This window comes from Tiliqua scincoides, chromosome 2 (genome assembly GCF_035046505.1).
Source record: "Tiliqua scincoides isolate rTilSci1 chromosome 2, rTilSci1.hap2, whole genome shotgun sequence".
Taxonomy (NCBI): domain Eukaryota; kingdom Metazoa; phylum Chordata; class Lepidosauria; order Squamata; family Scincidae; genus Tiliqua; species Tiliqua scincoides.
The window spans coordinates 164,699,747-164,814,023 of NC_089822.1; the positions used below are offsets into that span (position 1 = coordinate 164,699,747).

Here is a 114,277-nt window from a genome sequence, read left to right on the forward strand (position 1 = left end):
AGGCTAGCTTCTCCCCTCCGGGGAAAGTCTGATGCCCCGCGGAAGGGAGTCCCTCTGAGCGATCTCTGCGGCCTCAGAAATGTTCCCAGGGGGAATCTTCGGCGAAAGTGAGGCTTGCAAGGAGTCTCGCCTGCCTACCTCCATCCACCCCGCACACCCACTCCCCACAATCCCAGCCCCACACACAAGGCGCTTCGAAACTCTGGGGCGGCGGCTGCAGCCAGCCAGAATTTAGTGGTCCAGACCAAACGCGCCCGTCCAGCAGGGCTTGGAGCCCAATCCTATGCCTGTCTACTCAGAAGTAAATCCCATCATAGTCAATGGTGCTTACTCCCAGGAAAGTGTGGCTAGGGTTGCAGCCTTAGAGCCCGCCTACGCCTGCCTACTCAGAAGTAAGTTCCATTATAGTCAATGGAGCTTACTCCTAGGAAAGTGTGGATAGAGTGCAGCCTTACCCAATCCTATGCATGTCTACTCAGGAGTACATCCCATTACAGTAAATGGTGCTTACTCCCAGGAAAGCGTGGATAGGATTGCAGCCTTAGAGCCCAATCCTATGCCTGTCTACTCTGAAGTAAGTCCCGTTATAGTCAATGGAGCTTACTCCCAGGAAAGTATAGCTAGGGTTTCGGTTTCCGAGCGCTCGTCACCCGTCCTCCCTTCCTGCCAAGCGCAGGAGACGTGAAAGGAGGGAGAGACGCGGTAGCCCTGCTCAGCGCGCACCGTGCGAATCGTCCCGCATCTCCAGAGAGATTGGGCAGTTGACAGCCCAATGCTAAGCGGGTCTACTCAAAAGTAAGTCCCATTATGTTCAATGGGGCTTGCTCCAGGAAAGTGAGCATGGGATTGCAGCCAGAGCAGATCATCCGAGCAACCTGCGCCTGGCCGCAGAGCCCCTTCTCTCTTCCCCAGCCCCGCTTGTCCGCCTCTCTGGCTGGCGCTGGCCGTCGGAACCAGGCAGGATCTTGGGGCGCCAGGAACTTCTAGCCAGCCTGGTCGCATCAGGGATCCAGTGGCCTTCTAGGATCTAATTGCGCGCCCATTCAGATGCTTGGCCATTCCAGCCCGGCTTGGGTTGTGGCGAGAGCCTGCGGCCGCTTCCCCCTGCTGCCCTTCCCAGCCCCACAGACTCGCCTCCCCACCACCGCGCAGACAGTCCACCCGGAGAGGGGGAAGTTCGGATCGCGTGTTTCTCTCCGTGCACACCTGACCGGGAACCCGAGGGCTCCGCAGCGCTTATTCAGCCCCCCGCCCTTCGGCTGCGAAGGCTTTGCTCTGTGGAGTGCATCGCCCTGGCAATTCTAGCCACACTTTCCTGCGAGTAATTCTCATTGACTATAACGGGACTTAGTTTTGAGTGGACTTGCATAAGATTGGGCTCGCAGCCGCACTCCCTCCCCGCCACCCAGCAGTTGGCCTGGGATCCGTTTCTAGGGCCACAAGCGGCTCGCCAAGGAAAGGCTGAGCAGGGATCTCGCACGCAGACCGACGGGAGCCCCGGGACAGCTCCACTCGCTCTCCGGATCTCTCCCTCCGTCTCTCAGAGGCAAATTGTGGTGAAAGGAAGGTGATGAGTGCCCTTCGCAGCCCCCCGCCCTTAGCTGTGAAAGAGTTCTTTGGGGCTTCTTTGGGGTCTCCTCCCTGAGAAAAAGTGTCGGGGAAACCAGTGTCTGCTGATTCCTGCAGGGGAGGGGCGGTCACAGAGGCCTCCTCGAGGTAAGGGAACGTTTGTTCCTTTATATCAGGGCAGCACTGTGGTTGCATCAGCACTGAAAAGTTGGAGAGGACTGGGCATCGAAGGAAGCCCTTGGTGGGGAGGGCCAAGCTCTACTGTGGAGAGGCACTCTGCCCATGCTCAGAGCACTTGTATATTGCTTTGTCATTTTTCTCTCTATTCAGAGGAGGTGCCTATAGAGGCATGGGGGAATAAGGCTGCAATCCTATCCACGCTTACCTGGGAGTAAGCTCCACTGACTATAATGGGACTTATTTCTGACTCGACACGGACAGGATTGGGCTCGAAGAATGTGGTCCAAGGACGAGCATTCGAAAAAAGTCAAAGAGAGTTTTCCTACCCACCTAGCCGTAACACAAGTTGGTACATCGCTCTAATGAGACCAATTTGGTTTTGGTGTGGGGTTCTGTTGTTAATGAGAAATGGTTGGGCGTTATATTGAGTTAGCAGAAATGTATGAGCAGATACGTGCTTGTTTGTTTGGTTTCATCCCGCTTTTCTCCCACACCAAAGGGGACTCGAGGCGGCTAACAATAAAATCAGTACATAAAAACCAAGACAATATTAAAAGCAATCAAACATTCAAACAACTAAAGCATTAAAACGCCCAGGATCAAGGTGTCTACCTCGGACTTTTGCACCCATAAATTCCTCCGAGTTTCATTTCCTGGGAGTATTGAGACGGCCCAACAGCAGAACCCCAAACCAAAACCAAATTGGTCTCGCCGGGGCGATGTACAAACGTGTCTTTTAAAACGCACCGTTAGTACTATTGAAGTTAGCTGTCACCCAGCCCAATCCTATGCATGTCTACTCAGAAGTAAGTCCCATTAGAGTCAATGGGCCTTACTCCCAGGAAAGTGCGGGTAAGATTGGGCTGTGAGCCTCTCCCCCTCTTCCTTATCGCTTCAAAACCAAGGCTTCGGCCAGGTGTAAACCTGACGTTGGCGGTGCGAAGGGAGGGGAGAGAAGAGGCCCAAGCAGCCACTTTAGTGAAGGTCGACCTCTTGGAAACCTTGGGCTAGACACCGTAGTCGCCACCTAGAAATTCGCCCCAGCCGGTTTCAATCCAGCCACCACTCTTGCTGAAAATTCGTTCAGGAGGGTCAGCAGGCGCAAGAAAGCTCACAGTTTGGGGAAAATCTTGTCAAACAGGAAATGGACCTGATCCCTCTAAGAGAGACAGATAGGCTCAGGCAACCGATCAGAACTCGATGCTCTGCAAACTGTTTCCGAGGGAAGATTCTGTACTTAGAGCCCAAGCCTATGCCTGTCTACTCAGTAGTAAGTCTCATTATAGTCAATGGAGCTTACTCCCAAGTAAGTGTGGATAGGCTTGCAGCCTTAGACTCCAGTCCGATGCCTGTCTACTCAGAAGTAAGTCCCATTCGAATCAATGGAGCTTACTGCCGGGTAAGCGTGCATAGGATTGCAGCCTTTGGCTCTAGCGGCACCAGTCTTGAATGGAGGTTTCAGCTCTCCTGGTTTCGATCCATTGATTAACGGGGAACAAAACAAAATAAGGTTCTCGCAATTCCAGAGGGGTCTCGATGTCCATCTGTTAAAACACACACGCTGGAGGGTAGGGGATTTGGGGCACCGTGGAGACGAACCGGGTTATGGGGGCATCAGCTTTCGAGGAGTGTTCTCCCCTTCATCAGAGGCGAGGTGAGCCTCACTTCTCGGGCTTGTCAATATCCACAGTTCCAGTGGGGGAGGGGGCGACCCATGAGGCCCAAAGGCAAACAGTACTATTCTAACCATTCGACAGAATGTTGAAATGGATACAGACTGAGCGCAGTGACCTTTCTTGCGCAAAACTGCTCTGCCAGCCTTCCCTGCCCAGGTTCACCTTCCATAGCCGGAGAGAAGCCCGCAATCTGGATCGGGATAAAACTTGCCCAGGGAGAATGTCTTGCTCTCTCTCACGCATTCACTCCGCCTCGGCTGGAAACATTTAACCCGGAATCATTTGCACCTTCATGATGAATTAATTCGTTAACCGCAGATACCAAACCCGACCCATGATGCAGTCAAAAGTGAATCCTTCTAAGAGCCCCATCCTCTGCCTGTCTACTCAGAAGTAAGTCCCATTTGAGCCGATGGGGCTTACTCCCAGGAAAGGGGGGATAGGATGGTGGCCTGGATCCTATCTATTTGAATGGGAGACCTGACAGCAGCAGCCCCATCCTAAGCATCGGACCCAAAACGCGGGGGGCTGCAACCCTCTGGGCACTTACAGTCCAATCCTAGGCAGGTCTACTCAGAAGTAAATCCCACTGTGTTCAGTGGGGCCTACTCCCAGGAAAGTGTGCATAGGACTGCAGCCTTAGGTGCGGAGCGGGGCCCAGTTGGGAGCAACTGGTCCAGTTGGAATGGGCACTGGAGGCTCCCTGGAACTCAGTGTGGCGCGCAAGAGGGCCCCGCTCCAGGCTAGCCAGGCGGCAGCCTTCAGCGCGTACTTAAGCAGGAGAGGTCTTGGGAGGCTGGACTGCGCACCGCCCGTGCCTCGTTTAAAACGGCGCTTCCCCGTATTGCTGTGAGCGATCGACCTTCGTCGCCTGAGTCTAAAGAGGCCAATAAAGAAAATGGTGATATTTAGCCGAGAGCCACCGCTCTCCGTATTGCTCAATACGCCACCCCAGTTCAAAAGCCAGGCTATAATCCTATTCACACTTTCCTGGGAGTAAGCCCCACTGAACTCAATGCAGCTTACTTCTGAGTAGACATGCATAGGATTGGGCTGCCAGGCGCCGATTTGAAACACAGTGGCTCGGATAAAGTTTTATCAGCATCACAGGAATCCTCCCAGCCAGGTGCCACACGCATTCGTGGACCGTCAGCAGTGTCTCCTCGTGTCCCTGAGGTTCTTGAAAAAACTCTCGTCAAAATCCTTTCCTATCCTGGGCGAGCTCTTGGGTTTTAAGCGAAAGTAATGGGTTGGGGGGAGGGAGGTGCTCGAAATGGGCGCAAAGAATTGGATCGTGTGTCTGAAAAGACATTCGGGAGATCTTTTTTTCAGGTCATTTCTGCCCAACGTTGCATAAACGCAACAGGGATCAAATGCGTGGGCCAGGCAAAAATGGGTTAATAAGAAAGGTTGCACTTTTAACAGGGCAATTATTTCAGATTCTTTTTATTTAGGATGGAAGCATAAATCTATTGGCTATCCAGAATATCCTCATAATTATACTTTTTTTAAAGAAGAAAAAAGACTTCTGATGGAGGCTATCTTATAAAGTACTGTACACAAACTTCTTGAAGCAAGAACAATTATTTCCCTTTCTCCACCAGCGCTCTCTCTCTCTCTCTCTCTCTCTCACACACACACACAAACACACACACACACACACAGGTAGAAAGATTGCCACCTAAGTTCAGAGTTTTAGACTGAAGTTCCAAAAGGAGCACTTGGTGGGGAAGGTTGCGATGCCTGGATGCTCTCCTCAACTTACTTGAGTAGCATCAATGTTGCATTTATACTGTGATGTGCTCGGTGCTGTACATTTGTTCATGACCGACAGCACAAGCCTAAGCATGTCTACTCAGAAGCAGGTTCCACTGTGTTCAGTGAGGCTTACTCCCAGGCAAGTGTGTATAGGATTGCAGCATCAGTAACAAAAGAAAGCAATCCCTATAGGTGGCATGATTTTTTTTTTTAACTTTTGCCCCCTCTTTGAACCTGGTCTTGATGGGACCCTCTCCCCTTCTCCTCCTTTTCAGGGTATCTTGCTGGCTTTCGTTAGTGAAGACTTCAAATGAGTGCCTTTCCTTCAGCTTACCCTCTCCGATTTCAGACAGGCATGGGTGTGTGCCTTTAGGTGGAACTGAAGAAGGGAGGGAGCTGGAAAAATTTCAGGATGGGAGAGATGAATGTATTCATCTTCAGAAATGTGTCTGATTTGTTAATGAGTATAAGACTTCAGTCCTATCCACCTATTTGGAAGTCAGTCCCATTCAGGTCGGTGTGATTTCTTTCTGAATAAAAAAAAGTGCATAAGATCATGCTACACAACACTGCAGCCTCAGAAACACAGAAAGGACATCTGGACCATTGCGCACTGGAAGGCAAGACCATGTGCAGTGTGTTTTGGGGGGCCTAATTTGTACTCATTCAAGTTTTGGGTCCAATTTGCACTCATTGTCCTGCCCCTTACAAATACATAATCAACCTCCTCTCTCAACCCCACTTCCTTGCCTTCCTTTTTGGAGGAAAAAAACTACACCCTTTAATATCAGCCTAACTGTGCCTCATTTATCCTCCTTGCTCAAAGAGAGATGAACGCTTCATCTCAGGACATGATTTAATTTTCCTAGATTATCTAATTTTCTGAATAGTGGGGCACTGCGTGGAATTTCATTGTTGTTGCAGACAACACCACAACATTCCATTTTATCCATTTGGAGTGCATTTCATTCTTCTCTGATAAGCAGGCTTTGATTCCCCAAAGGGCTGAAATCACAGCATAGTTTGTAGGAGGCCCTGTGGGTCCACTAGAACAGAGATGCCCAAACCCCGGCCCTGGGGCCACATGTGGCCCTCAAGGCCTCTCAGTGCGGCCCTCAGGAAGCCCAGAGTCTCCAATGAGCCTCTGGCTCTCCAGAGATTTGTTGGAGCCCACTCTGGCCCAACGCAGCTGCTCTCAGTGAGGACAACTGTTTAACCTCTCTTGTGAGCTGTGGCATGAGGGTGTTGGAGGAAACTTAAAACTGGTTTCCTCTTTAGGGGGGAAGCAGAGTAGCTTCAGCAGCAGACCCCCCCCCCCCTTGCTGGGAATCAACCCCAGGGAGCCTCCCACACCCGGCTGACTGCTAATCAATAAAGACAAACGGCAATGTCTGGTTGAAGTTTGCAAAAGAAGTCATTTACTCAAGGTTCCTTAGAAGTATGTTTACAGCATCTGATTATGATCAGAGGTTACACTAACTTAAAGACAACAAGGCCATAAAGCTGCCTCGTCCTGCATGCCATGTGGTCAAGATGGCGTCACCAGCATAGCCCTGCTGGATGCCACCTTGTCTGGTCAGTGGTCGGTGAGGAAGAGAGGGCATGCTCAAAGCGAAGGGAAAGGTTATAGGGTCTGGGCCACACCCCCACATAGGTCATCCAAAGGGGACAGGTAAAGTGTAGGGTCACTGGGCTATGGCTTAACCCTTTCAGGACAGTATCCTGCCACCTCTGGACAGCAGACAGAGTTGCACCAACTCCAACAGAGGGCTTCCTCCACTGCTTGCTGTTCCATGTCTGTGATGCAGTAGCGGCAGCAAAGGAAAGGACAGCCTTGCTTTGTGCAAGGCCTTTTATAGGCTTTGAGCTATTGCAAGACCTTCATTCATTCATATAAGTTCATCTTTAATATATTCATTTATGTAAACTTATGTAAATTTATTCAAATTTTAAATGTACATTAATTTTTTTTTCCCCTGGCCCCTGACACAGTGTCAGAAAGATGACGTGGCCCTCCTGCCAAAAACTTTGGGCACCCCTGCACTAGAAGAAAAATGTGCAGTCCAAAGCAAGGTGATGGCTTGATTACAACCAACCATAAAGTCACAAGGTATCAAACAATACATTCTGAAAACCTATGTAATTCTTCAATCAAGCTGAGTGGTATGCAAAAGAAGGTGGGATGGACAGAGAATACATGGAGGTTCCTCCGCAGTCTGCAGTTTGTCCAATTTCTGGCTTTTACAGAACTGAAATGCTTGCTGTCTGGTGTGAACTAAGGCAAATGCCATTGGTCCAAGGGAAGCAAGCAGGGCGCTGATTTAATGCACAGTAAATGGCACTGTTCTTGCAATTACAGCTGAATGAAGAAAAGCAATGTCCCAGCAATGCTGGGGAGCTCTCAGCCCAGACTTAGTCATGTCTACTCAGAAGTAAGTCCTATTGACAAACTGTGGGCCTTCCTTCCAGGTGAATGTGCAAACTAGGATTTCAGCCTTAATGTTGACACCACCTTGGGGTTTTCTTTGGAACACCATAGCATCATTCCCTTTCCAAATAACACAGGCTATTAAAGCTACTTCCATCCATACCGGGTGAAATATGACCATTTTGGGCCTTCACATACTGAATAGTGGCTGGAAAGTAAATTTAGGAATGAGATTACATCGTGAGGACTATCTCACAGTGCTGCAGTGCCAACTCAGAGTGTTGCAAACATGCTGTAAGGCATATTTGCAGCTACTTGTGACCTGGCAGTTCTGGCCCAATGGCCTGTGCTGGCCTGCCAGTGCCACATCCTGTTCCAGCACTGGTTGGGACAGGCAGTGTGGGGGCTGGGTGGCAGGAGGGCATTTTGGAGGTGGGGAGGGGGCACTTCTGGGTAGGTGGGTGGGTGGAGGGTGGAATGAGGGGAAGATTGGGCCTGGGAAAGGGGTGAAATCAGTTGTAGCGATGCGTGCTGCACCTCCTTTCTGGCTGGGCAGCTCTACATGAGGCTTCCCAGACTTGTGCCAGTCATATAGCTGGTGTGGATCCAAGAAGCCCCATAGAGACAACTGGGAAATATAGATTTTTTTTGGGGGGGGGGATATAGATTTTTATTTTAAAACTTTTATACTACAATAAATACAAAGGAAAGAAATCACATTTTACATTTTCAACTACAGTCACTTTACATCAACTATTTAACTAGAACACAGATACATCACTTTATAGGTGGATTCACCCCATCTAACCACTCCCACCATTTTTTTCACCTGTCTCTACCGGTTCTTGTAAGCCACGAAGCCATATACTCTGGAGACCACAAAGTGGACCCATTCCTGCGTGTTGGTGGACTTTTTCTCCTTTATTTCTTTGCCCCTTTGGATGCCCAGCACAAAAAGGACATACAGATTTATAAATCTTACCCACCTTCCACCTATAGAGACAACTGGGGCATAACTCAAGATAAGGGGAAATGTATCCCTTTACTCCAAGTAGACCTCCAGCCACCTCCTGAACTGTACTAGATGCAGCATGGGCCCCGTATATTATATTCATTCATGAACATACTAAGGCTGCAAACCTGGGAGTCACCCCCCCCCAACACAGTGAGACTTATTCTAAATAAACACATAAAGGATTACACTGAATAAACCCCTAAGATTGTATAGTTGCTTTATGCACATGACCTTAATTCCTTAGCTAAGGGGTTGTAAAACTTATTCCAATTTTACAATATGAGTGTCATAAAAAAAAGTCATTATAAGGATGACAAAGGCTACCTTTGCTCTTAAACAAAAATAGTTTATACCATCACAGAAGTGCTTTAGTTCCATGCTGTCCAAATTGCCCAATTGACTGAGGAGTCAACTAAGCTGGCAGCACAGACAGTACAGAAATGAAGGAGTTCACTGCTGAAGTTACTGCTCTGTGAAAGTGCCGCAGTTTAAATGTACAGGTGCAAATGCACCCACTGTCTGGGAAGCATACAGAGCACTGTATTGTTGATTATATTACCACACTAATGGAAAAGTGAATACAGTTGTAGGTAGGCTAGGCTGGATTTGGGGGATTTGGTGTTTGAAGGATAACAGATTTATATCTGGGGATCCCCACTGGGGCACCAGAGCTGCATTGCAGCTGCACTTTCCAACCACTATCCAAAAGAGCCAGACACAGGTTGCACCCTATGAAATGCAGTCACCCTTTCTTTGTCTACTGATTCCCTAATTCAAATGCAAATGGGGCACCTTTCCTGAACCTCTAGCATTGCATTGAAAGAAAAAAAAAAGAGAATTCATTTTTTAATCTATGTTCTGGGATAGGCTGTTAGCCCCTCAGTGCAGGTCTGACACAATGGGTAGAGGTGTGTCAGGAATGGAGGGCCTCTTCATGCTTTAGTCCCAGCTTGCCTGACTACTTGCATGGTGGATCCTTTTTTGTTTGCTTCCCCCCCTTCCATCCATTGAAAGAGCTTGATTTTCACATGATCTGGATACTCCTTGCTTCTTGGCTGCAGTGGTTGGATGAACCAAGCTGACCTCCAAAGAGGATTGTTTACAGATAGAACAATGTTTGTCTTGTCCAAACACCATGAATTTGCCTATGTTTCTCCAACAGCCCTGCAGTCAGTGTAACAAATGGCTTGCCATATTTTACCCTTCTGGCTCTGGCAAGGTGCAGAGAGAGAGAGAGAGAGAGAGAGAGATATCACTCCTGCATGTGTGCATGCACATACACACATCACAGTGTCATAATGAGGTCCATCAGTCAAGGACTGAGCTCTGAACATGTGGGCGTGTAGGCCATCCACTCCATATATTTGGGAGATCTTTTTTAAACATAGATGTGATGTAAACATAGATGTGAGTGAATGAATACCCCTACTGATTTCAATGGAATCTATTTCCATGTGACATTTTTAGGTCACAGAACTAGGGCCCAGTCCTATCCAACTTTCCAGCAATGATGCAGCCATGCCAACAGAGCATCTGCTGCATCCTGCAGTGGTGGGGCAGTCAAAGAGGACTCCTCAAGGTAATAAAACATTTGTCTCCTTACCTCAGGGCTGCATTGCAGCTGCATCAGCCCTGTAAAATTGGATAGGACTGGGCCCTAGTTCTGTGACCTAAAGATGGAAATAGATTCTATTGAAATCAGTAGAGGTCTTCATTCAAATAGCTTAGAAAAGTCACTTGCATCAGTGTAACAAAAAGTAGACCAGACTAAAATTCAAACATTATCTGGCCTGTGGGTGGGCACATATTGGTTACTGCTCTGGAATTCTTCACAGTTCCCATCAGGATAGAGATGAGGACAGGTCATTTGGGCAGACATGTGTTTTCTCTGACTTTCTTAATTGGGCCAGAGATATTGTGAACTTGCATGCCCTTCTCTTGGTCAAAGCGGAGGAGGGTGTGTGTCTCACATCTGAGAGAGTCAGCATGACACAGAAATGGACAGAACATTGGGAGGGGGGTAGTGTATGGCCAGTTAGGTTCAAATCCCTACTCAAATGTAACACTTGGCCTCTGGCAAGTCATCTCTCAGCCTAACCTGACTGACAGTGTTACTGGACAGGGTTACTGTGAGACACAATTGCTGCTCTGGGCCCCCCCCCCCCAAAGTATACCCATGTAATTAATCATCATTTCCTGTACCCACCATATCAGTTCCTTCATCAAGAAAGAAAGTGAAATTAGTCTGGCATGGTTTGTACAAGTAATCTTTGCATGTTCAGTTTTCATAAGATGCTTACAAGGGGCAATTGATAAGAAATGGCTTATTATTTATTCCAATAATACCCAAGGAAAAAATGAAACAATAACACCAGGATTTTTTTTTTTTTTTAAGATAAACATGATGCTCTCCTGTTCACCACACTGAAGAAACACTTCCTAGCTCAGGTTTCTTAAATACCACCCCAAATACTGTTGGAGGAATCTTAAAAATTGTTTTCCTCTTTGGGGGGAAGCAGAGTAGCTTCAGCAGCAGACACCCCTCTTGCTGGGAATCAACCCCAGGGAAGCTCCCACACCCGGCTGACTGCCAATCAAAAAAGGACAAACGACAATGGCTGGTTGAAGTTGCAAAAGAAAGTCATTTACTCACGGTTCCATAGAAGCATGTTTACAGCATCTGATTATGATCAGAGGTTACACTAAACTTAAGATAACAAGGCCCTGGAGCTGCCTGTGCCATGTGGTCAAGATGGCATCGCCAGCAGAGCCCTGCTGGGTGCGACCTTGTCAGTTCAGTGTGGAAGAGAGCAAGAGAGGGCATGCTTGGAGCAGAAGGGAAGGTTATAGGGTCTGGGCCACACCTCCACATAGGTCACCAAAAGGGGACAGGTAAAGTGTAGGGTCACTGGGCCATGGCTTAACCCTTTCAGGACAGTATCCTGCCACCTCTGGACAGCAGACGGAGTTGCTCCAAACTCCAACAAATACATCACTAAAATGTAGCATCTTTGTCTCAAAATGGAAGCCTTGTTGCGTAATCTGAACAGATTGGACTCAGTTTTACAATTTTAACTTGAAGATACATTAAGCTTTTAAACTAGCATCTTGGACATCTTCCTAACTAGACATGACTATGTATCCTCACTGAAGAAGATGCAGGGTTTTCTAGTCTCGTTTTGAGACAAGAAAGTTCAAAGATCAACCAGGATGATTGACTGCATTCATTTCACCAACAGAATTCAGTTCTGTTGAAATTATCCTAAAGGATTTGGAAGCTTAACTCGAGAGTTTATACCAGGGGTCTCCAAACTTTTTGCCCAGAGGGCCATCAAATATCTGGTGTGGTGTGGAGAGCCCGGGGGGGGGGATTTATATATAAAATTTAAAATGGAACTTAGATGAGTGAACAAATGAATGAATGGGCTCATTCATTCAACCTCTCTGGCCCTCAGAATACCCTCCAGACACAATCAGAGCACAGTTCTGGTCATGTTCAGTTGAGTTGGCCAGAGGCAGGTAGTTGGCATGGTGGAAAGAGGCTTGCTGTGGGCCACATCTGGCCCCCTGGGCAGGGGTTTGGAGATCCCTGGTTTATACAGTAATTATTCAGCTGTATTCAGATTCACAAATATTTGAGGGGTAAATAATGCTTGAGACGATAAAGACATTTTTCAATTTACACTCCATTTATGAATTTATACTTTGCTATCGGCTATGCATTAATTCAGAACTAACGGCCCAATCCTATGCCTGTATACTCAGATGTAAGTCCCATTATATTCAATGGGGCTTACTCCCAGGAAAGCGTATATAGGATTGCAGCCTGCACTTTCATATTTATGTAAAACTGTAGCTCCTAAACTCACAACCCTGTGTGTGTGTGTGTGTGTGTGTGTGAATTTACTGTTACACAACTGTTGCTCATGAAGTGACTATTTGCTTGTTTATCAGATGAGCCACATCTCTCTCCATCAGTAGCTGAGGTTCCAAAGAAAGATGAAATGAAAGTTTTTCAGATGCTCAATGAAATGTACATTGTCAAAAACAACTTATGTTTACCCTGGTAAACTTATGAAGTTGGAATTAAGCTGTATATGGTCAACAGGTAGCTGCTCCTCTAAGAAGTGTCCCTTTATGTATGGCATACATCTGTCTCCTTAACATTTTCCTTCCCCCCCCCCCAATGTACACTGAAAACATTTTCAGTGTGCACATCAAAATGTAATGTGTGATATCTTGATGACGAGTGGTTGATGCTACTGTGAAACATGGGAACCATGCAGCCCTGCTTCCAGAGACAGAAGTGAAACCAAAGTCCACTTGTAGAACCTTCACCACTTGGCCAGTGGACCACTTGGGATCTGCTGTACTTGCAGGGAAAGAATTCTGGACTGGATAAAGTTAGATCTGAGCATAGGAACATTCTTAAGCAAGAGTGCATATCTACAGTAATCAGGATTACTGAACACAAATTATGCCTAAACTATGAAGAAAGTTGAGTCTTGGTTTATAAATTTAGCACACATCACTGGACCACAGGGATTCTACTAAAGCCTGGTCTGACCACCCTTAAAGTAAATTGGACATCAGTGTTGTTACTGTGCCCAGGTAACAGTTTGCAACTTCTGCTTCTATTCTGTTCTTAAGCATGGACTACCACTGTTGAGTGTTGTTGCTAGATCACAGTAGCAATCTAGCACACTAAATATTATGATTGTTTATGTGTTTACTCTTCCTTGGGAAAGATGCAAAGCAATGTATCTGACACTCCCAGTATTCAGACACTGGCAATGCAATCCTATGCATGTCCACTCAGAAGTAAGTTCCATTCAGTTTAATAGAATTTACTCCAGGTAATTGTATATAGGATTGCAGCCTGGGGGCCCAATCCTATCCAATTTTCCAGGGCCGGTGCAGTGGTGAAAGCGGGATGTGAGCTGCATCCTTTGGTGGGGAGGCAGTCACAGGGGCCTCCTCAAGATAAGGGAATGTTTGTTCCCTTATCTCCGGGCTGCATTGCTGCTGCACCAGCGCAGGAGAGTTGGATAGGATTGGGCCCTGAATCAGGATCACCCCTGCTTGGCACAGTGTTATGGGATAGGGCAGGGTGTTTCCAGACTGTTAACTGGATCTCATCATAAATTCATAGAAATATAAACCTTAGAGTTGTTGGAGTTGGTGCAACTCCGTCTGCTGTCAAGAGGTGGCAGGATACTATCCTGAAAGGGTTAAGCCATAGCCCAGTGACCCTACACTTTACCTGCCCCCTTTGGATGACCTATGTGGGGGTGTGGCCCAGACACTATATCCTTCCCTTCCCTCCGAGCATGCCCCTCTCTTCCTCACTGAACACTGACCTGACAAGATGGGTCACAGCAGGGCTCTGCTGGCGATGCCATCTTGACCACATGGCACAGACAGGACAAGGCAGCTCCAGGGCCTTGTTATCTTAAGTTTAGTGTAACCTCTGATCATAATCAGATGCTGTAAACATGCTTCTATGGAACCGTGAGTAAATGACTTTCTTTTGCAACTTCAACCAGTCATTGTCGTTTGTCCTTTTTTGATTGGCAGTCAGCCGGGTGTGGGAGCTTCCCTGGGGTTGATTCCCAGCAAGAGGGGGGTCTGCTGCTGAAGCTACTCTGCTTCCCCCCAAAAGAGGAAACCAATTTTTTAAGATTCCTCCAACAAGAGTAACCACAATCTACTTACCCTAAACTGGGCACCTCAAAGTCAGACCATCCCAATTGTCTCTAGCAACCAAAGACGAGAGCCCTTGATGAAAATCAAGCATAGTGTACTGTAGCACAGACCAGCAGGCAGGAACCACAGTACACCAACGAATGTATTGGATAGCAGGAGTGTTGTGGGTGCACCTGGAAGGGTCTCTGGGACCTTCCATTTCTAATCCTCATTCAAAACAACAGGGCATTTTTCACCACCTGTGGGCTAAGATGTAAGAACAGAGGTATCAGAGCAGGGAGGTATCCTATTTCTAGGGCTTTGTTGCTGCCACAAAACCTTTCTAAAGGGTGGGGAGGAAGGGAAAGCCTCAGTAAGCCACAATGTCAAACCACACGGGAAAAGTGGGGATAGCTTAGCTGTTTACACTGCTCCCTTACGTCCTGGAGAATTTGCAATATCAAGGCAGGAAGCACTTCTGTGTTTCCATGTAGTTCTGTTATCCATGTCCTTTCAGGACTCAGTTGAAACATTTTTTTTAAAAACTGAGAACAGCATTGATTGCCGTACTGTGCTGTGGAAGGAAGGAACCCGTCTGAAATGATTTCTCAAATCTCCTCTAGGCTACTCTAGTTACTCTATGGCTCCACTTTTGCGGAATTTTGCTCTTAGAGACATTTTACTGGATCGGAAATGAAAATTGCACTGCAGCGACCGAAACCATGAAAATAAAACTGTTTCCTCAACCTATGTGACCTTTAAGCCCGCCCCCCATTCCCCACACACACCTCTTGACTTACGGACACAGGTAGCAATCCATAGGAAACCCCTTTGGAACCCTGGAGGAAGGGCAAGCAAATCTTCAATTCAGGAAGAGAGCTATTCAGACCGTTCCCCCCAAACCCCCCAGAAACCATGTTAAAGTATCTCCAAGACCGCCAGATAGCCAGGACGCACCAGTCCCATGAAAACCATTCCATGAAAGTATTTGACTGCGTTCACACGTGCATGCTTGACATGGAACGTCTGCAACATCAAGCGTCAACCTGTATGCGTGAAAGAGCCACAGCTCTGCGGTGTCCTGAAGCGCAAGACCCCGGCGCGGTAGTAAGAAAGCTGTCAAGGGACGAGTTCTGGAATGATGAGGCATGATGGTGGCAGGGGCGAAGGAAAAGAATGTGGATACCTAGGAGTGGTAGTACTTTGAAGAGAGCGAGAGGAGTGGGATCTTCCACACACTGAAGGCCTTGCCTAGATATGTGTGTCTGTTCAGGGCAGGGTGACCAGATCCAGTGGAGGGCAGGGTGCCTCTACTCTTGCCCGTTGTATAGAAGAGGGAATTTGAGCGGGTGCAGCTCAACCTGGAAGAATGTCAAAAGCTACACCTGCCAACATTCCCTCTTCTATACAGTGGTCAAAGATAGAGGAATCCTGACCTCCACTGGATCTGGTCATCCTGGTTTCAGGGTTCTTACTTGCTGTCACTTTGAAGGTCTGGTGTCCTAGTCTTTGGGACCCCTTTGGGGACAGCAGGGGCCTGACTTGACTTACTTCTCCGGCCCCACTCCGGGGAAAGCAGTCAAAAAGAGGGGTATTTGGCTAGGGCAGAGAGATCGGCAGCAGGCTGAGCCCAAGGGGGGCGGATTCGCCCATAAGCGTGTCCCCCACGCATACACAAGTCACAAAAAAGAACCTGCATAATTGTGGGGGTTCAAGTGACGTGAACTGCTTGATGCGTGGATATGAAAACATAACCGTATAATGTGTCTTTTATTCACGATGGTCACTGCGAATATTGATAGAGTTGATCGCACAGCCTGCGGGCTGATTCATTCCTGGCTTCCTAGAGCTCTCTCCCGACTGCCAGAAGTTCCGCCCCACGTCTCCCCCTCATCCAGCGCGATCTGCCCATGCTCACCAAGAGGGTCTCATCATCCACCCATCGGTCCTCAGGTCCACACCTCTGTGGCGAGTGATCTCCCCACCCCACCCCTTTACCACTTTCTCCTGCTCTCCAACGCCGAGCCTGCCATTGCCCGCCAAAGGTGGCCGGCCAGCAGCTTCCTCTCCCCAAACATTTCAGGACAACAACCTTCGACGGAGGAATCCGGAGAGTTCCCGCCCCTGGAGAGGGTCTCCCCCCTAGCATCGGCTAGTGACTAGCCCGCATTGCCCAGCCAAGGGCCCCTTTGCGATGGAGGTTTGTTTTCAAACCCAGAGGGCTCAGAGCAAAGAATCAGGTCTCCTTCCCACCCACCCCCCCCCCCGGCGGAATACAGGCTGCAGTCCTACCACACTTACCGGAGAGTAAGCCCCATTGACTATAATGGGGCTTACTTCTGAGTAGGCATGCCTAGGATGGGGCTCTCAGACCGTAGTTGCGAGGGAAGGAGTGAGGACGAGCCGGCCAGCCTTGCCCGGGGCTCCAGCCATCATCTCCGACGGGAGGTTCGATGGGAACCTCCAGATTCCGCCGGGACTGGGCCACTGCGCCCTACCCTGCGGGGTACCAGTCCGCTCATCTACTCCCCGAGTCAGCAGCACTTCCTCGCCCAAAAGGGAACAGACACAACGACATCCCACGGGGGGGGGGGCGGGCGCAGAAGGGACACACTGAGGACTTCCACTGGTTTGAGTGGGAGAGCCTGGAGGACCTACTTCACGTTCCCTTTGCACTTTAGGGGGTCAGCAGACTCCCCCCCCCCACCTCTTGACTTGCAGGACACGTCGAAATGGGGCTCGCCACCTTTCCTAGAAATGACCACGTTGGAACTTCAGCGATTTTCCAGGAGGAGGGATCAGATCGGCCGATATTGAACACCCCCCACCACACACACACACACACACACACACCCCAGACATGCACCCAAGCGCCCTGCAACCCAAGGGATGCTTCCTCTATCTGGGCACTGCAGAAGGGCAGCTTCCTTGAACCAGCTGTCGGCAAAGCGCAGCGAGGGGGCTCTGGTGGCAGCCCAGGTCTGGCAGGGGAACGGACGCCTCTCCCTCCCGCGTTCCGGCCAGGCTCTTCCTCTCTTTCGGAAGCCACGCAACCAGTTTCCAACCCGTCGGGCCGCGGGGGTTGCTCCTTGGGTCCAGGGGCGGCGCACAGGCAGGACATCTCCCCCTCCCTTCGCGTACACAATACACACACTCACTCTCTCACACACACCGCCTGCCCCTACCAAGGCATTATCTTAGGAAATATTACTGGGAAGTTTTCTGTGTGTGTGTGTGTGTGCGTGCCGTGCGGTGCCATTGCTGCGCAGCGGCGAGGCGGGCCGAGCGCGGGTTCGCAGTAATGAGGGGCGATTTATTCCTCCGGAGTGACAGCTCTTTTGAGCGGGGCGCGAAAGGCGCTCTGTGTCCCCCTGAAAGCTTTTCTTCCAGCTTGTGTCCAGATTAGGCCGGGGGGATGAATGGCGGCTTTATCCCGCCCGGGGGCTTGGCTGAAATGCCAAATTAATTACCAAGGCCTGAATCAAGGCGACGGGGCCCGAGCACGGGGGAGGGGCGGAGGGGGCGAGAAATGTAACACTTTGGGGTCGAAAACGATCTCTGGAGATAGATTCCCTCCGGATCGTCGCCCAGAGCGGGGGGGGGGGAATCGCGCCCCTCTCTCGCTCTTCGGCGATCCCCTTGGACTAAGAACGAAATTGCTTTGCACTGCTTTCCATTTTCTCCAGCCTGCAAAATTTCAGGCGCAGAAGGAAATCATCATCATCATCACCCTACAACAACAACTACTACTACTTTACTTCGATGGAAGTGTGGGTGGGGCGGGAGACCAAAGACACCCATTGACAAGGGATGGGGGGCCGAGGGGGCGTGGGAGTCTTTCTCGGCCAGGATCCACTCCAGCTTGCCTGCTGGAACGCAGAGATCGGGATCCCATCACGTTGGGTTTGGACCGATGTCCCGTGGCCATCCCCGCTTCCCCCCAACCTCCTGCCTGCAGGCCACCCCCGGGTGAAGGGGAGCGGGCTCAGCGCCCACGCCCCAGTCCGCTCCCTTCTAGCCCCACTCCTCGCGCCTGCCCATGATCCGCCGCAGTTACCACTCACCGTCCGAGGAGGAACGTGGGGATCCGGGAGCTGGGCAAGGCGGAGCGCGTCCCTTTGGAGGAGCTTTTCCCCCACCACGACGCAGCCCAGTCTGGGGTCCTTCTGCGGGTCGCCCCAGGCCAAGGGTCTTCCACCTGAGCGGACCCAGCGTCCCCCAGAGCGGCGTCTGGGGCGATCAAGGCTCTTCCTCCCGGGTCTCTCTGGGGTCTGGCGGTGGCTGGAAGAGGGAAAGGGGGGCCCTTGGGGGGTTCATCGATGATCCGGACGCTCCTCGGCAAAGGAGGGGGGCCCTTCCCTCCCAGGCTGCTCTCTGCCTTCCCGGTGGGGTGGAAGAGATCCCTCCAAGGGTGACCCCCCAGGATGGAAGGAGGGGGGAGACGCTGAGTGTCCCTGGGCCGCAAGAGGCATCCAGGTCGGGGAACTGGAGCCGCCCGTAGACCTCCCTCACAGGGCACTCCGTGGGGAGGTGAGAGAAGCGGGTTCCAGAGTCAAACCGCAGGGCCCGGGGATCCTGGGTTCAAATCCTGGTTCAGCTCTCTTGGCGGTCCGCCAAGCCATCGCGGCTACCGACATTGCTGACGTTCACTGTCCTCATCGGGAAAGACGACCTTTCTCCCAAGAGAGCGAACTGACAAGCGCTCGGCGGGACCGAGAAGGCTCCGGGGGTCTCCGCCCTGCTCGAGCGCGGAAAACAAACAGGGCGAGGACCGGCGCGAACTCCAGAAGAGCCACCTGGCTGGGTCCGCGCTCGCCGAGGATTCGCCCGTCAAGCGCCCAGCGGGGACACTTGTGCTTCTGCTCAGGGCCCGGCTGGCTGGGGAGAGACAGAGCTAGGCTTCAACCCTCGCCACACTGCCCATTGACTAGGATGGGACTTACTTCTGAGTAGACATGCGGCGGATTGGGCTCTAAGCAGGGGTTTCTTGGTGTTACAAAATCTGCTTCTGAAACTCAAAGGGTTTATAGTGGCACAAGGAATGATCCTTTCAAATAATAAAGAATACAAATCAGGTGCAGAGTCACAAGTCAACTAAGCTTGAAGTCTATCACCTCCAGAGAAGCACCACTATGGAAGGCTAGAGCAGGCAGGGATACTCTCCACCATGGTCTGATTTTGCTGGAGCTGGTCTCCAAGGGGAGGAAGCCAGGCAGCAGCCCCAAGGCTGGAAGAATGATACTTGGATTGAATGATACAAAAGTCATTTCATGGCTTTGGTTGTATTACTGCCTCAGTTTCCCATTGCAATAAAAGGTCATGGCTGTCCCAAAAGGGTTGTGAAGAGGAAGGAAACAAGGAAACACTCATTTGGAGTCTTGGGGACAGCATGATGCATGCACGCACATGATCACAATGTGTGCACGCACATGAGGCATGCACACACACACACTCACACAATTAGAGGTGTGCTGCCAAAGATTTTGAAGATGATGCTTCAAAGGCCTTCGAATTCTGATGACATCTTCTCAGTAGAGCAGTAGTAAAGGAACCAGCGAACACAGTGCCTAGGCATGTCTTAACTGGCTAATGCCACTGGCTCCAATAACCCACTCCTGAATGTATTTCCTTGGAAGTAAATCCCACTCATTTCCATTAGATACACTTGTAAATAAGTATGCTTAAGGTGACAGGCTCAGTGGATTGCCTGATCTTGACAGTTTGGCTTTCAATCCCAAGCATTTTGAGACAGCAGTTGTGATCTGATTCAATAGGCAGCCAGTCTCCGGAGTTTTTAGTAACTACAGAAGAAGCCATTGTGGAGAGTGCAGGTTTTACAGTCACAATGGTAAGAGAAAATGCATCTCCTGAAATTCTCCATTCTGTGTCACCATGAAAGGCACAGATGAGCTTGGTCTGCACTTAGTAAATCAATCAACTCAAGATACAGCAATCCTAGAGTTTGAAATCACCTCTGCTGGATGGAAGAGCTGGACAGTTATTTGATTTTTCTCTGTAAACCGCTTTGTGAACTTTTAGTTGAAAAGCGGTATATAAATACCACCACTACTACTACTAATAATAATAATAGAAGATTTAGGGCCAAATCCTATCCAACTTTCCAGCGCTGGTGCAGCAGTGCCAATGGGGCATGCACTGCATCCTGTGGTAGGGGGGCAATCACAGAATTCTCCTACAAGTAAGAGAATGTTTGTTCCCTTTCTTTGGGGCTGCACTGCTGCAGCACCAGTACTGAAAAGTTGGATAGGATTGGGCCCTTAGTTGTTAGAGATGAAACTGCAGCTGGAGCTCAAAGGAGGACTCACTCACTGGCAAAACAATCAAAAAATAGCAGACAACACAATTTACTGCTTTCCAGTTTTTCTCTTAAAAATGTTTTCACTTAAAAAAAAGTTTTCACTTTCCAGTTTTCACAAAAAATGTATTTTGTGCTAGTTTCATTTATGTTTTTTATTGCCTTCTTTTCAATTTTCTTTTTAGTTGTGTTTTCTCTTATGGCTCTTAATAATGGTGCTCAACTATCGCTATGACCTTAAACCCAGAACTGAATTAAAAGACATAGATCATATTGGGGGTGGGGGGTGGGATGGAGGCAATCACCTGCCTGACACACCATTCTTCTTTCTGTGCTTGCTGAGGCAGTCAACCTTCCCAGTCTTCCACTATCTCCATATCTCCAAACTCACTGTGCTCCTCAAGCTGTTAGTAGTGTTTTAAATAGCCTCATCACTAATCAAATGACCATTGATCCCCCAAGGGAATGACCATCATGCTTTCAGTACAGTAATGAGGAATCTTAAAGGAACCCAAGGTGTTGAGGAGAAAAGTAAACTTGTGATCCACAGGAAAGTGCTTCTGAATAATTACTTTATGTCAGGCAATCAGTACATTATGTCAAATAATTACATTGTTTGTCTGGAACACAACAACATACTTAGCATAATGGTGAATCCAGCCTGGTTCACACTTCAGAAAAGGCAACCATGGAATTGCTGAAAGGCTACCATAGCATCAACAATGCTCCAGACTCCACCAAAAGTCATTGACACTCGGTGCAATCCAGGACACAACAATCAAGCATGCATGACTTCAGTTTGAGGAGGCATCCTGGCTTTTCCTGTTCTGAAGAACTGAACTGGTGGAAGCAGTTCAGCTTGTGAATACTGCCAAGAACCTTTCTCCCCACCCCTGGCCAGTAAACCTCCCAAACATTTCCCTTGAACAAGGTTTTATTTAGCAGCTGCCTTTTAGCTTCCTCTCCTTATCAGTTTTCTCCATTCTCATTGTTGTGCAAGCTGCGCTAATCATTCCTCTGGAGAGGGTTGGGCAACAGCGAATGGACTGATCCATGGTGGACAAGCAGAGTGAACAAAAGCTTCCATTTGTCCGGGCAACATGCTGCTCTTGCTCCAATCATGGTGACCCCCATACCTGGCTCCACTTGATAACCTTTGTTCACCTCCTTCTTGCCCAAACATGGCAGCTTGTCTGTCCCTGTTATGTCTTGGTGGACACCACCCTACCCGATCCATCTTCCACAGGACAGCACAGTCATCTGAAGGAGACCACGTTTGTTAATTTAACTTTTTGCTCTCCCTCTTGGGCTTAATGCTTCCATCCTGCATGGAGAAATTACTTGGTATACCTCCACGTGTGATGAAGCAGATTCAATCCAAGCAATCGGAAAGGCTGGGGGAAATCAGGATGGGCTGGGCTGGGCTGAGGCAGTTTCTTTTGGCTTCATGATCAGTATCTCCTGTTTCTATCTCTGTAAATAATGGAAAACACACACCCATCTTTCAATGGGAAAAACATATATGAATTAGGAAACTATCTCTGGGAGCCAAGTATTGTTACCAAATGACTATGGGATGTATACAAAGAACATGAGTGGAAGAAAAATAGTTGTTGGTGCTGTTTCTCCAGTGTTTGCACAGGAGTTTCTGCAGTACATTAACAGGTTCTCCAGTGGTTTTCACGTTATAATTGTGTAAGAGGTTGTGCTTGCTCTTACGCAAGCAGAAGAGTGTCTTTGGATTTCGTTTCACAAGGTGTGAAGCAGTCCTTCTGATAATGAGAGACAACTTCTGCTGTATTTTGGTTCTCTGGTTTTTGGGTCATAACTTTTGATAGTATTATGATAGGTCATTCTGGTTTATTACATTCTACTGTAACGTACACATTGAATGGTATATAATAGGGGTGTCAAACATAAGGCCTGGGGGCTGGATGTGACCCGCGGAAGCTTTTTATTCAGCCCTCAGGCTCTTAGCTGCTGAGCAGTGCTGAGGAGTTTGCTGAAAGGGCAGCACATATGAAAATTGGGCTCTCCCATATCTTGAAATATGATCAAGATTCATGTATTTTTCTCTTCTGTCGTTGGCAGCTAATGTGTTCCTAAGTGAGAAAAAAGTTCTTATTTTTGGTTATGACCTATTTAATGACATCACTTCCTGCTTAATGACATCACTTTTGGCCCTCAGCAGGCATCATGAATGCTATTCAGCCCTCTGTATGAAACATGTTTGACATTCCTGGTATATAACATGATGGCATTATTCCTAAAAACTGTGATTTTTGCTATTTTGGTCACTAGTGATGTCACACACACCCCTGAGGGTGGCACTAGGGGTGACTCTCCTCCCACCCCATGCTAGCTACACCACTGAGATGCAGAAGATTGATGTAAGGACTGTTCTCTTCAATCACAGTCCTGGCTTGGTCAGGGACTGAGATGGTTATGGTAGCCCTGGTTCCACATGAATGATTGACATGTGGAGCTTGGCTGGGGGAGATACCCTCCTGTTGATTGTGTTATTGACTATGATTGTGATTAATGATTCTCAATGATGTTTTGTGTGGTGGACCACACCTCTTGAGATTCTCTTGTTTGGGATGTTCAGGATAGCACTATACAGATTTCATTTCATTGCTGCTTCTTGTTTTCTGTTTAGCAATGGAATGTCTTGGTTTGCCTGGTTCATAAAAAGCCACCCATGACCTTGTTCAATAGTAGGTGCATTATCAGTCATGGGCAGCAACTGTTACCCTGCACATGCCTGATCTCGTCTGATCTCGGAAGCTAAGCAGGGTCAGGCCTGGTTAGTACTTGGATGGGAGACCGCCTGGGAATACCGGGTGCTGTAGGCTTATACCAGAGTCTTTCTAGACTGAAGGTTGCTAACCATTAGTCATGGAACAGAGACTCAGCCTTGTTCAGGTCTGTCCTGCAGATAAACAGACATTGCAGTTAACAGAAACAGCCACCTGTAGTCAAGCAATTGGTTGAATTCAGTTTTGTGTTGACAAGTTTCCCTTAACAACTTGAGTTATCTTGTTTATTATTTATGAACGAGTTACTTTTCAACTAAAATATGTTCTCAAAGTAACTTAAAGTGGGGAAAAACATCATAAACACATTGGGTACCCTTTGAGGAGAAAGGTGGAATACTAATCTAATAAATAAATAAAATAAATAAACACAAATACAAAGACCTAAAATAAATAAAAATGCAGAAGCAGCTAAAGTTGAAGGCAACAGCATAGATTCTTATTTTTGCCTGGAAAATTGCTTGCTTATTTTTTTTACTGGGCAGCAAAAAGCAAGCAAAGAAGAGAATGGAAAGTTCTCCTTTTGTGTTCCTCTAGTCTCCCCAATCTATATTGACCCCACCAATCCCCAGACCACAAAAACAGGTTCTCCCAATGGTTGTTTCCTGGACATCTCTGACCCAAGCCTGCCTGAACGGCAAGCAAGTCCTTCTCTGGTTTAGGCACTAATACAGTACCTCCATAAAGAGCCCAGAGTTTACCCCAGTTCCTCATTTGTAAGACTACATAATGCTTCATGTAAAGTTACTAATGACATGTGCCCAATTCTCATGCTTCCAGGCACAGCGTAGTTGCCGCTCATCTGTGATCATACCTGCAATCCAGAGACCACATGGAAGAAGCTGGCCATGTAGTCAGGACTGGCACATCCATGGGGCTCACTAAGGCAGCAGATTGGTCGGGAGTGCCCTCCTCCATTCATCCCATCACCTCCACCCACGGCCTCTGAGAGGAATTCTGTCAGGGGGTACAAAGTTCCTTTTGGGCCCCTTTGCAGAAGGGGAGGGTGAGACAGAGTGGGGGAGGTGGTGACGGGCAAGCAGAATGGGGGCAGGGAAGGGCAAAACAGGCTGGGGAGAGGATGGAGACAACTGGAAAAGTGTTTGGAGCCCAGGTCTACCCATCCATTTGGCATCTTCAGGTAGATACAGCAATAACGGAAAACCAAAAACACTCGTACGTCTCTCTAAAATCTTTTAAATATAGAAAATCATGCATATTTAGGCTCATACTGGAACGGAAAGTGTTGTATATGTACCAGAACGTGCTTCCGCAGCAGCTGTAGTCTTGCAGCTGTGTCCCTGAGCTCCTATATAGTCCTTTGTAGTAAGCATATCCACAAGCCAAAGAGCTACTGTAGCAGGCCAGTTTCCTCCCAGATTTGACATTGTGTTAAGGAGGGTCATATATGCATTCCTTGGCCCAGCATATAAGGCTGGCCAGTAGCTGCAGCTACACTCTTGTGGTAGTGTCCCCAGCATCCTATGTGGGCAACAAGTCTGAGTAGATAGGAAAATGTCAGAACCCAGGAAATTTCTGGGCCCCTTCTTTCTCTCCTGGGCCCCCTTTTTGACCCTGGGCCCGGTACAAATTACCCCCTTTACCCCCCTCTCCTAGGCCCTGCCTCCACCACTCCTTTTCTTCCTGCTTTTTGGAAAGTGTGGAGGAGAGGAGAGCATCTCTGATAGGCTTAGCTTACCACTCCTAGTTTCTCTGCTCCATCCCTCTCTTAATTTTCCAAATCAGTGAACAGAGGCTGGTGTATCACCAAGTATAGGAGGAGGAGCATCTGCTCACCCCCCGCAGGCACCAGGAGATCTTGGGCTAGCCCTGACCAGCTCCTGTGTTAGTATTGCTCCCCTGTGTGGATGGATGATACTAGCAGAGGAAGTGGCCATGTTTTCCACTCCCTTCAATGTGCTCTCCAGGATCAGGGCTGGCAATGTGCTCCCCAATGGGCCCTATCCTGTGTAGATGGGCACTGCTCTTGGGGAAGATACCTTGCTAGTGTCAGTGACAGCAGATTTTTTTCTTTTTTGAAAAACTGTTTCCTTCCCTTTCTTTTTTTTTTAAACTTTTTATCTGGTGCTCTTCTTGGTGACCACTAGCAGATGGCAGCATCCATCATGTCCCCAACATAGCATTATTCCAGGCTCCAGAACACCGTGGGAAAAGATGGTGGGTTTCACCGAAGGCTGCCATTTTCTCCCACAATGTCTCAGAAGATTCCGCTATGGTGGAAGCATTGTGGGAAAAGATGGTGGCCACCAGCTGAGTTGCAGATTTCTACAGTTGGAAATCTGCTTCTGTAAGGCAGACTGCCCAATCCTATCAATAGATTGACTCTGTCCTGCTGCCATAAATTGGCTGCCAATGAAGTATGGACCATGCTGCTGGTGTCCATTTTTGAGCCACTGCCACAGAGCAGCAGCAGTACAGGAGGTCTTCCAGGTTGCTGAGCTGTTGCTTTCCCCTCGCTTTTTAAACGTGCGCGGTGGTTTTTGGCCTGCTCTGGGTCTCATTGTATCATGTTCTTGCTGCCAAAAACAGGCATGTCCGCGAGGACACAGTGAGACAAAGACCTATGTGCAGAGGGTCTGGTGATGAGCTTTCTGCGTTTTTTAAAAATTGTGAATGCTTGGCAATCATCATGTCACTGCCCAAAACTTCCAGGTTGTCAAGCTCCACACTGAAGGTGGGTCATGGGGTGAGAAAGTTTGAGAACCACTGGGATGGGGCACACCAACATTCTAATTCCATTAAAAGAAGTTCAAGTTTAAAAAACAAAAAACGCTGGAGATATTGACACAAGTCTCAGCAACTTCTCTTTCAGTCAGTTCAGCAGACATTCCCTTTCTATGCCAATTTAACTCCCCATCCTATCAAGTCAGCAGTATTTCAGTGACATGCTGCTTTATGCAAGATGCCAGATTCTTTATGCAAGAATGCCAGATGCAAGGAATGGCAAGAGGATGGAGGTCTCTTGTTGCTTTGTGTGCTCCCTGAGGCATCTGGTGGGCCACTGTGAGATACAGGAAGCTGGACTAGATGGGCCTATGGCCTGATCCAGTGGGGCTCTTCCTATGTTCTTATGTATTCCATGGTTGCTAGATCATCAGGAACTTCTGCATTAAGTTCTACTTGACCCATAGTTCCTTTATCCTAAGGTTACACTGACATCTAGTGGGGACTTTTCAAACAGCAACGCAGCTGGTGCTCTGGTATAGGGGCTTGAACATACATGTACAGTGCCAAATGTGATATATTTGAAGCTGTTAGGATACATATACGTGTTATTCTTCCCCCTTTCAAAGCCACTTCAGCATAATACCCATCTCCCCCATATCTGTGCAGGTGTAATACAAACCTTCTCTTGTATGTTGCTATGCTCAGTTTTTGCTGATGTCCTACTATCTTCCCATCAGTGGTGTGTTCTGGTCTTCTCACAAACAGACTTGCTCCTTGATTTCTGTCTCCTTTTTTTCTGGAGAAACAGACACATAAACAAGGAGATGCTGCTAACAAACAAGCGTGAAATACTGGCAGAAAAGTGAATCAGCTTTCATATATGAGCCTATGAAGCCGCCTCTATTAGACAAGTGGCAAATTTTGCTCAGCATTGTTTATTCTGACTGGAATCTTGCCCAGTCTTGCTAATTAAAGGCCCCATCTTATCCAACATTCCAGCACTGATGTAGTCCTGCAGTGGGGTCGGCACTCATGGAGGCCTCCTTAAAGTAAGGGCACATTGATTCCCTTACCTCAGAGCTTCATTGCAGCTGCATCAGTACTGGAAAGTTGGATAGGACTGGCCCATAAAGCTCTTTAACTGGAGACACTACAGACTCAACTGAGGACTTTACATATGTGAAACATATGCTTTGCCAAGAAGTTACACAGCAAGCAAGCCATGTTTCCAGTTAGGATCATGTGACTGGTTGTTAAACCAGTCTATACATGTGACTGTTCTTTTGAAGCTAAGCTGAAATGGCAATTAAACATGTGCACCTATAGTGAAAGCCAGTGGAATGTCAGAGAAAACCCACAAGTTGCTTCTCACTATTTTGAACAAAGGATAAATTGTTCCTCCTCTAGTTTCCCCTTTTCTTCCTCCTCCAGCCAGATCATGTGTCACCATAGTCCATCATTTATATAGCACTTCCAGATTGCCAAATGCTTTACAGTTTTTACTGTGTTCACCCTTGCAGAAGTCCTCTGAGGCTGGCCGATTAATACTGTTCCCATCTTTCATGGAGGGAAAGGAGACTGGATGAGCGTGACCTGAATGAAGCACAGAAAAGTAGCAACCTGGAAAATGAACAGCAGCAAAGAAGAATGTAGGAATGAGTAGAACAAGATGAACATTAGCAGTAGAGAGGAGGGAGTGGAGTCAAAGGAGAATTGAAGGCAAGGGTGGCAATTGGGCAATGGGCCATGCACCTGGTGCTGTCTTTAAGATTTGCCCAGAAAGAACCACTTTTTTGTTCTTTCTTTGCTTCAGTACTAGAACGAGTGAGAAAAAAAACTGTGCCTGATGATGCAACTTGTCCCTCAAAATGGCCACGGTGCCAGAAGATTGGAGGACAGCAAATGTCACGCCGATTTTTAAAAAGGGAAGGAGGGGGGACAGTCAGCCTAACATCTATACCAGGTAAGTTGGTGGAATGCCTCATCAAAGATAGAATCTCAAAACACATAGACAAACAAGCCTTGCTGAGAAAGAATCAGCATGGTTTCTGTAAGGGTAAGTCTTGCCGCACGAACCTTATAGAATTCTTTGAAAAGGTCAACAGGCATGTGGATGCGGGAGAACCCATGAACATTATATATCTGGACTTTCAGAAGGCATTGAACACGGTCCCTCACCAAAGGCTACTGAAAAAACTCCACAGTCAGGGAATTAGAGGGCAGGTCCTCTCCTGGATTGAGACCTGACTGAAGACCAGGAAACAGAGAGTGGGTGTCAATGGGCAATTTTCACAATGGAGAGAGGTGAAAAGCGGTGTGCCCCAAGGATCTGTCCTGGGACTGGTGCTCTTCAACCCCTTCATAAATGACCTGGAGGCAGGGTTGAGCAGTGAGGTGTCTCAGTTTGCAGACGACATCAAACTTTTCCGAGTGGTGAAGACCAGAAATGATTGTGAGGAGCTCCAGAAGGATCTCTCCAGACTGGCAGAATGGGCAGCAAAATGGCAGATGCGTTTCAATGTAAGTAAGTGTAAAGTCATGCACATTGGGGCAAAAAATCAAAACTTCACATATAGGCTGATGGGTTCTGAGCTGTCTGTGACAGATCAGGAGAGAGATCTTGGGGTGGTGGTGGACAGGTCGATGAAAGTGTCGACTCAATGTGCAGCGGCAGTAAAGGTCAATTCTATGCTTGGGATCATTAGAAAAGGTATTGAGAACAAAACGGCTAATATTATAATGCCGTTGTACAAATCGATGGTAAGGCCACACCTGGAGTATTGTGTCCAGTTCTGGTCCAGAGTATTGTGTCCAGTTCTGGTTGCCACATCTCAAAAAATACATAGTGGAAATGGAAAAGGTGCAAAATAGAGCAACTAAGATGATTGCTGGGCTGGGGTACCTTCCTTATGAGGAAAGGTTAAGGCGTTTGGGCCTCTTCAGCCTAGAAAAGAGACGCCTGAGGGGGGACATGATTGAGACATACAAAATTATGCAGGGGGTGGATAGAGAGATGCTCTTTACACTCTCACATAACACCAGAACCAGGGGACATCACCAAAATTGAGTGTTGGGAGGGTTAGGAAAGACAAAAGAAAATATTTCTTTACTCAGCGTGTGGTTGGTCTGTGGAACTCCTTGCCGCAGGATGTGGTGACGACATCTGGCCTAGATGCCTTTAAAAGGGGATTGGACAAGTTTCTGGAGGAAAAATCCATTACGGGGTACAAGCCATGATGTGTATGCGCAACCTCCTGATTTTAGAAATGGGTTATGTCAGAATGCCAGATGCAAGGGAGGGCACCAGGATGAGGTCTCTTATCTGGTGTGCTCCCTGGGGCAGTTGGTGGGCCGCTGTGATATACAGGAAGCTGGACTAGAGGAGCCTATGGCCTGATCCAGTGGGGCTGTTCTGATGTTCTTTTATTTTTCCTTCATTGCAACTTTTGCAAAAACCAGAGGCTTTGGGGCCTGGACCTGGCAACCACATGCTCCAAGAGAGCCAGGCTGTCAAATCTATGTGTGAAATTCAACATAGACACAAGCCCAATCATACATTGATGGGAATGAAACCACTGAATCTTTGACTGCAGGACTCTCACAAAAGGTAATTCAGCTCAGTTATGGATATGCTAGGGAAGAGCACTAGGGCCAAATCACATGACTGTCAGATTTCTGGGTGTGGTTTGATGTTGCAATGGCAAAGGGTCTCTGGCCAGAGTGCAGGCTTGTGTGCAAAAAGCTTAGTTGATTTTAGACAACAGTTGCATGCAAATAGCCACTGATGAAGAGCCAGCAAACAGCAATTTACAAGCAGCCACTACAGGCCCAGAAGTTGTGTGAATGCATCTTTATTTGTGAGAACTGGATGTTGGGGCAGCAGTGAGACTATGATTTCCTAGTTTAAGATCCTAGTTTAAGATACCTGGCTTGGGTGATCCCATTTCCTTTTCCACTGGGGTCATCTGACAGCCTTGGCTTCTTGCTCTCTGGAGGGGATGAGTACTGAATCTCTAGCACTCTGGACAGCACCACTGAGCCTGCCTTGCTCCCTGATTGGTAAAAATTCCAGGGACAGTTCACAAGATGAGATGCTCCTTTTAATTTGAACAACTTCTGCACTACCTGTAATGAGAGCAGTCTGTTGAGGATAAGATGTACATCCTTGCCTGGATCCTTGCATCCTTGTGAGGAACTTCACAATAATTTTTCTTAGCCAGAAGACAACCCTTTGTAGCTTCATACCCCTTCTCGAACCAGGACTTTGACAATTGTTTCTGGATGGCTGCTTCAGACTCAAGGAGTCCATATCTTTTTCTATTTTTTTCCTGTTTTTGTATCATATCTCTACATTGTCAACCATCTGTTTATTTTTAATGCCTCACCTTCATGTCAATAAGAATGTTAGTAATCTGGGACTATCCACAAAATATATTGATGTTTCTGGGTTCAGTACTCACTGAATTCCATGTTTTCAGAGATTTGAAACTTTAAAAAAAGGCACTCAAAGGAGACAAAAAAAGCCATCAATGCTATGCATCTGGGAAAAAGAAAAAATCTGCATTCCTAGTCATGTTGACTTGGAGCATCCTCCTGGAAGAACGGAAAGACCTTCAGTTTCAGCTTCAATGTTATCACAGTAAGAGCTAAAACTGCATTTCATGACCAACAGGGTGAGAGACCTTAGAGAGGGTGGAGGAGATTGGAGATAGAGATTTACCAAGATGGGGAGAAATGGGAAGAAGACTGGAAGCAGAGAGCAAGAGTGACAAAAAGGTAAGGCTGCCTGCTCAGTACTGGATATTGCAAGTCTGTGCAGCCTAATGCCAGAATCCTGGGCAGATTTACTCTGAAGAAATACTGAACCTAATGGAACTTATTCATAAGTAGATGTGCAAACTCTTTCGGAGGGCCTGGAAAGAATAGCACTATATTGCCAAGTTGGTGTGTTGTTGGTGGCATTGTGGTAACACCACATATTGGTATGGTAAGCCAACAGGTCATCCAGTAGAAGTATGATTCTCATACATGCATGTTCTTTAGGAACAGCTTTCAATGAATTGGATGGGACTCTGAAGAGCATGTTGTATATCTCTTGTGCCAGCAGGTGGCAGGCTTTATAATGCAGTCTCCACTTTTCCAGCATCCCTTCATTCACTTTTTATTTTGCAGCTAATAGAATCCTAAGACTGGAAGGAATCCTGATATAAGTGGACTGTATTTCACAAGGAAGCTACATGAGTTCTGAAGAAGCCAAGTACTGTAGTCCAAAAGGGTCGCAGCAATGCATGCGGAATATTTCTCTGTTTCTTAAAGAGGTGCCCAAGAGGGATATGACCTCTTTATCTTGATGGCCATCTAGTCTAGAACTTGCCCACTGTCTAGCCAACTTGGGTCCCCTTACAGGGAGAAAGGCAGGATAGAAATGCAGTGGGCAAATAAACAATAAATAGCAATGAATCTGTGTTGGTAGAGTCCTGTGACACATCATGTATCACCATGAAAGTACTTCTTAGCCTCTCTTCACTCAATTTGTGTCATATGTGAGAGTCATGAATGGAGAATAGAATGTGAAAGAGAAAGCCAATGTGCAGCCCTTTGGCAGGCTGATTTTTAAAGCAAAAGCCCATGTCAGTCTCATGTGTAACAGCCCCTGACTGATTTATAGCAGCATGAACTTTCAAAAGTAAGAACTCGCTTTCCCAAAGCCATGAAGGAGATAGTAATGATATGGATAGAGAGGCACACCTGGGTCCAGTGGGGAAAAATATGTTAAATATGTTGAATGTAAAGGATCAAAGAACACATTCAGGGTCAAACATACAACTTGTTCAGTGTCTTTGTCATCTTCTTCAGTAGTTGGGTTTCCCCATCAGGATGTTTGTTTGGCATGGGGGTGGGTGTTTAACCCTTTTCGCATATTGTTTTCTGAAGGAAATTCTCACACACACACACACACACACACACAGCTACTATAAGTGTAATAACAGTTTCTGTCCTGGGGGCAAAAGGATTTGATGTTGTTCAGGAAACAATGCAGTAGAGGAAAGGTTAACTTAAGTTTTTTCTGCCCATATATGCCCATATATGCAACAGAGACTAAAGGTGTACACCTGGGGGCTGGGCAGAAATGGGTTAAGTATTCTCTTTTTACAAAGATGGAAAAGGAACAAGGCAGTTAACACATATAGTTTGACCCTCTATATAACACACCCAATCACTTTAAGTAAAGCCCCAAGCATTCCCAATCTGCTCAGACTGACAATCTTTCTAGTACCACATGTAGGATAATTACTGTTTATAGCAAGATAATCATCCCTAGCCTCTGCAAAAGAAAGAGTGTCCTACATGCTAATCACGAATTCAAATTCAGCAGCATCACATTCTATCCACTTGCAAACATGTTCCGATGACACTGAGATTCATCTCCTTGGGAGGCAGTGGATGTCCTGAACCACTGTTTGTGAGTTGTGAAGGGCAACTGGATGGGTGTGAACAGCTGAAGCTTTGGATGAAAAAGAGGTGCTGTTGGTTTGGGATTCAATCAACTCCAGAATATGTTTGTAACATGTTCTGGATGAGATTATTCTACCCTTTTACAGCTGTGACAGGCTCTTACGGTGAGGGGGAGGGGCTGCTTTATATCAATGGCCAGGCAACTGAAGAAACTTAGCATTCCCCCTGCCCCCCCCCCCCACACACACCAGTGTTTGTTCTAGTTCTTAAAATTCTAAGAAGTTTGGAACCTGGGAACTTAAGGGACTGTCCTATGTTCAGGTCATTGTCTGTAACCCTTCTCCTGGTTCCAGGCCTAGCTGAGACTTGGCAGACGGTCATGAGAAGCTGGGTCTTTCAGAAGAGGTGCCAGTATTTTAGAAGCCCCCCTGCCATGGAAAACAGGCAAACCCCTATACTGTGTTTTCAGGTGTACTATACAAATGGAACTCTTCCAGCCAGTTTTTGGTGTTGGGTGAGCTTGTTATTTTTTCTGTTGGCTATTACGTATTACTGGTTTTACTGTTTAAAACTGATTGCTGTCAGTTATTTTGCTGATTTTATTACTGTATTTTTATTGTTGTTTGGTGCATCTTTTAAAATTACCTAAGGCCCATGGGCGGAAGGTAGTATATAGGCTTTGTAAAATAAGAAAATTGTCCTGAAATATTTTCTGTACTAAGAATTTCCATTTGTAGGACCAAACTTGTGTGCTATGCTGAAAGCCATGACCAGATCACCTGACTTGGGTAAGGCTTTACAGGAGTCATTTCACAAGGGGTGAGAATTGGATAGGGACTGTGACTCTGGGAGAGGAGGGGTTAACCCTTTCCATTGTGGCACTGTCTGTACCTAGATAAACGCTATTTTTTTTTTTTAGTCTTTTCAAATATGAACTCTCGTCACAGATTTCCCATTTAATTTATTGTTTGGCTCTTAAACTACCCTTCCTGAAAATTTCCAAGAAAGGTGGTGTCACAGCTACCCTGGATTACTGTTTCATTTAGCAAAGTTTCTTTTGCCCCTTTTCACTTGCTGCCATCTACACCTGGCTCTTTGTAACTGCTTTCTCTCTTTCCCATTAGAGAGAAACTAAATGTGACTCTGGCAGATCTGTGTGTCAGAATCTGGTTGCTGCTGGCTCCATACAAAGCAGGGATGGGGGAGGTTCAAAGTGTAGGGAAGGTCGGCAAGGCTGCTGAACCCTTCCCCATGTGCCTTTCCCCTCCTCAGCTGTTTCTGCCCTGATGGAGCTCCCAGACCTGAGGTAGGCCCCACTTAGCAGAGCTTAGTAAGGCCTCTTGGTAGCTGAGGTGATGTGCCAAATGAAGTGATGCCACTTTATGTGGTGCTACATCAGCCTCTGCTCTTCCCACTCCTGGATTGAGAAGGAGAGGAAAGAGCAGAACATGAAGGAGAAGAGAATGGTGGGCTAGAGTAGGGATATATCTCCCAACTTTATAAGTTACTGGCCCTGTGCGAGTGACACATATAATGTACTAAGAGGGCAATTTCACAAGAGATGCTGACATAGCTGTATGAGCCAGCCTGCATTTCCACACTGAAGTCATACTGACTGACATGGACTTTTCCAAGTGACATTTCTTTGCACCTTCAATTCACTGCAAGTGGTTTTACTGTAAAAGAGTCCATACCCATGTGAACAAAGGCCAGGTGGCTGTCTGTATATACTGCACTGCCATAAGAATGTACAGGTATGTGCCTTGAAGAACAGGAAAGTACAGATCTGTTGGGTCACTTGACTTCAACAGGTAGTGGGGGTAGAGATTCATATTTCATATCACAGAATCATAGAACAGCAAAGTTGGAAGGGACATAGAGGTCATATAGTCCCGTCCCCTACTCCATGAAGGCAATGACTACAGCTTCTCTAACAGGTAGCCATCCAGGTTTTGCTTGGAAACTTCCAATGGGGAGGGTTGGGGAAGCCCACTACTACATGAAGCAGACAGCTCGTGTAGGTAGGAAATTCTTCCCAGCTTCACAAGTTGTGTGCATGCATATATGTGTGTTTTTAAACAGTATTAGAACAAAAAAAGAAATGCTATATTTATATCACTTGGAAACATGCTCCATGGCTACACAGAGGGATCAGTGCATGAGATCTTCCTCATCATAGTCCAAGCACTTGCAGATCCAGCCATACTTTCAGTGAACAAGTCAGGAACCCCTCAATTACCCACTAGACCTGACTCATGCAGACTCTGGTTTTGTCCATGGTTGTTGTTGTCACATGCATGCAGCACACAGAACAGACCAGTACGGAAATCTTATGCAAATACACAGAATGCCTTGTGAAATCAGCTTCCTCCTTTTAGTTTATTTACAGTGTTGATGACAAAGGCCCCAGGAGGGGAACAGGCTGCTTACCAGATCTGGTCATCTCCTTCTACCATAAGAATGGAAGATGAACTCCTGGCTCTCATAATGTCCACCCTTAGAGTAATGCTAGTCTGAAGGGTCTACATCAGATGGGTTGGAGCCCAACAACCAAATATATGGAAGGCCTGCACAGATATGCTCAGAAAGACTAACTTTTCTGCTTTTTAAGGCAGTTACATGAACCCAGAAGATACTGAGTCAGATGCCTGGGTCGTTCTAGATCAGTATTGACAGTACCAACTGGCACAGGCTGTCTGGGATTTTGGATAGGATCTTCCTAGCTCTACCTGTACATGCCAAGGATTGAACCTGAAACTTTCTGCATGCCAAGATCATGTTCTACCACAATGCTACAGTGCTATCCTTATGTTATAAATCACCCACGCTAAAAGAATATCCTGCTCATCCTGGGTCACAAAATAATTGTCTATATTCAGTGATCTTGCTGAGAGAAACTGGGGCTTGGGTGTTCTGCCAAATCCCAATCCACTGGGCCTCATGCCCGCTTAAGGCTGATCAGTCCCCCTTGTGCAACTCACCAGTGCAGCAAGCAAAAGTCAGAGTCCAGTTCCAGACCACAGATGCCAAGTAAATCAGTCCCATCAATCAGAGTTGCCAAATCAGAGTCCAGAGCCAATAAACCAAGTTACAGTCCAAGGTCAGGTTCCAGGTAGATCAGTCAAATCCATCAGGGTATCCCAGTCACAGTCTGATTCCAAATTCCATAAGCCAAGTCAGTCTTTCTCCTACCTCCAACCTGCACTCCTTCAAAACCCACAAACCCTTTCTGCCTCAGGTGCTCCTTATATCCCTGAGGGCCCTATTGCCTTCCAGTGGCTGCAGCTGTGCAGCACACTCTGCTGGATGCCCAGTCCTTACCCTTAAAGGGGCCACTGCTGACACCACATCTACCTCCTCGCCAGTTCTTCCAGATTCCAATACATTGGGTTCTTCTAGAAAGAAATGTAATTTCAAAATAGAGAGGCAGCAGCCCATTAGAAGCTGCTTTCCCTGTTTGAAGTTGCTACACGGGAGACTGAGCAGTAGCCGCCTGTAGATATCAACAAGAAAGGAGCAATCTCTTAAGTACCGTACATATAGCTCAAGCAGTGTTACTTGCTAGGAAGGGGCTCAAAAATTGTCATTTACCTACTGAAACCAACTCCCAAGTTTGTGGCAAAGGTCAGGTGATATTTAAGCAAAAGTGTTTAGCTTACCTTTCTTTTTGATGCACTAGTTTTCCAAGCCAGCAGGATTTTGATATGGGGGAAATGTTCAAACAAAACCCCCCTTCCTCAACATGGGCATCCATATGGGCAAGGTTCTTTGGTGTCATCCAGTTGTCCCAACATCTTGCCAGTTTCTGAAAAGCAACTCATGACCCAATCCTATCCATTCCCCCCCCCCCCCTGCGCTGATGCAGTGGCACCAAAATGGCTACCGCTACATCATATGGTGAGGGGAAAGTTGTGGAGGTCTCCTCTTGGTGATGGAACAATTGTTCCCTTACCTGGAATAAGCCTCCGCAGTGCATGCATGTGAGGAGGGGGTCTACTTGAACTGCACTAGCTAAATAGCTGGCACAGGCCTGCATGGACCCATGCCTTGGATCTGGGAAGGGAGTTAGGATTTGGCAGCCACCACTGCCACTAGACCGAATAGACCACCTCCTTCCTAGACCAAATCTGCTCACCCCACCCCCTCTGTACCCAGTTTTCCTCTCCCCACCCTGTTCTGCCCTCCCCCACCTCTCCCACTGACTGACTGCTCCAGCAAGTGGTGGGAGATGCGACAATGTGGGTGAGAAGAGCAGAACCGACATTGGGAGGTGAATATAGGATTGGGCTCTTAGAACCAAATCCTATCCAACTTCCCTGGTGTAGTGATGCCAATGGGGTTTACGCTGCATCCTGTGGTGGGAGGGTAGTTATGGAGACCTCCACAGGGTAAGGGACATGTTCCCTTGCCTAGGGGGCTGCATTGCAGTTGCACTGGGGCTGGAAAGTTGGATAGGATTGGGCCCTAACTCTCCAAATTAAACAACTACAGGAAAATATTTACAGCTCCCTCGTTCTGCCTCTCACTTGGATGTTGATTTCCATATTTCCACAGATAGATTTGCTTAGAAAAGGATGCTGTTTTATGCAAATATATTTCTGCAGAAAAATGCTCTTCAGGGTTTTAGAAATATTATTGTACAAAGCAAACCATTGGAAGTAGTAAATAGAGAGTCATGCTACATGACTCCTAACAAATGATGGAGTACTTATTTCCTTATTGTGTTTCTGGTCTCTGATAGGGAAATGAACACTATTTCACAACAGCTGCATTTTAGGATACTTCATTTTATTTTTTTAAATATGCCCCACCTTTCTCCAACAGACCAATGGCAGCTTAAAGTACATAATTAAAAATAATGTCAGCATATCAATCCACCCAAAAAAAAAAAAAATAGCAGCAAAACAAAGTCATTAAATCTTCAGCAATATCTCTAATTTTTTTCAAGTTATAGAGAACAGAAAATGAATTAAAGTCTAAGCTTTCATTTAAAGTGAAATAATTGATAGTGTAGAGGGCTTGCAGGCCATCTAGTCCAATCACCTGACTGATACAGGGATTTGAGAATCAGAGCATCCCCAACAAGAAACTGTCCAGCAAGGTTTTGGCCAGTTACATGACAGAGAAAAACAAAACAAAACAAACCTGAAATCCAAATTTCATGCCTTAGTTCAATGGTTCCCAAACTTTTAAGAACTGGGACCCTCTTTTTAAAATGACACTCTATTGGGACCTACCTAGGTTTATCAGGCTTTTAAAAAATAAGATCTAGAAAGAAATAATATTTTATTTCGTAAGTAATAATAACCAACAAAAAGATCCTCAAACATTTATCTCTCTATATTTATTCATGCTTGCAATCTGCAGGAGCTGAGATCTTTGCAGGGTAATTAGCAGCTACAGTATCTGATTCTTGAACAGCCACAGGGATGGAAGCAATTTGTGATGGAAAGATCAGATAACTAATTGCTTCCATCCCTGTGGCTGTTCAAGGGAACCACTACCTTACAGCCCAATCCTGAGCTGCCCTTTACGCCAGGATTGCTGTGCCACCGAAATGGCTGCTGTGGCACCATCTACACAACAGGGCAGCTGCTGCCAGTTCCTTGTGGAAAGACTTTTGTCCCCTTTCCCTGGGTAAGGCAAGTAGCCCCACAATGGGGCTACTCAATTCTGCAGCAGCCCTTGGGCTGCTGTAGAATCAAGAGCTTCGGTGTTGGGCCTGTGGCCCAACACAGGGGCTCTGAGTGTGGAGGAGCAGAGCTCTTCCAGTCCTGCCTCCCTCCTGCCCCACTCCCTCCCCCGTATGTCTCCTCCCTGCCCCATGCCCACCCTACCCCCCCCAGAATGCTTCTTCCCCGCCTCCCCTATCTTTCTGCCACCCATCGATTTGGGCAACCATGGAGTGGCAGAGTAGCAGTGGTCCAGAGGTGCTAGCCCAGTGCCAGCTGGCACTGAGGTAGCATTGGGCTGGACTGGCACTGAAGGCTGCAGATGTGCCATATGGCATGTTTGCAACAGTGCGTGCCAGCAGTAAACCAGTGTGCACTGTTTAGGATTGGGCCCTTACTCATGTAAAATCTTTTTGTCAATCCCAAGCCAATCAATATTAATCCTGCCTAAGTTCTCTTGAAAACATTGGGGAAAATTAATCATGACTATATCTATCCAGAACTAAGTTCCATTGTGTTTAGTGGAATTGCTCCCAGGAGGAAAGTGTGTATAGGACTGCAACTCAACTTACTCCATTGGTTTTGATGGGACCCAGTTGTTCCTAAATTTAGCTGAATTTGAGCTATACGTTTGATTGATTTTAAAGCCAATCTCATTCATTCTGGAACAGGAAAGTTTTATTTCTCATATTAATAAATTCAGATGTTCGCAGGAAATGGAAAACTCAAAGCTAGTGAGGCTGTAATTGTATACACACTTTCCTGGAAGCAAGCCCTGTTGACTACAATGAGACTTACTTCTGAGTAGACATGCATAGGACTGAGCTGTGAATTTAGTAATAGGATTGTTTTAAAATTAAAAAAAAAGTTTGGATAAGCCTTAAAATTAAAAAAAAATGTTGGAAATGAATAGAGTTTGATTGTTGAAGTATCCTCTGTTGTCTCCTGTTTGAAAAACATGATGTCACTGGTCTGAAAATAATACGTATTGCTGAGTTGTTTTTTTCCTGGGGGATTCTAGACACAGCTCACATGATGCCAACTCTATAACACAGCCTAAAGTGGATGCCACCTTGTTTACAGTTCTTGTCATTGACAATTACAGTAGGCTCCCAGCCAGTGCACATGGTCCGGAAAAACACCTTCCTCCTTGTTCTACATTTCCTTCCTGCCAGCACAAGCCCCCAGAGTTGACAGCCTCATCTGGTAATCCCCTTCAACTGGCAATCTGCCAAAGAGTAATTCCCTTGAGCAGACCTGTGGTTTATGGTGAGCAGAGTCGAGCAGGCCATGACTTCACAGTGCACACAGTCGCACTTTCCAGCTGTGAAAGATTGCACCAGCCAAGAAGAGGGGACCTTTCTCTTCTGCTACTCATCTCACAAAAGAAATTCATGTTGCAGAATCAGATATTGTAGAACCCAACCCAGAACTTATACAGACCCTCAGATGGTTTACACATAAGCACTGTAGATCAGTACACTCAAGTAAGCACAAATCTCAGAGGAACTCAGGCTACGATCGTATTCACACTTTCCTGGGAGTAAGCTCCATTGACTATAATAGGATTTACTTCTGAGTAGACATGAATAGGATTGGGCTCCAGGTAAGGGGGCATTTGGCAAGGTGTAAAAAAAGATTCAAGGAGTTGCTAAACCTGTATCAGCAATATTTGATTGCCAGAAAAACTAGTGCAGCCTCTGCGTTGTAGGTTTCATGTTTGAATCAGAGCAGCATTTTTCATAGGACCAACTATTTATGATGATTTTGGATTAACCATTTCTGCCCAACTTTGCATATATGCAACAGGGATCAAATGTGTACTGTACACCTGTGGGCTGGGCAGAAATCGGTTAAAGCAGATGAGGTTCACACACCCATGGATGTCACTTAGAGCAGAATTGTAGGCGCTTGTTGGGCAGGTGCAAATGTGCCATAAGGAACAGGCTGGCCTTCCGAAGCCAAGTTTGGTGAGGGTGGGAGGAGGGTGGGCTGGTGGGGGGCCAACCTGGGGAGGGGGTTGGGACCAGGATCCAGCACTTAGGCTGGATCCTAACCCCGTTCCTAGCCCAGTTGGTCTTACACGGGCTGATCAGGTTTGTGCCAGCAATTTCCCAGGTGCAAATCTGAGTAGCCCCATAGGGTTGACTGGGGTGTTATTCAGGATAAGGGGGTATAAGTCCCCTAACTCCAAGTTGTGTCCCAACCCTCTCCTAACCAGCACTGGTGGCAGCGCAGGCCCATCAGCCTGCCTGTTCCAGAACAGATTAGGATTGCGCTGCCTAATCTCATCCTTTGGTTATGTAACATTTGTTGACTTTCAGATGACAGTACACTGTGGGTTGGAACCCACTGGTGGGTCACGACCTGAGTTTTGGTGGGTTGCCAAATGCTGATGGAAAGATCAGATAACTAATTGCCTCTAACCCTGAACTGTTCCAAAGTCAGATACTGCAGCTGCTAATTACCTTGCAAAGAGCTCAGCTCTTGCAGTTTGCAAGCATGTGTAAATATAAGGAGATAAATGCTTGAGGACCCACTCCTATTCAAGTTTCCAGCACTGGTGCAGCCTCAAGGTAAGGGAACAAATGTTTCATACCTTGTGGAGGCTTCTGTGACTGCCCCACCCACCCCAGGATGCAGCGAATGCCCCATTGGCACTGGAAAATTGGATAGGATTGGGCCCTGAGGCTCTTTTTCTGATTATATATATATATATATATAAATCAGAAAAAGAGCCTCAGGGCCCAATCCTATCCTAATCCAATCCTATCTATACGTGTGTGTGTGTGTGTGTGTGTGTGTGTGTGTGTGTGTGTGTGTGTATTATATATAATACACACACACACACACACACACACACACACACGTATATTTCTTTCTAGATCTCCTTTTTTAAAAGTCTGTTAAAACCGGATGGGTCCCGATAGAGCGTCATTTTAAAATGTGGGTCCCAGTGCTAAATAGTTTGGGAACCACTGGTATGGATGTATAGGGACACAGTGCACTGTCCTGTATTCCTGTTTAAGGCTGCAATCCTATCCACACTTTCCTGGGAGTAAGCCCGATTGACCATAGTAGGGCTTACTTCTGAGTAGGTGCGCATAGGATTGGGCTCTGAGGCTGCAGACAGGCGCACACTTACGGAGGATTCGAGCCCCATGCTATTCATGTTCACTCAGAAGTCAGTCCCACTATAGTCATTGGGGTTTACTCCCAGGTAAGTATGAATAGGATTGCAGCCTTCAGCCCAGCTGAGTCCAGTGGGGCCCACTTCTGAGCAGGTCTTCTCGAGGCGATCCGAGAGGCTGGGGCGGAGCAAGAGGGGAAGGAAGCGGGCAGGGGACCTGTTGGGCCGCCCTCCCTCTCCTGGCGCGCACTCAATGAGCTTCCAGTGCGGCCAGGTCCCCCGCCCGCCGCCGGCGAGGGGGCGTGCCCGGGCGGGCTTCCCTCCCGCGCTCCCGCCCCTCCGGGGCAGCTGCAGCTTCGCAGGCACCGATGGAGAGCCCGGGAGCCGGGGCGCGCCGCACTTGAAGCCCGCCTGGCGCGCAGGATGGGCTGGGAATGCCGCACGCAGGCAGGAGGTGGCCAGCAGGTCTGTAGCGCATCGCAGCCTCCGGGAGGGAAGGGGCCGGAGCGGAGCGGGAGCCAAGCCGGGCTGCGCTTGGGCGGGGAGGGTCTTCTCGGGACCACAGTGTCCTGGCCAAGATGCTCGGCTGGCGCTGGAGGGGGGCGGGCAGGCAGATGCCCCGCGCGCAGAGAGGACCCCCAGGCAGGGCACCCCGGGGTGGCTGGAGCAGGCGCTCCTCTGTCCCCAAGCCCCGTCCCCCCGGCATGGGCTCTGAGCTCCGAGCAGCCAGGCTGGGAGAGACTGGCGAAGGGGCCGGTGGTGGCCGCAGAGAGTCCCAACCGCACGCCCTGCTGCTGTGCCCATTTCACGGACGGGACCCACGTCCCGCTTGCTCAGTTCTCCGCCTCGGTGTTTGGGGAGAAGAGTCATTCTGTGCTGCCGGGAAATTCAAATGGTGTGCGAAGAAATGTCGGATTCTGTGACCAGAATTCTTCTCTTGCAGTGCAGAGTGTGTGGCAGGCAGGTATTGCTGATCAGGGTAGAGACTCGCTAGGAGTTTGGTAGGATAGTGCAGCAGACCCACCTCCAACTCAGGTAGAACACACACTTCCCTGCAAGCTGCATTTTCTTCTCCAGTGCCCCAGTCTGTGCTTCTTCAGAACTGAAGGCTGCACCCGAACCTGACTAGAGTCTGCAGGCTCTGCTGACAGTTTTTGCTTTCCATTTGTAGCATTTTTTTTTCGGTATGTTGTCAGCTCAGTTTGGGGTGTGGAATGTATTTCCTTTTTTTTTTTAATAAACTAAATGTGGAAGCTGATGCTGAAATGAAAACAAATGGAGATCATAAAATGTCGACTTTGGATTTAGAAGCCTGCTTCATCTATTGCTTCTTCTGTTGGAAAGAAATCTTAATGGGGAAAGGAGGAGACTGCACTCCTCCCCCCTCATACAGATACATGGTGGCTGCCTATCTCTTTGGCACTGTTCCCTTCCATTACACGCATCAAGAAGTTGTTGGGAACTTCCAGTGTGTGTACTTAAGAACCATAACCACAATTGTGCAATTGTTAATTTATTTTGGGGGGAGGAGTATGCCCCCATGGAAATTCATCCATGTGTTGGCAAAAGTCCCCAAGTGGGCTCTTAGAATGGGTTGGAGAAGTATGTTAAGACCAATAACAAAATGGCTTTTCATTTTTCTTGCCGCCTTCTCAATACCGTAATATGGCAAATGGGATCAGTTGTGGGGAGCAGTTCAACATGTGGGGATGTTCCTAGGTTTCTCATCCTCTTTTTTTTGCTGCAAGGTTATCTGGTTTTTCCAATGCACTTGTGATGAAGATTAATGTGGAACTCAGGCTCATGAATGAGGTTATTGTATTGTGGCAAAAGTACAGAGAGGTGCTGCACTGGTGATTGTAGTAGCCAACTTCTCTCTGTAGTGCCAGCTTTGTTTGCTCTTGCTTAAAAAGTTGTGAAATGTCATACAGACCTTCCTTGTTTTGGGGCTGCAACTGCTCTGCGTAGAGATCACATTAATTCTCCGCAGATGCTGACCTTGATACAAGGGCCTCAGAAGAATGTTTGTGGTGGGGAGGATGGTTTTAGCGGAATTGGAGGGGAAATTCTTTTTTTGTTTTGTTCTCCCCCCATCACAGATATATCTTTTGTGAGGTCTGACTTCTGGTAGATACATTTTTCCCACTCTTCAATGTATATTTGTTAGTTTGTGAGCAAGAAACAATCTTGCTTGCTCTGTACTGCAGATGACACAGTTTGCCCAGCACTTTCTGGGGTCATCACAGCCACTCACCACAGACACCCGCACCCAAGGCCATCTAACAGATACTGGTAAGTTGAGGGCAGGGTTTGAGCAAAAACACTGACTTTTCTATGACCCTCAGATAAGTCGGGGTGGGGTTTAGGGGGTCTCTGATTATAATTTTATCTGATTTTACCCAAGACCAGATCCTGAAAAATAACCTACCAATAATTGTTAGCTAATAACTGTACAGTTTCTAATTTATTAAAAATATCGTAAAAGATCATAAGATGCATTTTTATTCATTAACGTTTAACATTCTGGTCTTCACAACCTTTTTGTCAACACTATCAGAGTAAGTCCACTGTAAACAACATACCAGTAGAACTATTAATCAAATCCTTCTTTAAGGTGCCTTGTGTGTTAAGCAAGAGGCTCTCTATATAACACATAACTGGGAGTGTGCAATTCAACTCACAGTAGAGAGACAAGCAACAAGGAATGACTGTGAGCATGAACAGCTGCTCATAGCTGCAATCTTATTTACTCAGAAGTAGACCCATTGCTTTCCATGGGCGTTATTCCTAAGTAATGGTGCACTGAATTGTAGTCTTGGACTTTGTTTCAGATGGAAATGAGGATTACATCCTGGTATTTTTAAAACCATACCTCTGCCAAACATTTGCAAAGTAGTGCACAAGGGTTGGGTGTGATCCTGCCAGAGAACAAGGATTGCTTGATTTAAATGGAAGCCTTGAGCCCTGGCTTACAGTTTTCTCAGGAGGAAGGAGTTATGGTTAACTTTGGCTGCAGCTTGCAGAGATTAATACTCTGGTTGACTTGGAGACTAACTCTCAGCCTTCTGGCTAAGATCAAGCCAAACATCCTCTATTATATTATCTCTGCATTGTGTTCTTGCATTCCTCTGGGCTTCTGTGCCTGCCTGAGTAGCCCTGACCTCTGAGTGACTTGCAGATAAGGTGAGGAAATGATTTACACTTGATTTATTGGCAGAAATTTCTCAACTTATAGGTGAGTATCTACAGTACTTCATTATCCAGGTGTGACCCTGCTGAACTCTGAGGCTAACTTCTGAATGAGCATGCATCTGACTGGGGCACTTGGTTTAGAAACCAGCTCTGCTTCCAAAGGGTGAGGGCAGGCTGTAAATGGGTCAGCTATTAAATTCAAAAGGGATTCCAGCTGTATTGGAAAGTCATCATAAATATTATAAAAAGATAGAAGAGCTTAATGCTTACTATTGTTGAAAAGCGGTATGTAAATATTCTTAATAATTCTTATTCATGGAGGTATGATGAGGGGCCTTATAAAACTGATTTGTTTTTTTCTTTTTAGTAAAGTGGAGAGACTTGCTTACTCTGGCTTACCTTGCTTTTGCTATTAATTAGTCTAGTTCGGGAATATGATGCCCACAACAGGTCCATCAGTATCTTTGAGTCTATTAATATGAAGTGCAATGAACGTCAAAACAAACTCCAGTCACAGATTTACCGTAGATACTCATGTATAGTATGTGAAATTTTTGCCAAGTAATCAAGCTCCAATTCTCACTTTGCCTTATCAGGGGCAAAGCCAGGTCAATCAGGGGGCAGAGCCTTTCAATTCTGAACAGTTTGGTTTCTCAAGGGCAGACAGGCGCCAAGTTTCTCAAGCATTAGGCAGGCAGGACAGAGAACCTTTCTACGGCAACTGGGAAATTCCAGCCAAAGTTAACCTTTTAGTCTCCTGCTTGCAAAACAGGTCTGTTTTTGGAACCGCCAGGATGGGACCCTCCTTCCCAGGCTACAATTCAGTGCACCATTACTTCAGAATAACACCCATGGAAAGCAGTGGGTCTACTTCTGAGTGAAAAGGGTTGCAAATACATGCAGCTGCCTCTCTCTGCTGTGAATTGAATTGCACACTCCCAGTTATGGGTTATATGTTGTATGTAGAGCTTCTGGCTTAACACACCAGACACCTTAAAGGTGTCTTTGATTCATGGTTCAACCTTTTTCACTGGCATATCCCTTGGCAGCCCATTTCCATAAATTGTACCCTTCCTATTAGCAAAATGTTTGTAGTTAGTAAGACAAGCCCTCATCTGCTCCATATGAAAGCCCAGACTTCATGTATTCATCACATTTTTTTTTCATCTGTTTGAAGAACAGAAGACTCTGCCTTTGCACTGTTTTGCACCAGAAGTGTGCTGAGAAATTCTGGGTGATTGATCACCTTCTATATTATGTTTCAGCTTTTTTACTGTGATGATTTTCAATCACTGGTTCATAGATGAATTGATGACCAAAAACTAGCTATTGGTGGGGCTTTCACAGCCAACTAGCTACCTCCCTTCCAGGCTGTGCATTCTGGAGCACGACCTGCCTTTTTCTGCCATTATTCCATTCTTTTTCAAGTACCCCTAAAGGTCCTGTTGAGTGTCCCTGGGAGTACAGGAATACCAGGTTGGGAACCACTGGTATGTTGTTTACAGTGCACTTACTCTGATAGTGTTTACAAAAAGGTGGTGAAGACCAGAATTTAAAAAAGAATAAAAATGTATCTTATGATCTTTACTGTGTTTTTAATAAATTAGAGACTACAGTTCTTAGGTAACAATTAGTGGTAGGTTATTTTTCAGGATCTGGCCTTGGGTAAAATCAGACAAAACTATAGTCAGACACCTCCCTAAGTTTAACCCCAGACTTATCCGAGGGTCATAGAAAATTCCATGGTTGTTGGCTCAAAACTTGCCCTCGACCTATCTATGGGGTCGACTTATAGATGAGTGCCTGCGGTAAATGGCACAATGCAAACTATCACAGCAATGGGGGTGGGAGAAAGCTTTAATATTGGTTTCTTAGTTTGATGGTTTGTGAGGAAAATGTGAATTTTGTCAGCATAAAAACTGACTTGCGATCCACGCAATCAGAGTTGTTCCTTTAAAAGAGGACCCTGAAGCCTTTGTCCAGTATTACATACACTGGATATGACCAGGTTCTATCTGTCCCTTTTCATTCCATCTCTAGTTTCAATTACTACAGAGGCACTGGGAAGCTCAGTAATGCAGAAGGTGAGTTTCTGTAGTAGCTAAAAATGGAGCTTTCATTAAGAAATGAGAACTCTGAGGGGAATGTGCCTGCAACACAATTTTCATAATGAGACAGTTTCTAGATCAATTGTATGGTGGCAAAGAGCCCAGCTGCCAACTGTCCTTTGTGACATTAGTTCTGCATTTTTGCCTCCCAATGGTTCTGATATCCTCATGGAAGCCTGATGCTCACACAAAGTTTCTTGCTGATTGTGTCCAGTTCAACAAGTAGGGAATGAGAAGAGTGTGCTCAAGGTTCATGATTGGATGAAATTCGGTATATTTTACTTTCAGTTCTGATTATGGCAAACAGGAATTAATCTTCTTATTTTTGGCAGGTTGTTCTCATTTCCCTGTAAGGTACAAAAAGAGAATGTGTAACAGGAGGAAAAACAAGTGTGCATATCACTCCCTAAATGAAAGTACTGTAGTCTGAGGGCAGAAGGTAGGCTGACACTTCAGGAGAATGAAATTTACAAGTATCCTCCCCAGAATGATCATGGTAATAGAAACCTCCTTCATTCAAAGTTGATCTGGATAAGCTTATGATGAGCATTGTCTAGATGAGTGTTACTTATTTTAATATACTGCCTTAAACACAGTAGTGGGTGGGTTGCTCCCATTTTTAGAGTAGCATCTGAGGGCTAGGGAACAGAATATAATCTAATAAATAAATAAATAACTCTTGCATAATTTTCCACCTCCATCCACACCTTCATCATCACCTGAACCTGTATGAAGAACCAGAAGCTGCAGCTTATCCAGCAGTCCAGGGGTGTAGGTGCCCCACCCCTTGAGGACAAATCACCTTCTGCTGTTGCTGGGTAGCACATTTCAGGGAGGTAGAGATTTCCTTCCATGGTCTTGACCTGAGCAGCAATATCTAAGGGTGAGGTGTCTGTGGACATCAAAACCCTCATGTTTTTTGTACAGTAATGGTCCGATCCTACTTGTGCGGTTGTGCTGGCATACTGCCAGATACCCTGGTGAATCAAGGGCCCCACCATTGTTGTATGCCTCTGGCATTGTGGTGCAGACCACATGGGGTTCTGCTGATGGATGGGCAGCTCAGGGTGAGGCAGTGCAAGACAGGATGGATCGTAGTGATGGTGGTATCTGTTGCATCCTGAACTCCCATTCCAGACTGGACAAGCCCCCAGCTGGCTCTTCTGAGCTATGCCAACCAGGTGTAGATCTGAGGAGTCCCATCAGAGCCCATGTGGCAGCCAGGAAGGTAAAGTAAGTATTTCACTTCTCCTGACTGGCCTGGTCCCTGGATGGAGTGATGGATGCCATCACTGGATAGAATTGGGCTGTAAGCTTTTTATTTGTTGGCTTCCTTGGAGGCCTGTTACCAGGCAGAAAAGTCAAATATTTTCAAGTGACAAAATATTTAAAAATCACAATATACCTTCATAAGGCACAACAAAGTCTTTACCATATTAACTACAGTGTTAATGATTGTCCATCTGAAGGAAGATCTTACCATTGTGTTGCTCTCTGATGCAAAACTTAGTTCCTTTGGGCCTCTCTTCTGACAACTCCCTTGCCTAAACAGAAAAGTTGGAGACCCACCTCTCATTTACCCACCTGTTTCATGCTACAGCCATTCTGTGTCTCAAAATTTGGCAGCCACAATTTGGAAGGGGCAACCAGGCCATTCTAAAGCATAGCTTGCATGGGAGGAGAGGAGAGGTATTCTCCTCATTCATCTCTTCCAACGCTGCTGACTCATCTGATCCCTCTCCTTGAGCTGCAGGATTAAGCAGACAAAATAAGGGCCCAATCCTAACAGCGCCTAGTGCACTGGAACAAGTGTTGCAATGGTGCTAGGCACTTTCTGGCAGTTCCAAAAGGTGACAGACCGAAGCATTTGGGCTGGCTGCTGCCAGAATTGGTGAGCCTCTAACTCTGTGGCAGTAGACTCCAGGGGCCTGCTGCCACAGGTGGGAATGCACAGGGAGTGGACAGAATGGGTGGCAGTGGGGGTCAAGAGGAAGGTCTATCAGGACTGGGAAGGGGGTTGGTTCAGTGGCGGCAGCATCTGCTGAATCCAAGCCCTCTTCCTGGGCTCAATCCACTTCCATAAGCCCACATGGACTTATGCCAATGAGATTGCTGGTGCATGTCCATTGGACTGGCAGGGGCCTTCCCTGGGACAAAGGGAACCAATGTTCCTTGCCCCAAAGAGGCCTCCAGTGGCCAAAACTTCCCTGTGGGATGCAGCACACACCACACTGGCATCACTTCATTGCTGTACAGGGAGTTATGGTGACTTGGGCTGTAAGGCTGCACCTGCAAATCCACGCACACTTCGGAGCAAGCCCTGCACAATTTTGCCTCGTTGACATGGGAAACCTGTGAAGTCTGTAAATCTTGCAACGTTTCTCTATGCTCTTCTCATCCTACATATTAGAATCTGCAACAAAGAGACCGCAAAGCTCTAGTACTATTGTGTCACAAATATATGATGTTGGTTCTCCTCTTCCTCCCTGCTGCATGTTTATCAGGTAGCAGCAAAATTTCTTCACATTTATATTGAAACTACATTTCTCTCATTTCCTTCTTCCTGCTCTCTAGTCAATAAAACGAAAAGCAGAAGTGTTTTCAGTGCCTGCTGATATCTGCTGCAAGCAGAACTTGAATCACAATTGTGTGTTTATTTCCTTATGCCTTAACTAGATGTATGTCTTTAGAGGCCAGAATCTACATTGTTTTCCAAACAGCATAACATTGTTCATAAATGGTGGGTGCTTGCAAAGGAGGTGTAAAGGTTCTTCTTTTGATAGGAATGTGGGAGGTGAGAAAGAGACACCACATTCTTTTGGAGTGGAGGCAGCAGTGTAGTGAAGCTGACCCCTTCCATCGCCACATCTCAATAAGACTATGCAGCAGTAACCACAACTTTAAATTTCCTAGGGGTGTCAAACACAAGGCCTGCAGGCCAGATGTAGCCCCCAGAAGTAATTTATCCACCCCCCTTATAATTGGGTTCTTTCATGTCTTACAATTATGAACAAGATTGGCACATTTTCTTTTTTATCATTTGCTGCTAATGAGTTTCCAAGTGAGAACAAAGTGCTTATTTCTGGCCATCATCTGCTTAATGCTGTCACTTCCAGCCCTCAGCAGGTACCATGAATGTTATTCGGCTCATTGTATGAAATGAGTTTGACACTCCTGGCCTGGAATATCCTTTTTCCCCTATGCTCATCCCTACTTTGAAACTTGTTGTGTTTCATTTAAAGATCTAGCTCCTTTCATCCCAAACCCTTTGAGTGGGTTGTAACAGTTTTAAAACAAATGTACAAAAATTGAAAAATGAAATTAAAATATCTCATAGCTATACAGTAGAGAGTTTGCCTGTGTATCTGTGATAGTAAGTTCCACTGTGTTCAGACTAGGGCGTTCTCCCAGGTTTGCATAGGGTTTGCATAGGATTGTAGCCTTAATTAAACATAAGCTCTGTGTTGTCTCCTCTTACACAGCCTCTCAGAAGGATAGTGGCCTAGACATGATTTGTGCCCCTAGAAGAATCTCCCAGAAGAATGTCTTAGTTTGCCTCCTGCTAAGCTTGATGCTGTTTCTCCTCTAACCTCCCTTGAAAGGCAGCTTAGCTTCTCCGCTAAGGACTTTGGTTTCAAAGGCAGTACATGAGCACTTTGACTACAAGAGAAGTCCCGGAGTTCTGCTCCCCCTCTGCTACACCCCTGAGTGGAGACCTGAGTTGTATGCAGCCGTGAGAATGAGAGAGTTAACTTTCATTTGAACCCCTCATTTTGCAGCTTGAGTACTTAGTGTCTTGAGAACAAGACCAATCATGATACCCCTGTGAGTGGGTGGAGCACATGAACGACTCAGTCATAACACCACATTTATGTTAGAAAGGATATTGGGGTTGTGTGTTTCTCTCAGAGGCTGACCTGATCCCTTAGCAAACCTTTCTGTGTGATGCACATTGGTTGAAAGCATGCATTTGCTGCATGCACACATGCCATCTGTGAAGGCTGAAGTGGCGCTGAAGCTGTAGAGCAGGGGTGGGCAAACCGTGGCTCGGGGCCATTTGTGATCCTCAGGGGTCCCGGCCCCCAAGGAGCCCCTAGTCTCCAATGAGTCTCTGGCCCATTAGAGAGTGTTGGAGTCTGTGCTGGCCCATGACTGCTGGTTGTGACCATCAGATGTGAGCTGCAGGCTGAGTTATAGATCTCATGTGTATTATAAATAAGCTCAGTAAAATTCATTCATATGAGTTCTCTCCATTTATGTAAATTTATCCAAATTTGAAATGTAATTTTTTTTAAATTCCCAACACCTTGTCAGAGAGATGATGTGGCCCTACTGCCAAAATGTTTGTCCACCACTGCTCCAGAGATCTAACAGTGAGCTTATCCTCTCTCACTTCCATTGTAGCAGCTTTGCTGCTCATTAAGGGCCCAATCTGACCCAACTTTCCTGCACTGATGCATCTGCAATGCAGTGCTGAGATAAGGCAACAAATGCTCCCTTACCATGAGAAGACCTCCATGAGTGCCACCCCATCTCAAGATGCAGCACATGCCCCATTGGCTTAGCTGTATCAGCACTGGAGAGTTGGGTAGGATTGGCATGCAAAGGTGTGGTCTTGCTTGGCATACAAGGCAGCTGCAGATTTTTTCAACTAGCATTCATGACAGAGAGTGGGATCTCTGAAAGTTCTTTAAATCTTGCAGTATCTTGTACAGTATCTTGTTACCTTTCTCCAAACTTGGGTGTAGAAAAATGGGCCACATTTCCAAAGAACCGTAAAACTACTTCCATGTGCTCAGGAGGACTTGTTTTTTTTCTGTTGCCACGTGGTGTATGACAAACTGCTTTTGAAACTGAGAGAAGCTGCAGTTTGTTATATTTGGCTTGTGGGAAAGGGGGTGGTGGTAAAGCCAGCTGTTTAACAAAGTAAAGCCAAACACTCCCCTGGACTAGTGTAAGCCCCTGGCATAATTCTAGCTCTTGGCCATCATTTAAAAACTGCCTTATTATTTTAAAAACTTGGTTGCTTAGACTTATGTACTTGAGCAAGTTTTCCAAGTCACCAGTATTCTTCTCTCTATTCAGACTGTTCTGGAACCTTCTGTGCAAATGGAAGGCTCTTATATTGTGGCATTTTCTTTATCCTATTGTTTTTGGCCATCTGTATTCATGAAACTTTGAGGCTGTGTGTGTGTGTAAATCACTCATGTTTTTCTGAATAGAAATTTTGTTTACATTTCTGATGATGGTCTGTGAGGCAGAAGAGAGGTTATCCATGTAGGAGGGTCTGCAGTTTGATTTAACAGAGTGTGCCATAAAAATCCATGTGAGCTACTCTTTTCTCCATTGAAAGCACATGCTAGATGTTGGGGTACTAAGCTATGGCACATGCTCACACTTGTAGTGGACATACTGTGAGTGTGGGAGGGCAGAATTTGCAGGATATCTACTGCAGAGGAAGAATAAACCAGAACAATGCCATTTTACTGTGTAAGTGGCCCAGCCCCTTCTGTGGCATGGACAAGTTGGCCAAATCTTTTTGAATCTCAAGAGAGCTCATGGCTAACTTTTAGCATGCCAGTATATTTAAGCATTACATAGTTCTGGAGCATCCACCAGTCTTCTAGATTTGGTCTTGCACAGTTTGGTTCTGTGTGAAGCACAGTTTAAGGAGGTTGAGGAGCTTTAAAAGGTAAATATTTTTGGCACATTGAGGGGTGTAGTCAAGGGGGAGTGGAGCTCTGGAATATATCTTATGGCAGAAGATGTCATCAGTAAGAGATGCTTTTTCTTGGCTCACGTTCCTTAAAAAAAATTGCACAGCAACAGGCTAGCAGCAGGCAAACTCAGAAATTTGCCTGGGTGCACATGTTCGGGGACCAGTGGTTCCTGAACTAGTGAGTTAGGACCACTGGCATACAAATGGGGGGGGGGCTGAGGGAGCCATGTGACCTAGGGTGCCAAACTACAGGGAGGTGACACCACTAGTGACCAAAATGGTGGAAATTGTGGTTTTTAGGAATAATACCATCATATACCATTTGATGCATAATTTACAACAGAATGCAGTGAAAAACTACATTGAAATCTTTGTTCTATCTAAAGCTATAGCCAAATAACCAGAAAATAGAAACACAGCTGCCTTATGCCACAAAAAGTAGATTTCCTTAATTCAAAACTGACCAATGAGTCTGAGTGTTCTAAGAGCTAATGAGGTGTTATTATGACACAGCATGGAACCAATAAGATGTTGTTATGTTTCAGCTCCCTTTTCCATGCATTGGAGCTAATACTAGAACTCCTATTCAGTTGTGTGAGTATCATCAAGTTGGCCACTTTTTTGTTGGTTACTGATTGGCTGGGAAACCTGTACTGCTGTATAGTAAAATGGGGATAATGGGGGTGACATCATGAGTTATCAGACCAGGTGATACCAACCCTTGTGATGCCATTGGTGGGAAGGTTGGGTGTTGTACACTGGCCTAGATGACTTTTAGTGAATTCTAAACATTGATAGTGGACTATAGTCCATCAGTGGTTATTAACCACAATAGCTACATTGAACCTCCAGATGCAAGGGCAGTATGTCGCTGAGTAAGGGATGGATTCAGAATTTGTATTGGGGGAAGGGGCATAAGCACTATCTTAACTTCAGAGCCCAGGTCAACCAGGCAGGTAGACCTGGACTTTCAGTTGAACGTGTGGCTCTGTGGCTGAGGTTTGCAGGGTGGCTAAACCTGGACTCCTGCTTGGACTTGGAGCCCAGTTCTACCCACTTGGTAGATCTGAGCTCCCATTCTGACTGCCCTCTGGAGCTACCTTTTTCAGGTGGGTAGACCTGGGCTCCAGGTTGAACTTTGACCTCTTTGGCCAAGGTTTGCTGGGCAAGTAGACCTGGTCTTCCACCCAGACTTTCAGTCCAGGTTAATTTTTGTCATATGGAGTGTCAAAAATTTATGGACTGTACGTGCCAAATGATCTTCATACGCTACTGGAGAACCAGAAGCAAGGCAATTCCCCCTTAAGGGGAGTGCCCTGCAGTGACGCAATCACCGGGATCACACCTTTGCCAGGCAGCACTGGACTCCTGGTGGGTATGGGGAGCCCTGTAGTGGCATCCATGGGCTCCCCAAGTCTCAGAATGACTAAAAATAACAATTGGAACCCACTTCCAATGATCTCATCTGTTTCTAGTACTGAATGCTGCAGAAATATACATGGGAGTCACCCAACTCCTTTGCACCAGGCTAGTGTGTAAGCTGAGGCTTACGGCAGTGTTTCTCAAACTGTGGGTTAGGATCCACTAAGTGGGTCGCAAACCAATTTCAGGTGGGTCCCCATTCATTTCAATATTTTATTTTTAATAGACTTGGTGCTACCATGGCATGTGACTGCATTTGGAAATATTACAAATCTATACTTTTAACAGGCGACTATATATATGTTTTAACAATTATAGTAAATGGGAGTTACTACTGGGTAAGTGGAAGTAGTTAAACACTTTCCTGCTTGATGATGTCACTTCTGGTCACGGCATCACTTCTGGTGGGTCCCGACAGATTCTCATTCTAAAAAGTGGGTCCCGGTTCTAAAAGTTTGAGAACCGCTGCACTACAGAAACAAAAAAACAAGGATCTCCATTCAAGTGCAAAGAGATGTTATTGAAAGTCCAACGCGTTCTTCAGATACACTGCTTGCAACAGTGAACTTTTCATAGTGGAACTACAGTCGCTGTTGCAGAAAGTGCTTCTGAAGAAGGGCTTTCTTTGGACATGTTTGCCAGATCATGTTGAGCTTTCAGTAATATCTCATCATACCTTGCAATAAGTTGTTTTTCTGTTCCTGTTTGGAGGTTCTTCCTCTTTTGCTAGGGTGCAAACTGACGCACCTTCCCAGTAGACCATCCTAACCATTAGTTCTTTGCTACCTGACCTTCTGAAGGTTATTTATGATTCACAGTTGATTTGTTACAGGAGTCTCAGTAGGAAGGCAGCCAGTGACTGTGCTTGGAGCTAAAGGGGCATGGTGAAAATCCCTGATCCCCCCCTTGTTTTCCATCTATTCTTGCCCTTTCTCACTGTAAGGAGACTCTTCTGATGCCTCATCTTCCTAAAGAGACTGCTGAATCATTTGGAAGCAGTAGCCCTTTCCCCCCCTGTTGTGTTCAGGAAGGAAGGAAGGCAAGCAGATTGATTATAAAGACCTTGGCATTCAGCCAGCTCATTGAACTGTGAAACTCATCTGATTTGGAAGAGCAGGGAAGTCCAGGGCTCAGGTGACACTCCCTATTGTCTAACCCCATAGTTAAAACATGGTAAATATCCACAGGCTATAAAAAGCAGCATCTTTCATGCATTTGCCTTGGTCACTTATCCAAGCGTTATGTGCATTGGCAAGGGGATGCCTGTCCGTTTGACCAGGTGTGAGTGTAAGTACCAAGATCCAGGACTACTACAAGTACTTAAGATAGGGACAATACCCAGTAAGCCACATTAGTGTTTTTTTTAATCTTGCCTTTTAACCTCTGTGCTATCTTTTGCTGTAACCCAGCATTTCTCAGAGTATTAATTAAGTATTAACAGTATTTATATACCGCTTTTCAACTAAAGTTCACAAAGCGGTTTACAGTGAAAAATCAAATAACTAATGGCTCCCTGTCCCAAAAGGGTTCACAATCTAAAAAGATGCAAAAGAACACCAGCAGACAGCCACTAGAAAAGACGCTGCTGGGGTGAGGTGGGCCAGTTACTCTCCCCCTGCTAAAAAGAGGAGCACCTACTTGAAAAAGTGCCTCTTACCCAGTTAGCAGGGAACCCTTCAGGGGTTCCACAAGTACACTATAAATGGATGCCATCTGCTTGGTGCTGCACCACCCTGCTCATGCACTGGTGTTCTGGGGCTCCTTGAGACTCCACATTTGCCAGTGGGGTTCTTCAAGACTCAGTTGAGTGTAAAGGGCTCCAGGAACTGAAAAATTTAAGAACTGCTGCTCTAACTCAACTGCCTGAACTCTCATTCTGTGCATTCTTAAGTGGTTTGTTTTTGCTTTTCCTTTGGGTTATCTTCATTCTTTTAACAAAATAAAACTCTTTATTTTCTTAACTTGCCTGTCTCAGTTCACTCAAGAGGGAGCTGGTTGCACTCTCTTCCCTGACCACCAGCTTTCTCTACTGTCCCGCTTTATGGGGGTCCCCCTGGGATTTTGGGACTCTCCATTCTTCTAGGAGGGAAGTTTTTCCAGGACAGCCTCCCCTGTCTGGTTCCCCAGGCCTTGGATGGAATCAGCCAGAACTACCATCCCAGTTTCCAGACTGGTAGTGATCGTGTGTATGTTTGAGATTAAATGCTTCCCAGGAGTTGATATTAAGGTTGTGGTTGAGTGTATGTCAGGTCTGCACAAAGCGATAACCTTTAATCTGTGATTAAAGCCTGATTGTAGTAAAAGTCACTTTATCCATCCCTTCCCCTTGATAATCAGATAATGTTCATACTGTGCTTCTGTTGCTGTGGTATCAGCTAAAATATGTTCTTGAAATTAAATAAAAACAACCCATGACCATGGCATAAAATGCTGCAAGTCAAACTTCCTTGAAACTCAATAGATCTTTCTCATGCCCCATTTGGTAGTGTTCACATAGTGTTGGGAATGGCAAGCTGGTCCAGGTTCATTCCTGGATGTTGTCAGAATTGCATTTCCTGTATCATTAGTAGCTGAACTAGGTCATCCTCTTTTGCAGGGTTGGGGTGGGGGAAATCACTATCCGGCAAGTAGGTTTGAGGCAGAATATGAGTTGTATATGAGCCATAGGTCAAACTGTAGACTTTTCAGCTGTCTTTTAGAAGTTCAAGATCAAGAGATCTGGATGTTGATGATAGAAACAAGGCTATGAACAGGCTGGCCCAAGATCTCTTGGACCCTTGGGTAGCGTGCCAAATGTTGCCCCTCTCACCTAGTGATATGCCAGCCTCTGCTTCTCCAACACCCTAGCCCACCATTCTCCTTTCCTTCATACCTTGACTCCCTCTACCTTTTCCAATACAGGGAATGGGAGGAGGAGGAGGAGGATCATTGGAGGTGAGCGAATGGACAGAAGTGGGCACCTCTGCCAGCATGTTGCCTGAAGTGACCACTTCAGTTGGCCTCATGGATGGGCTGGCCTTGGCTATACGAGTAAAGCTTCACACCTGTGCAGATATAAATGCTGGGTGGCATGGATATTTTGAAGGGCCTGAGCCCTTGAAAAGAAATGTATTATAGCAGAATTGCTGCTGTCCTCCAAGAACGGTCAAATCGCAATAATGGGAACAATTCGGTGTGTATCCACTGGCTGGATAGAACCTCTTCCCCCTTGCAGACCCTGTTTCCTTGTAGAGCAGGCTATTTCATCTTTTATGATTTCTGTTGCAGTGCTACTCTTAATCTATGCTTCAAGCTACTGTTACCCTGTACATGCCTGATCCTATCTGATCTCAGAAGCTAAGCAGGGTCAGGCCTGGTTAGTACTTGGATGGGAGACTGCATGGGAATACCAGGTGCTGTAGGCTTATACCATAGTCTTTCGAGACTGAAGGTTGCCAACCAAAAAAAAACACAACCAAGCTGCTAGTTCTTTTGCAGGAGACTTATAGAGAGGATGGGTAAAGGATTATGGAAGCAAGTAAGTGACAATTGTCCTGAGAGAGGTGCCTGCTGCTGTGTGGGTGCCAGGGTTTGCAGCATCTGGACAGCAGGTGCCCCAACCCGCAGAAGCACGGCATTCTTTGAGGCAAGGGCTTTGCCCAAACAGCTGGGTTGCTGTTGCCACAGGCCTTGAAAATGTTCAAAGCATTTTGGCAGTAAAGAAAAACTAAATCAAATCGCCCTTAGCAAGTACCAGACACTTTCCTAAATAGTCAGGATTTAATTACCATAGTGCAACGAAAACGTGGCTTAGTACTATTTCAAAGCATGGCTGACACCACAGAGAAGGTCCTCCCTTCTGTAAAAGCTATAATGTGGAGCAAGTTTAAGTGTTGGCCACTATACTGGTGTCTATGCTGGTGTGATTGTCTATTTCATCTGCCATAACCTGTGGCTATATGCAGTACAAGTTACTTGACTTGGGCTGCAATCCTAGCCGTGCTGACCTAGGAGTAAGCCCCAATTTCTCAAATGGGATTTACTTTTGAGTAGGCATGCCTTGCATTGGACTCTCAGCCTGTGTGATAGTGTTGCAGTGAAGATATTAAGAATATTCATATTCTGCTTTTCAATAAACAGGTTCACAAAGTGGCGTACATTGAAAATCAAATAAATGTAGTGATGCTCTTTTTCTTCCTTTCTGGGAGATGGCTTTGAAAGCAGAGTGTCCCATGCAAAACAGGAGGAGGGGGGATTTTAGCCTGACACAAAACATGCGTGTTGGGGGCAAGTTCCAAGAAGTATTTTTAAGTGTACCGAGAAATTACTTCATTCCTTAGTGGTCTGGAGGAGGGGAAGTCCCCTGATTTTTCTACATCAAAACATTAAGTCTGGTGACAGCATGGTGGTGTAGAAAGAAGCTATAAAAATATTCCTGACGAGGAAGTATTGGTCTGCAAAATGTGCAAAAGAGAGGTCTTCTGAAGAGGCCTTCTCCAAGCCAGGCACGATTATTAATAGTTTTTCAGAACTCTCATCCTCAGCTGATTCTGCAGGTTAAAAAAGGCCAGTTTTCTTTTTTCTTTGTAACACAGAGGCAAGGAAACTGTTAGGGAAGCAGAGCACCAGGACACTGATACTTTGACATAGGTTGTGTGGTGCTTTCAGATCCCAGCAGGATCAAGGAATCTTACTCATGGTTTCTCAATGTTAGATTTCAATCACAGGATCAAAGTCGTAACAGCTGAAACAGTTGATAGTAGGTATTCATATAAAGGGCAACTAAGGTTCCCCATACTGACACTTCTCAAGTCTTTCCTGTTTGTTCCTTCCTATTTGTAAGCATGCTTGTGAGCTGACAATCTATTCCATGTCTTCTTCTGGCTTATCTCCCCACACCATCTTTGGATTGAAGTGACAGGGTTTTCAGTCTAGCCGAGATTGTCAGAGAGACCCAACTTAATTTCTCCCTTTCTGGTGGTCACAACCCATGCTTTGAGGAACTCCTAGCTGTACCTGTTAATGGGTCTGGTATCAATCAGATATGCAAAATTGTTTGCATGACATCTGTTCCCATCTCCTTGAACAAAATGCCATCTTTATCATAAATCCTCATGGTTTTTCATTGTTGATGTTGGAAGAACTGTATTTTTCAAAAGATAGGCTGTCACTACTGTCTTAATTGAGTTTACTCCTGTTGTGGTTACAACAATCCCTTCAATACATGTGGAAACCTTTAAATTATTAGGCACACCCTGATGACTGCTACCTATCTTGGCAATTAAAGCCACAAAAGGGACTGGTCCAGAGAATGTGGCCTTCGCTCTTGAAATCTGTAACATTCCTTTATGATGGTGGCTGATGTGTGCATACCAGTGTGTGGAGGGGAATGCAGGAGAGAGAGAGAGAGAGAGAGAGAGAGAGAGAGAGAGAGAGAGAGTGTGTGCACTGTGCATTCTGTGGAACATAAGAAGATCCTTGCTGGATCAGACATAAGGCCTATCTAGACCAGCTTCCTGTGCCTCTGGGAGCACCCAAGACACCAAGAAACCTGGATCCTGTTGCCAGTCCCTAGCATCTGGCATTCTGAGATAGGCTGTCTCTAAAACCTGGAGGTCGCGGATTAGCAGCCATTAAATCTTCATAGGACTTGCCCCGCAATCAATTCATGGTAGCTTTTAAAATCTTTCAGAATGAGATGTAACCTGGAAGTTGGATATTGGAGTGGATCTTTAGAACCCGCAACCTGGTTAACTGGTCCCCCCCCCAATTCTCTTTTCTCCCTCTTCTTCCCCTTCCCTTTTTCTGACTAATTCTGTGCAGAACTTTCACACACTTATTTTCAGTCAAATACGCAGGCTTTAAAAATTCTCTTCAGAGGCTGTTATTAAGGACATATTTACTATTTCTATATTTTAAGAATGACCCCCCCCCCCCGGTAAGTCCCATAATCTGCTTTGGGGCATTTGAACAAGCTGCACCTTCTTGCAGGGTGAACTGAGGAATCCCCAGAATAGTTCCCTGCAAATCTTAAAGGAAGTGCAGGGTTTGTTTACTGAAAATGTTTACTGAAAATGCTGGGCCAACTCCTGACCTGCATAGTCTACCTTGAAAATACGTGGGAGTTTTAGGCACCAGTGGGAGTTCAGTGGAGGGTGAATGTCCTTGTCAGTTCAAGAAACCTTTTGGGGAAGATATCTAAGGTGGGAAGAGTTGGGGCAGTGTAGTTGTGACTATTGACAAAACAGTAGATGGCCATGTAGCAGTCGGGGATAGCAGCAGAAGCAGCACAGCTGGAAGGGATTACCTTTTGCAAGAGGCAACGCGCTGTTAATGATTGAAAGAGATTGGGATCCTCCTGACAGAGTGACAGACATTGGACTTTTCCACAGCAACTGAGGAAGGGTATTTGGATCCTTTGCTAGAATGGAGTAATTTACCACACACTGTTTGCACTAAGCGATGGTGTGAGAGTCAGTGAAGCATGTGTGAAGACTGGATTTCCAGTGAACAGAGGAGTGAACCTACACTGTCCTGTGCAGCCCTTTCATCCTCTCTTGTGACGGATGGAAGCAGAATAAATTCTGCAAATTTGCATACTTTACATGATTTATACGTGTAGAATTTTGCTGTGTTTGGTGTGAAATCTGGAATTCTGTACTCTATGAGATTTGCCAAGCAACTTCCTTGGCACCTTTCAAACAAGCCTTGAAACTGTTCCACCAGGTTTTTGTTCTATAATTAGTTGCTGACTGTTCTTTTTTATGTGAGGTTACTGCTGCTGTTGCCATTTGTTTTATGTTGTAGTTCTCCTCTTTGAGGAGCTTTTAACTGGAGAGTTGATATACAAATTGTAACTAAATATCTAGGTGCAGAATTGAGTTCTTTTTCTCAAGCACAGAGTATATCAACCCTGCATTCAAAGATGTAGGTCTGCCAATGTTGAGCATCCTGCAAACTCTTCACAAAAGTCAAAAACGTGCTCAATGTACCTGCTCAATAGAAAGATACTAGAAAACAGGGGCTGTCTCTGCTCAATAGAAATAGTTGGCTTGGATGAGATTTTTTCCTCCTCTTGCAGCTGTCTAAAAGTGGTAAGTTAGTCTTTTTTGGCATGGATGCCTCGCTTCTCATTTTTGGAGTGGTTTAGGAGTTGATTGAATTTGGTACAACAGCTACACAGGTTTTGAGAACTAGCATTGTGTTTTCTTTGAACTGTAGTGAGCTGCAGTGTAAACAAGTCCTTAAGTGTCAAGTAATCTGCGTATGCAGAGCTTTGAGTGCTTTCATTGTAAATTAGTCTTGTCCATGGGCAACCCAATCCTATCCTTCCCGAGCACCCAGAGCTACAGTGGTTCCAGAATAGTGACCACTGAATCCTATGAGGCCAGGGAAGCAGTGGCAGGTCTCCTCAGAGTAAGGGAACAAACATCCCCTTACTCTGTATAATACCCAGGCAGTCCCAGTGAGTCTCCTTGGATCTGTGCCCACTATTGAGCAGGCACAGAACTGAGGAGACCTGTATTGGGATTCCCAGCCAGGGAGGGGGGTTAGAATATGGTGGCAGACAGAGCCTGCTGCCATCTCCTCCCCTTCCCGAGCCCACTCCTCTCCTCCCCCACTCGGTTCTGTCCACCTAGCCGCCCTCCCCCGTACTGAAAAGACTTGCCACAGACTGGCAGCCATCCTCGTCACTGGGAGGTTTCGGGGACATCTTCGGGCACTAAGGCTCAGCGCCAGAGGTGTGTTAGTACCAGCATAAAAGTGCCTTTTGGCACTTTTATGACAGCCTGGGTTGGTGGCGCTGGCAGAACGCTGGTGCCACGGCCCATAGGATTGGGCCTTGAGTCTACCATGTAGATTAACAAGTAGTTTTGTGGCGAAACATACCCATCTGACCGATTGCATCTTTCCGATGCCAACTGCTACTTCATACACTACTTCAGATTTCTCGATTCCTTCTGAGTCCAGTTATGACTCTTGGAACTTCCTTTTTATTGGAGCTTCTTATCCATTTCTGAGAATGGAGAAACTTATACCTCACCTCTGCAGACCAGGAGAAGAGAACTGAAGCTAAACAAATGGAAAAAGAGCCGAATACCAGAAGATCAGTCGTGTCAGTGGCTTCAATTAGTTATGAATGGGGAGTGTGTCTTGGCAACCAATTGAGAAAGAATTTTACTGTCAACAGACAGTTGGTCCATGAGCAGCACACTGGAAATGAAAAACAGAAGTGGAGATCCAAAAGGGAACTTGATGTGTAAAATGTTAGAACATCATCGCCAACCAAGCAATAGTTTAAGTCTTCCCCCACCTCCCACATGCACCCTTTCCCTGCTGTGCCTTCCTGCCATGTTCGCCTTTGCTATTGAAAGGAGTGTGCTAAGTGACTATTCTAGGAGAGTTCTAGATTTGAGCATGCCTTGATTGCTTCTTGTTTTCCTGTATGAAAAGCATATTGCCTCAGTCCCCTCCCCTCACTATTGTGATTCTTCCGTCTGCCCCAGATTCCTCCAGTTCTGAGAATTGTTCAACCTGCACCAGTTCTGCGCTGCTGTACAAAAAGAGCCTGCAGCCCACATGGAGGTCGCTTCCCTCTTTCTTGACATGTATTTTTAATCAACTTAGTTGGAAGAGAATCTCTGCAACAGTCTCCTCTGTTTACAACTCTGTAAATTACAACTCAGGATTTACAAAGCAGGCAACTTTGTCACTCTATTCACATCTTAGTTCTGTAAGGCAGCACGGCTCTTTGCTGTGTCTGTCACATCATTTTATTTCTAGGTTAACCCATTTCTCCCCAGCCCACAGGTATACACATTTGATCCCTGTTGCGTATCTGCAAAGTTGGGCAGAAATGGCTTAGTTAGGCACTTATTGTGCCCTTTGCAGTATTAACTACTGGTGGTGTTGATACCAGTATGATGTAACTCACTATTGGTTTTGGGAAAGCCTGCTTGGGTGGAAGACTGCAGGGAGATTAGGGTTTTGAGCTTTTTCAGAGTGTTCATTAAGCTCTGATATTTTCACTCAGGGCAGGCCCAAGATCTTCTCTTGCCGGAAGTGATGTGTCAGAGGCTGTCTGTTTTTTTAACTAGCCTCTACTCCTTCCGCTCTCTGAATTGGAAAAGGCAGAGGGGAACAATGTGAATGAGGAAGTGTGGAAGAGAGGAGAGTGGTAGGCTGGAGCGCTCTAGCCCACCGCTCTCCTCTCCTCCACCTTTCCATAGTGTCCTCTTCCTTTCAATCCAGAGAGGAAGAGGAATGGAGGCAAGTAGGTAGGTAGAAGTTGATTCCCACCTGTCAATCTGCTGCTTGAGATGACCATCACAATCTGGGCCAGCCCCGTTTTTACTGGTTTTCATATATAGGAAGACCAACATACTTCCCATCTCACCATTTTCTGCACAATAGAAGATGCTGGTTATTCGCTGGTCATTTGGAATAACTCAAAATTGGGTCTGAGACTTTGTACAAGCTTCAAGAGTCCAAGTTTTTGTATCATTTTTACAACCTTTGGGTTGTCTACGTTAGGAGAAAATTGTCTACCAAGTCTCCTTTTTCAGATACATGCAAACATTTACTAGCATTAAAGCTGAGCATACAGAAGAGGGACAAACCCAGTTGCTGTAAACCAAAACTAGAGAGAAAAGGAAGTCTTAAGGGAAGCTCGCCGTGGTTTCTAACTTTCTGTAATCGGAATATTTGACAGATACACATTTGTGTGGAATGTTCAGTGTTTGAAGATCCAATTACACTTTATCTAAACAATGATAAAAGGAAAAGATCACTTGGTCCTAGTAGATTCCCAGTCTCTGAATTGTCTCTCACCCTGTGTTAACTTGTTGAATGTGATATAACCCATCTGGTTGTATCAGAGAACCAATGTGCTCTACTTGCACTCCTTGAACTTCAGGCTGAAGCAGTTTCTTACACATCCCGACTCGATGAGAAGAAAAGTTCAGGAATACTTTGACTTTCTTTGCTTTGCTCTTTCAGCCCTTTTCAGTTATAACCACATTTCACGTTTCATCTGCATGCTTTCCTCTTTTGTCCTTTTTTATTCCAACCTTCCACAATGTTCATCGTTCTTATGTTTATTATTCTTATATTCCTGCTTTATTTAGATTCTGCATGCATTCACATGTGTTATACAGTTATTTATGTTTTTCGCTGGCCAAAATACATGTGCAGGCTAACTAAGGCTCTGCTTTGACATGCAGCCATTTTTGACTTTCATCTATGCTCTGCCCCTTAACCAGGCGAAAGTGCAAGGAATTGCTATCCCTCCTGTCATTCTTCCATGAGGATGTATATACAAATAGAAGAATAACTTCTGTACATGGGAGTTAGCATGATTATATGTATTCTTCTGGAAAGCTGTCTCTGGGAACCCCAAGGATAATTTGGACAGAGAAGCTGCAAATGGCTGGATTTTCCTAATCATGTGGTCAGGCATTTTCTGTGCTGGACATCTTGCCCATGGGCCCAAGAAGCCTCCATGTCTGTTTTCTTGGAACTTTGACCAGCAGCATAGTTAAGATGACTTTTGATACTTCCGCTCAGGTTTGAGGTACAGGAGTCCTTGTGAATCTATTCTAATTCCAATATGGCCTAATGTCAGTGCCAGATTTAGGCATAAGCTAAACAAGCTACAGGGCGTCACAATCCACAGGGGCTAAAAAAAAATTACAGAATTGGGGGGGAGGACTTTTAAAATTTTGTGAGTGCTGAATATATATTATGTAGACCTTTTAAAAACAGCATGTGCAGCAAATTTTGATGTAAATTTTTAACAAGGGGCCTCGCGTTATACAGCTTAGGGCCTCGCCAAATTAAAACTGGCATTGCCTAATGCTCTATGACACCTGAGCTCAGTGACACAGCATCGGCTTTGCACACAGAAGGTCCCAGATTCAGCCTCTGACATCTCCACGTGGTTTGGGAAAGACCCCTGTTTAAAACCTTAGACGGCCACTGTGTATCAGCGTGGACAATCCCAAGTTAGAGAGGAACCAATGGTCTGACTCGGTTTAAAGCAGCTTCCTATAATGCAAGAAGCTCCTAATGGAATTTCATACTTGAAAATACAGAAAGAAGAGGACTTTGAGGAAAGCATGGATTCTCTCTTGGTCTGAATGATCTATATTGGTTCTCTTATAATGGGAAGGGAGAGTTTAGACTTTGGTGTTGCTGAGACATGAATCTGAATGTTTGTGAGAACCTTGTTCTTGACTTAGCTGCTTTAACACTGCACAGATTAGTCAAAAAGCATTTCATAGGCTTTCTGCATGGTTTGATGAACTTTCAGGTTTGTTCTTGGCTGAGGGTGGGAACTGGGTACAGCAGTGGTAGCAGGAGGAACAGACTGGGAAATTGCAACAAATTTCCCTGCAATGTTAATCCATAACTTCTCCTGAAGGTGGTTGATGTGGGAATATAGTTGCTGTAAAAATACAGAATTGTGGCAGGTTGATAGGACTCTTTGATGAAGCAGCCGCAATGGGCTCCATGTAAGGTCAAGATATCACTAGGTTTCTGATGGAGAATGCCTGGCTCCATAAAGCTTAGCTGACCAAGCCTCTTAGACTCTGCACCACAGTGCCTCGCTTTGCAGAGCATCTAAGGTAGCGCATCTCTCTCACACCTGCACAATAACATCAGGAGCAGAGGCTTTGTTAAGGATGCATTTCCTGAAATGCAGCTACTGTCTTTCACTGGAGGCTTCCTTTTTGGCCTCTGAAGCTGATTATGGGATTTAAAAAACTAAACTTGTAACTCTTGCTTTGCACAGTCTAGGGATGTTCTTCCTGTCAGGAAAGTGGGAAGCCAAAATGGGGGAGTGGCATTGAGGATGCTCAGAGTATTTTTCACTGTTGCTGTCATTGAGGAAACCTTGCTGGCATGTACCAATGTTTCCTCTTGGGGTTTTCTCAAATGATTGAATACTACTTGGGGGGGGGGTATTCCCCCCAACCATCACTATAGTAACATAGGAAAGTGAGTCACTGAAATATACATGTGATGCATCTGTGTTTTCCTCTTGACTGGCCAATGGTGCTTAGAAAGGATTACATTGGAGACTGAATAACCTCATACTGGAAACTGTTCTGCTATCATTTCCTCTTCTTAAGACAGTGGCAGAGGCTTAGATACTTGGGTCTCAAACGTCTAGAACAGGGCTGGCCGAACCCCAGACCAAGGTCCAGATCTGGGGTTCAGCCAAACCCTCCCGTGACTGGTGCCTACCATTCCAGAGCACCGTGGGACTTCATGGTCCCAGACGTGAAGCTCCAGACAGTTGCGTCTTTGCAGAAATCTGAGCACAATGCCAGCAGGGGCATTGCACCACAGATGCAACAGGCGGGAGTGTCACGTCATCCAATCTGGGGCCATGAAGTCCTGCAGCGCTCCAGAACTAAAAGTGCTGGTTGCACCAGGGAGTGCATTCCTGGTGTGCAGCAGGTGCAAGTTTCAGCTCCCCTGATCTAGAACAGTGGCTCCCAAACCACTGTTGAGTTGGTGGGTCGCGACCTGATTTTTGGTCAGTTACATAAGGGTGATGGAAAGATCGGATAACTAATTGCCTGAAGCCATTCAGAAATCAAATGGTTGCTAATTACCCGACAAAGAGCTCAGCTCCTGCAGTTTGCATAGCTGCTAGCTGCTGTGCAAGGAGCTGAGCTCTTACTGTTTGAAAGCACGAGTAAAATATTGGGAGATAAATGTTTGAGGGTCTTTTCCTGGTTATTACTACTTAAATAAATATTTCTTTCTAGATCTAATTTTATTTAAAGTTTGTTAAACCTAGATGGGTCCCGAAAGAGGGTTGTTTTGAAAAGTGGGTCTTGGTGCTAAAAAGATTGGGAATCACTGATCTAGAATCAAGCACTTAATAGGGACCTCATACACAATTGCCCTTTCGATTCTCTTGCTTACAGATTCCCTTAGTACATGACAGGAACTCATGACTCATGTTTTCAAAGCCTCTTGGACTTTCTTTAAACTACAGCTTTCTGATCCATGTTCTGTAGTCTTCACACATCACTGCACAACAAAAATCTGTGATTGCTATAGGTGCCATCTGTGACTGGTGCTGCTGTTTGGTTGTCAACGAAGAATTGGAGACCTAGTGTCCCCTAAGTGGCATGATAGTTATGGCTCTGTTCCATTGTTATAATCTTAACCCACTTTCCAATCAGGTTTATGTAAGAAATAAGTAGATAAAAGCAGTAAGCCACAGTGACCTTGATCTGTTTATTTGGTCTCCTTTTGTTGCCAGAAATTGAAGTGGAATTTTCTGGCATAATGAAGTGATGCTAAGGAGAGAGAAGCTCCCCATCCAATCACGGTAGGTTTTTGTCCTCTTTTTATAGACACATTAGGCCATTTCCTTATACATGAAAAGCTCCAAAACCATTTTGTCCTAGAAGTTGCTTGAATATCACTCCTTTCCTTTCTCTGCCACATGCTTATGTATGCTTAACCTGATTATGGTTTAGTAGCCTCGTGCAGTGATATTGTCCCATGTATTGCTTCTGAGGTACCATGGCAGGATGCTTTGGTACCATGGCAGGATGCTGGTGGTTCTTGTGGGTTAATGTAGTCTCTGTAAAACAGCTTGTGTTGCTCTATTTTTATTTTTTTGTTTTTTAAGGGTTGCTGAATGTTTTCTATACATTTCTCAGATTCAAACTTTCTTGTACTAGTTCATGCAAAAAGATAGCACATTCGTGAGATCATCACTTTTATTTCCAGTTCCTTCTAATGTGCAATTCTATGCTGTGTTAAAACATCTGAGCCCCACATCCTGCCTCTTGAAGGCCAGTCTGAGACTTCATTTGGTCCCCAATAAACTGCTGGTTCACTGACCTGGCTTGCATAAACGGATCACATCTCACCAGTTCTTAAGCAACTTCGCTCACTGCCAAACACAACACAAAGTGCTGTGTTTTAACCTGTAGAGCAATTTATGGCTCGAGATCAGAGTGTGGTCTGTCTACTCCCATGTGAACCTGCCTGAATGATGATGCCAGAAGTCTTTCTCTGTGCACCCCTGCCTTTTGGAAATGAAGTACAGGTAGAACCTATTTATCCTTGTTAGTTCCGTTCCGTGACTCAGGCGATTAACAAAAAACGTGTTGTGCTGAGTCCATAGAGTTAGAGTCCATAGAGCAAATAGGCTGCAGCCTGACAATTCCTGTTGGAAGGAAACTAAGGCAGCTGTTCTCAGTTCCCTCCCCTCCCCTCCGTACTCAGCCCTCCTGTTGCCAGCTGTCCTGCTTCTTTCACAGTTGGAATGGTGAGCTTGCTTGGGAAGCCTCTGTGTCTCAGGCAGCCTCCCAATAGCGCTGCAGGTTCTTCTCCTGCAACCCTCCCAACCACCAACATGGAAACTCCTCTGTCCCAGAGCATTCTGGGACTTGTAGTCTGGCTCTCTGCTCACCATCACCTGTTTCTCCAAGGCTTCCCAAGAGCCTGCATCATGGGGGGGGGGGAAGAATTCAGCAAACACTCCCTGGATTTTTTAAAGCAATCCCCTCTCCTTGCCCTCCTGCCTCCTCCTCCTGAGCCCTCCCCATTGCCAGTGGTTTCTTTCACAGGTGGGATGCTGATCTTTTAAGAGTCCAGCTCTATGCGTTTCTACTCGGAAGTCCCATTCCAGTCAATGGGGCTTACTCCCAGGAAAGTGTGGAGAGGATTGGGCTGTAAATAGCATGCTTTGCTTGGTGGGAAGGCTTTGTGATAGCTGCACCATGGGGGGGGGGAAATTCGGCAAACACTCCCTGGGTTCTTTAAAGCAATCCCCTCTAATGCTAGGCACCGGCATGTGTGTGCTCCAGGAATGTTACTGTTCCTTTGCAAGGGGAACCTCTTCCAGGGCTATTCCCTGCCTGGGAGAGTCGGAGCCTTTTTGCAGTGTTTTGGGCTGCCTGGAAATGGAGGCAAAGGTCTGTGTGACATTCAGTACCCCACCCCATTCGTGTTGAGACAAATCTGCAGATAAAAAATCCGTAGATAAATACGCTGCACCTGTAGTTCAGCAGTTCCCAAACTGTGAGCTGTTGGCCAGGGAAACCAGTCAGGGGAGCAGTGAATCCTTGTGAAAAACCCACTGCCCTATACAATGTATAGGTTTGTAGCTCTAATGGGGAGCTGTTGCCAGTGGCCCAATAGGTCAAAGGAGCTGCCAGCTGAAAAAAATTGGGAACCACTGAGGTTGTTGATGACTGGAGATAGGGTCCCACATCTGCAAAGATTCTGTCTGTGAAATTCTTTCATTAGAGAGATTCACTCAGTGCTGAATCTGATCAAAACTTGTTAAATTATTAATTCTGTGTCAGGTGAAGATCTTGTGTGTTTGTCTGGGCCTTTTAATCAGCATTGTGTCTATCGTATGCTGATGCCCTGTGGTTTCTTTTTTTTTAATAAAAGGTTGGCCTTCCTGTTTTAGTTATTGGGTTAATTTTTTAAAAAACTGCTTAAAATTTTTTTTGAGCTGCCCTGTGTCAAACTGAAGGGTGGGATCTTGACTTCTTTAATTAAGAAGTTCTGTTTTTATCTCTGTTCTCAAGAGGACAAGAATTGAATCATCAAGATGTCCTGTCCCCCCCAACTAACTGGCTTTTATGTTTAGAAAAAGAAACTGGAAGTCAGGACTTGGAAGTAAAAATTCTGACTATAATGTCAATTTTTCCTCTTCCTTAACCACTGGGCCTAATATTAATGAACTTATTTTTATACAGCACTTTGAGAGTACGTTGCCCTTAGCAAACTTTAATTCCTGAATCCTTAACAGCCCTGTGAGATAGGTCCATATTGTTTACCTATTATTGCAGATAAGAGAGAAGAATAAATTGAGGCTCTGTGACTGAACTGGGATTTGAATCCAGATTTCTATTCTTCTCCCCTTCCACATTGAGTGCACTTAAGTGAACCATGATGTCTTGTCTCACTGACATGTGGACTACATATTGGATCTTCTGGAATGGAAGTGTTGTGGGTTTTCCATTCTTGGCATCACTAATCCAATAGCTATGCTGCATATTGAAGCTCATTATGGTGGTGGCTCATTATGATGGAAGGAACAGAGGCAGACTGCACGCCTTTGTAACCGAAGGACTAACCAAATGAAACTTCCTGCATTTGCTAGTGGTGTCCATACTGTCTTCTGGTTTGAAATTGTCCTCATTTCTTCTTGCATAAGAATCATTCCATCTGACTTGTTAAAGAAGGTGGTGATGAATGGCTGATGGCAGAGGTGACCCTAGCCAATCTGCTGTCCAAAATGGTGCCAATTCCAAGAAGAGTGCTCAAAAACACAAAAGAACAGCGCACTATTTGAAGCCAGCCAGCCAGCCTCATGACTGGGCCACTCCTTTCTGCTGGCTTTCTGTGGTTTAATAGTGGTATTGCAACAGTAGATGAAATCAGGACTGCTAAGGAGGATTCTTTCACACGGATGTCCTCAAACATCAAATAGTCAGCCATCTTCCAGCAGTTCCCTTGGTGGTTGTGTCTTGACCTAACAGGACAATCTCTGTGTGGGTGCAGAAAGGTAAATAAATTAGATAACAGTGAAAGCATATGGGATGACAAGTGAGCATTTCAGGCTCTGTGGATGCTCCATCACTGATTATTAAACGAGGCTTTAAACGAGGCTGGAAAAAGTAAATTCATATGAAACCTCTAGAACTGAGATTTATTAACAAATGTGATCTTCTTGAGTCTGATGCTTTGCACTACAATTTGTGTTCTATTTAGATGCAGATAGTATTCAGAGAGGGGTGGACGGGGTGTGCATGCGTGCATGTGTCTTCTCCCTGTTGCCTTTTAACTTTAATTTTAGCTAATCCTCTACTTCGGCCAATGCAAATATGACTTTCTATAACTTGCAGTTGATCTCATGTATCAGATGAATTAGATTATGAAATCTAATTGATTATTAAAGTTCACTTGATTATGAAAGTGGAGTCCCAGTAAACTAGCTAAACTAAGGCTCTTACAACAACTCTGGGCAAAAAGTTCACTTGATTAGATTATTTCAAGAGGTGTTTGCGTTGACATCAGGAGTGGGAGAGGCCCTTGGTTTTGAGCTCTTGAATTTTATGAACCTGTTGCAAACCAGGGAATTTCCCTTACCCCATGTGAATGGTAGAAGTAGCTTTGGGGGAGAAAACGGAAAGGCTTGGGGCTGGAGATGACTGAACCACATTTACCAACAATGCATGCAGTGTTCTGCTTCTTAATTTTTTTCCTCCATGTTCTTTTCTTTCTGCCAACTATTTCTTGCATCATCTGGAGTAGTGGAGGGAGCTGTATATATTTTCCTTTCTTGGGAAAATTGGTTTAGTTGTCAACCGTTTCTTACTTTCCAAAGAAAAGAGCAATGTATATATATGCAAGGATAAAAGTGGTCATAAATACAGAGGTATCTGGGCCTCAATGAAGTGCATTTCTAAGAAAAACACTCCCAAGCCTCATCCTTCCTAAATTGGCCACAAGTATGTTTGCAACGCCCCATTCTGTTTCGGATGTGCTCGTAGTGGAAAGGAAATGTTGCTCACAGTAAAACTGCTTGGCAGAATGGTGACAAAACATGAATCTCATTGAAATTGCTTAGATAAGCATCCCAGTAGTGTTGTTCAAACATTTATGCATTCTGTGAAGAACCAGCAACTAACATTGGGAGAACTTGTCGCTAGAGATGACCATGCTTTGATGCTGATGTGTTTATAGGCCATGAAGTCTGGCTGCTGCATGCACAATGCTAGTCTGCCAGCATCTGAGACCAAGCTCATGGGCCACCTCCCCACGACACACAAAGTGCAACGCTCAAATTTTATCTGCCTTCCATACCTTCCTCTTGCCATTGCCTTTGTCCTCCCAATTTCCTTCCCACTGCCAGTTCATACTGTGGAGAGGAAGAAGTAGTAAGGTGAAGAGCTACTTGAGACCACCTGTCTCGTCTTGGCTCCCCACTTCCTCCCTGCCTTTTCAACAGTGCAGGCAGAGATCTGCGAGAAGGATAGCTCCAATGGAGTCCATCGTAGACCACTGGGAGAGTGGCTTGCCCACTCTTCTAATGGGGCCCCTTGTCTTACTGCCATTCATTGAAGGGCTAACCTTGAGGGAAGCTTTATGGTAAGGATTCCACCACACAGTTGCCAGATGTGTGAAGGCCCATAGGTGTGGTCATGTTGGTGTCAGGCTTGTGGCTGGCGGGTGTGTTCTCATTTGCCTCCTCTGCACTGGCTTTCTACAGAGTGCATAGTATACTACCTGCATCAGGACATGCTAACTTCAAGTTGTGAAATCCTAGTCATGAGACTTGTCCTGAGTCATGGAAAGTTTTGTTGTTGCTTTTAGCCTCTTCTTTCTTTATTAGTGAATAAATGTGGAGAGTTATAAGGGCCTCAGTGCTTGCATGGGGGGGGGGCGGGTCCTGGGAAGAGGACAATGCAACTAGCATTCACTGAAGTGTTCCTTGCAAACTACCAACATCTCCTCTGCTAAAGTCTGTAGCACTCATGCTTGTAAAGCACAACTGTTTGCACTGTCTGTCAGGGCCTGGGAGAGGGGGGTAAAGAGGGTAATTTGTACCTGGGGCCAGGGTCAAAAAGGGGGCCCTGGAGCCAAAGGAGGGGGCGCAGAGATTTCCAAAGATCTTATATTTTCCTATCTCACCTGGACTTGCTGCTCACATGGGATGCTGGGTACATGGCTGCTGCTGCTACTGAAAGCCATATGTGCTGGGCCAAGCAATGCATACATGACACTCCTTAACACAGTGTCAAATTTGGGAGGAAACTGACCTGCTACAGAAGCAATTTGGTTTGTGGATCCCCTGACCATGAAGATGTGATTAGGAGCTCAGGGAGACAGCTGGGGGACTATGGCTGCTGCAGAAGGAAGTTTTGGCGCAAACAGCACACTTTCCATTCTAGTGTGAGCCTAAATACAATGATGCTCATTTTCTGCAGAGATTTTCTGTATTTAAAATGTCTCCTATATTTTCTACATATTAAAATTTTCTATATTTAAAAAAGATTTTAGAGAGATTTAGGAGTGTGTTTGATTTTCTGTATTAATCTTTCTAGCTGCCAACACTGCGAGGGAAGGTAGACCTGGGCTCCAAAGACTTTTCCGGCTGTCACCACCCTCCCCCTCCCCTATTTTGCTCCCTTCCCACCCCTATTCTGCCCATCCTTGTCAACACCCTCCCCCTCTTTGTTCCATCCCCTCTCCCCCTTTGGGAACAAAGCTTTGCACCCCTTGATAAAATTACTCTTGGAGGACCTGCTGTCTATCCTCCCAATTTGAATGGTAAAGTTCCTGCTCTTTAGGAGACTGGTTGTGTAGGCTGTTGTGGTGGTTTTCTCCCACTGAACAATTTTTGTCTGCCTTTTGGCTTGCTTGCCAGATACAGGATACATGAGTGAAATATAGCAGTGTTGCTGGTGGAGTGTTGTAGCTACTGCTGTTTGCCAAAACTGTCACAATCTCTGTCTTTGCTAATTCTTGTTTCCAAAAAAAGCCCCTTTCAAGTACGATGCTAGAACTGATTTGCATATGGTCTCAGCAGTATATTTATCATCAGCCTGGTTCAATGGCTTCATGTCCTTAAATCATGAGAGTAGTGATGATGATGCCGCCAATTAAGTCAAATGTAAGTATTGTGCATCCCAGTAAATGCATAAGGGCAGTCTAGTGAGAGGAGAGGAGATCTCATTCATGCACACATTCTCCTTATCAGGTGTCTTTAGGACCCCGTTAAATCCTGGTAATAAGCCACTGATGTGAATGGAGTCCATGCCTGTATTCAAGAGCAGAACAGTGATTGTACTGAGAGGCAATAAGAAAAGGCCTTCTTTGCTGTGAGCCATTCAGCTTGATTTGTTTTGAGCCTCAGTTGGACTCTTCTACTGCACCTGCAGTAGCAAGAACATTATGGAGAGCAAACACAGATTGATGCGTAATGGGAAGAGATGGTCAAAACTGTAATGTAATTCAGAAATAATGATTTGTTTTTGGAATGTATTTTTAGAGAGAAAAAGAAGATACAACAGGTTGAATTCTTTCCTCTTATTTGGTATTAACTCATATTTTTATACTTTGAGTCATTTTGTTTTTTATTGAAATATGTCCTCCATGTTATTTTATTGTGGGGGAGGAGCCTTCTTGGTCCCTCCTGAATATTTGTTCCTCTAGCCCTTGTTAATGGTAGTGCTTGTCTTAATTTTTCCACAGGAGTGATTTTGTACTAAAATGGCTTTCCTGGAGTAGTAGATAGCAGGTTCTGGTAAATGAGTGTGTTGAATAATGCAGGGCTCAATCCTATTCAGTGCACACCGCCTCACCATTGGTATGCACTGTTGCACTCTGTGGCCCTCTGCACCGGTGGGGCGCCAGTACTAGCCCAGCAGTGGCTGATGCTGGGCTAAGTGTCGGTGAAGTACTGGAGCTTTGCCGCTTGGCGGTCATGTGGACCACCAAGCAGTGGAGAGGTAGATGGGGGTGTGGAGGGAGGTGGGTATGAGGCTTTCTGCAGCAGAGGGAGGTGGAGGGAGGACGGGTAGGAGGTGTGCAGGGAGGAAGGAGTGGGGCTCCACTGGATCCTGAGCCTCCATGTTGGACCGCCTTCCTGACAGGAAGGTTCTCTCTTCTATGCTGGCCCTTGAGTTGCCATGGAATTGAGTATCCCCATTGGGGGCTACTCACCTTAACCGGGGAAAGGGAATGAAAGTTCCCTTCTCCTGAGGAGGCCACAGTGGCTGCCTGGGGCGTAATGCATGCAGCAGCAGCCTTTTTTGGTGCCGCTGCAGCCCCACGCACTGAGCAGCTCAGGATTGGGCTGTATGTCCTTGTGACCCTAAAGGGTCTATAGTTCGAAGGTAGAGCATCTTGTTGTGGCTCATGTTCCATTTCTCCAAATAGTGAAGAGTACAGCACTGCCTGGCGTTTTAGTCTCCTTTAGAGAAGAGACCATTGGAGGTCTGTGACATCTTTGCATACTGTATTTGTAGAGTGAATGTTACATGCTGAACATTGGATGGAATTGGATTACGAACATTTCTGCAGACAGCATTTAGTTGCATGTGCTTTTAGGCATTCCAGCTTATGAAAGCTGCTAAAGCTGGTTACCAGCTCCTTTCTCAACTTCCATTTCAGTCTGTCCCACTCAGAGCCTTTGTTGTTCTCTCTGTAGACTATTGAAGGGTCTGGGGCAGTGGTTCGCAAAGTCCTAGGAGTTGGGAACCAGGTAAGTTCTTTGTGGAGGTGGGGAGCATGGCAGTGATGACACTGCAGTGATCATACCATTTTCAGGAGCAAAGGGCTTTTAAACTTATGTAGAGGGCACCTCAGTCTTCTGCAGGGTCAAGGAGGGCTTGCAGTCCCTTCTGTGGGCTGCCAGGCTGCTTTAAACAGCACTTATCTCCAATTAGAAACCACTTCTGGTTTTCATGTGAATTTTTCTGTCTATTTTGCTAGACAAAAGGCGTGCAAGAAGACTGTAGTGTATACATTTCAAAGAATTTAGATATTGTGGTCCTATAAAGTAGTGAGCAAGAAAGATTCTTCAATATGCATCATTGGTCTAATTTGTAAGAGTGCAGCATTTTAATAAGTTACATTAATACATTAATTATAATACATTAATAATAATGTAGTTGGTTCCAAGTGTTAAAGTAATGCAGTTAATGTAGTGTTATAATTTTTGACGTTCTGTTTCAACCCTTTGTGTTGAGTGTGTTTTTTTCTCCAGGAGGAGGGATTTATGTGGTGGCAATACTCTCCTTAGCAGTTTCCTATTGTGTTTCCCCTTCTGATTCACTTAGTGAAAGTGAACTTTAAAAAGCAAACCATGGGTAGTTAGGAAATAGTGTTTACTTGCACAGTTTAAAAGTCCAGAGTTGTGGAGTTTACACTTGGGAAAGTGCTCTGCCAAGTTGCTGTTAAATATTCCTCTTCAACCGTAGAAATAAATATGGTGATGCTTATCAGTGCTTTGGTTGGGTCAGTCTCTGACTCGAAGAGGGTACTTCAAACACTACAACTGAGAAATTTAAAATGTTCTGCCTTTTTTTTTTAATCTTACATTTTGTGCATGGCATAAAATTTTTGGAGGTATATGCTTCATTTACACACCTGATATGAAGGTTACGCACAGGGGCCTTGGAATCTTTTCTTCCTGTTCTTGATAAATGTTGGACAGGTGTTAGATACTTAGTTCCAGTTTGCTGCCTTTGAATCCATAGGAATGTATAGATCAGGGGTGCTCAATAGGTGGATCGCGATCTACCGGTAGATCGCGAGGCAAAATGAGTAGATCGCGGAGTGCCAACCCCCCCCCCTTTCTGGTGCCTCTGGGAGGAAACGCCAGGAGTAAGGCCCATTGTACTCAATGGGGCTTACTCCCAGGTAAGTGTGGCTAGGATTGCAGTCTCACAGCCTAATCCTAGGCATGTCTACTCAGGAGTAAGTCCTGTTATACTCAGTGGGGCTCAAGGTACACCAACATACATTGTACACATAAATGTTATATGTTATGATGGCGCGAACATTGTAAAAAAAACTCTGGTAGATCTCCGGGCCTTGCTGGGTTTCAAAGTAGCTCTCGAGCCAAAAAAGTGTGAGCACCCCTGATATAGATTGACCCTTGCATTTTTATTCCTTACTTGAAATGGGTTCATCACAGGCAAAACTATCTATAGCTTTCTAGTGCATGAGATTTCCTGTTCTGAGATTGCATAGGAAGATGGTCTGTTTTTTTGCCTATTTCTTCCCTTGCAGTAATCCATTCTTTGCATTGTCTAATACTGTAATAATATAGTGTTATCAATGTGCTTGGCAATCTGCAGTGTATAAGAGGACAAGTTCCTACCCTGATGAACTTACAATATAAAATTCAACAATTCAAGTGAAGACAAGCTAAACAGGAAGAAAATATGAACATTTAGACATGTTTTACAGATAAACTTGTGTTTAACTTCCCTCTATGCAGGGACCTCTCATTTTACCCATGTTTGATCTAGACATTTCTAGAAGAATGCACTTGTTTAATCAATACCAAAACCTAATTTATGCTTGCAGATATTTTGAATAGCACAGTTATTTTTTAAATTTACGTGTTTGAGATGCGCACTCTTCTTCAAAAATGTTACCCCTGTGCAAAACAAGAAATGCTTGTATAGGATTTTTATCAGGTGTCTTTTGTACAAGTCTTTTTAAAGCAACATGACAATGAATGATGAATTAGTATAGTGTCCCCTGGGGTTCTTCTTTGTAACCCCAATGGAAAGTCAATGGTGGTAAGAAGATAAATGATATTTCCTTGGGATGGATCCTGAATCATATGAAAAGCTGTTCTTGCATCTCTTTTGAGCATGTGTTTTGGCTGCACTTGAGCACAATTCATACCCCAGGATTTTCAGAGAACCAGTTCTGGTGGCGACAGCCACTAGTTGATGATTACTAACTATATGTATGACCTCCAGGAGTGTAGGTTGCCCTATCCCAAAAAGTCTGTGTGCAAAAAATTTAAACTTTAAAACTATACTCTCAGATAACTCTCTCTGCATGTGATTGTATTCAGTTAATGCCAGTCCAAATACACAATACAACTTGTGTTGTGTGGCTTCTGGAAAATGCTCAGATTTTGGCAAATCTCCTGGGAAAGGGAATTTGGCAACAGTGGGGAAGTAGCCAAGAATACTTTTCTGCTCTCCTTTATTCAGACTTTTGGCATGTATGGGATCACAAAGCGGTAAATCTTGGCTAATCTCTTCCCTTTGGTCTCTAATGTTCAGCTCCTCATGTTTGTAACTTAGTCTGTAGTGATAACAAGCTTCCCCGTCTTCGGTCTCATTGATCAGCCTTGCAAATAACTCCACAAAAATCACTTGCCCTTCTAGGCACAGTTTGCCATCAGTGACCAAAAGGGTGAAGGAGTGGGATGAGAAGAATCAGTTATATTCTGTTCAGTTATATTATTGAATCAGTTATATTTTTAGTAATTTACCTCTGCTTGGTAGAGGCTTCTGGCTAGAAGGTAGTTGTTACTTGCCAGCAAACAGGTACTTAAAAACCTGATCTAGGTATGCCATTCTCGTGACGTTCAAGAGGCATATACATGATAGTCCATATCCAAGGTGTCAGAAATGTTTTTCTCTCTTGATTGTATTTGTTTAAGGACTGTTCTGTGGCCTTCTGCTTTTATGGCTGCCACATTGCCTCTCTCATGAGTGCATGACAATCTTCATCATTGTGCACAGGGCAACTCATTCCCAGGTGTAGGTGTGGGATATTGTTTGTGTGTTGCCTTTTGCTCTGCCACAAGTTTCCAAGCATGTCGTTTGGGGTTTTCACTTCCTGTCATACATCAGTTTAAAAAAAGATGGCTCTTGAAATCTGTTTGCACTCGAGTGTGTTGTTGCTTGAGAACTGCAAGAGGATATCCTTTTGATAATCTGCCTTCAGAGGGCTGCAATCCACCTTGTGCCTTCTTGGGCTTCCTGTTCTTTTCATGAACAACATTTGCAACGCACCTATATATAGGTCCTTTATCTGCAAGATCCTGCTCTGTGGCTGTTTTGAAGATGTTGCCTTTTCCATTTATTTCACTTGGTTCTATAGCAAGTATTCCATTGCAGCATAATGTTCGTTTGCATGCACAGGCACATTACTAAACATCTCTTAACTTGATGAGCTACGTCCACTACAGAGCAGGGTGATATGAAAGCACAGACAGGGTGGAGGCTGCATGAGGCCAAGTGGCTCTCGTACACATAAGTCATTGCTTCAGGTTGCCGTCACTGAATAGCGAAAGTGTCCATATGAACCTGCACTTCAGGCAGGATTCACATGTTAACGTTTGTTCATCCAGGAAGCACTCTATGGCTTTTCTTCATTATATTCAGTTTATTCTGTGTGTGAGAATAAAGCATAGTTCTGAATGACTTATAGCATAGGAAAACTATTTAAAAGATTTTGTTGCAGGTGCAGTGTAGTGGCAAAGATGCTAAGCTATGAATTGGGATTTCTCTGGTGTTTGCCTCTGTATTATGAATTGTCTTGAGTCTTGTGAATTATCACTGGACGGCCTTAGACAGCTCCTTCCCTTTCAGCCCAGTAGCATAACTATAGGAGACAAAAAAAGTAAGTACTGCAGGTGCAGTAACACCAAATTTTGCCCTCCCACTCCGGGCAGCGCCAGCTACACTCAAGAGATGCTGTTTGGTTTGGTGAGCTCCTGCGTGTTGCTGCCACTGCCCAGAAATGCTCTGATGGTGAGTAGCAGGAGCTGTTTCCATGGCGCGTTGCAGCACCTGTAGTACTTACCATTTTGCCCCCACTCCAGCTATGCTGCTTAGCACCTTAGCTACAACATGGAGATATTGATATGGGTTGTTTGTAGTCCTTTCATCAAGATCATACGGCTGAAGCATTTTGCACATACGGAAACTGTTGGACTAATGTAAAGCATTTAGTGCCCCATCAACCTTGCCCAAAAGCTGGAAAACATGACTGCCAATATAATTTACAGGAGAATGAAGTGATAGATCACTCTGTCATCCCATTTAAGTGTGTGTGTGTGTGTGTGTGTACCTACACCAGTTTTCATTACTACTGATTCCACGGATCCCATCTCTGGTATAAAGAAAGGGACTGAGTGGTGAAAGTTGCAGTGCTGTTGCTAAACGGAGGATATCTGGTCAGTCTTCCCTTGAGTGGCTGCGGGAGAGAGAGTAGTGTGATGAGTAATTTTACCCAACATTGGGGAAGTTGATGCATTTTGCACTTGCTGAAATGGGCAGCAGAATTGCAAATCTGCCTTTTGTAGTAAAGCTCTAAACTGGACTGGTGCTGGCCAGTCCAGCTCAGAATGGCCTCTTCAGTGTTGCACCAGTGCTAATACAGCCTGATAACACTGTGCTTTGTTGACTTTGTCAGTATGTGTGCTGACACAGTTCATTCGATTTAACAAGTGGTATTACCGCAGATTCTGCATGGTGGTTTCCCTTGCTGATCCAGTAATCTTTGAATTGTGGAGACCATGTATGAAGACATAGAAGATGTTTACTGTTCATGCCAGCACCGCTAACATCCAGGGATATAAGTCTCTTCCAGATGATTTCTGGATAGTTACAAGATATGACCAAATGCAATCGCACCATAAGAACTGGTCTTTAATCCTGGTAATTTATCGCAGTCTCGTCTTCCTCCTAAAGTAATGAGGATGAGGGGTATAATTAAGGTTTCCTTTTTGAACATGGATGATGTGTTCCAAGATGTGTTCCCAACCCTACCCTGGAAGTCACATCCCAAGTGCTTCCATAGTGTGTGCAACATGGCATGTGAATTGGATTAGATAGATCTTGTTTCTGAGTTAGGTGGCGCAAGGGCATGTTATACACTGGACTTCCCAGATGCACAACAGTGTAGCTAACACAAAATCTGTATTTGGTATGTGTCAAAAGCAAGAGTCTCCAGGGTTGTATTAGGAAATGATGACTGTGCAGAATCTTTACTCTGTGGTTTCATAAATTACAGGAATGTCTTTCCTTCACTGCCTCTATTACAAAATCAAGGGCTGTAAGTGGGACAAAATTTGCTGTGAGGGCTGATGAGACTTCCTGCCGTACTGGCTGGTTGGGGAAGGGAAACCTCCCTTTTCCGCTGATCACACTTTGTGGTGTCCTATACAGAGCTGACATAAGAGAAGACTATTTCTGGGCCACATTCAGGCTATGAATCATGCCCCTTGGTCAGTCACTGCCTTCCTCGTGTCATTTGTCCCCAGATGATTAATTATCTGACAGAATTTCGGGATGAGCATATCTGTGTGTGTTGACATTAATATCTGTAAACCACTTTGCGAACTTTTCTTTGAAAAGTGGTATATAAATACTGATAATGATGATAATATCATCCTAGGCCCTTTGGATGTCCATCACCTCTTCTGTGGCTTGGCTATCATGGAGCCATAGCCTTCTCATCAAGGGGCAGCCTTGTGCATGTTTGTAGACCTTTGAGCAGGTCTACTATGCAGCTTATCCTGAAAGCATCTCCCATGGAACTGTTCTTTGCCCAACACACAGGTGTACCGGATCCTACTACAATATAGGTAAATGGGATCCTCTGAAGGTGATCCTTTGCAGCCATTTGATACTTATGCCATAAGTTCTAGCTGGTGAAAAGATGCCAGAAACCGTTTCTCTGACCCAGAGTGTATTGAAAAACCTGTAAAAATAGATAGTTGTTGCCGTAGATAATCCAGGTCCCCTAATCTTGAGGACAGAATGATACAAAAAAGGACAGGATGTGGAAGAATGAGACCTGACATTAGACCCTTCAACCCTTTTTATCTCAACCTTTTTACTAAATAGAAAGTGCTGAGAGTCCTCATTCATTGCCTTGTGGCAACCTTGCTACTAGGTTCTGTGGAGAATCAAGGTAGGGATAATGACCAATTCCCTTTTAGTTCCGTTTTGGTGTGTCCTGTATGATCAAGATCAGATGATGATGGGAAGTCAACAAGATATCAACTGGAAAAAGGAGGATGAACACTGCCGTATTTGGGTTGAGCATAGTCCTTGGATATGGCCTTCAAAATCATCATCTCTTTTGGTTTTTTCTTGTAGGAGATGAACTAAAATGCAGCACACGACCTGCACTGAGGACAGGATCCACCATGCATTGGAGAGGTGCCTCCATGGTCTCAGCAAAAGTACTATCTCTGCTAACACTTGGACAGGTAAGTAAGCTCATGACTTAGCATGGATGATCTTTTCCATGCCATTTTATTAAGAATATTTGTATACTGCTTTTCAGCAAAATAGTTCACAAAGTGGTTTACAGATAAAATGAAATGATTTCCTGTCCCAAAAGGGCTCACAGTCTAAAAAGAAGCAGAGGAGCACCAGTAAGCAGCCACTGGAAAAGACTCTGTGCTGTGGTGAAGAGGGACAATGAGGCTCCCCCTGCTAAACAGAAGAGGAGCACCACTTGAAAAAAAAAAAGTGCCTCTTTACCCAGTTAGCAGGAGTATTTCTGAATGTCCCTAGATTTCTACCACAAGTGAAATTTGATAATGTGTCGTCAGTGAAAAGAAATGGGATCGTGTGAGTGAGTGAGAGTTGGGTCAGTCCTAGATAAAACAGGAACACAACAGGAGGCAGACCTGGTCTGAATAGCAGGTGAAATGCTATATAGGAATGGTAGACCAAAGGCAGGAGCCTCTTTTTTCTGCTTCTGAAGGCAACTGGGCTAGGTAGCAGTCCTGTCAGATTATTCATTTGAAATTCTCATCCCAGAACCTCAAGATCTTGTTTTCTTTTGTATTAAATGTATATTTGGAGCCTCAGAATTCTTGCTTCTTGCTATGGTTCTGGGTGTGGTGTAAAGAAGAAGGAGTCCCGCTTCCACCACTGCCTGCATTCTCTCGTCTTTCTATTGGAGGAATACCATAAACTGCTTCATCTTAGAAAAGTGCCCAGGTGCAGCATGGCTGTTCACATTCTGCAGGAAATTTTCCACCTCTCCTTACAGGTGGCAGTGATACCAGACTTATCACCTGCTCTCCTCTCATCTAATCTAGTTAACAGGTGTAGATTTTCTGTCTTCTCATCTTCTCTCTTGTAAAACAAAACCAGTAACATCTGCCTTTTCCACTCCATCCCTCCATTGGCACTGCCCATAATCTACATAGACTTGAGTCCCGGTGTATTGGTACATACAATGTGGGAAGAAATAGCATTTGTGTGAACAAATTGATGTGTATTACTAATCAGGCATGGCCTGCTTCCTCCACTTGCTGGCTTCCTTTTGGGCCTGAATCACTCACTTACAGTCCAGTCCTACCCAACTTTCTAACTCTGATGCAGCCGCAGGTTAAGGGAACAAACATTCTGATACCTTGAGGAGGCCTCTGTGACTGCTCCTGCAATGCAGGTGCTGTTGGCATGGCTGTGTCAGTGCTGGAAAGTTTGTTAGGAGTGGGCTGTTAGCAAGGTAAGGCATTCAGCCAACTGCTCCCTTACATGCAGCTAGCCCAGTTAGAAATGTCTCTAGTCTCCTGGAGAAGATCCTTATCTAGAGGATTCTCAGTCTGCAAAGAATCAGACTGGCATGGAATTGGGTAAAACAGAGGGAATTTCCTGCATTTTCTATGTAATGCAGCATGTCCCAAAGCTTAATTCTTGATCCTTAGATTTCACTATCAGGGTATTGGCTTTTGGTGGAAAGTAACTTTGTAACCGTAAGTTACAGAACACTGTTCTGGAAAATGGGACAATCTTTTCAATTGCACTTTAGGTATGTGACTGCATCAGAATGGGTGCTGATGTCCCTGGAAATTGTGCATTTCCATAATGCACTGCCCAAGTGGAATTTTTTTTCCTGGGCCCAGTGCAAGTTGGAACATGCTCCACCACCCAATCCCTTGTGTGCTTTGAAAAGTAGAGAACCAGTTGATGTCCTCTGGCTTTATTTTAGTTCCCTTTGTTTAACCTCTTGGTTTTGAACTGCCTTATTTGGTATTTATAACCAGACCCAGATGTATGTGTGTTTATTATACCCAAGTAATCTCTGCCACTGAGATCTAGTATCAGGTGTGCACTCTGGAGACAAGAAGCTTAACTCATCTACTCACATATGTTTGGGGGTCTTTAAATCCTTATAAGCAGCACTGTCTCCCAGTGTCCCTGGAATCTCAGTATCCCTGGTGGTAGTGAAGAATACTTATGCCACTTTTCAATATAAGAAATTGCAAAGTAATTTACATAGCTTATTCAATGCTTCTGAAAGAGCTCAAAAAGATGCAGAAGAAAGATCAGCAAACAACCACAGTTATTTATGGTGGTTGTCCCTCCACTCCCTGTTATCTGTTGGGTTCTGCACCCTTTAGTTCCTCCTGCCTGTATAAAGAGGCAAACCTCTCTGTCTCAGGCTGCAAGTTCTTCAGTTTCCTAAACAAGTGTGCAGTGTTTGCATTCTCTTCTCTAGAATGGGGAAGGGGACTGGGCCATCAATTGTAAAGGCCTAGAAAAATAGATACTTGAAATAGACAGGGGCGTTTCTGTAAATTTTGAAATGCAGAAGGTCTTCATTATGCCCCAGAAGCAGGCCCACATAGACATGCCATGCCCCACTAAGGTAATACAGTACAACAACAACAACAAAAATCAGTGTTGACAATCAAGCTCTAACTGTTTCATCTCCAGGTCTCCGCTCCTAGTTTAGCAATTCATCCTTTCTTTTTCACTGGGATCAAAGCACACCCCCTACATTTCTGTTTTAAAAGTTTTTTCAGAACATATAATAAATGTCCTGATCCTAACGGGGCCTTGAGTTGCTGGAACAGCCATTCAGCATGGCTAGAGACTGCTGCAAGTGGTGAGTGGCTGCAGCTGCATGCCAGCACCTGGCGAAAGAGCTCTGGCACCAGTAAGTTAGTGGGAAGAAGGCAGGGGTGGGGAGAATGGGGTGGAGAAGCAGATGCATGGTCTGTAACTTAGGCTAAAACCACCACCTCCCACCCCAACCTGCTCCTGGTATTCGGCTTGCAGTCTAGATCTGCTTCTCTCCCTGTCCCAACTCAAGTGAAATGTTTTCCTCTTTCTTTTCTTCCCCTCCCTTTTCTTCCCCTCCCTCTCTGGACTTTGACCCTACTGTAATGCCCCATCATTCACCTCAAAGGCAAAATTGGCATGCCAGCCTTGCAAAATTGGTATGGAGACTTCTTTTCCTTTTGACCATTTGGGGCATATTGGCAGACTCAGTCCCTGGCATCTCCAGCTAAAAGAACCTCAACAGCAGGGCTCAGAATGCTCTTTGACAAATGCCTTGGAGAGTTGCTACTGTTAGGCATCATTGGACTAGATCACTGGTTCCCAACTTTTGGGAACTCCATGGACTACAGGTGGTCCACAAGACCCTGAGAAATAGTCTGCGAAGTCTCAGGGGAAAAAAATCACCTTAGATCACTTCCAGCATGTTGCTGAGTAAGCTGTCCCTCACAGACCACCAGAGAGGACCTGAAGTGAAGTGCCTAAAGTGAACTCAAGTGCCAGCTGTGGGCATTCCATTCTCCGCCCTTTGGTAGTATGTGGGGGAGTGCTCACTAGGGAGATGCTTCCCCATGAGCCAATAAAGAGGGTGGCTGCAGTTGTGGGCCATTCTCCACCCTCTCTGGTGGTCTTTTGGGGAGTGCTCACTTGGGAGATGCTTCCCCATGGATCACCAGAGAGGGTGGAGAACAGACCATCTGCAGTTGGCCTTGCATGTGGTCCATGACGATTCCAATTTTGCTTCAGTGGTCCGCAGGCTCCTAAAGGTTGGGAACCACTGAACTAGATGGACCAGTGGTCTGACTCTGTATAAGATGGCTTCATGAGGATGTAGCCCCCTTGGAGGTTAACTCGCTCCAGACTAGGGCTGCATCTAGTTCATGAGTGGAGCCACGAAGGTTATAGCTCCCCACAGCAGTTGTTGTTTGCAAGCATTGCCCTTATTTTGCAGAGGAACTGGGAGAGGAAATGCTAACCACAGGGGCCAACTAAGGAGATGGCATGCACTGGAGAAGCAAGCAGAACGGAGATGGCAGTGCGAGTTCTGAGAAAAACCCCTCCCTAACAATCAGCAGCAGTGTAGGTGCTATCATCGCCCAACTGGAGGTGTGATGCTGCAGTGTTTGTTGAAGTTGCGAAGCTACATTGAGAGGAGAGCTTCCACCATGACTAGTTCAGCTCTTGTGCTAAACCCAGAGGAGGGGACAAAGGCATCTCAAGGAAGAGAAGCCATCTAGCAGAGGGGATTTTGCTACAGCCCCTGTCCTGGACTGTGCCACCCCTGTTAACTCCTGCTTGTCTGCCATTTGGGCTACCAGGAATTGGTATCAGGATTGGCACCACTTCAGTGTGGTTTGCATGGACTTGCATCAAGGTTCTTAACATTTTCAAAAGAAACTAAGACTGTAATCCTGTCTACACTTACCTGGGAGTAAGCCCCATTAACTATAATGGGACTTTCTTCTGAGTAGACATGCACAGGATTGGGCTCCAAAAACATCTATTTTGAAGTGGATTGAGGAATGCAAGGATGTAGAAACCATACATATCTCTCCTGCATGCACACTCACCCCAGGAGGAGAAAAGGATAATTTATTTTGACTGAAGCAAGTTTCTGCTTCTTACCAGAAGAGTATAGCAACTAGAGTGTAGTACTAGAGTGCAGTACTAGAGTGTAGCAACTAGACAGATGAACAAGTTGCTTTCCCTAGAGACTGTGATACAGTTCCAACAATATTATGTGCGCTTGACTTGGACAAGTGCTGTCTGCATGGATAGCCTGCTTGGTTCCCTGAGTGCAAGAGTACCACTTGGTAATTTTCTCATGGCACTTAGGGCTGGTTGGCTTCCTTTTCCCAGACTTTAACCTTTGGGGCTCTTTTCAGACAGCTGCATGGGAGGTGGCTGGCTGAGGTTTGGAGGTGGAGCGTGGAATGGGCAGCCGTGTATGCAGCACCATGGAAGGTGGTGGGGAAAGGCGTAGGGTGAGGGGGAATGGACAGACATTGGGAAGGGGCGGGTGAGCATGCTGCACTCCTATGCTCAAGAAATATATTTACATGGAGGGGATACAGTGCCTCAGAGTGGGACCTTGATGGTGAAGAGGCCTTGCCTGATGACTCTGTCATGGCTGCTTCATCCATGTTGGCAGGAGCCCTGGCTGAGTGAAATGTCTCTGTGATGGTGTTGCTGAGTTTGCAGACTACCGAAAAACCGAGGAGATAACCGGGACAGTATCATGATGCTTTTTCTTGTTTTGGGGAAGAGTTTTGTGGCCAATGGAAAGAGGCATTTTCTCCCAGTTTTTAGGGTTCCTCCAAGGAGCTCAGGGTGGTATACATAATTCCTTCTTGCCTTTTGTCATCACAGCAACCCTGTAGGTAGGTTAGACTAAGGAATATTGATTGACCCAAGGCCACCCAGGAAGCTTCATGGCTGAGCAGGAATTGAACCTGGATTTTCCAGGTCCACATCTGACACCAAAACCACTACACCATCCTGGCTCCAATATGGCATCTCAAACGGAGTCTTCTGGGCTCTGAATTTTCTGATACAATAAATGTCATAACTTGTTATCCCATGCATTATCAGGGCTGTTTCACACATTGTAGATTAGTGGTGCACTGCATATGCCGTGTCTTTGTCTGCAGTAAGCCTCATAATTTGTGAGGAGGCCAAAAATATTTCATTTTGGCATGTGTTCACACAGCCTGTAGCCACAACTGATCTTTGCTCTGCATTGGGCCTAACATCCTGCTTTGTATGTGGTGGAATAATTATCTGTCTCCGCCCATGTTTAGGGGTACACACAATGCATGTTGAGCACAGCTGCTAGGTTTGTCATGACAGTATTGATCTTCTTAATGTGAGCATCTACAGCTGTTCTGCAGTAAGAATAATGAATACTTGAGTTTATGACTGGGTGTCCTCTCTTTGTCAGCTGGGCTTTGCCTGAATTGTTGGAGCCTCCAAGAACTGGTTAGTCGTGATGCCGGGAACTACCTCATCCTCCTGGAGCAAATTCTGCAAAAAACGCAAGAGGTAAATCAAGTTGTCATGGCTCCTTTAGAATACGGTATGTCTTTAATAAAACTGCGAGTGAAAAGTAGCTGATTGCTTTGCACCTCACTTCTGAGGTGTTCTGAAAGAAAATTTTCAATGCATTTCATTTTGGTTTTGATCACAATCTTTGCTCTGTATTGGGCCTTAGTTTTCCATAAGTTAGGGCAAGGAAATGGGTATGCAGGACCTTCTTACCCAGGCTGTTTCTTTCTCCCAGGACACCATTTAGGAATCTACTCATTTTTATGTACAGTGGAATGAGCTCCATAGGGCAAGAAATGCATCTTTATATGTAGACCAGTTTTGCTTCACTTAACTATGTTCAATTTCATGTGCTTTGAACCTGCACATTTACACGGCAAGTGTACACTAAATGCATGCACACAAATTCTTGGTTTCCCTTTCTTCTAACCAACCAATACCTACTGTGAGGCTAAGTGAATCAACCCTCCCTTTAAACAAGGGTGAGGCAGCCGCCTCTGCAACAAACTTCTGACACAATTAAAGGCAGCAAATGGTCCATTTAATTAAATTGATATTATGTTTTGATTGTAAGGTGTGGAGAGAGTGCACCCTTAGGATATTTTCATTCTTAGGCACCTAAATTTCTTTGGCTGGCTCTGATTGTGCTCCTCACATGGCAGTGCAGATGTAGGGCAAGTATCCTATGAGATTGCGGTAGCTGAGCCAGTTTGTTTGGGCCCAGCTTGGGTCCCTGCTATGTTAGCACTGCAGGTTCATGAACAGTGGTGGGAAAGAAAACAATGGGTCTGAGCACCTGGGCCAGCAAAATGAAACTCAAGTGGAGGTTTCCTACTTCCTGCTTTGAGTGCAGCCACCCCTTTATTCAGCAATTGTCTCACACCCTGCATTGTGGGGGGAGGGGAGCAGTTGAGCAGATTGAGCCACCCCCTTTCATTGTCTGCCTGCTATTGTCAGAGTTGAGAAGGGAGATCCCAACATTGTGGCTTGAGAGAGGCTGGCCTAAAACGGGGTCACAGCAAGTTTGCTACCTGAGGTTTAATGTAGCAGGCCTTCCTGTGAAGCCATTGGATAGAAGTTGTTCTCTTAATTCCTGGGACTTCCTGCTATTTAATGGAGGCTCACCCTGGCCATTCTAGTTTCTGAGTCTTAAAATAACCCTGTGCCTCAAAAGAGTTTAAAATGTGCAGCAAGTGAGCCTGCAAGAAGAAAATACCCCAGTTATCTACTGTAGGGCCACTTGGTACTGCAATGATGTGGGTTCTGACAGAAGAGCACATCAATGCTTACATAATAGGCTGTTGCAGGGAGGGAATGAATCTTCTTTGCAGGAACTCTCTAAACATTATTGCTTTTGTTTGTGTGATTAGAGGGGATTTTTAAAGCAGTGCGTTGCATTTCTTCTGTGAGTATTACTCTACTGCTTGAGTATTTTGGTATCAATTTTTCAGTGGCTAAATTCACCATGCAGGAGTAGCATGGCCCCTAAAACAAGGTAACTTGCCAAATAGACTTTACTTTCCAATAAGCAAATGGAAGTCTTGTTGAGTGTCATGTCAATTCTATTTTGCAGCTTTCTCACCCTTTCTGTAACATTGGGTGGTTTTTTTGTCCATACTAAATCTCATGTTCTTTCTGTGTGTCACTGCAGGTCCAAGAAAAGTGTGACTACGATCTCTTTACTCCACTGGCCTTACTCTTTGGCTCAGCTGTCTTGTGTGTAAGTTTTGAGTTCTGATCCTCTCCCCAGAGCCCCAGTGGGACTTAGTTGAATTACATATTTGGGAGAGGCTGAACACTGGGAGTCTTACATGTTTGAGGGGATCTGAAGCTATGTCTTCACTTTCCATGTCACTATTAATCAGTTCCCTACAGTTAAAAGTCCACTTTATTGAGGAACAATGTGTAAAAATTCCCCTCACTTCCAAAGATCCTTGGAAATGTCAGAATGCCAGATGTAGGGGAGGGCACCAGGATGAGGTCTCTTGTTATCTGGTGTGCTCCCTGGGGCATTTGGTGGGCCGCTGTGAGATACAGGAAGCTGGACTAGATGGGCCTATGGCCTGATCCAGTGGGGCTGTTCTTATGTTCTTATGAAATAGTGTTACAGGGGGTCCTCATTATCCAAGGGTAATGGAAACTGAAAAATTGACTCAGCAATCTGTGGTTCCTATTTCTAATAAGAAATAATAGGCTAGGTTCTGATTGGGGCCAAAAGATTTGGAAGCTGTGGCTGCAGTCCCTGAATCTCTGCAGCTAATAGGAGAGCATGCCAGTGATGTTAATCTGATACTTCTATGTCTTCAATGTGATTTCTCTGCTGTTTCTATTTTCTCTTAGATCCCACACTTCCCTTCAGATTCGGACCTGCTTCTGAGAGCCTTGGGGACCTACCGGGAGTTCCTCACCTGGCCGGTGCCATACTGTGATATCTGCCAAGAGCTACTGACCTTCATTGTCAATGAACTCAAAGCCCCAGGTACAAATTCACATCGTCTGTTGCTGATGGATTCCCTCAGTCCTTTGTGTTGCTGTCTGAGTTTGACTTCTTTCTTGGAGAGGGTTGGTGTTCATGGTTGACAGAGATGTGTAAAGCTGCATTGGCACACTTATGGGTGATATGGTGCATCCTAGAAGTTCATGCTGTGTTATGGAGTGTAATGGTTGCATAAATCATGCAGGAGCTTATTGCCAAACATTCTTATAGAGGGCTGATTTAAATGTCGCTGTGCTCATGTGGAGATTGCCACAAGGCACTTGCTCTGCAAGCACTGCGTACAGCAGGCATAACATCTGAAATGATGTTCCTATCCCAGGTCTGTGGCATCAGCAACTGCACTCACTTTGGCATATATCCCAGGCAGCAATCTTGTGAGAATGTGGGTGCTGTGTGTGCACTGAGTTTTAAATGTTCAATCCACCTTGTAGGATACTGCCAGAGACGGCACGTGGGTATTATGTTTGAAATAGTAGTAGTGCGCTTTTTTGTGGACTCCAAGTAGTTCAGGCGTGTAAGTTAAGAATAATCCTCATTGGCCTCCTGTAGGGCAGGACAGTATATGTCCCCATATTTTAGGGCAGTGGTTCCCAAACTGGGAGCTGTGGTTCCCTGGAGAGCTACAGAAACCAGCCAGGGGAGCCACAGAATCCTCAAGAAAAAGCCGCCGCCCTATACAATGTATAGAATCCCTAATGGGGAGCTATAACCAATGACCCAGTAGGTCAAGGAAGCAGCTAGTTGAAAAAGTTTGGGAACCACTGTTGTAGGGGATGGCAGGCTGTTTGAGTATTAGTGGGAAATGAGGGCATGAGAATAATGGCTAGTTTTTGGCTGTTTGCCAATGTGCAGAGCTCACCTAGTGAGTTCATGGCTGAGGTTAGGTGAGATTCAAACTTGAGACCAGATGGTTTATGCTCCTAGCTGCTTTGCTACACCAACTCTAGACTAGTCTTTTGCAGGCTAATGGTTTCCATTCAAAGGTAACAACAGTTCTTGTGTAAAGTAATTTGCCTGGCAAAATGAATGTGGGATTTCTCTCTTGCTCTTCCACTCTCAAGTCCACTTACGGGCATGAATCACTCATCAGAATGCTCTCTCCACAACAGTGCACCCATTCAGATCCATGAAGGTGGCTTTGGCCTTTGAATGGGTAACTGTGTCAGATAATTTCCATGTGATACATTGGAACCTGCGATCCCGTCCAGAGAACCAGCACACAGCCTTGGCTTAATGAGCCTGGGCTTGGCTACCATTGACTATCGACACTCCTAAAGAACTTTTTTGTCTTATGCTGTGGAAGCTTTTTAATTAGGCTGTGCTGGCAGGCAGCCTTCTGTTGCTCCTCATTAAGCTGTTTTTCCAATTAAATGAAGAGGCATTCTTAAAGTGCCTGGGTGCCCAGAATTGTGTTCAATTGGTAACAGATTTCATTCCATGACTATCTCAGAAACATCTATTAATGCAGCTATGGGAGAAGCATTGTATATCTCTTCTGATTTCCTTGTCAAACTGCTCACTCTTGTTTCTACTATTAGAATATAAACTTGATTCTATGGAACTTACCAATTTCTAATTTAAGTCTGACTACTTCTTAATAGAATTAAAGTTTGAAAGAGCTTGGCTGCCTTAATTTCATTACCTGCAACCTTTTGAGTAATCTGCTGGAAAATAACTGTGAATGTAGAAATCGAAGTACCAGGTAATCCTGACCCTTAAAACTTGGGCCTGGGGACTGGCAGGGAGCAAGTTACTCCTCCTGTAGCTCCTCCTGTCTATGCTGGTGCTCCTTCTAGCCTGGCTAGATCCCATCGGCTGTGGCTACTATAGAGAGTCTGTGAATGGATGATGATCATAATAATAATAGTGTCTTTCTCATCACTGAGGAAGGACTCTCAGTGTAGAGGGTCTAATTTGCAGGTGAGCTTTTGGCTCTCAGTTAAACACTACCTGAATGGAAAGTAGAGAGGAATAGACCAGAATGCACCGATGGAGTGAAACCCTCCTTTCCCTCAAGTAGGCTCAGCGTACGCTGGTCCTAAGAGAGTCTCTCTGGCTCCTGAGTTTTGCTGAACATTTTTGCACTCCTTCAAAGAGCCTGCCTGTGGTCACCAACAAATACAAGCCGATAAACACCAGCTGCCTTTTTGTGTCCACAATTTATCCTTGGGATTTTGGATAGAAGTTGCACTGGAGACAAGGACAATTTTCGTGGAGGTGTTTAAACAGCTGTACGAGTCCAAGTTCCCCCATGTAGACAGAGGTTGCTCTGTGCGCCTTGAAAGTGGTAGAGATTGACCTATGTGTAGAGCTTGAGAGTTGCAGTTCATGCATTGTTGAATCTTAACTGCAAGTAATGGCCTTTTTTTTTTTTTTTTAAATCAGCCTTTCCTAAATATGGAAGCACCTTGATAACTGGACTGCTCAGTTATCCCATTCACTGTATATGAGAATTGACTGGCTTAAACTCTGCTTTCTCTGAGTCTGAGAGATTTGGGAATCCACTTCACTTTCTTTGGGTGTTGGATCCTTTGACCCACCTCTCTATGCAGTGCAGTTGAGTTGCACTGCAAAATTGATTTTTAAATTTTGCAAAATCGAGCAAAATTATTTTGCTCCTGTTGTTCAGTAGTCTATATGTGACCACATGCTTCTTCTTATCTGCAAAGTCCAAAACATTTGGAAAATGTTAGTTTAAAGGTGTGAGTATGAAACGATTTGGAATTAAACCCTATCCAAGAAGGTCATCTTCAGGGGGTGGTATTCGGGATAGCTCTGCTTTCTGGTCTTTTGTGTGGCCCTTCATTTGCTGCATCCCATCTGTCCAATTCTGTAAGGCCTTTGCAAGTTGGTACTTCAGTGAGAATCAGTGCTGTGATGCTTTCCAACACTTTCTTTGCAGGGATTTCATATCAAAGGCTGGTGAGATCAGAGCAGGGACTGTCTACTAAGAGCTGTGAGAGGTCTACTGTGTAAGTATCAGGCTGAATGGATGTATGTGTTTAATTCATTTTGTTTATATCCCAGATTTCTTATTGTCTCTCCACCAGATCGGGATTTAGAAAGCAGCTTCTACATCTCCACTCAGTTCTGTGCAAGTTCCACGACTGTAGCAACTTTTCGTGATCTGGATTCTTGTGCAGCAGGAGCTTATCTTTACAATAGCGCCATGCATATGATTGAAGTAGCTAGTGATGGTTGCCCCCTCCTAGTTCATGTTAGAAATAGAATGGAGAACCCAGATTCATTTACCAAATGCCTTCCAGGTGTTTGGCAGAATAATCTGGGTACCCATTATGGTCTGGAGTGAATTTGGCCTCAAGGTTTCTTAGCCATTACCCCCCCTTTTATTTTTTTAAAATATTCTTTATTTGCCATCTTCCTGCCTTTGCCAAGGTGGCTTACAGTGTTAAAAAAAAATTAAGAGTGGAGGAACGATGTACACCACCCTGAACTCCTTGGAGGAAGAGTAGTATAAAAATGTGAAAAATAGAAAAAGTTAGAGCACAAAAAACAGAACTGTCTTGGGTAAAACACTGATGTTGAACCAGGTAATAATGATGAGAGCTTGCCAACCTAGGCATCCTCTCTCTTGCCTTTGCTTGGGGCAGTGGGTCTTTCTGTACCTCTAGGGACGCAGGGAAGGGGTTAGAATGCAGAAACAAGAAGCATTCACAGCTGTGGTAGGGCCCCTGCATGCTGCCATGAATGGCAGCATTAGAGGTGCCATAATGGAGCCTGGGAATACTTTCCACCATATCATCTTACGAAGGTAAAAGGAAGAAGTTGGCCAGGCTAAGGATATGGTAGGCAAGGGATGAATCTAATCCATTTAGGATTGGCTCAGACAGTGGAGGGCTTTGGATCCAATTCTACATGAATCCAGTAGATGAATCTATGAAATCTAGTGTCTTCAGACTCCAACCCTTAGTTAAAAGTAGTTTAGTATAGCAAGGATGGAGAGATAGTGGTGGGTGTAGCTGCTTGAAACTTTTTTTCCAGTTAGAAAAGACATCTGAACAGTCAATGAAGCTGGCATTTTGAAAGCATGGAAAAGAGCATCACCATCTTGGGTTTAGCTGGAGGAAGGATGGCGCCACCTGCTGGTTAATTTAAATGAAGTTTTTTATTTACACCACATGTTTCTCCTGGTGTTCTGAGAGATGTGGTGGTTGTCCATAGACAACCACATACATGACAGTAGTCAGTGACTCAATTGTGCTAGAACTCCCAGAGAGAAAGCATATAGGGGCTCTCCGTTTCCGAAGAAGTTGTTGACTGCTTGCTATCCTCTCTTCATCCCCTAGAACAGTCCTGTTGCTGAACCCTTCAGAAGTTCATGAAGAGTTTGTATCAGTTGCTGAAAAGCTGAGCACTGCAGACCACTCCCAACACATGCTACTGGTGACACTCCTTGAGCACATCTACCAAGCTAACTTTGGGACTAAATGTGACCTGGGAAGACTGCGTCAAACCTTAAAGGTAGAGAAAGCTCAGCGGCCCAGGCCTTAAACATATTGGCACAGCAATCTGGCTAGTGTTGATCGCTCTGTGAGATGCTTGCCGCGTGGCATATATGTGACTATGCAACACTCTTGAAGTGGCTGTTCTTTCCATACAGCAAGTGACCTTGGTGAAGCTAAGGAACTGGCTTGAGGAAGAGGTTAGAGAATGAAGAGTACCAAATCATTCCCAGAGAAGTTATGAGTGAAAGATGACATAGTTATTTGGTTCAGAAAGTGGGTGTTGTTTCCCGAACCACAGCAGCTGGTTGTGTTTTCAAGCAACACGGGTCATATTTGCCCAATAATGTTAAAGCTTGCATTATGAAACTGTTTCCAGCATTGGCAGCTGTATACAGAGTCTTGTGAGCATGACTGTGGCACATGCCTTGTCAGAGTGTGAAGAAATCCTTTATGTCACATCTGAGTATAGTATTATACTATAGTATAATATTATAATATAATTATATTAATATTAATAATATTATTGATATATTAATATAATATTATAGTATTGTATTGTCAACCCTGACTGGCAGCAGGTCTCAAATCCAATTTTCCATCCAAAATTTCAAGCTGAAATTCTTCCCTGCTGCCCATGATTTGTTAATTCAGGATGGTGGCTCATCACACACATGCAACATGCATCTGTGACCTTAAAAAGAAGTAGAGGAGACCGAAGAAGACAGTTGGTTAACAGGGCTTGCACACCTACTTGTTACCAACTGAACTCTAATTTCCCTTCTTATTTTCCCCATTAATTCCACACTCTACCTTCTTCTATTTTGTGGCGGAAAGCACATACAGCTGGTTTTAAATCTGGAGCAAGCAATGAAATCCACTTGCAGCAAGATTGCAAGACCATTTCCCCTTGCAGTGCATGAAGATGGGGTATGGTGTTGCTCGTGTAGTATCTAAACAACTGCTACTGTAGTTATGAGGGAGTGATCAAGTATCCAGAAAACAACTAGATAAGCTCTCTTGCTTATATGTCACCAGTTGATTGCATGATTTTTGAGACCCAGATGATGCTTGCCAACTCTGTATGATTGCTCTGGACACTTAACCTTTTACACTGACTGAAGTAGCCATACTGGGTGGTAGGACTTTCATCTTGCAAAACCAGCCAGGTCAACTTGACTGTGTGCAATCTCTGTCTTTGTCTCTCTCTGTAGTTGAAGTCTGTAGAAGAGCTCATGGATATATTTGCCAGAACCACAGAAGCTCAGGAGATGGCAGCTATGACCAGTACTGAACCTGTCACAGCCAGGGAGCAGTTGGAATCTGCCTTGCAGGAGATTGCAAAGAGAGCAGGGCTGCCTGAAATCACAGGTAGGAAAGCACCAGCATTTTTTTTGGTTCCTTTTTGTTTGGATACTGTCCATTCCATGCCATCCCGGCGAAGCCTATCCATCTTCTAACTTGGTGGCCTGTCTCTCCTCAGGGGAACCCCAGATGTGTAAACTCCGCCTGATCCCTATCCCTGCTGCCCGGTGTTATACCTACAGATGGGATAAGGACAATTTTGGTAAGCTGAAAACTCACAGACAAACTTGATTCTGGGCGAGTTTCCTTGGCCTGTGTTATGGTATGTCATGCACAGCTGAGTTCATTTTTGGAAGGAAGGCAATCCTTTCTGCAGTCATACAATATTGGCTGTAATTGGATGGGACCCCGGATTTTACTGTTTCAAACTTGGGGCTGAACTTGCAATGATCTTGGGATGGGGACTAGACCATATTACAGTAGCCTTACATATCATGGCGCCTTACTCTGGGTGAGGTTTTCTGTCACACCCTAATTTCTGTCCCCTATTCTCTTCTTGGCATAGACATATTGAATGAAATACTAGACAAGGAGGGGGACTACCCCAGGCCAGTGGTATTGGAAGATGAGGAGGAAGAAGATGCTGAGAGTGGCTTTCCAGAAAGAGATTCTCTTTTGTCTTCCTTGACCTCTGTCTCCAAAGACTCTGTATATTCAACCTTGTCAGGGGACAGCCCACAGGACTCACGGATTTCTGTCGTCTCTGCTATTTCCAAAGGCTCTGAGCTCTCACTGGCTTCCAAAAAATCCTTAAAGTTTTTTGTCTCCAGCCTGAAGGACTGCATGGATAGTGGTTATGCAGAGGACAGTGACGAGAGCTCTCTTGAATTGACAGCACGTTTGGATCCAAAGGAGGAGAAGGCCTATCCCAGGCAGCGTCACCGGCTCTCCAACAAGATCTACAAGCTATTCAAGAGCAAGAGCCAGTTGATCCTAGGCAAAGAGCTGAGATATGGTTCTGAGGTAGCCTCACTATCACTGCCACTACGCCGAGCAGAGAGCCTCTGTAATCCTGTGGCCAGGCACCCTGTACCTATGCGTTCCCGGCGGGCACAGTCCCTCCCCCAGCCTACACTGAGTGCAACACTTTTGCAGCACCAACTGGCACAGAATGCCTGTGTCAAGCGCAGGCCCATCCTGAGTTGTGATGAGGATACAAAGATCTCCAAACTGCGAGTTGTTGTGTTTGGCTCTGACCGCATCTCGGGGAAAGTGGCCCGGGCTTACAGCAATCTGAAGTGAGTGAGAAGACAGTCGCTGGCTCCCAATATCTCTTCTCTCTGCCCAACCCTATTCTTGGGTTCAGCACTAGGTTTTGTCTGGCATTTTACACTGTCCCTAGACTCTGTCCCCTTGCTTTGGGCCATGAGAGGGTGATGAATTTCTCTCTGGAACTTGTCTGCTTTGCACTCTCTCATGCTGTCTTACTCGTCCACCAAACGAATGACATAAACACGCCTCTGGTGTGCTGCAGAGTGTGCAGTTGTGTCTGAACTATGCTTCCTTGTGGTCCTCTTTTACATTTTGCTGGTTGCTAGCAAACTGTAACAGCATCATCTTCATCCACCTTTCTTCACTATAGATCTCAAGAAAGTAGCTGCCCCTGGCTGACTCGGTACTTCAAACTGCAATTTTTCTATGTCCCTGTGAAGAGGAGTGGCCCTACCTCATCTGCACTGACGCACCCTCCTCCTTCTCCAGGAGACCTTCAGTTCCGCACCCCTGGAACAATGGTATGCAGTCTGGACGAGATGGGCTGCTAATGGGCAGCTTGGGGTGTTACTTGTTCATTGCCCTTTGCAGGGAGGCTAAGCACAGATAGGTTCTTTTGCTTGCAATGTCATCTTAAAGGAGCTGTCTGTTGGTGTGGCCTGGATTGCTCTCAGGCTGTTCCCATTGATGAAGTGGGGAGGCAGTCCTGTGAAAGCAATACAGTTTATGAAGCTGAGCATTTGAAAGAATGCTGTCTCTGTCTGCTCTGATGGCTGCAGATTGAAAGCAAGAGGAGGAAGCATGGCTGTGGCAGGGGAACCTGCTGCTGACCAGCTCTCCCAGTCAGGCCTGCTTCCCTGAATTCACAGTTTTACAAGCTAAGTTTTTTGTAGGCCCACACAAGCAGAGTGATCTAGAAAACAGTGGTGTGATGTGTGTTCATTTAATTAAATGAGTAGTATAGAACCTCATCATATGCAATGTGTGTTACTATTCTTCATTCAGTAATTTTCACAAGCTGTCTTTGTGGTAGGTCATTAATATTCCTGCTTTTTAGAGATGGGGAATTGAGGCTGAGTGGTAGCATGCAGGGGCCATAGATGCTGGGCAGCTACCTTTAAATGTGTTTCTGCAGCTGTTCCCAACTAGTGTGAGCCGTTTATGTGACAGGGCTACTACATGCTGAACTCAACATTATGATCATCACCATAAATTCTGTTCAGTGTACCATATGGTGTGCCCAGGATTTGTTTGTGTTTGAGAACCTCTTGAGTACATGCAATAGAAAGATTGCAACCCAGCTGTTCCAGGAGATTGGGGAGTCGTTGGGCAGTCTTCTGCTAGGATCCTGATATGCCCTGGTCTTCAGCAATACCATATCCACTAATGGAGCATATTTCTTTGGTTTCAGGATCCCGGTTTGGCAGGAATGGAGAGTAGCACAAATGATATTTCACTTTATCTAGGTATGCTAGATCCATGGTACGAACGCAATGTTCTTGGGCTGATGAACCTTCCCACAGATGTCCTATGCCAGGTATGTCTTGAATTCTGTACTTGCAGTTCTCTGTGAAGTAGCAGCCAGCTTATTTTGCAAGATCTAGGCCTTCAGCATGGCCTATGTGCTTGCATGTAGTTGTCCCTCTCCTCTATTACCTATAGGTTGGAGGGATTATCAAGGGTTTCCCTACAAAAGCAGAAGAAACTGTCTCTGTTTTTATGGGGGGTTCCATGCATGGGGCCAGTATAAGAAACAGACAAGGCTATGACCATGGATGGTGGAGAGGAACTTGGCTACCTCTTAGGGTTGTTGTAGACACTTTCTCTGAATTTTAACTTCAATTACAAAAAACAAAAGTATCTCTCCCTCTTAACCGTGAAGAAATGAGGGGGGGAAATGCAGAGACAGATGGTCAATAAGATACAAACACACTTCTGTTCAAGCCAATGAATGTAAAGAGACTGGGATGATTGACAAGGACTTTTACTTTGACATGTTTAAAAATAAAAAGTGAACAGAATGCAAATTCAGTAAACAGAATGACTTTAAACACATTAGATGTTTGTAGTTCAGATGCTATCTCACACTGGTTTGCAGTATGTCCCAGTATATTCTTATGCTCCAGCACTACAAACTTTCTGGCTAAGGGTTTTGAGACTGGCCCAGAAACATGGACTCTTCTGAAGCCCTTCCAGGATGGGGAAGTAAAGGGCTTTTGGAGCAAGTGCTTCTTCATCGGGCCTGGTCTTGAATCTGTGCCTGCCCTGTGGTAAGGTGGTGATCCACTTTTTGGTTCTCTGTCTTTAGCAATCTGTCAAGCCTGAGAGTGAATCCCTGGAGGACACAGAGCAGCTTCCTATCCTTGCTGACATGATCCTTTATTACTGTCGCTTTGCTACCCGCCCTGTGCTGTTGCAGGTCTACCAGATAGAGGTAAGTTTGGTCAGAATTATGGCTTCCTACCTGCACCCCTTGGGATTGGCCAGGCCACTGAAGGGTCACATATTTCTGAGTCAGAAGCAGCTAAGCTCCATTTCTGTCTTGTGCTTGGCCAGAGTAGGCCAGTGAAGGTTGTGTCTCCACGAAGCTCAGTCATTACTTTCGCTTGAAAACTGTCACACTGAATGAATAGAGGTGACTGGCAGCATGGTGGCTGCCAACCATTGTCAAGCCCTCTCCTCATTACTAGCTTGGAGAAGAGAACGCCAAGCCTACCAAAAAGAAACCTACCTTTTGACACTTTGTATTCCTGATCAGGGTCCCTGAGAGGAATTTTACCAGGGGGTATAAAGTTTCTTTTGGGTCCCTTCCCAAAGAGGGAGGGGGTGAAACAGAGAGATGGGGTGGGCAGAATGGGGGCAAAACAGGCAGGGGGAAAGTGGCAACAGCCAGAATAGTCTTTGGAGCCTAGGTCTACCAGTCTTCCCAATGCAAAGCTCAGGTCTACCTGCCTTCCCAGTGTTGACAGCTAGATATAGTAATACAGAAAAACAAACATACTCCTAAGTCTCTCTAAAATCTTTCAGATATGGAGAATCATTGCAGGAGATTAGTATTTTATTTAGGCTTACACTGGAATGGAAGGTCCTGTGTGAATTAAAATGTACTTCTGCAGCAGCTGCAATCCCACAGCCGTGTTGCTGAGCTCCTATGCACTCCTTCTTGGTAAGCAGATCCACAAGCCAAAGAGCTACTGTAACAGGTCATTTTCCTCCCAGATGTGACACTGTTGAGGAATGTATGCATTCCTGGGTCTGGTGTGTTTAGCTTGTGGCAGTAGTTGCTGCCATGTGCCCACAGTAATGCCACCAGCATCCCACATGGGTGAGGTTGGAAAAAGGAAGGCCCCAGGAAATTTCTGGCTCCCCTCCTTTGACTCCTGGGCCCAGGTACAAATTACCTGGTACAACCCCCTTTATCCCCCTCTCCTAGGCCCTGTTCCAGGTAACTAACACAGGGCATGGTGGAAAACCATTTTCCTGCCATTAGAAGATCCAGTGCAGGTATCTCAGCCAAACTGTAGGTCATGTCTCAAGCTCATGCCTCCAGTTTTCTCCTTAACTCAGGACATACCATAGTTTGTCTCCCAACTAAAACAGGAAACCCAGTTCCACATGTTGCTGCTGACTTTCTCTTGTCTGACCTATACATAGCATAGGTGTCCTCCTCACCAGAATGAGAGTCTGAGTCCTCTTTTGTAGCTTGGAAACAGCCAGTGAATGTTTAAACTCTTTACATTGATCATCTCTAAGTTGGATGCCCATACTTGTTCCAAACCACTAGCTACTTTTCTCTTTTGGACCTGAAGAACAGGACTGCCCTTCTAGGGCCTTGCGTACCTTAATGAATCCCAGGAAATCTCTAGAATGATCTTTTCTTCCTTGAACTCCGCAGCTCACTTTCATTTGGGGAGAAACAAGAACTGAGATCTTCATCCACTCCCTAGAGCTGGGCCACTCTGCAGCCATACGGGCCATCAAGGCCTCAGGTAGGCACCTGAAACCACACTAGAGGAGGGTCTGAGTGTTTATTTTTTGCAGCACACTGTGACTGGGAATGCTTTGCTCTTGGGGAAACAGATGTGCTAGAGAAAATTGGAAAGTCTCACCCACAGAAATGGAATACACCAGCGGTTTTAATAGCACTGTGACCAGCTGGAAGGTTTTCTATTAACACATTGCTGAGTTTTGACACTTTAGAAATTCACACTGAAAACAGGCATAAGAAGAGAACTTAGAGAAGCTTCCTCTTGGTTTTGCCATTGAAAGGTCAGACTTGTTTTCTCACAACCTGAAAGATGGTCTTGCCCTGCCTGCTCAATCCTTCAGGCCTGCTTGACCTTTCTGGTTTCTTTCACTCAACTGCTGGTACCTCTTTCGACTGGGGAAAGTTAACACAGCTCCCTATAGCCCAGCGGTTTTCAGCTGCTGTGCCGCAGCACACTAGTGTGCCTCAAGGCAGCCTCAGGTGTGCCGTGGGGCCAGAGGATGTAGGCAGCAGGCAGCCTCACATGAAAAAGGAGCAGCTGAGGCTGCTTTGCATCTCCTGCTGATGAGCAAGAGGAAGGCTGCAAACCTATCCTCATTTACCTGGAAGTAAGCCATTTGACTATTATGGGGCTTACTTCTGAGTAACGCCTAGGATTGGGTATCAAGTCCCATGTTGCCTGCCCCGAGTGCTGATTGGGAGCACATTGAGGAGTCTGGAGGAGGTCTGCGGGGGGGGGGGGGGGGAGGCAAGCAGGTAGGAAGCCAGCGAGTTTGCTGAGGCTAGCAGCCACAAAAGCCCCTTTTCCTTGCCACAGTTGCCTGCAGCTCCCCAAAGCAACCCTCCTGCCTTGCCTTTGCCTTTCAGAGTAGGGGTGTTGGGCCACAATCCTATCCACACTTTCCTGGGAGTAAACCCCATTGACTACAATGGGACTAGACACGGCTGGGCTGGGCTGGGCTGGGCTCTCAAGTTCCTCTCCTAGCCCCACTTTTCTGGGAGTAAGCCCCATTGACTATAATGGGACTTACTGCTGAGTACACATGCCTGGGCTGGGCTCTCAAGTTCCTTTCCTAGCCTCACTTTCCTGGGAGTAAGGCCCACTGACTATAATGGGACTTACTTCTGAGGAGACATGCCTAGGATTGGGCTTTTGGTCACACTTTTTTTCTGAAATACAGGAGCAGGCAATTGGGGAGGGGGGAGAATGTGAGGCAAGTGATTCTGGACCTTTGGAAGGTGCAGTTGAGTGAGGGGAGGGACAGTAGGAGAGGTGCTAATTGCAATTATGAGATGGGGGGAATGTGGCTGTGGGGGGGGGTGCGGGAGAGGAGAGAGAAGTGCCAATTGCCTGCTAGTGTATTTGAGAAAAGAGTGCAACCAAAAGCCCAATCCTTGGCATGTCTACTCAGAAGTAAGTCCCATTGGAACATTCCCCCCTAGTCTTTGGCTACAATCCTAACCACACTTTCCTGAGAGTAAGCCCCATTGAACAAAATAGGACTTACTTCTGAGTAGACCTGGTTAGGATTGTGCCCTTTGTCATGTAATGATTTAATTGTATTAAATAAAAATTAATTGTAATGTAGTAATTTAATGTAAGTAAAAAACTGGGTGTATGCCTTTTTAGTGCCTTGACAGTGTGTCATGAGCTGAAAAAGGTTGAAAATGGCTGCTATAGCCAAATGAGAGGCATTCTCTTCTTCATCTCACTCCCAGTATGTTCAGGGGTGCTGCATGGTGAACCTAAGCCTCTGACTTCATACACACACACACAAGGCTAATGCCCTGCATACACTACAAGAGACTGTGCATTGTCAAGTCAGTGTGTCTTGAGATAGAGACCTGGCCTGAATGTGAATACTTTCCTCACTGTTGATAATAAGATAGTCTCAAGGTACATTGAATGGTTTAGCTGCATTATCAGGTGTGATTTCATTCCTTTTCCCTCTTCATTTATTTATTATTTAAACAATTTATTTCTTTTTGTATGTGATAAGTTAGATTGGGTCATTGACTAGTCAGATAAAGGCCGCTTCTTGCCTTTGTTTTTGCGCAGGTCCAGGTAGCAAACGGCTGGGCATAGATGGAGACAGAGAAGCAATCCCACTAACACTACAGATTGCCTACAGCAAGGTAATTTGATTCATTGTTGCTGAAGTGTCTCCCCCATATCTGGGTCTGATATTTTAGCTGGGCTGGAAAAGGAGAATGAAGGGAATGAGGAGTTGATGATTGAGCAAAGCTGTCATGCTTAGGGAAGCACTTGTGGAAATTTATTCTTATGGAGTTGGAGCTGTGAGCAGCAGTTCAACATTCCTTCCATGAAGGAGATGGCAAGGAGGTGCTGCTCCTTCCCTGCCTGGAGTGTAACCCATCTCTGTTTCCTCCAGAGAGCCATCAGTGGAAGAAGTCGCTGGAATGACCTTGAGAGAGTCTTTACGTCCATCAATCTCAGCAAGTCCTGTACGAGGCAAGAAGAACTAGGTGAGTACTGGCAGCCCATTAGGGGCTGGGTAGAGGAAGGTTCCCAACTTCTGATAGCGCTTGTGTTGAACAGGCTGGAGCTGTCAACACATCTCAGAAACAGCTACTGATAAGGGGATGTCAGTGGTTTTCAGTTCACTTGTGCTGTGTACAAGTTGTTTTCGCATGTGCACCCCCTTCTTGTATTAATGGTTCCTCGTGGAGCTAAAGACTACCTGGCAGAATCTCTTGGCAGAGCTGACACTGTCGCATTACCATACCTGTGGTGTAGTGGGAAGCATTAAAGTAGTTATTTCCCTTGCTCCTCCCCTTTCTGAAGTCTGGGGGAGTTATATTCAAGAACACTATGGCTTTCTCTATATTGGACCCTGCAACTAAAGATTTGACTTCTGATGTACTAGTAAAGATGTACTAGTACAGGAGTCTCCAAACCCTGGCCTGGGGACCAGATGCAGCCCATTCTGGTCACCTGAGAGCTTCTGGCCCACTCAACTGAACACAACCAGAGCTGTGCTCCAGTCACATATGGAGGGTGTTCTGAGGGCCGGGGAGGCTGCACGCAGAATAGGAAGTAACTTTTTTGTCCTCTGAAGACCTTAGAAGACTTTCTGAGGGTAGGGGAAGCCTCCTGGGCACTCAGAATATGCTCCAGGTGTTTGCTGTGTTGGTTCTGAGGTATTAACTCCTGTACATTTAAGTAAGTTGCTTGTGGGGCGAGGGAATGGAAGTCCATTTAAGCGTTTGCTTTATTTCTTTGGTATGTGTTTGGTGCTTGGAGAAAACTTGGAAATTTGAGCCCATTCATTTATTCATTCATCTAATTTCCATCTCTAACATATTTAAAATTTATTTTTTTTCTGGCCCTTGACAACATGCCAGATACTTGATGCAGCCCTCTGCCTGAAAAATTTGAACCCCTGTACTAGTATACTGAACGGTGTGAGGTGGGGACATGAATCACAAATGAAACATAGTAAATAAAGCACTCAACCTACCCATACTCTAATATTTCTACACCATATTGTGAACCTCTCTTTAAATGTAGCTTATTCCTTGTTACGATTACTCTGCAAGTGTTCAAAGAGCAGATGGACTCTCGTTTTGCCCCACTGCTGCCTTACTATTCAGAAACATTCTCGTTCTTGTTAATTAAACTTAATTTATTTGACTGTGTTCCGCCTCTGATGAACAATGGCTAATGATCACCCTTACCTATTTTTTAAATGTCAAACTCTATCCTGCCATTTGTAAACCTTTTAAGGTTTCTGTTTCGTAGTACTTTTTTCTCCTTCAGGGTTGTGTCCCTTTTCTGGAATTCCCATTTGCATCTTTTTTAAATTGAAAACTAGGAAAACTTCAGCATGCATAGTTCCACCCAGCCCAAGCTATCATCACTTATTTTAAAAAATTATATCCCACCTTTCCCATGCCAAAGCAAATGCCCATGGCAGCTTACAATATATCACAGATAATACATGGAAGGATAAGCCATGTAAGCAGGTGTTTTGTGAGGCCTGGATCAGGCACCATGCCAAAATACAGCCCTTTGCAGGGGCTACACAAATATATGTAACAGAGTTACACTTGAGGAAAGAAAATCCATTCTGTGAGGGTACAATTTTCAGAGGAAAAGTGGTGAAAGGTACCCTAACCTTTTCCCTGCCCACATTTTCTCCACTGCAAATTACATTTTCCCTCTCTCCTTAGAATCTTTTCCTGTGAAGTTCAATATGTGTGTTTAATGCTGGGGGAGCAGATTTGGAATGGAGAAATGGCAGGCAGAAACACTCACACTGACTGCTTCACTTCTCAACAACACTCCTCCAGAAGCTGTTTTACTTTTAAAACAAACACTTTTCTTTTAAAACAAACTTACATGTTTTCTTATAACACAAAGCTAGCCCCCCCCCCCCCAATATTCCATATCCACTTACAGGCAATGGGACAGCTAACATCATTTTCTGGAGCTAGACTCTAGCCAACAATTCTCAACTGGGTTACTTGCTTTATGTGCCATTTTGTGGACCAGATGCTGTGGGTTTTTGCTAACCTACAGGGCATGCAATATCCTTCTTGGCCACTAGGTGTCACAAACTGCCTGAATTTTATAAATGCTGGTAATACTTCAGGAACACTGATTGGTCTTGTACACAAGGCTGAGAGTTGACTCTGCTCCAATTCTTTTAGGAAATTCTATTTTTAGCCTCCTAATACAGTTTGCTTTCCATTTTAATTGCCCATTTAGACTGAACAGGATGTTACAACTGGAATGCCTTTTAGAACCACCTAATACTACAGCATGTCTCAGTTCTTGTAGAGCAGGGGTGCCCAAACCCCAGCCCTGGGGCCACTTGCGGCCCTCGAGGCCTCTCAATGTGGCCCACTGGGAGCCCCTAGTCTCCAATGAGCCTCTGGTGCTCCAGAGCTTTGTTGGAGCCCACGCTGGCCCGACGCAACTGCTCTCAGCGTGAGGGCAACTGTTTGACCTCATTCATATAAGTTCATCTTTAATATATTCATTTATGTAAACTTATGTAAATTTGTTCAAATTTTAAATGTAAATTTTCCCCCCCAGCCCCCAACACAGTTTCAAAGGGACAATGTGGCCCTTCTGCCAAAAACTTTGGACACCCTTGTTGTAGAGCATAGTGGTTTCATATTCCATGTGTATTCTGGTTTGGGGGTCAACTCAGGATTGGGCAGCTGAGAAAGATGACATAAAGATGTAGTGACATAAAAGGTTAGGTGTGTCGGGACAGGAACCCAAAACCTGGGAACTGCCTTGAGTGAAGAAATTCTGTATGTTTACCACTGATCATTCTACCCAATATAACCTTTGTCTCCCATATGAGTGCCTTCCAGAAGCTGCCCAATTTTCTGTACCACTCTGAGAACTAGAGGTTTATCTGACACCCTGCCCCCACAGTCCAGGAATGAAAGCTAAGATTCTGCATAAGCCACATTACATGCTCCAAGGTGCAGTGGCCCCCCCACACACACACGGGGTGGAGAGAGAGAGAGAGAGAGAGAGAGAGAGAGAGAGAGCATGATGGATTTGGACTCATAGGGATGAGGATAGGTGACTGCCCAGATGCTATAGAAACTGCAGCTCTAGAGAGTGATTTCTAATCCTCCTATAGACCTCTTCCTACATATTAAAAGTTTGTAAACTGCTGTAGAGACAATAAAGGTGACAGTGCTGCTTGCTATTAAAATATGTGAATTGGTTCCACTGTGGGCAGGTGTGCTCTTCTCAGTGTGAGTATTCCTATAGAGCAGTGGTTTTCACACATTTAGCACTGGAACCCACTTTTTATCTGTCAGGACCCACCAGAAGTGATGTCATGACCAGAAGTGACATCATCAAGCAGGCAAATTTTTAACAATCCTAGGCTGCAATCCTACCCACACTTACCCAGGAGTAAGTCTCATTTACAGTCATTGTTAAAATAATATATAGTAGCTTGTTAAAAGTACAAGTCTTTAACCTTTCCCCAAATGCAGTCATATACCATGGTAGCATCAAGTCTAATATATTAAAAATAAAATATTGAAAAGAATGGGGCCCCACCTGAAATTGGCTCACGACCCACCTCGTGGGTCCTGACCCATAGTTTGAGAAACACTGCTCTAGAGAGGTTCTACATATTGGCATTGCTCCTTTCCTCTCTATTTCAGACTCAAGAACAGAATGTTTGACCCTCACTGCAACAGAAGTGATCAAGAGGCAAAGCTCCAAGTCTAAGAAGAGTTTCAATCAGGTAACCTGGTTCATGGCTTTGCACCCTCTTGATTTGTCTTAATCTCACTGGCATAGCTGGCCCCTCTGGCACCTGAGGCCATGACAATCTATGTTATCCTTCCCTGAAAGTGCCTGACCCAGAAATAATTGCCACTTCCTTCCAGGCCACAGGCAATCGGAGCAGTTGCACACTGCCCTGAGTGGCTAACCACTTTTTTGTGGGGGGGAAAAGTGGTTGGCTGCTCAGAGCAGTACACAACTGCTTCAAGTGCCTGTGGGGGGGAGTGCAGGAGAAGGTATCTTGATACCCCTCAAGGCATGGTACATAGGGCCCTGTACCTTTTGCTCCCCCCTTAGCTGCTCCCCCCTTAGCTACACCATCTTAGCATTAAGATGCTTAATCTCATCTTGTCAGAGGCTGGGTCGAGTCCGCTTGGGTACCTATGAATTGTGCCCACGTGTAATGGGCAACATGTGATTCGGAATGTTTCTCTTGCAGCAAATTAGTGTGTCTCAGATGAAAGTGGACAAGGTCCAGATCGCCGGAATCGACTGCTCTTTTGCTGTGTGCCTGGACCAGGATGAGCGGAAGATTCTGCACAGCGTCACCAGGTAGGCGAAGTGGACCAAAGTCAAAGTTGATTCAGTGGTGTCTAAGATGCATACTTTAGATCTGGTCCAGAGGGAGTCACTGCATGTCTACATCAGGACATCCCAAACCATTTTGGGGGGTGCAGCCTAGAGATATCAGAGATGCAAAAATGTAACTTTTTCAACATTGTGTCTGCCTTCCCCCTCCCTTTTGGTTCAGAACCAGTGACATGGATGCGATCTCAGTGTCTTGCTCTTTTCATAGGTGTGAAGTCTCTGCATGCTATAAACCCAAAAGCAGCGAGTACTGCCTGGGGGGAAAGCCCACTTCGTTCCTCTCTCCCCAAGATGCCTCTGATGTCTGCTCTCTTCTGTGCTTGCCCATTGCCACCTTCAGTGGGGCACTGTCTTAGAGAAACCAGCAAGCATGACGTTGGTGACCTGCTTCTGCTTCTAGCACTGTTCAGAGTTGCTGCCAGGCATCCCATGAACAAGAACTGACTGGTCAAACACTGTCTGGAAGAGGAAAACCAGGGTGCCTTTTTTCCTTCCTTGGCTGGATGGCTTGTATACAGCAGGAACATATGCACACCAGCCTTCCCAGACCTTAGAAGATTGGCACTAGGAGTGCCTGAAACAGAAGAGCCTTTCCTTTTCAGGAGCAGCAGTGCTCAACCTTCCTGTGTATTCCAGTGAGTGTTGCTGAGAAAGGTTTTGGCTGTAGTAGAATGAAAAAGAAGGGGATGTGTCTGAAACACAGGAATAGGGAGGGGAGGGCTTGTCTGGCAGATGTGAGAACTTGGATGCTCAGTAATGTAATGTGGGGGTGAGAATTGTGGTGATTTAACAGTACTTGGAGCCAAGGTGCAAAAGGTTGTGGCCCCAGCTGTTTTTGAACAGCAGCAGAAAAGATGCCCTCAGGTGCCTCTTTAAAAGGAGTTAATTATGTCCAAGTCATCTGAGCCTCAGGACTTGGGCAAGGAGATGGCATGGAACTGGCTACTCCAGTCACCCCTGTTCTCTCCTAATTGTATGCACTGAATAAAATTGAAGGGCAGATTGGTGGAAGGAGTGAGAAGGAGCAAATGCTCTCAGGGTATTGTACAGTCCGAAGCTCAGCTTTGGTTGCATGAACCAAACTGCTTCTCCATATAAAAGGCTGGAAAGGAAAACACTATTGCCTGAGCTTCTGCTGATTGGTGGATGTGCTTCCCACCCCCCCACTCCTGGGGGAGCCCTTCAACAAACTTTTCATATGTTCTATATAAGGTTTGATTGCGCTGAGTGGTGGTTGGCCACTGGTGCTTTTCAGGTATAGTTGTTTCAACTGCACTGATATGAAGCTAACACAGCTAGAGGATCTCTGAAAATTGCAATACTGTCCTGCTTTGGCTTGAATTGTGCCAAGGCAAACCTGGCACTTTGCTGTGTAAATGAAATATTTTTATCTCGAAAAGAAACTTTGTAGTCCCTCCCTTACTTAGTCAAGGTGCGAGCTGGGCCTTAATTGTATTAGTATATCAGCCTTGCACTAATAGCCACTGTTTCTGGGCAGCATCTGGTTGGCCTCATGCCTGGCCTGTCTTATAGTTCTTACAGCAGGCATAACCAACTCCAAACTGGGTGGCTACCGTGCGATTTACAACGCAGTTATGAAATTTGTAGCCGATGTTAGTCTTGCTTGATGCACGTTCTTATGACCAGAGCAGTCACTGCCTGAGTAATGTGGTATGTTCATATGTGCTTGGGTATTTCTAAAGAACAATGCAAGAAGGACAACCATGGAGATGGCGAGTGAGTGATAAATATCAGTACAAGTTAGTGGCACCCCAGTATAGAACAGCAGAATAACTGCCGTAGTTCATCTTCTTCTATAGTGAGATTACATTGTCTGTCTGTTTTTTGTTTCTGGAGCAAAGGAAAAAAGAAGTCCAACTGAAAAATCAAGATTGCACTGTGATCTGTTTTACTTGCCCTTTTACTTGAATTAAGTCATTATAGGATTATTTTTCTAAGAAAGTGTGCTGGGGTGGGGGTCTGGTGATAGCTTTTAAGGAGAAAATGCACATTGTAAGGAACTCAGGGTGGGTGGAATTGATTAAGAATGTTTTGAATTTTTAGCTCTCCCAGTTGGAGTGTTTGTCCAGGAAATATGGAAAGGAAAAGCCCAAAATATAAGATATAAAAGTCCAACTGCTCTCTCGCTTAACATTTTATAAGATATATTAGATATAATGGATGAGCTTTTATAAGATACAAAGCCTAGATATAAGATATAAAAGCCCATCCACTTTCTCACTCAACATTTTATTCTGTAGAAGATGAACTTGTTGAATACATGCACATCTCTGTCAACTCAGGTAATAGTTTCAGAATCTTTTCCTCTGGAAAGGCAGAGAACAGCTCATAACTCAACTTGTTTATGGATGTTCCCGGAGGGGGCGGGGGTGTGTGTGTGTCAGGTGCAATGCAGCTTAGTCAAAGCTTCCTGTAGTGGTTCTATGGGCAGGAAATTGCTTGGTGGAGATGGGGGAGGGAATACCAGGTATTGAATTCTTCCCCAGAAAATTTCCAGAAAGGGGTCTTTTTCACCCTGAAGCCATTGGATATCATGAAGAATTAGCAGCTTCATATTTTCTGTTTGTGAAAAATCCTGCTGAGCAATATTTCTTGTTAGAGTTAATTTCCCACCTTCTCGAGACTACTCATGTATCTGCTACCTGTATAAACTACTTGCAGCCACAATGACAAGATGGAGCATATTGGCTTTTGATAGAAACTGAGTTAAAGATGCATGTGCGTGAGTGTTGCTATCCCCATGACAACTTTTCAGGTGAAATGGGGAAACTATGGCTATCTCCTCAACAAATTCAAGAACCACCTTTTTAGAGTGAAGCTGTACATAACCGTCCATGTCAATGTCAGTGTTCTAATTTTATAAAACACTGTTAAGATGTTTTAATGAATGTTGTAATTATTTTAAATAAAGACGCATTTTTGTATATCACAGCTCTACATATTTTTAACATAAATGGCTCATTAGTGTGATGGTGTTTCCTTGGTTGCCACAAATTGTTTTAATGTTTGGATTCAGAGTTCAGGCTAGTTTTCTCAGCATAGGGACCACTTTCATTAAAATGAAGGCAGCTACAAACTGAAACCTCTCGCAGAATCCAGCTATTGGTCAGAGACAAGGAAACGTATACAAGTTTTTACCAATAAAGATTTTCCCCTAAGCAGAAACAGTGGTGCTTTTGTGATCTTCCTTTTATAGCTATGAAGGTACATGCCTGCTTTGTTGGAACTAGAGCATGCTTAGTGATGATTGGAGGCAGGTAAATGGAGAAAAGTGTATTTTCACATCCAGGGTTTTTATTTGGGTGCAAAATGATAAATCAAAGCAGTTTGTACCAGGACCCTTTCAAAGCAGAAAAAGAGCTAGTACCCAGCATCTATTAAGGGCTGCCTATACATACATAGACAACCCGTGTTTCTCTGTTCAAAAGTATTATGAATTTCAACTACAGCTGTTACAAATTCAGCAGACTTGTAAATGCCAGTCTGTTCCTTTTTGTAACACAAAAAACTTGGATGAAAGTACATTCCTCATGCCTCGGATTCTTCTGTAATTGAATAATACCACTTAATTGTTGTTTTTTCTTCTTTAAGCCAATGATTTCAGGTTACTTGTTTAATGGTTAACTCCTCCCTTCTATGAAGGGTTGGAATAGTATTGTTAAGTCCCTAGTGCAATGGTTCCCAATCTGTGGGTCAGGACCAAATTTTTTGGTGGGTCATGAAACTGATCAGCTCATTGCTGATAAGGAAAATGTATTTTGTCCTATGTCCTATGAAAATAAAAACGGTAGCACATGCACATTTACTAACAAGTAGAAGACAGTGCCACATTCCACTTTGAAGGCCAGGTGAAGAGGAATGCAATGCTATTGGAGTGGTCTGGATCTGATGAATGTGGAGCTCAACGAACACTCCAGAAGATGGTCCCCCCCCCCATGGTAAAAAGGATAGAAACAGAGATGCGAGCTGCTGGTAAACTGAAACTTTTTAGGCTGTAATCCTATACACACTTTCCTGGGAGTAAACCTAATTTAACTCAATAGGCCTTACTTCTGAGTAGATGTGCACAAGATTGTGCTGTTAGTCTCAAAGCTACGTGGTCCCAATACAATTTCACTTGAAAAAGTGGGTCCCAGTGCTAAAAAGTTTGGAAGCCACTACCCTAGTGTGTTAATGGTTACTGAACCTACTGTCCCCAAGTGGGCACATAACAAATTTATTTTCAATATAGATGGCTTACACCTGGCATTTGTAAAACCCAATTTATCAGAAAGCAAGTACATTTTTTTTTAAAAGCATTATTGGCTTGTTTCTCTGTAAGGAAGTGAAAATTTTATTTATCAAACAAAGGTACTTGGTTTCCTTTTGCTATATAACAGGTCGAACAACTTCCTTAACAAAGGAGTAATTCAAAACTCTGGCCCGAGTCATCAAAGTATTGAAATAATTTTGATGATTTAACTGCACAATTTAAAAAAAAATGGAGGCACAAGACAGCTACTTAATGTTTCTGGAGCTAGTTGGTTGGTACTGGTATCCCTGCACAGTTTGACTAGCATCCAACATTCCACCAGACAGGATACTGAAGCCAACACAACCCTAAAAGTTGATTGGTAGCTGAGCTGATAAGGTGAAGGCATGAGCAGTGGATGAACTGGCAATTAACCTACTGGCTTCCAATTCCATGTACCGTAATGTCCAGTGGTAGATTATCTTTTGACATTGAATGTACAGTAACTTTCCTGCCCAAGCTGTGAGAGCGTCTTTGTTGGGTGAACGGTTGTCACGCATATGCTTACTCTTTTAGCATACAAAATGGAATAAGCACTGCTATTAATGTGCAAAAGACTTAATCATACTTTAAAATTAAAACCAGAAATCTATATTTAAAAATCTTAAGGTGGGTTAAAACAAAAGGCTGTGCTGCCCCGGGGGCATATTTATGACCATTTTGTAACCTTCCTGGAATTAAAGGGGGGGAAAGTTTAGTATGATTGCAGTTTTAATAGAAACTCAGGCAAAAAAAAGTGCATGAACCCCACCCCTCTCAGCTGTTTGTTTCTGCTCATTGCACAAAGTAAATAGCTTTTGGGCCAATTTAGATGGATTTGATCTTGCCCTTCCTCCCCCTGACTCTGCTTCTCCAGAAACTACAAAAGTCCCTTTTGGAGATCTCCCAGCATCTCATCTTTAGTTGTAAAGGGTAGCTTTGATGCTTGTAAGAAGTCAACTGATAGGAAATATTCTTAAACAATTGAGGACCCAGTCCTATCCAACTTTCTACCACCAATGCAGCTGCAATGCAATCCCAAGGTAAGGGAATAAAAGTTCTCTTACCTTGAAGAGGCCTCCATAAGCAAGTGGTAGGCTTCCATGACTGGCTTCCTACTGCAAGATGAAGGGCATGTGCTGGAACACTGGATAGGATTGAGCCCCAAGTGTAATTCTAGCATGTCCCTACACATGACTATTCAGAAGCAGTTCAATGGGACTTACTCCTGGGTAAGTATGTATAGGATTGCAGCCTTAGTGTTGTATACCTGTCATAGCCCAAGTTATCCTACCACTTGCTCATTCCTGGGTGGCAAAGTGGTGAGTCTCCCAGTTGCTAGAAAGTGCCTCACAAGCCTTGACCAGCATTTCTGTTATTTGATGGGGAACCTTAGTAGGGACCTGGCAATAGCCAATGTCTTAAAAGGAGACCTGTATCCCTGAGTGATCGAGCTACCAATGGTAGTTAAAGAAGGCAAGAAAGTAATTTCCTTCTTAAACTTGCAGTCTTGTTGCCAGAAACTGGAGTGATTGCTCCCTGCTTCTCATACACATTGGGCAGAATCTAAACCAGGTTACTGCAATGTGCTCCACTTAGGGCTGCCCTAGAAGATTGCTCAAAAGCTCCAATTGATGCAGAATGCTGCTGCCAAATTGTTCACAGCTGGAGCATGTGATGCATCTTCTAGACTAGCTGCACTGGTTAGCAAATGCTTCTAGATTCTGTTCAAGGTGCTGACTTTGATCTTTAAAATCTTGAATGGACTACCTTAAGGACTATTTTCTCTCACACGATCCAGCTTGGATTGTTGTTTCAAAGGCTCTACTATCTGGTCTGCTGTTACCAGGATTCTAAATGGTGGTTGTCCAAGTCAATGACTTCTCAGTGGTTTCACCCTGTCTGTGACTTCTCCCCAGGGATGTTTAGGTGGTTTCCTCATTAGGTGTTTTTTGAAAGAAAGTTAAGGCCTTTTTTTATTCCAGAAGGCAGTTGTCTGTATGTCGTAAGATAGCATATTCACTGCGCAGTTGTTAGTTCTTATATGAATTATGAGGTGTTTCTCATTTCTATTTTGTTGTAAGCTTCTGTGCTGTCATGATACTAAACAAGAGATATGAAGACTTTAAAATCGATAATCCTACAAGCATCACTAGAGTTC

General features: G+C 45.2%; 1 protein-coding gene and 2 pseudogenes across 1 annotated transcript; all 3 read left to right on the forward strand.

Annotated features, from left to right (window-relative positions):
• Nucleotides 1-23,365: 23,365 nt before the first annotated feature.
• Nucleotides 23,366-23,482, forward strand: LOC136643147 (5S ribosomal RNA; annotated as a pseudogene).
• An 18,278-nt stretch (nt 23,483-41,760) lies between these two features.
• On the forward strand, nt 41,761-110,864 carry PIK3R5 (phosphoinositide-3-kinase regulatory subunit 5). Its single transcript, XM_066614003.1, has 19 exons — nt 41,761-41,854; nt 81,454-81,566; nt 87,320-87,420; nt 89,075-89,143; nt 89,764-89,902; nt 92,823-92,892; nt 94,228-94,402; nt 95,598-95,754; nt 95,867-95,950; nt 96,254-96,986; nt 97,331-97,481; nt 98,372-98,497; nt 99,269-99,394; nt 100,856-100,949; nt 103,008-103,084; nt 103,342-103,435; nt 107,114-107,196; nt 107,677-107,789; nt 108,034-110,864. Exons 2-19 carry the CDS (start codon nt 81,467-81,469, stop codon nt 108,179-108,181), a joined length of 2,640 nt encoding a protein of 879 aa, XP_066470100.1. The 5' UTR covers nt 41,761-41,854; nt 81,454-81,466; the 3' UTR covers nt 108,182-110,864.
• LOC136643374 (5S ribosomal RNA) lies at nt 57,115-57,234 on the forward strand (annotated as a pseudogene).
• Nucleotides 110,865-114,277: the final 3,413 nt, after the last annotated feature.

Excerpts from the sequence above, each read along its gene's own strand:
- PIK3R5 (XM_066614003.1), top strand. The coding sequence starts at position 81,467 with ATGCAGCACACGACCTGCACTGAGGACAGGATCCACCATGCATTGGAG. Across the intron at positions 92,893-94,227 it reads AGCTGTGAGAGGTCTACTGT|AACAGTCCTGTTGCTGAACC; the intron begins GTAAGTATCAGG and ends TTCATCCCCTAG. Across the intron at positions 94,403-95,597 it reads GACTGCGTCAAACCTTAAAG|TTGAAGTCTGTAGAAGAGCT; the intron begins GTAGAGAAAGCT and ends CTCTCTCTGTAG.